General features: G+C 38.2%; 1 protein-coding gene and 1 non-coding gene across 4 annotated transcripts; both read right to left on the bottom strand.

The window, feature by feature from the left end:
- Positions 1-426: 426 nt before the first annotated feature.
- ZFR (zinc finger RNA binding protein) lies at positions 427-76,187 on the bottom strand. Of its 3 annotated transcripts, XM_063086400.1 has the most exons (21): positions 76,077-76,187; positions 75,678-75,777; positions 56,612-56,635; positions 54,720-55,002; positions 52,726-52,870; positions 50,641-50,859; positions 44,665-44,912; positions 41,684-41,875; positions 40,869-41,160; positions 38,397-38,593; positions 36,760-36,879; positions 35,548-35,693; positions 31,809-31,971; positions 30,658-30,863; positions 29,758-29,908; positions 27,503-27,644; positions 22,822-22,919; positions 21,875-21,970; positions 8,016-8,127; positions 7,799-7,896; positions 427-2,022 (listed from the first exon to the last, which is right to left on the bottom strand). In XM_063086400.1, the coding sequence occupies exons 1-21, from the start codon at positions 76,111-76,113 to the stop codon at positions 1,843-1,845; spliced, it is 3,249 nt and encodes a 1,082-aa protein (XP_062942470.1). In that variant the 5' UTR covers positions 76,114-76,187; the 3' UTR covers positions 427-1,842. The 3 variants fall into 3 exon arrangements, with proteins under 3 accessions (XP_062942470.1, XP_062942471.1, XP_062942472.1); XM_063086401.1 differs by lacking the exon at positions 56,612-56,635; XM_063086402.1 differs by lacking the exons at positions 427-2,022; positions 7,799-7,896; positions 8,016-8,127; positions 22,822-22,919 and having other exon boundaries at positions 21,903-21,970.
- Positions 70,124-70,249, bottom strand: LOC134371406 (small nucleolar RNA SNORA11). Its single transcript, XR_010022831.1, has one exon. It is a non-coding gene; the product is annotated as a small nucleolar RNA SNORA11 (small nucleolar RNA).
- Positions 76,188-144,179: the final 67,992 nt, after the last annotated feature.

Here is a 144,179-nt window from a genome sequence, read left to right on the forward strand (position 1 = left end):
AGGGAGGGAGGTATCAGTAATGGGCCACAATAATCAACCACATTGTATTTCGATAAAATAAAATTAAGAAAAAAAAAAAAAATTTACTGGATGACTATTCAAAGGAATAAAATGAGACACAGAAAGATTAAAATAAAAAAGGAATCTTGCCGAAGTTATATAGATAATATATGACAAATTTGTGATAAAGTCTCCTGTTCTATTTCTTTTCTTTCTTTTTTTGGTGGCTGGCAGTACAGGGATCCGTACCCTTTCCTCTTCTATTTTGCCAGTGGTCTCCTAGCTTCCTGGCCCTCTAAGAATCTGGGAGAAGATTCTGACTCTAGAAAAAAACTGAACCAATATAGTATTGAATTATAAAATTTTCTGGAAATTACATGCTCAGACATCAAACATTTTGCAAGAATAACAAGATGTAGTACCCAATAAATTTGAATATGGTTTTACTGAAGCATATAAGTCATTTCAAAGCAAAAGTAGTTTATGATGTCAATTCTAACGTACAATACATTTAAGTCATTATATGAATTTTTTATTTTTATATTTCACTGTAGTGCTGTGACAACAAAATGACATCTGTGTACCAGAGCATACATACATCAACAGTAAGATGTAACTTTTCATCACACCACTGCTAGAATATTTAGCTTTTTGTAGGAGACATAAGCATGTAAGATGGCCACATCAAATAATTTTCTGTTTTTTCTTAATTTGTTTTTATCAGTAATACTTTATCAACCTCACTATTAATAGAACTGTAAATCTGGGTGATGGGGTGTGTGTGGGGGGATCATTCAACTGTGTTATACTATAATAGCTGTTAGAGTAATCTCACACACACCAATAAGGAACTGTCAACATAATTAAGGGCTAGTTACCGTTGTTAGTTGCACAATGATAAATTTCTTTTGAAAATATTGGTTAGCCCACTTATATGTGAAAAATGCCCTTTCCACTTATACAGAAGAAAAAAATATTCAGAAAGTTATTTTTGGCCTTGCTATGTCAAAAAGTCAACTGTACAAAGATCTACGTGTTAAACCTAAAATTATAATTTTAAAAGTCTATTAAAAACAAAAACGTCATGCATTTTTATCATCGATTATGCAGAGGCTTTAAAACTGTTGCAAGACCATATAGTATATATTAGCTTTTATACTGCTACTGCACAACTAACAGCAAACTTGATTAGATTAACAGAAATCTGTCTTAATTACACCTTTATATATCACACTAGAGAGACAAATGCCACAAGATCTGCAGAAACATTTAGTTCTGAGCACTCAAATGGCAGGATAATTTTTTGTGTTATAATCCTTCACATACAGAACAAAAGGAAAAACTTCTGCAGTCTCACGTTACAAAAAAACGTACTGCTGTAAAATATTAAGAAGGGGTAAAGGGTATCATCTATAACACAAAGTAACTTACGACTAGTGTCAAAAAGCAAACAAAACCTCTAAATAAAAATACCAAAATACATAGGGCAACTGAAGCACAAATACTGCATTAAATACAGTAAAGATTTAATAAGACAATGCACTAGTTAATAAAAGACACAAAAATAGAGGGAGCTAGGGCAACCAGTAAATAAAATCAAAATAATGGGGAAAAATATCTGAACCACTGTTTTTCCCCTAGTCGGAGCACAATTTTTTTTTTTTTGGTGTCTTTCAATTCATATAATACCTAACACTGTACATTAAGTTTTTAATATCATAGAAAAACTTGGTTTTTCCATGAAATTCTTGATAAATTTTCAAAGTAGACATTATTCTGAATGAAAAACAGCCAACAAATGGTCACCTGTTGTTTTTAACACTGAAGATCTACAGAAACTTTTTAAAAGTTATCATAATCCTTTTTGTCTTTTTTCCCCTCAGCTTCAAATCCATCAACTCCATCACTATCCCTTCTTCGTTTCCTGTTGTTGTGGATGTTAAAACGTTGGCTCATTTGGGGTAATGGATCCATGCCTAGAACTTTGTGTATCTGGCGAAATGCAAGGAGTCTCAATGCAAACTGCAACAAAAAAGAGTCAGAATTTAGAGTTAATTTTAAAAACCAAAAATATTAACTCTTACTAAGTTTACACTCTCTTCCCCATATAATTAAAAAAAGCATGTTTAATGAAAGAAAAACCTTGAATGAACTAGCTCACAATGAAATATTCCATATGTTCTGACGTTTTTATTCCCAGGTTTTTCTGTGGGCATGCTATTTTTTCCCCTAAAACATTAAGTTAAAAAAAATCATTAAATAAACTTGGTATTATGTTCATGAAAAAGCAAACATAGGGCCAAGCCCGTGGCGCACTCAGGAGAGTGCGGCGCTGGGAGCACAGCGACGCTCCCGCCGCGGGTTCGGATCCTATATGGGAATGGCCGGTGCACTCACTGGCTGAGTGCCGGTCACGAAAAAGACAAAAAACAAAACAAAACAAAACAAAACAAAAAAACAAACATAACACCATCCTGAAACAATATACAGCAAAAGAACAAGTGGCTCTCTCAATGATTAAGCCCTTCTTTTTGTTCTCATCCACAAATTTTCCCACTTTTTCTTTGGATGCCCATATGCACAGGCTCAGGCACAGGTTGCACACACATACACCTCCCCAGCCTTACAAAGAGAGGATCACATTTCTTCAACTTTTTTCATTTAACCATTCATTCTCATGCTTGCTCATTTTACAAATACCCAATTAAGCACTTCCTATGCCAGTGTATAGACAATAAGCAAAGTTTCTACTTTCATGAAGCTTACCATTTAGTGGAGACAGGACACATAAAAAATCAAACTAAAAAAAAATATTCTCTACAAATTACAATAAGAGACATCAAGAATATAAGCAAGATGTCGAAAACAGAAAAATGGGAGCTACCTGCTTTAACAGAATGGTTGATAATGACCTTCCTAGGCATTTAGTAGCATATAATAGGAAATGTCATTACACCAATGTGTCAGCACCACGCTCACCCAGTGAGCTAACCGGCCATCCCTATATGGGATCCGAACCCGTGGCCTTAGTGTTATCAGCACCGCACTCACCTGAGTGAGCCACGGCCTGGCCCCTTACACCAATGTGGATGTACCAAACTTATGTAACTAATTTTCAATTGTTGAACATTAGGCTGGTTCCAATATTTTTATTACTGTGCTACATTGGATGCCTGCATGAAGATGTTTCTGTACACTTAAGTGATAAGTTTTGTAGAATGAACTTTTAGCAGTGGAACCGCTCAATGTGTAAAATTGATGATTACTGGCAAATGGAGCTCCAAAAAAAGCTATGCCAGTTAATTTAATATATCCACTCATGGTATGTATGCAAGCCTGCTTCCCTATACTCAATACTACAAATTAAAAAAAAAATTCTCACAAGTCTGACAGGCACAACAATACTTAATTATTTTTAATTAGTGAGGTTGAGCATATTAATGCTTACTGGATTATTTGCCTTAAGTTTAAAGATATGCAGAATTTCCAATATATAATCCTTCTTGGCTTCCTATACTTACATCCTGCTTAAAAAGATCTTTCCTACGCAAAAATCATATTTCTCCTAATACGCTGTTAATTTGTATGGCTCTAAATCATTTGGAATTTATTCGTGTATATGTAAAGCTTTATTTTTTTCCCAATTGAGTAACCACTTGTGTCAATATCATGCTGATGATTCATCCTTTCCCACTGATTTGAAGTGTCAGTTTCATTAAACATTAATTCCTTTACATACTAATGGTCCACTTCTAGGTTCCTCCATTCAAAAGGTTTATATGTCTGCTTCTGTGCCATAATTATACTGTTTAAATTTCTGTTGCTTTACAGTATGTTTTGATATTTGGTAGAGTTAAACTTTTCTTGGCAATTCTCTTTGTATTTCCAATTCCAAATGAATATTAAAATCAATTTTTCAAGCTTTATCCTCCCCCCATCTGGAATTTTAATTTGTTAAAAAATTTTTTTAAATTACAAAAAAAGGGGGGTACATACCAAATGTTAATTAATCCTCTTGTCTCAAGGGCATATCAATCTATCAGCAAAGCTCAAAGTCAAAATGACACCCTATTGTTTTCTAAGGTAAGGAAAGAGAGGGCAAACTGACACTGAGCCACATCATCTTGTGCTTTTGCCTCATTTTTTCCTTTCACTAAAATTCTAAAGCTTAAAGATGATGCTCCTATCTATTTAAATGGGCTGTTTATTTACTTTCAGCCAAAAGAATTTGGTATTCACTATAAGCAATCTTAAAAATGTAGTGATACTGTAGCTGGTTTTCAATAGTAAACTATGCCCAAATAATCTCTTGCTTTGAACACCAAAAAATGTACCTCCCAGTAATGCAGTGAAAACAGCTAAATTGCCAAACCAAAATAATGCTGGATAATTTATGAGAATGTGTTACTGAAATATTGATCATTAAGCACCAAACCAAGCTTAAGCAAGTAACTTTCTGCCATTGTGGAAATATAACTAGCATGGGTATAAAAACATTGTTTATGACTGAAATTCCTATCATTAAAAAAGAAAATCCTTGTTACTACATAAATAAAAAAAAGATTTACATTACAGGATCATGTCTACATACAAGAATATCTTTGTCACCAATGTCAGAAGTTTTTATGAAATCTTCAAACTAGAAGGACTTTTGAGATGTGATTTAATCTATCCCTCAGTTTCTGGAGATATACCCCTTACTCTAATTCAAAAAGATTTTATAGTTTGATTAAATAGCAGTTATAATCTTCAATGTAACCGTTTTAATCTTTTACTACATAGTAGTATAGTAAACTATAACTTTTCTACAGTTATAATCTTCAATGTAACCATTTAGGCTATTTTTTTTTTTTTGAGATATAATTCACATACCATAAGATTCACCCTTTTAAAGTGTACAATTCAGTGGTTTTTAGTATACTTAATAAAGCTGTTCAACTATCATCACTATTTAATTACAGAACATTTTCATCACCCCAAAAAGAAACCTGATACTCAACAGCAGTTACTCCTCACTCCCTCTACCCCTAGGCCCTGACAACTAGTAATCTACGTTCCTGTCTCTATAGATTTGCCTATTACAGACATTTTATATAAATGAAATCACAATATGTGGCTTTTTGTCTGGCTTTTCTCACTTAGCACAGGGTTTTCAATGTTCATCCGTCTGTAGCATGTATCAGTACTTCATTCGTTTTAATGGCTGAATATACATTTGTTTATCCATCCATTCATCAATTGATGTACAATAAGGTTGTTTCCACTTTTTGACTATTACGCATAATGCTGCTATGAACATATGTGTATATGTTTTTGTGTGGATACATTTTTCAGTTGTTTTGAATATATACCTAGGAATCAAAAAATTGCTGGAGCATATGATAATCTGTTTAACTTACTGAGAAACTGCTAACCTGTTTTCCAAAGTGGCTGCTCTTTAGACTATTTTAAATCCCTGTTTATTTTCCTCAGCTGTGATATAGAATAGTTATTAGTTACAAAAAAAAATCCATGTGAGAATTTACTGTTCCAAAAGTTTTTTCTCTCATTAGATCATTCTAGTTCCTTAGAACTTTGCTTCATACATTCTGCTTTTCAAATCCTGAAAATCCCCAAATCATCTGCAATCAGGATATGATATAGCATTCTACTTAGTCTACAATTATTAGGGATTTCTGCCTGTACTGGGTGCTTCTCTGTCTCATTTGAGCTACAAGGCTGCTAACTTTCTGAAGTAAGAATTAGGAATATTACTCATAATAATTATACTAATTCCTTATTGAGAGAGACTTATAAAAGGTCCTTCACAAAGACAGCAGAATGTTTTCTTCTGCATTAATAGAAAATGTCCAAAGATATTCTGGTGTGTAACAAATATTAACACATTTCTACCACAGAGATATTCCTACCAATCATAGAAAGACATCTTGCAACTTTAAAATAACATCAAAGAGAATTTAAAGTTTACTTTACAATCTATTTCCCTATTTTTCTGGAGGGTGGAGTGGTTTGGAGAGGGGAGATTAACCTTATAAATAAATGTTAACACCCCCTCCCCCCTTTTTGGTGGCTGGCTGGTATGGGGATCTGAACCCTTGACCTTGGTGTTACCAAGACCACACTCTAGTGTTACCTTTTTAAAGGTATGCTGACTTACTATACACCTACAGTAAGGGATTTGAATAAATGACAAAGCCTCTATCTGGCAGAAGCAACTTGAAAAGGATCACCGGAGAAAAGACATATAGAGGCATACAAGAAGAGAGGAATATTTCCGGACAGAGAAAAAGGAAGAGAAACATTAACATGGGCACCATAGGCCACCAAGAAACAAACTGAAACTGACATTGGTACAGTGTAGACCTTATTCAGATTTCACCAGTAATATATGCACTCATTTATGTGTGTGTGTGCACAGCTCTATGCTATTTTAACACATGTGCAGCCTTACGTTATATAACCACCATCACAATCAAGACACTCATTTGTATCATTACAAGACTCCCTTTAGAGCCACTCTATTCCCTCTTCCTATCCCGAACTCCTAGGAACCATTCCATCTCCATAACTGTTATTTCATGAATGTTACATAAATGGAATTATGCTGTATGTAAATTCTTCACTTTTAATGAAGCCATTTCTAACTACCTCCTGAAACCAGATCACTTTCCTCAAGGTCACATTTAAAAACCAACCACGACAACAAAAACATTCTTCTCAATTGTGAGTTCTGTTAGTTTTCAAATGCCTGCTGCTAATTCTGAATTTTTTTCCTTCAAATTTACAATTCCTTAAGTACCAAGGGAAGAAAGAAAAAATAAGTGGGGCAACCATCTTTGTCTCTAGAAAATTAAACCAAACCAACCAACGAAAAAAAAAGAAAATTAAACCAAAGAAATAAACAAGCTATCCATAATGTTCTACTACTGTTGTCTTTCCCAATACACTTTCTGGCATAACAATTTACTTTAATTCAGACATTTTACAAATTTCAAATAATCCTTGCCAGAAGAAACAACAAATCAAAATCTTAAGTCCGACAACTCTCAAGCAACTTAGAGTGATCACTGTTAACAGGTAGTATGCTTTTTTCTCCCCTTACTCAGTGCATTTTTGGAATCAAAAAAGAAAAGCTACAGCAATTATAGGTTAATTTTTTTCATTTATTCATTAGGTTCATGTGTTTTTTTCTTTTTCATAATTATTTCCAATAGGATTGATAACTGATAATAATACTAGCTAACATTTAAGATCCTTCCGTATACCATGTGCTAGAGTAGTTACATATATTAACTCATTTTATCTTCCCAACAACCTTGTTTTGAGATAGACACTGCTTTTATTTCCATTTTATAGATGAGATGTGGCAGTACTGGTATTCAAACCCAGGGAGTCTGACTCCATAGCCCACACTTTTACTTAACTAGATTAAACAGTGGCCAAATTATAACAATAATGACCATAAACCACACAGAATATCACTTCTGTACAACCAGAGGACATGAGTTACTGCTGACCTTGATACCTAACCTAATACCCAGATTTAATGATACTGAAAATACTGCTCTATTTTAAATATTATATAATAAACTGAGACACATCCACATAATTAAATAATAAAATCTAAAATTCTGTTAGTGAAATCTGGTTTAAGGTAAGCCTTTTTAATATGCTCTCTAAGGGCTTACTTACTAAAGAAGCAGAAAAATGAATATTATACAGTGATTTCATCTAAAGCACAATCTTACAAAAATAAAACCTTAAGCGTAGTAACCAAACACAGCTTCAGGATTAATACCTGTGCACTGGATGTGATATCTTCACGCTGCTGATCAGTCATTGTTGCCAAGGTATCAAAAGGATCTTTTTCACAAGGATCCAGAAGTCCAGGACTACCTACAGCAATCACCATAGGGAGACAAAAGCATTAGCATTATCCATTTGTAAAAGAAGAGCTCTTACTCAACTATCAAACATACTTCATTTTACTTAATTAAAAATGAAGTAAAACTTACCTTTAAGAATAATCCCTGAAGAAATGCACTCAAAAACTCTTCTCAATGCATCCCCAGGGCTCTGAGGACTAGAAGCACTACTGATTGCTTTCTCTACCAACAACTCCATAGCCTAAAAATAAAAACATAGTAGTGTGTTTAGCAGTTTACAAACCAAGGGCATTACTCTTTTTCAAACACTAGAATAATAAACTAATTATGAAGTGTCATTAAAAATTTTAAAGATTAAAAAAGTTACACAGGACAAGTCATAAAATCAGAAAATAAAAATTATGTACAATATAAAAGCATTAAAGATTAATAATAAAAACAAAACCAAGGCAATAAAATTTACATTTTGAAAAGATTTCACAATTTGTGCTTAATGATGAAAAATGCAAAATAAAGTAATATGTTTTTCTCTTTTTAATTGTTGCTAACCTTTACTATCAAAATATGACAGCTCTCAAAATTCTTTAGATATTTAGGGCTCTCACACACCTGTTTTCTGATCCTAATGACTGATGACGCTAAGGAGTCAGAGCAGAACAATATGCTACTAAGTAAAGACTTCTGTTTTTTCTTTACAATGGGTATTATCTAAATTGTCATTTGATGCATCAAAATTGGACTTCTATTATCCTTAAGGAAAATATGTACAATGTATTTGAGAGACTCAAAACCTAAACCGATAAATAAAAGACAAAGGTAAAAGTATAGATTTAGAAAGCAACCCAGAAATGTTTTGAAGGGTCTTTTATAAGAAAAATTCATTTTCATTTATATTTTGAGATATAGTTCACCCTTTTAAAGTGTACAATTCAGTGGTTTTTATATACTTACAAAGTCATTCAATCATCACCACTAATTCAAGAACATTTTCATTACTGCCCCCCCCATTAAAAAAAATCCATACCCATTAGTAGTCATTCTCCATTCCCCCTTTCCTCCAACCCCTGGCAACCACCAAACCACTTTCAGTTTCTATAGATTTGCCTACTCTGGACACTTCATACAATGGAATCATATAAAATGTGTCTTTGTTTTTGGCTTCTTTTACTTAGCATAACGTTTAAGGTTCATACATATAACTTTTACTCAAATTTTAAATATTACTACCAACAGCAATTCAAAAAAACTAGTTTGGGACTACAATGAATCTTTAACATGATATGGAAGTACAAACATATTAGTGAGAATCCACTTTTAGTTATACACTAAAAAAACTCAATAGACTTTATCAGAGGTAAAAACTATGTCTGCCTATTCACTCCAAGGCCATTTCTCAGAATCTTGTAAATAAGACTAATTCTAAAAAGTTTAGACATATGGAGATTGTAGTCCCAAACAAATTAAGAATACATTTTAAGAGAGATGGGAATTTGAAAAAACAGTGCACATTAAAAGCTGTAAAAAAACAAAAGTAAAAATAAAAAATGACGGCTGGCAGCATGAAAGATTGAAACCCCCCCAAATAATGAATGTTCATAATGTTAACTGTAAACCACAATGAAAAAAATTAACATGGTTTAGTTTATCCAGTTGAAGAATGCAGGAAGATGTCAAGACAGTTCTTATGGCTCACCATCTTAAAGGTTTTTGTGGGGCTGGCTGGTTCCCTCAGTTGGTTAGAGTACAGACTTGTAACCAAGGTCAAGGGTTTGGTTCCCGTAATGGCCAGCCACACACACAAAATAAAGGTTTTGTATGTTAACGAAGGTTTAGTCATCCAGAAAACTATTCATGTATACTGGAGTATCTCTCACTTCCAGACAAATAACTATTATTTTAGGATGCCCAAAAGACTGTGAGATCCTTAATAAGGTGTCATTCATTTTGGACCCCACTGCCTAGAATAAGTGACCAGTATATAGTAAATACTAAATAAATGCTAATGAAAGGGAATACATTGGAAAGCATGTGAGGATAATCCCGACAACTCAATGATAAAAGAAATCAAGGGTAATAATTAACAAAGTACTGGTGTTGTGCTTTTAAAACACAAAATTGTAGTAATAAAATATGCCTTTCCATAAATGCCTCAAATTTTTACTGTACTTTTAGAGAACATTGTGAGAAAAATAAGTAGCTGTAATTTAGGTATGTCAAAACACAAAACGTGTTAAGTAATTAAAGGCTTTTCCAAAATTTGCTTATTGACTGACCTTAAGAAGTAGAAATGTGAATTATACTGGCAGAAACTTATTTATAAAAGCAGAAACTAATTAAAAACAAAGAAATGATTTATGGAACAGAAAAAAGTCAATATATTTAAACATACAATGAATGTAAGTCGACTGAGATGATCTGCTGTGAAGCAAGCAATCTAAAAATATTAATTTTCTAAAGAACAAGGTTGTTCTCCAAGCAGATGTCAATAGTTAGGACAACCAAAGTAGAACATACATGGTTTATAAATTCTGAAATGCACTCAAAAGTAAATGGACAATATTAAAGATGAACACAAAGTAGGCAAACAACACTTCAGGGTATAATATAAAGGATCTTGGTGACTAGAATTATTTAAAGAGAAAAGAACTCCGTATGAAGTGATTCAAAATCTAGGATTATAATATGTGCTTTTGAAAAACAATCATTAAGTGTATTCTTTCCTTCCTATCTCCAATAATATGAGAACTTTTTTTTTTTTTTTTGCTGGCTGGTACAGGGATTGAACCCTGGACCTTCCTGTTATCAGCACCACACTCTAAGCAATTGAGTTAACCAGCCATCTTAGAATAACTCTAAATGGCAGGCACATTGATAACCAAACACTTTAAATGCACAATTTAATTCAGTTCTCATAACTAGATACTATAATACCAAAATTTTAGAGATAAAAGCAAACAAACCAACTCCAAAGAGGTTAAGTAGTTCATCCAAGGTCATTTAGCTATGCAAAAAAGCTGAGATTTGAACCCACATCTTTCTGACTCAAAACAGGTGTGTGTGTTTGTTTTAATCGCTACTAAGTTTCAATAAGTGCCCTTCATTAATAGGCTATTCACATAGAAAACATTAACTAGTTACCTTGGATATTGGTTTCTTAGCTATGGTAGAGGAAAAGAGCCATGTAAAAAAAACACCTGATGGTATCACAGGCACTGTCAGTGGTGGGTATATAGACCAGTAAAAGCATTTTTAAAGCACAAACTGTCAAGCTCTATCAAAATTTTAAAAGGCACACCCAGCAATGTCAATACTAAGGATTTACAATAGAGCATTACACTTAACAAAAGCACAGAACATATTCAGTGCAGCTGTTTATCTGTAACAGACTGGAAAAAATCTCTAACACTAGAGAGTTTGGGTTAAATAATAGCAGTAATAACAGTTATCCTCTTCACCATTATAGCTACCACTTACTGAGTGTTTACTCTGCACTAAAAATTTCTCTTCAGTCTACACACATCTTAAGTCTTTACATAAGTCTTTACATCAGCTTAATCATCAATCACCTTCTGGAGTAGATACAACTATTATTTCCATTTTATAGATGAAGATGTTTATGCTATTAAAATACGATTTTATGAATACTATTACAACAAATGTAGACACAAAAGCCACTTACATATATTCCAATTGACACAGATTACTAGTGATACGTGCATAAAAGACTTCCATTAAGTCCATTTATAAGGATGTTGAATTTTTGTAATATATTTACACACAGCATCTTATTTCATACAGTGAAATGTATGGAAGTCTTAAAAAAAAAAAAAACTGTCATGTCTTCCGAGACATGTGATTTGGGGGTGTGTATACAGTTGAATAGATAGTTTTTGTTAGAAAGTAGCTAAATACTGAGTTATTATTTTAAGCTAAAGTGAATACAATATGATATAGTCCATGTATAATTTGCTAATTCTTTTGCAAGCTAAGAGAATGTTAGTTTTCTGCCCTGAGATGTCAGTATTCTATCATTTTTAAACTCTTCATTGATTCTATCAGTGACAGCCAGGAACTCTCTTGCTACAAACCACCACCACTAAAATCCAAATTACTTATAAATACCCTTGAAAAGCCAATAAAATATGTGGTAAGAAATGTTATATCACATATTTCAACTGTTATTTGAGCAGAAACTATAATTATAGCAGTTTTCTATGCTTTTCTTCGGGAATGGTTCCTTTACATCTGATAGATCATTCTTTTTTAAAAAAATAATTGAGGTAAAATTCACATGACATAAAATGAACCATTTTAAAGTGAATAACTCAGTAGCACTTAGTATATTCACTATGTTGTGCAACTACCAGTTCTACCTAGTTCCAAAACATTTCCATCATTCCTGAGCAAATGCCATTACCCCATTCCCATAGAGACATGCATTCTGTATCTATGGATTTATTTATTGTTGATATTTCATATGATTAAATGGAATCATATTATATGACCTTTTGAATCTGGCTTCTTGCACCTGACATAATGTTTTGGAGGTTCATCCATACTGTAATAGAACATTCTTTTTTGTGAAATACTCCTCCCCCTTAATATATTATTTAGAAAATATATATAATAAACATTTAAAAAAATTATATGCCTTTTGTAAATTACAGCAGGTATACTATTCTAAAGGAGGTTTAGGTATTACATAGCAATTCTAATGTCAGACCAACTTTACAACAGAACTCTACCTTTATTTTCTTTATTTCATCACCATGAATTCAAGACAAAAGAACTAATTTGAAGGCAGAACAGATTACCATTTTCAATAATACTCATTGCAATGGTAATGGAAAGGCCATTAAAAACAGGCATTGCTACTTAAAGATTTGTTCAAAGTAAGTAATTTGAATGCTAAATTGAAAATAAACTTTGTAAGAATTTCACATTTCCTTTATGAAAATCAAGAAGAAAAGTCACAATGTTTAAGGTGATGGCACAAAACCAAATCTCAAGATCTCTTGCCCGCAAAACATAATTATGATTAAGGAATATGTTACAACACACACACACTAATGCCACTCAAGCAAAAATATAATAGCAATCAAACAGAAAAATGTTCTCCCAGAAACTGAGTGCTTTATCCTGCTTGGACAACTCACATGTAGCTCCAGATTTGGCTCTCCAGAGAGAAGACAGGGGTAGGGAGTTGGCGACTGAGTGAACAAAATCCCAAAATTTTTACCAATAACCTTCAATTTAGAGAAAAGTAGAATGAGTCATGTTGTAGGGAGTCTCTGGAGAAAAAATTTTTTCCAAAAGTAAAAACCCCTCTGATGACCTTCCCTCTCAGCAGAGAAAAAAAAAAGCACCAGAATTTTGCCATCCTGAGGACTCTTTGGGGAAAACAGGAAAGAGCCTAGGAATCATTAATTACCTACACCAATCATCTCCAATAATAGACAATTAGCTAAAATGTAGATTAAAAAAATAAATAAGGTAAGACAGCCCAAAGGAGTAAGAGGGAGAGAAAAAATAACATCAAAGATAGTTGTGAAATGCCAACAGAAGGGCCCCAAACTGGTTTCACATACCCAACACCTTTCTCTTGGTTTGAGGGAGCAGAAATTGTTCCTGAAAGGAGATGTTGAAATACAGGTTCAGGGAACAAATAGGGTAGATTCTGCAAAGGCAAAGACTACAAGAGTCCATCCTGGGTTTGAAACTTGAAGCTGAAGGTATGCCAGTAGAATACACCTCATATAAAATGTCACAGTACATTTGATAAAGACACAGGAGAGAGTACAGCCCATGTCTGCTAACAAGGCTGCATGTAGCCAAAGCCTACTCCTTTCCAAAAGCAATCCCCAAAGCACAGCTCACAGGAGAAGGAAAAAGAGAAGTACCAGAAAAGGTGGGAATAAAGCCAACCAGTTGGGCTCAGTTGGCTAGAGGGAGCCTTGTAACACCAAGGTCAAGGATTTGGTTCCTAGCACTGGCCATGCTCCCGAAAAAAGAAAAAAAGAAAAAATACCAAAAAGGTGGGAATAGATTTGTGTGACGTTTTTCCCCCAAATTTTTGTTGAATCATAATTGATTATACATATTTTTGGGGTTCAATGTTGACATATGTTGATCAAATCAATATTACTAGCATATATATTGTTACAAATTGTACTTATTCTTTATGTCCCTTGTCCAATCTCTCCCCATCCCCCTCTGATTACCCTAGATTTCTTTTCTCCTTCTGAAAGAGTAATGGTTACTCTGTTGATTTGTTGCCTAGATAATCTGTCCAATGCTGAGAGGTGTGTTCAGGTCCCCCAATATTTTTGTAGAGCAGATGCTTCTTCTGTCACTCTGGGATGAGCTTTGTGGAGAGACACCTTCTTCTTTTCTTTGGTCTCTGCTGGTGACTCCTTGTGTCAATGTACTTCAGTGGCTAGCAGACCCCGTGGTGCTGGTGGTGTGTCTGGTTGTGGGGGGGGTGTCTGGTCTCCAGCTCCATACCCCAGGACCCCAGGCAGGACCCGTGGAGCTGGCAGTGTGCCTGGTTGTTCCCCCTTTCTGGCTTGGTAGCCCAGGGGACTTCCAGTCCTTCTAGGTGTTATAGGTGTTCTTTGGTGAAATGAGACCTTTACTAGTTAATATCAAACTTTGCTTCTGGTTGTTAGTACTGTTTTTTCTTTCAGTTTTGTATTGGATTATTTGTTATTCCCACCACTTAAACTCTGCGCTGGAACTAATTTTTTGTCCTTTGCTTACTTCTAAAGAGGGGGAACTTCCTGTGGGGACCAGTACTTGAGCTGTGTGGTTGAGCTAAATTGCTGCTTTGCTGTTGATTTCCTGGGGAAGGCTTTTTGTGCAGCTCAGGTTTTAATGGTTGACTGTATAGGACTTCTGGGTTTAGTGAAATCCAATGCATCTGGGTTGTGTAGAAACACTGGCCTGGGCCTGAGTCTTTTCATCAAACTGCATCCCATGCAACTCTGTATTCCTGACCAGTCTCCTCTCAGTGGTCCTATGCTGATTGGGGGGGGCAGATTGACTGTCCTTGCTGTGTCCCAGTGGGCCCATCTCCCCCACTGCCTGTGCTGCAAATATTTCCATGGGACTGGCTGTACGCCATTCCCTTGCGATGACTCACTGGCCTCTGAGTGGCTCCCGCTTTTCAGTTGTTGGAGCTCCTCGCTCCTATGTGGGTCCATAGGAACCCTATTAGTGTCTTGCTGGCCTGGGGGCCACCAAGGACCTCTTCTCCTCTGCCACCTCCATGCAACTTCATCCAAAGGGCACAGCTGTGGCTTTTGCCGGTTCCTGCTCCATGAGCTCAGCTGCTTCAGCCTGGAAGTGGCTAGGGCTTGAAATGGTTGGAGAGGTTTTTTTCTTTCTCTCATCATGGCGTCTCTGGCCTTCATGCACTCTGTAGGTCTCTCCTCCTCCCCAGAGCTCTAGTGGCCCCAGCTTGGCTGTTGTTGCTTTTTAATAGTTGCAAATTAGCTGATTTGTGGGAGAGAGTAATGCTGGGGACCTTCTATTCCACCATCTTGACTGGAAGCCTACATGACATTTTTTAATTTGTGTGGAACATACCATGAAAAATAGAGATGAAAAATCTATTTTGTAGGAGCTTTAAGTAATAGTGACATGTCAGTGTATGTTCATTGATTGTAACTAAAGTACGACTCTGGTGCCAGATGTTGATGGTGGGGAAGGCTGTGTATGTGCATGAACCAAAAACTGCTCTAGAAAATAAAGTTTTTTTTCTTATTCAAACCTACTCTTGATAAATCTTAATTTAAGGGAATGAAGATATAATTTGCTAATTGTTTCAGTTCTAAGAACTTGATAATTACAGGAGCTAATAAAATTAAGAGCTTCAAGGTGAGATGAAAAGGAAGATTGTAGAGCTGATAAAGCAAAAATAAAATGTAAAATAACATTACAGAACTAATGAATGAATCATAAATGGCAAAGAACAGTACATAGCTGATAACTAAATTACTGCCAAGGAGACAGTCACAGGGAATACAAGAAGAAAGAGTACGAAGATTATAGTAACCACAGAAAAGATAAGAGATATGCAGGACAAAGGCAATCCACCAGTAAGATAATTGGTGTCCTTAAAATTGAAAATCATATTAATCAGACACAATAGAAAATTGTTTTTTTCCCTTAACTGACAGAAAAATCAAATCCGCAGGACAAAAGGACAAAGATTTCAAAGAAATACTAACATTGAACAATAGATTCCAACACACAATTTGACTAAATTACTGAAATTGAAGGACAAAGAAAGAATTCTTTAAGAAGCCTATAGAAAAAGGGCAAACAAATTAGGCTAAACTTAGACTTAACAATATTAAATGCCAGAAGATAATGAAGCAATATCAACAAATGGAGAGGAAAAAATTATGACTTAACAAAGTTTTTCTCATTAAAGTAATGGCAATTGGCAGAGATCCTCAAACACGAAAGAAATTTAAAAAATACTTTTTCATAAAACATATTTGATTAAATATAGTCAACCAAGAAATGAAAAGCCCCAATAAAGACCTAGTAGTTGGCACTGAACCATTTAAATACAGAACTAACATTAAGCAACAACAGGGGATATGACTACAGAAGGTAAATGTAGTTTTTTAAGATTTAAAAAAGTATAAGTTGTAAATTTCTGCATTATCTAAATGGAATCAGTATATGTTGACTAAGATAGATAAATCAAGAAACAGATTTAAATATATTATTTAAACAAATGAATGAAACAAATGAACAAAGAAAATATAACAAAAAGCCCAAAGGAGGATGTGGGGGAGGTGTAGAAAAAAGTGTAAGTTAATTTTCTAACCTTTTATAGATAAGAAGTTAGAAGACACTATCTAAATTTCCAGTTAGCTCAGCTGATTACAGCACAGTCTTATAACACCAAGGGTCAGAGGTTTGGATCTCCTTACTGGTCAGCCACCAAAAAATCCCAAAAACCAGAATCTAAAACCATGGAGAATCATACCAGAGAAATGCTACCAGGAAAAAAGCTAAGGTCTTAATATTAATAAACGGGCAGGCTTATTAAAACTCATGGCCCAATTATTAAATGAAAGGGTCCTTTATAATGATAAAGGGTTCAAATTTGCAATGAGGATATAACTGTCATAAGTGTTTATATCCAAAATATCATTACAATACAATACATAAAGCATAAACCGTACAAAATACAAACAGAAATTAATAGAAACACAAGAGAAGTGGACTTTAATTCATTCCCATTGGTCCATAAACAGGAAGAAAAAAAAAAAAAAAAAAAACCCAAGAAAAGGATATATACGTGAACAAAATGATAAAAGTCCAATAAACTAAAAGGTATAGATTGTATATTATAACTTGTTGAGAGAATATCTTTTTTTTTAATGCCCACAGCTTACAAAAATTGAACATATATTAGGAAACTAAAGAAACAAAACAAAAGACCCTTAAATTCCAAAAGTTGCATTAGTAGACTACATTTCTTGGATCAAAATGCTATAAAAACTAGAAAGTATTTACAAAACAAAAGCAACCACGCAGAACATAAAATTCCCTCAAAACTACTCTTGGCTTAAAGAAAATATTAAAACATATTTCAGATTACACAGAAAATAAACAGAAACTATTACACATGTAGCCAAAAATCTGTGTTCAGCCTTAAATTACAGCTGTATTAAAAATCTCTGCATAACTACAGAGTAAATGAATGAAGTAGTCAACTCAAGAAGTTTGTAAAATAATAAAAGAAACCCAAGGAAAACAGAATATAAATATGAAATCAGAAATTAATGCATCATTAAGGAGGAATACGGAAGAGCAGATTCTCAGGAGAGGAAAATATGATAAAATAGATAAACCACTGACAAAAGAACACAATACTAGGAGTGATTTTTAAATGTCAAAATACTGACATTTTGGTGTGTCTTTAAAGTACCAAAATACTGGATTATTTGTCGTTATATATAAATAATTTACAAGATCAGCCAGCAGCTTTGTTCCCTCTTCTTGACTCTCTCTTCCATCACTTCCCTCACCATGGCTGATGCTCCCCCAGTTTCTTTTACTTGTGCACTCTCTTTTCTACTGTTATAGCTGTCTACCGTCAAAGGAGACAGTGCCCTCAGAAGTGTATGACTCTCAAAGAAGGCCTTGGGCAGGGCAGGACCATGTGCAGTGCTGATACCTCAGACTGCAAGAGTGGCCCAGAAGGAGTGGTCCTGGAGTACATTCATACAAGTATTCAAACTTGAACTTACTACAACAGAGTGAGGTAACTGAAGTTGCAGGAATCAGGAAGCAGAATGTTGACGTATAATGTCTATATTTTTATACATTTTAAAATTTAAAGTTATGTAATGCTTACAAATTTTTGTATTTAAATTCTAAATACAAAATCTGACCATACCAACCAGATGGAAAAAAAAAAAAAAAAAAAAAAAAAAAAGAATTTAGTGAATTCCAAAAACACTTAAGTCAATACCAAAACATCCATATTATCATTTTGTTCCCATATGGAAACCACTATTATTGGTTAATCAATAAAACAAGGAAGAATTAAAAGTAAAAAGAGGAATAATAAAGATACACAGGCATTTAAAAACCCTAGAAGAGTAAAAATTCTATTGAATTGGCTGTTTTATGGGGAAAATATAAATTGCCAAAATTAACCCCAGGAGAGAGACTAATCACAACAGAAATTGAGAAAATGCTATCCCCTTAAAAGGCAATGGGAACAGATGATGTCACATAAATTTTTATAAATTGTCAAGGAACAGATAGTTTTGATGTCACTAAAACTGCATGAGAGTTTAAAGAAAGAACAAAAGCTTTCAAATTACTTTTACAGAGTCAGTGGTCGTTGCTTCTAAATCTGACAAAAAGTACAAAAAATAATTACAAAAATTTATTTTATGTCACTGCAAAATTCCTAAACAAACTATCAACAAATAGAACTTAACAATTCATTAAAGAATATTCTATATAGGGCCAGCCCGGTGGCTCATTCGGGAGAGTGCAGTGCTGGTAGCTCCGACACCACGGTTTCAGATCCTATATAGGGATGGCTGGTGTGCTCACTGGCTGAGAGAGTGGTGCAGACCACACTGTGCTGAGAGTTGCAATCCTCTTACCGGTCAAAAAGGAAAAAGAATATTCTATATAAATGAGAACCATCCCCGGAATGCAAAGGCAGCTCAATATAAAGATACCTATTTTTGTCATACACAGTATTAATAGGGTGAAGATGAAAAACTATACATTCCTGCCAATAAAACTTGAAAATTATCTGATACATTTCCCGGTTAACTCAGTTGGTTAGAGCTGGTGTTGATAACACCAAGGTCAAGGGTGTTATCCCTGTACCAGCCAGCTGCCAAAAAAAGTAAAATAATTAAAAAAAAATTTCCACTACTGATTCAAAAATTACTTAGCAAACTAGGAAGACTGATGCTTCGACATGACAGTGAAGTAAATAAATAAATAAGCTATACACCATCATGCTTAATACTCTTTATATACCAGAAGCATTTTCAGTACAATGAGGAACATAATATGTGTGTCAAGTATTATTTCTTTTATTCCATATTTACTCTAAAATTATCAATTAACATAGAAAAGAAAAAGAAGTAAAAATATTGAAAAGAAGCCAAAATATCATTCGTAGATATAATTCTAAGACGAAACACCCAAAAGAATCACATGAAAAAAATTATTACAAATTCAAGAATGCAGTATAGTGGTGGGTTACAAAATTAATATCCAAAGTTAATAGCTTTTCTCTATAATAACCAGAAAACAGAATGTGAGAAAAAACATTTTTAAAAGATAAAATACCTAGGTACAAACAAGCAACAACAAAAGTTTATGTGCACAGAACCTATTCAAATCTAAATAGGTACATAAAATTAATTTCAATAAGTAAGACATCTCATACTCCTGGGTACCAAGAGTCAATTAAAAGCTTCAATAATTAAGAGAGTTAATTTAGTAGCAGAGAAAAAAACAGATTGAGCAATGGAAGACAACTCCAGGAACAGGCTCACAAAAAAAGAACTTTGGTTTATGACAGAAAATTTAGGCTTGATAATTTTTGTTCTGTGTGTGGGGAGGCAGCTTTCATGTGCATTGTAGAATGTTTAGCATCACCCCTGACATCTACGCACTAGATGCCCAGTTTTCATAACCAAAAACTTCTCCAGGCTTTGATAATAGTGATATTTCAAATTAAGTGTTGAGGAACAGTTATCATTAAATAAATTATTAAACAGTACTGGAACTGACAATCTATCTGGAAAAATATACAGCTGGCATCATCTTTGACCTGTTTATAATTTTTGAATTAATTTTTCATTATACAAGTAATGCACATATACCTAATCCTGGTAAAAAATAAACATTACAGATCTCCATCCTAATCATCCCTCCTCCCACTCTCAGAAATAATTTACTGTAAGTTGAAATATATCCTTCTGGAAGTTTTTGCTATGTATTTAAATACATATATATACGTACCCATAGAAAACATACTTTGATGTGGGAAAAAGTTATAAAAGGAACCATTAGTGTGAACTAATTTGTAATCTAAAATATGGGAGGTCTTTGAAATCATAAAAAATTAATGAATTAGAATTTGTAAAATTTAAAAACTTGTTAACAAAAACTGTAAAGTTGAAAAGCAGATGAAAAATGGAAAAAAAACTTTTCAACACATATAAGGGCCAATTTCTTTATTGTAGAAAGAGTTATATAACTTTTCTTAACGATATAAATTAGTGAGAAAATGAGGAATAACAAAGGAACTGGCAGTTAAGAGAAAAATAATTACCCAAAGCCAATAACCACTCAACAAAATACAAATAAAAAAAGAGATACCATATTTTGCCTATCATATTGTTAACCATTAAGAAGTATGATGAAATCCCAGAGCTAGTGAGGGTGTGAAGAAAATGATCAATCTAACAAAATATTTTTGAAGTTTTAAATGACCCGACTTTCTGGTGAACAATTAGCACATGTTTTTTGGCCTTGGAATTTCAGTCCCAGCAATTTATTCTACCCTTAAATGCTTGACTATATACATACATACATGGATACCAGTTAAATAAAATATAGCATGTCCATACTAAGGGAATACCATTATAGTCAAACAGAAAATGAGATAGATCTGACAGTGCCTTTTCAAAGAGCTCTAAGATGCATTTTGTTAAGAAAGATACAACAGTATAAATAGAATGGCCACTCTCACATTTTAAAAAAATTATTAAGGTAACGTTGGTTATTCCACTCTCACTAACCCAACCCTGGAATCAAAAGGTTCAATTTTATTTTTGAATGAATCCCTCCCTATTTGAATTCTTGCTATTCAGGAACCAAAAAGGTTCAAACAGCAAGGAATATAAAGATAGGAACATATATGATGTATATGCATGCATTTTTTTTTCCCCTGAAGGAATCACATTGAACTGCTAATTTGCCTTTCAATGACAAGGCTTTCACTTCCTTTTTTGGTACCTTTCTGGATTACTGAATATCCTAAAATATTCCTATTTTATACTTTATGATTTATTTCTGAATAATGTATATTTCTGAATTTTTAAAATTCCCTACCGTATACATTATTTAAAAGAAATGTCAACAGAACCCTGCAAAGGGATATTAACTGCTCTCATTTTCAGTCTTCTTTGTGTATCTATGTATGTAAAAGCCAGCTAATAACTGCTGTAATATTTTTCAAATTAAAAAAGGAAAGACTACAAAAAGAAACACCAAGTACAATTCTTTAATTAGGAAATTCTGAGAATATTAAACATTCTAAGACCCCCCAGGACTTCTCATTAGAAGAAAAAAAAAAAATACGTGTAGTAAATAAAAATAAAGCTAATGATTAAATGTAAGCTTTAAAGATAAAAAGTAACTACAGAAATATTTCTTAAATGTTTATTTTTCACTTCATACAGTTACATACTACTTACCCAGCTTGGAAAATCAGACCAAGTTGGAACTCGCTGACAGAGGTCTCGAAGAATACGTATGATAATCACACAGGACTGCAGACCATTAGCTCTAGCCTTGAGAGCAACACAAAAACCAACTGAATTAATCTTAGAAATGTTGGAAACATCCCTTGATGAAAAAAAAAGTTAAAATACCACTGTTCAATGGAAGCTCAGATAAAAATAAAAATAATCACATTTAAAATTAGACTCAATGAGCTGCCATTTACAGCAATATTTTATGCCAGGGTTAGTATTTAAAAGCTGGTATTTAGGTCAAAGTAAACAGATTATACAAGAATAATATTTCTTGATCCCCTGTGAACCTTGACCTTGCTCATTTAAAACAGTAAACTTAAAAAAAAATCTGCCTACATTAGAAATAAAAGAAAAAGTAAAGAGCTAAAAAGTTTGTCTAGGGACTGAAAGGTTAAGGAAATCTGTTTGGTTTCCCTTCTGTGACTTTGCATGACTGCAAAGTCACTAAACCAAACAGCTGCTTCCTCACCTTTCACTCCCTACACTTATTAACTTAGAGAAAGAGGGGGAAGAATCTTAGAACTATACACAAAGCTTTAAACACATATTCCATTATTTAAAGCAAAGTTAATCTGCAGCCTTATGGAATATAATATATATATACAAACATGTAATGTTCCTAAACAAGTCAACTTTAAATGTAGCCACTGAAAATAAAAAATAAAAAAACCCAAACTATGAACACCCCCCAAATCTAAGTTTATTGTCAAATTAATAGTAACTGCAATATGCAGATCTTCATACCCAGCTTTCTATGTTTCTATGAGATTAAATTTAAAATAGTAGTGCCTGGGCAATCTTTTCAAATGTTTAAGCACAGTTAAACATGTTGTACTGAACTACTCTCTCATAAGGCTACAAGAAAAAAGTAAAATGATGTTCCGAACCTGGAACCACTTAGCGTGGCGTAGAGCAGCCAGAGCGTCAAGGCATTTTTGCCTGTCCAAGACGTCCGGTGGGTCTTTCACCATACCCGAGGTTACATCTAAAATGGATTGAATTGGCAAAATGCAGTGAGGAATGGGTGTTTGACCAGGTGAGCAAGACACTTCCTTAAAGTAGCATCAGTGTCACATGAGCCATTTGAGTTTGTCAGCACTTTAATGTACACAGGGAATTATTTTCAACAGGACTGCATAATCCAATATAAAGAACAAAAGGAGAATTAAGTTAAACTCTTAATTTAGTAATATAATAAATAATTTCTGGAAACATAAACCCTACCCACCAAATGAAATCTAAAGGAAAGATTACTGGACACAGTGCACCAGCACAAAGAAGACAAGACAAGAGGGAACACAAAAATCCACCTTAATAAATGAGAATGTACAATAAACTACGGAGTTTGTTCGGTATTCTAAATGGTCAGAGATTATTCTGGGGCTAACGTAGCAAAGAACTGATGATAAATATGGAATGACCAATAGAGTAATAATCATAGGAAAAAAAAATGAAGAACCAAAAGTAGTCATTTCTAAGAGTTCAATGCTTTCTCTTCCACAGAAGAATTTTAGCTATAAAGAAATATGAAATGTCCTTTAAATTTAAAGTTCCCTTTAAGTATTCAAAAGAATAATGATAGAAAAACAATGGGTAAAGTAGAAAAGGGAAATAGGAACTGGCATGGTTAAACAGAATTAAATACAGAAAAGATGCAATAAGCAGAATGCTTTGATGAGAAATAAAGTCTTTTAAGTTGATTAAAACATAAATGAACTATACAAAAATTGAAGAGAAAATATGAAACTAAACCAGGACAAGAAGTTAACTTTATATTAATAAAGGCCATGCATAAAAGTAGGCCAACGGCCAGCTTTATATTCATCTAAATATGTCTGTTAAATGTGTATGAAAATAATAGTAAATTTCCAAAGAGCAATTAACAATCTAATTCCCAGCTCTCAGTAATTTAATATAAACGTTTTCTGAATACAGATAAATTATGTAAAGTAATCTACTGAATATAACTGTCCTTTGGCTAAAGAACACCAAAATTATAGCCCACTTAAATGTAATTTAGTAATTCATTGAGTACACTGAATAAATGAGGGACAAAAGAAATATATGATAAAAGAAAAAGTTGAAGATGATTTTAAGAGTACTAGCTGTAACTGTGGGCAAATTACCTGATTGTATATCTCCTTATGAGCATTCAGAAATCTTAAAAGATAATTTGTACTTATTTTGAGTAGATGACATATAAAAAAGCATATTTTAAAACTGATAATTCCATCCCATCTGGGATTTCTTTTCTTCGTTCTTACTCCTCAAATAATCAGATGGATACAGACTTTTCAGAAGACATATTAGAAGACCTACAGATAATCAAGGAAAACTATGTGGCATTTTGAAAATGAACACTGGAAGAGGAATTTGGTGCTAAAAAAGAAACTATCAAGACAAAATTCTTAGTAATAATCTTAAAACCCACAATACCAACTACTGAACCTAGAAATAACTTGAACATAAGAAAGACTATTCTGAGATAAGGAAAAGGGACATAGGAAAGCACAGCTAACTAAGAAGTTAAAAAAAAAAATAAAGAAAAACAATTTAAAAAAAGCCATTCCCCAAAACAAGGTTAAAGAACACACTAAAGGACCTCTATGTCCCTTATTTATATTATTTGCTAATGCTAGAATGCAAATAGGTGACAATGTGCAATCTCTTTCTAAAAATTTCTAAATTTCTAAAGTTAATTCATGATTTTATAATTTCCTCCAATACGTAAAAAAATTTTTCTTTTTCACACAAGTGCTCATAACTTTGGAAATTTTAATCAATGATACAAATTCAAAGATGCGAAGACACCTATTGCAATTTAAAAACAAATTAGAGCTATAAGTAAAAAATTTTTGTTAAATTTAGAGTGTGGATTTTTGCACCCGTTTTATATTTCAAGTGGATTAACCCCTTAGATATATTGTGCTAAAACCAGACTTATTGCCTAACACCCAGTTAACAAAACAAAAATCAGTTAATATATAAAAACAAAATGCAAATTCTTATCCTACATGAGTGTATTTCATAAATTTTAAGGGGTTAATCACAAATTAGAAGACATGCTGTGTCCACACTATTTTATAATTAAAAGTTAATGGGAATATATTAATTTAAATTAACATGGTTATGTAAAATACAGAATCAACTCACAACCATTTAAAAACTAGTGTGAACACTGCTCAATTCTAGAAAAGACAAAGACAAAACAGCCACACAAAGAACAATAAATGCCAGACTCTGCATCCAAAATCCCTCCTTAATCAAATGGCAGATGTAACACTGAGCTTTTGAAAACCTTGGTCAAAAATCCTTCCGATGTCTTGGCAGCAACCCCTGACAGGAATCAATCCCCTCTGCTAGAAGGCTTTGGACCGGGCCTGATAAGCTACAGGTGGAAAAAAACACACACAATACTTGACTTGCTGCAGAAAATATTCTGTAGCAAGGGTTAGAGCATTTGGAACATTTCAAGCTTAAAGTCAATCAAATGTTTACTTAATGTTTAACTGTCAAACACAGTACCATAAAATACATCTGTCATGCGTTTAACAGTTATTTGGACAATTTAATCATTTCCTTTATTAAATAATTTTTGGTATTAAACAAGACTATTACACATTAAAGAGGCTACCACACCATTCGCAAGTAGTAAAGTCTCGTGATTTACAATTGTTCTTCCGGCAAAGCCTTCCTTACCCCCTGTACTAAGTCCCCAAAGCAAGCTATAGGCTTTAAATGATTTTAAGACACAGAGCATTGGGAGCTGCAGTGAGAGAGAATACATACCGTTACTCTGCAGCAAGAAAGAAACACTCTTCATAATGAAGCTAAACACATGTTTTACTGCAGTTATCTGCAGCAAGGAACACCCTATCAATGTTTCTACACTCCTGCACATCCAACTTTTCAGCTCAGTGTCTTGAAGAGAAATCTCTCAATTATGGACTGACCATTTCCTTCACCATAATATTTATGAAACTCAGAACAATAATTCTAACTTGAGTCTGGGTCAGACAAAAATATAATTTTGTTTCCTTTGGAAGGGATAGGTTATCAAAGACTTTACTGCAAATAAGACACTATTAACTTTAGACTTTTGCAACATAATATAAAATGGCTTGATACTGTACAAATTCAAATAAGCCTAAATATAATTGGACAAAATGTACTCTGAAATAAAATTAAATGGTTAGATGAGTATAATTTCATATTAGATGTAGCAACATTTATTTGTAATATACCATATCAGTAGAAGATTTCCCCCCCGAATCCTAAATAGTCATATGCCGCGTATGACATGACCAAATTGACTCAGGAACTGTTTCTCCAGTGACTCCCATGGCCAGACCTTGAGTGGAAACCCATGTTCACATAAAAAATCCTTTACATAAAACCCATTTACTTTTAAGATGCAAAGCTAAAGATGTAACACACAAGTCCTAAATATGGTGTATGCAAAGTATGCAAGATTAGACATATCTCCCAATGACATTTTTGGTAAAATGTTCTTTTCCTGGGTTGTATAAAGCCCAGTGCCTTTAAAAAAAATTGCTTTGATGTAAGAAAACAAATTTAAAGGGACAGTAATTGAGAGTCTACTGATGCTATTTTATACGAATGAACTTTAACATTCAATATACAGCACACCATTTTCTCCTCAACCTGTATCAGAAAGAAATCTTAGTGCAGAGTGTAACTCCATACTCAACAAGTTAAATGTATAAAAACAACATGAAAGGAAACAAAGTAAATTTTATCTGACCCATAAAACAACAAGAATCAACATACTGCAGACACTGATCATGCTTTTTTGGCTTAAAACCTTTTGAAGCTTTGAAAATGTTACAAAATAGTCCCTAAAGCAACATTGCTGGCACCAGCAGGATTTCATATTCTACAATTGTAAATTAAAAACCCTGAATTGTACTATAACTCACTAACTACATCTATACGATTTATTGTCCAATATCTATATTAGGGTCAAGTGCCCAAATCCATGTGCATCAGGATGCTCTGCATCTATGAAAGCACTCCAAACCAAAGAGCAACCTCAGAGAACTAGAAATATTTACCTCAAGACAAGCCAAATCCATGATTACACATATAACAATGCCTCTTAAAATATAACTGTCATGAATATTTAGCCAATTTTGTCTGTGATACTCTCTTGTCTTTTGTCTAAGACAAGAAAAGAGCAAGAACTTAAGTTAAAGTTGTGGCCCCTGGTTTCTAGCACCATTTTAAAATTTTTTCATGTGTCAACTATGCCAGTAAAAATAATTCTGAAGTTTTTTTTTTTCCAGAAATCTGAGGTTAGCAAGAAAAGAAAAAAATCAGGAAAGTCAATCATACTGTAAGTGTTTTACATAAAAATACATCACTGAAAAGAGCATTTACTTTGCGGTAAATTATCTTAAGCAAAACTGGTTGCTAAATATGTCAAATCTATCAAATTCATAGGAAATGCCAGCATGTTGCCTTCTAGGGCTTAATGCCATCTTAAAGAGTAGGTAAATGAAAAAAAAATAGTTAATAGAAAAGAAGAATGTTTAATGGCTTTCCAACCTCCTTCCCTCATGTTCTCTTCTCGAATAATTGGAGATGTCAGGGTGATAGTGACTTGCATTTTTGGTTCCACACATGAATTCAAAATTATTGCCGCTTCAGATACAGCACATTTTATGTCATACTTCTCAGGACTTATAACCTATGTAATGAAAATTACAAGAAATTAGTTGGATCTATTGCATTAACAGACAACAGCAGTTTCATTACGGCTCTTTCACTTTCTCACTACCTTTACTATTCTAAGAGGACTAGATCATACACTACTCCATCTAAGAAGCCCTGCTTCTTCTTGTATATGTCAATATCATTAACCTCTTACTCCTCCTTACTTTTAGAATTCTTTGTTGAGCTAATATTTACCCTTATTTGTACTAAACAAGTTATTTGTACATGTGTATGTCTCTCTTAGATGATCGATTAAAAGAAATGCTGCCAAATTTATCACACATATTTTCAGAATTTAAAAGAAACTAAAGCAGATTCTGAAACCTAACAGAAGCCACAGTTCAACCATTCCTATTATACATTCTCTGTGAAATCAACAGACCTACATTTTATCAGGGAGTAGAAAGTCCCAGTCAGTATCTAGGATTCACTGCAATTTGATGGATGTGTTATAAACCCATTTTATATGAACAAATACTATATAGAGATTACTTGGAAAAGAAAAGTAAATAAATCAATGAATGAATGAATAAATACAATTTTTAAAAAGGGGAAAAAAAAATCACATGGAGTGTTTACAGTATAGCCTCTAGGTTCAATTCATAACTCTGCTACTTTACTAGTGATGTGAAGACAAGCAACTTATTTAACCACCCTGCGCTCATTTCTGTAAAACGGGGACAATAACTCTACCTAACCTATTGGTATTCAACTCTGTACCCCACCAATATGTATAATCAATTATGTTTCAATAAAAATAAAATAAAAGAAAAAATAACTATACCTAACCTATAGGGCTGGTGGAGAATTAAACGAATTAACTGTATAAAGCGCTTAATAACATGTAAATGTTAACTATGATTATGATGAAGATGATGACGAATTTTATTTCATTGACATCCACTTATATAATAAGAACAGATGGATTTGCAAAGAGTAGTATGCTTTTAACTAAACTGGTTAACTGTTAATTATTTAGTTAGGATATAATATATCCTCCTTTGCAGTTTTACTAAACACTCTAATTGGAATCAAGATGTTCCTTCCAAATTCCATAATTCTTCCAGGGCCTCCAAACTTTTCCTTTCTTTACCCTAGCAGCCTCAACAGAGAGATAACAAGTAGACACACAATGTCAATTCTGGTTCCTAATACTTAAAAAAACTCACCCACCATAAGAAACTTCATATCTCGAACAACGGTAATATAAAACATACAACAATAAGTGCCAGAGTTGTAAGAGCTCAAGTTCAATAGTGTGCTTTACTGTCCTTTTTGTTATCATTTGTTCTGCTGTGGTCAGGTACTCATAGAATATTCAAGTATTCTGACTCACTACTGTAGAATACACATTATTAGTGAAATCTCAATCCTTGAATTTAGAATGTCCAAATAGCAATAAATAGCAAGGCTTTGAAATAAGTTTTATACCTTAAATTATTCAAAAATGACTATTTTAAATTTCAGTCATTCTGACAAGCTAATATATAATTTTTTTTTTTAATTTGTTTTTGTAGGACCAAAATGGAATGTTCTACTAACTGTGTGTTGCCATGATTTGTTGGATAGAAACAAGAAGTACTTCCTACTATTATAAACATGTAGAAAACTGAAAATATTCACAATAAAACTGAGGAAATACGAATCAGAAAGACTATTTTAGTTACTATATTTTATTAAAAATGTATTCAACTAAATAGGCAAGAGGGGCATGAATTTAAAAAACTTCAGTATGCTATACACAGGCTTTGTTTAAAAAAAAAAAAAATCACTTTCTGTCCTGAACAACTGCCTTCTTATGATTCAAATCTTGGAAAAAGAACAGGAAAAGGAGAACATATGCTGCAATTTTACATTTTAAATAAATTAGCAAGAAGGCTCCATGCCAAATACGAGCACTATAAAACCTAAAAAGACAAAGTAGAAAATAGTTTCACCAGTTTATGCAATCAGGCAGAAAAATTAAATATGGAAAACCAAGCCAAAATTTTAAAGGCCAATTTAGGTATAAAATGAAGCACAGTTAGTCCTGCCAAAAACTTTTGAACCAGACAAGGGGTAAAAATTAACAATTCCATAATACTTACAGCAAGCTGTTTGGGTAGGTTTTCTGCAATACGGCTTAATAATGTCTTTGAAGGTTTCTCTGAGCACAGCAAAACAAGGTTGACATTTCTATCTCCTCGGAGAAGTAATCCTTTTGCCAATACTCCCACTCTCAAAACTCCTTTCAAAGCTCTGCAATGAAATGAAATTATATGACATTTCTCTTCTTAATCAGAATCATGATATTTTGTAAACACACATGATATTTTGTAAATGAAATAACTTTCATACAATTAAAATTTTCAACAACTGTAGTAGAAAAACTATACTAAGCCAATATTTTTAGAACTATACTTCATCTAGATAAGCAATATGGATTGGAAAAAAAAACAACTTAAGCTCTCACAGAAACCAAAGCAAAGGACAACAACACTTCTGTTTCTCATTTAATAAGTTAGAATAATAAGTCATATTTAATATAATACAAAAGTATTTCCAAATGTTAAAGGGAAAATACAAAGTTACAGATCATAATGCAAACCTGATATGAAAGACGTTGCTAAGGCTTGGGCTTATTCATGCTTTACAGTTAATGCTTTAAGGAAATAGTTGACTGTGGGACAGAGCGACAAATACATAAAAATAGAAAAATAGCATCTAAATGCAATTAGTAAAGTATAAGGGCTGCTTTGAAACAGATTCAAGAGTGTTTTATATAAACTTAAATGAGGAAATTTATAAGGTAAGAGACTATATATGTCGATAAAACCATGGATTTCACATTTTACCAAAAAGCAGCTGAATACTTTAAATATCTAACACATAGTTAAGACATGTAGACTCACACCAGAGTGATCAGTCTTTGTAATCTTTATTTTAAATATAAGAAGTCCCTGTAAGGAAAAACAAAAATATACAAGATAAATAATTTGAAAACACACCTGTCTTTACCTCCCTCTTTTTTATCATCTCCCTCTTTGCTCTTGCTCTTCTCATGTTCAGACAAACTGTCTGAAACAAGTTTTAAAGCACGTTCAGTGATAGAAACAATTTTCTGAACTGCCTGTAACTCCTCTTCAGTTGGATAAATTGTTGCATGTTTTGTCATTACATAACGGTCATCAGATGAGTCAGGGCGACGTAAGGGCTAGAGAGAAAAAAATTTGTTACTTCCTTTAAAAAAAATGTTCCTGTGCAAAAGGAAACTATTACTTTTTAACTATACATATATTTGTTGTATTTTTTCAATAAGTCAATTACACAAAATATCTGTTTAAAACTATCACTTTTCCATTCAGTAAAAATGAAAACGCAAACTATGCAAAGTTATACTATCAAGCTATACATATGTATGAATACATGCTTTGCCTCAAAACAAGTAAAATTATAATACATATAACCTAAGGCTATGAAAATACTTTTTTACTCAACTTTAATTCAAGCTTTACAACTGCAAAGGCTATTTGCAAAGACAAATGAGAAAGAGAATAAGTTAAAAAAGAGGAGTTTGAATTTTGTAATTGCTCTCTAGAAAACAAAACAAGTCTTGTTTTTTTGGTAGTCTGCACTTATATGAGATGTTCCTCATAACCCTTGTACCCAGCTTCCACAGAACACAAACTCTCAAGATGCAGATCTTTCCTACAGTCTTCCTGACACATCAACTCTGGTGCTTATCTTGAACCATTTACCCACCCCTTCCTTATCTTTTACTCAATTTAAAAGAAGCAAGTTTTAGATGGTCAGAATTTGAAGAAGGAAAAAAGATTCTAAACCACTGGTAATAGGAAGATAAGAATAAATTTGAAGAAAGAGCAGTTGCCTTCAAATTTAGTTGTTCCTACTAATCAAAAGAAGCTCTACTTCCATTTAGCTTATATTGAAAATAAAGATTCATAGAAACTCTATAACGTCCTATACCTAAAGTCACTGGAGTTGAGAGCCTGTGATAAAAGGAAGGAAAATTCTAAATCAGATTTAAAACTTCCATTGAGATTATGAAATTAAGTCTAAAAATTAGCCCCCAAATTATCTTTTAATGCTGAACCAGTCTTAAACTTTCATCCCTTATATAAACAAAGTGGATACTCACTGCAGGCCCCTGTGGCTGAGGAGGCATGCCTGGTCGGACTCCTAGAAGGCCCAGTGGGCCTGGAGGACCATGAGGATAGCCTCCATCAGGCATTCGGCGGCGATCATCCCAATGATGCTGTTCTTCTTCCATTCTTCTCCAGTACATGTCCTCTTCATAACGTCTGAAACATAAACAATGATATTACAAGAGTATGAGGAAAAACACAACCCCAAAACTTGCATCAATAATGACATAAAAAAGCAATTAAAAAAAAAAAATCCACCCAAATCAGCTTAGCTAATACTTTTCTTCTTCCCTACTGTATTTGATTTCCCTTATTTGCTTTCACTGAGAAGTAAATGGAAATGAAAAGAGAATGTGAGGGAACAAAAGAGAAAAGAAGAACAAAATTTCACAGCCTGAGACAAAATAGGAAGAACAAGCATCAGAAACCTCACAGTTCCTTCTAACCTCTCCCCCTTTAGGGATGGGATTGCACAACCAAATGACTACCTAAACGGGCCAGACTCATAATGCATTGTGAGTGAAAGACTCAAAGTGCACATAGGACCTTTAGGAATTTCCTTCATGTCCTCAAAGGAATGAGCTATGTTTCCTTAGAGAGAACCTCTTAGACTACCTTTAATTTCCCCATTTATTATACAGGCAGGGACAAAAAGTTCTCTACTATGAAGAAAACCAACAGTGCAACTCACGGTGTCACTGTTAGGGATGTATTAAAGTTGATGGGGACTACAGTAAAGTTGAAAGACAATAGCTGCAACTCAAGTATTAATTGTTGCCATCAGGAAATACAAGCTTATTGCCAAGGTCATCAGGAGTTTTGTGAAATCTCAAGGTCGCTGGTTCAGATTTAAAAATAATATGTATACCAAATAAAACAACCTGAGCTGAATGAACTTGGGAGTGTGGGCAGCTAGTATGTAGGCTTTGCTTCACTGGTCAACATTTTCAGGATCTATTCTTAATTTCTCTTTCACTGTCTCTCTCCCTCAGTTCTTACCCTCACTTCTAGCTTCAAACTAGGATACCAATAACTCCTTAGGGAAACCATGTGTCTAAAGCAAATTTTGGTAGCAATAGGTTTTACTAGACAAATCTGTTTAAAACAAAACATAAGAATAGTGTGCTTCTCGACTACCACTGAAGGAACTACCAATTTCTTTCCCTGGTGGTCTAGTGGTAAAAAACAAAAAAAATAAAAAACAAAACAAAACAAACAAAAAACCACCAATTTCCTCAGGTTGGTAATAAGTAATGCTTTTTTAGATCACCTGAGGACTGACAGAACCATACTTCTATATCGTTTAGACCTTGAGGAAAAAAATGAATAAAAATAGCTTGAAGGTTCTGGAAAATTATATTCATTCCAGTTTCAAATAGTTTACCAATTCATGCTTGGTACCTAACACAGTTCCTGGCACACAGTAGGGTGCTTAATAAATATTTGATATCTCTGTGAAAGAGAAAATAATTACATAATCTAGGTACAGAGAATTTACAATGCAATTACAAAAGCAGAAACTTCATAAAGGATAAGACTAATACATAAATACATAAAAATAAAAACCAATACATATAGAACAGCAAAAACTATTTAAAAGCAATATATAATGAATAGTTAATAACCACAACTATAAGAAGTATCTGTACAAATCAACAGGTTAAGAAAAAAATGAAAAAGCAAGCAATTTACCACTAAACAAATATAAATGGTCAAGCATGAAAACAATTCAAACAAACAAAAATGGCTATCATATTTAATATCTCACTGGTAGAGATTTTAATAAATTATAGCAGGGATTCTCAAAGTATGATCCAGGGACCACAGTGGTCCCTGGGAAATTTCAGGGGATCCACGAGGTCAAAATTATTTCCATAATAATACTAAGACAGGGTTGGTTGGTTAGCTCAGTTGGTTAGAGCATGGTGTCAGCAACACCAAAGTCAAGGGTTCACGTCCTCATACCGGCCAGCTGCCAGAAACAGAACAAAACAAAACTTCTAAGACATTTATTTGCTTGTTCTATTCTCATTCCCTTATGAGTGTACAGTGGAGTTATCCAGAGGCAACATGTGGTATCACAACATAATGAATATAAAAGCAGACACAATAATCTTGTTGCCTTCTCTTAAACCAGACATTTAAAGAGATGTGCAAAAATGTAAAACAGGAGAATTCTTCTCACTATCCTGAAGAAATAGTTATAGTTAATTTTCACTACATTATATTTATTAAATATAATTAAATTATTAAACACACATGTATCCACATTACAATAAAATAATTAAAATTAAATGTTATTTTAAAATAAATATTTAAACTTCTCAGTTTTAATTTCTAATACAGTAAATCTTGAGAGATATAACCCACTTGAACAAAAGCTCTCTGGAGTCCTCAATCATAACTGCGTATAACCAAACAGTTGATAACCACTGAGTTGTATTATCCAGTACAGGCAGACATGTAACTATTCTTTAATCAAACATTTCCATTTCTGGGATTTTATTATTAGCAACTAATCATGATGTATGCAATAATACAGCCTCAAAGAGGGACAATGTTATAATAGGGAAATACTAAAAACAACCTAAATATCTAACAATAAGGAACTGGTTATAAAGAAAATTTTACATCTGCACAAAAAACTGTCACCATGAAAAATAAGACAAGATAATCCTAATTTAATTTTTTAAAAAGTTGAAGATATGTAAATGAAAAAAGTAGGTTATAAAATGTTTATAATATACTTTTGTTCCTATTTTTTAAACTGTATTTTAAAATTTGTATACAAATGCTCATAGCAGCAGTATTCATAATAGCCAAAACATGAAAACAACTCAAACATCTGTCAACATCAAATATCCTGGTGAACAAAGTGTGGTACATCCATACAACGGAGTTTTAGTCAGCATAAAAAAACAAAATACTGATACATGCTACAACATGGATGAACCTTGAAAACACTATGCTAACTGAAAGAAGCGAGATACAAAAGACCATAAATTGCATGTTTCCATTTACATGAAATCTCCAGAATAGACAAATCTACAGAGACAGAAAGTAGATTAGTGGTTATCCAGGACTGGAGAGAGAGGAGGCTGTGGTGGAAGAGTGGCAGGGTTTGGGGGACAGATAGAGAATAATGTTAATGGGTTTGTGGTTTCTCCTGGGGATTATGAAGATTTTTAAAATTGATTGTGGTGATTGTTACACAACTCTATGAATATACTGAAAAACACTGAATTGTACAATTTATAGATTTGAGTTATATCTCAAAACTTAACATTTATACATATAAACATAAGTCTCTGGAAGATATATTTTCTCAATTCTCTTCCTCTGTAGCCTCTAAAGTTTCTATAACAGAAGTCTTTTTAAAAAACATTAATAATATAGAAACTACCAAATCTTACATTCAGAATATTTTTGCTTGTTTCAAACTAAGGCACTTATTTATAGTATTAAACTATTTCCTCATATATTTAATATATATAAGATACCACTTACCACATAATTCCTAATACCAAGGCCACGGTCAAATACTAGTATAGCCAATAACTTAATTTTAATGCATGTCTTTCCTAGACCTAGGATCTTCCTGAAAAGTGAAAATTGAAAGTACATTAAATACATCTGGATGCTCTAAATGGGAGTCACATACCCAGAACAGCTAAGGTATTTTAGAAAGGCTCAACCACTTATTATCATACTTTTAAAAGCTAAAGATGTTACCTCATTTCCATTCTCCAACGTTCCTCCTCTTCTCGTCTTCGCCAATACTCCTCCTTCTGCATTTGCTTCCTCATTTTCTCTTCTTGAATCTTTCTTGCTCTAATACTGGGCTTCACTTCTACTTGCAAATCTGGATTTACTTTTTTCTGTTAATTCAGACAAGACATTTAAAACAAATAGCAGCCCTCCACTCCACAATGTACATGAATTCTTAATCATACAATCACACATATTCTTTGATCATGGAGGCTTTTAGTTGTAAATTTCCTATTAATAATATGTTCAATTGGAGAAAAAACTCAGAATGCATTAATAAAAATTCTTAACTATTCAAGTTTAAAATTATATACTTAGTATGCAAGAAGTATGTAAAACTTAGTGCTAATCAATAGCAAGTCTTATGAAATCCTTAGGGGGACTCATGGATATTTACTTTTACTTGTTTATAAGTAGATGATTCTAAATGTCTGCATTGGGGCTAAAAGGTTTCTTTTTCATATAAAAGTACTACACTTTAACACTGTTTTTACTAATTTCCACTACCCGTGTTTAAAAGAGAAAACACGCTTCTATTGCATTATTCTAGCCCACTTGAAAACTTTTTTTTTTTTTTTAAAAAGATGACCGGTAAGGGGATCTTAACCCTAGGCTTGATGTTGTCAGCACCACGCTCTCCCAAGTGAGCTAACCGGCCATCCCTATATAGGATCTGAACCCATGGTCTTGGTGTTATCAGCACCGCACTTTCCCAAGTGAGCCACGGGCCAGCCCTACCTGAAAACCTTAAATACAATACTTAGATTTATCTTAACACTTGAAGTGTATTCAATGAAAAATTTCCAGGGTAAGATAAATGAAGGGATTTTCCAACATATCAATTCATCTATTTTAGTGGCAATTCTACCAAGATAAAGGAGGTAGGTGGAAACCTGACAATTTTTCAAACACACTATGTGAAGCAATTATCTTTACATGATTACTTGATCTAAGCAATGTTTCAGTTTTATTTTGCCACAACTACTGAAACTAATTAAAATATGGTCATGTTACTGTTACTTATTATAATAAACTACTAAATAGTCTGTCTAAATGAGTCTATCAACATGACACACTAATCTTAGAATAGGCATTCCGGGACTGGGTGAGTTGTGTATAGATGCTTTGTTTTCCACACGGAATGTTCTGAGTTGTAACAGCTGAAATTTTACTCACTTTATATTGAAGCCTGTGTCTTCGCCCTTTTAAGTGCATCTCCTTAGCATTGGGATCATTAAAGCTGCACTCACATAATTTACAATGGAACCGAATTACTTTTCCTTCATCATTTCGTACCTTGGCATGGAAAGGAAAAATTGAAGTCATTAACAGGAATGTTACAGTTGAAGATTTCATTAATAAACTCTCACAGATACTTTGATGAAGCTGTGAACAATTAGAATTTGAAGTGAGAAAAAAAATAAGTGGCAATGTGTATAGTTTTTCAAAAGGATACACTATAGAAACTGGAAATAAAAGAACTTTTTAACTCTAGTGTACATGATGTGTTAACATATATTTGCTTTCGTAATTACCTTTCATTTTAGTCTTTTTTGTCTATATTGAAACATTTAGATTTAAGTGTAGCTAAATTCTTAAATTCTCTAACAAATAGTTACAGAATACCTGCTACTGACCAGGTACTGTTCTTGGAGATGGCGATAAAGATGAATAAAGGCATAATATATTAATTTCTCAAAGCTCAAGATTTTACACTTGTAAATTTATGGCAAGTGAAGAATTTTTTCTAATGCACGATGAAGAGGACAATTACACTAGAATGTTACTAGTCTATAATGAATACCAAGTTCAAATTGTACAAGCTTTAAGGTTGGCTCCGAATGCAATTATCTGAAGAGAAAGATTACTTAACTAACCAGCATCATCAGAAATTAGGGTGTTTGGGCTGAGAACATTTTTTTTTTTTAAGATAACCAAATCTTGCACTTGTAAGATATAACTTTGCTAGAATTGTTTGTAAACTACTTATAAATTACATAAATCAGTTGTCCACCTTGTATACAAAGAACTCAACATGGATATGTTGTCTTTCTTGATGCGAAAAAAGGATGAAGAAACAAATATTTACCGGAAACCTACTATACGCTAGGCACCATACCAGGCACTTTATTTCATATAATCTTCACAACTTTGTTGGAGAATATCTCAGTTTTATAGATGTGGACACTGAAGCTCAGAAGACCTACGCATGCTCTACAATAAAGTGAAAGTCAATAGTAGTGTTTACACTACTGTATGGTCTTTCTACTAAGAGCAAATATTTATTCAAGCCCCGCTGATGTCCCCTCACTCCTCCATTTGACAGAGTTTACTTTACCCATAAAATAGGAATACTTTTCTAATTAGCTTGAGAAACCAAATAAAGATTTGTTAAATTAGCAACTTCAATTTTATATATGAAACTAAGTGACTGTTCAAAAAGAGATAATATTGGCTTGCTCCAGCAATGTTTTTGCTGCTCAGAATTTTTAAACTTTTTGTTTTAGGACAGTTGAAGGGTACGTTACAAGAATGCCTGCCAAATAAATGAAAAGTTACTTTATACCACGGTAACAGTGTTAACAGGAAAAAGAATATAAAATTAAACAAAAAATAATTGTGATGTCCCTTGGGTAAAGCTTAAAAGGTATACTTTTTTATAACAAAGATTCCTTTGATATTCTTTCATAAGTAACCTAAATCTAAATATAATTCAGTATAAATGAATTTTACAAGTAAAGCATTCTTGCAACAAAGTGATATACTTCTCCCTTTATCACATTTCACAGCAATGGTATTCTCAAAATCAATACCTCCTCCACATAATCATGGCCCACTGGCTGCACATCACTCTGCAAAGCAGCAAGAGATGCAGGTGTGACTGGTTCTGACACTGTGTCTGGCTTTACTTCTGGAATCTGCACAGCAGAAGTGACAGGAATACTTTTAACACATTCGGTTCCTTTTAAGTCTTCTGTTTTATTTCCTGTTGACTGCAGCTTATTACCACCTAAAAAAGCATCAAAAAGTTACAGTAATTTTAGTTTTGTATAAATGTATAAACCTGATACAATGAAAAGTTAAAATTCTTATTGTTTCTACCAACAGTCAAACTCCTGTTTGACCTATAATAGATAAGAATTTTGAAACTACTTGGCTTTTTTATCTTACTAATGAAATGTTTCAGAATTTTTCCCTTTTCTACCTCCCAATATCCCAAAATCTTCTCATCACCATCCCCATAGATCCCTTGGGTCTCATAACACCAAGTAACTAAAAGTGAATAGCAGATACCTGAAAGGTAAGAGACTAAGCCTAAATCATGTTTGTATCTCTAGGTACTTGCCAAGTGATTGAACAAATGAACAGTATTATTCCTTTAAAAAAAATAGGTAAGTTCAGTGATCAGTTTTCATTAGAAACTTAGTTCAAATCAAGTTTTTTACTAAGGAAGGAAATGGAACTAATTTAGGTTCTATCACTGCTTATTTCCTTTAACTTATTATCTACTGAAGTCAGACATAAACTTACACAAAGAGTTATCTACAACAGATTTTTTTTTATTGTTGTTATTTTGAACTGAAGTAGAAAATTAACTATAAATTATAGCTTTCATTTTAATCAATTCAACCTAACACTTTAAATAACTGTCCAAGAGAATATCATATAAATTGTGAATTTTCCGCTTTTAAATCTTTCAAAAATATTTTTTTAAGTACCTACAACATGCACTGTCCTAAATTCTGGCAATATAGTAAGAATAAGATAATATAGCTGCCTTGAGGTACCCACAATCTAAGGGAAGATACAAATAATTATGTTACTATGTGATAAGCACTGCAGTTAAGTATGAACTGAATTTGTGGGAATGCAGAGGAAAGGAGCCATTACAATTTCACCTGATCCAGTTATGGAAGGCTTCACAAATAGTGAGACACTTGAATTCGGCTTTGAAAGAAATTTAATGAGTATGAACTGGACAGGAAAAAAAAATGAGAATGCTGTGTAAACAGAAAGAATAAAATGTACAAAAAAAGCACAGGAATGTGGAGTTAAAAAAACTATGGCAAATTTAAGGAAGAGTCAGTAATTCAGTATAAATCACTAACGAGGTCATGATATAAGGCTAGAAAGGGAGGCAGGGATCAGATTATGAAGGGCCTCATATGACATAATTAGGGAATACAGATTTTTATCTTACAGGCAAGGGGAAGGTCACTGAAGATTTTTAAGCAGGAGACTAACCCAATTTGATATGTATTTTAATAAAATAACTGTTTAATAGAGTATGAAGAATACATTGAAGAGATTAGATGCAAAGCTCTAAGAAAGAGACTTTTAAAGGCCTAAAAAACAAGGCAATGGTAATAAAGAAGAAAAGACTTTTTTTTGTAGAAATACTATAGCAATAGAAACCAAAGAACTGAGTAAACAGCTGGAGGCAGCAATAAATATTTCCATTCAAAAAATTAGCAATTTTATGAGATTATTTTATGGTACTATCATTATAAATTAATGGGTTAGAATGGGACACACTAGGAAGCACCTACAGAGCCCTATAGAGAATGACCAGAAAATACCTAAAATATGGCTCTTGAACTTAAGTGGGAGTTCTGAATTTGCCAAAAAGATTTTAAAGTCACTGCACACATGGGAATGGATGAAACCACCCATGAATATTGGAATGAGATGAGACCCAGAGTCAGAATTTTAGGAACACTACCATTTAATGAACATGCAGGCAGGAAAACCAATAAAGACACTTGAGAAAGGGGTGGGCAGACATATAATTAAGATATAAAGATATATCTTAAGCTTTAAGGTATAACAGTCAATTGTGTCAAATATTAGTAAGTTCACCAGAATGAAACTAAAACCTGACCAATGGATTTGGCAATTAGGTCCTTGGTGACTCCTGAAAGTAGTTTCAGAAAAGGGTGAAGTGGAAACACTATAGCAGACTGAGCACTGGACAGGAAGTACAGAAGTAGAGAAAGAAAGAATTATGTTAACGGCTTGAGAAGATTGCAGAAATTGAAAAAAGTTTGTACATGTGTGTGTTTTAACGACCAGGAAGTCACAGGTATTTCTGCGTGGCTGAAGGGAAGAAACCAGTAGAGAACGGACCTTAAAAAAGGGGGGCGGGGGGGGAAGCGGCATATATGTGAAGGAACAAGGTCCCAGAGAAGAAAGGAAGAGACAGGTCCAAGAGCATAAGCAGAAGGATTAGCCCTGCAATGGACAAGAAATATCACTTTGACAGAGTTAGGAGGATCAGTACTTGCCAACAAAGTTTATTTTGGGTGTAGATGTTTTCTTGGCAGCCATATTTGTAGGCACTGCTGATACTTTAGTGTTGGATGTGCTATTAAGAGATGAGTTTCCTGTGGTCGTAAGACCTTTCACTGAAGAAGTTGTGATTGATGAAGTATTCACAGTACAATTGCTTGCTGCAATGCTTGAAGGTGAGGCAGTTGGTTTGGAAGCAGATACAGCTGTTGAAGAAGTAGCTTGGCTAACAACATTTGGCTCTGTTGAAGGAATAGGTTTACCAAGTTTCGTGTGTAATTTAACCACCTACAAAACAAAAGCACATTTATTTGTCAGGAAACTCAAAGTGTAGATTTTTTAAAAAGTTTGTCTGAATGACATTATAAAATAAAAATCTAAACTATATTTTTCTGTCATTTTTTTTTGTTACATGTTTTTATATACAAAACTCATTACTGTCAAGATAATCTCTGTGAAGCAGATATACATATTCCATCTACTACCAGGTATGGAAACTGAGGCAGAGAAAGATGGAATGACTTGGCCACATGCATACCAATCTATATAACTAAGACAAAAGGAAATAATCATATGACAATTTCCAATTAGTGAAATAAACATTTCAGTTCGATTTAAAGAAAAAGGTCTCCAGTCTTTCCCTCTTTAAGCAATGACTATTTGATGTCACCTTTATGTTCCTCAGCATATAAACAAGGCTTATAATGCACAAAGTCTTCAAAATCTGAAGCCACTTTTACTTAAACCCCCATTGAAAAAGTTAAGAAAAACAGAGTAGGATGTAAGGGTGTGTGGGGAAAAAAACACCTACTTTCTGATGCTTAGCACCACGAATGTGGGCAGCATATGCATCCGCTCCTGTACAAGACACATCGCAGAGCTCACAACGTAGCTGATTTTGAGTTCCACGAGTAGAGTTGTTGCTGCTGCTGGTATTTTGTGAAGCTTTCAATGCAGCTTCTTTTTTTTTATGTTTCTGTCCTTCTAAATGTTCTTTGTAAGTCTGTTTCAAACAAAAAGGGCAGATTTTGCTTTGATACTTTTCTTTCTACATCATTTAAGATTATTCATTTCGAATCTCTAATACTCATTTAAAAACGAGAACAAAACAAATTTTAGAAAAAGGTGAAGAACCCAGTATGTGGTATACCTGTGGTATATATGTGACATATCTGTTGTTCTCTGTACCGTTTACCAAGAATACATTTATCTAATATTCTGAGTTACAAAGTACTTTCACAGACAACTGTAAAATAAAGCAACTGCTTTCCATTTCAAGAATTTATATCTTTTATTGCTTGTGTATAATACTGGACACAGAATGCTAACAGACAGTGACTATTCCAACAAAGAAATTATTTAATTAAATGATTAAGATGAGGAGGGGAAATGCTCCTACCCCACTGAAAGAGAAAAAAAAAAGTTATTGTATGGTAACAAGATTTAAAAAAAAAAAAAAAAGGATGACCAGTAAGGGTATCTTAACCCTTGACTTGGTGTTGTCAGCACCATGCTCTCCCAAGTGAGCTAACCGGCCATCCCTATATAGGGATCCGAACCCGTGGCCTTGGTGTTATCAGCACCGCACTCTCCCAAGTGAGCCACAGGCCGGCTCCGTAACAAGATTCTTTACAAACAGGTATTTTTATTCATAAAACTCACTTTTCTAACTCAGAATGCATTTTGACATAGAATCTGCACTAGAATGCATGTCACCCTAAACAAAAGTTTATTTGAAATACACAAGAGCCAAAATAATACATATATGCAAGAAAAAAGTGTTATGGTAATATTACCCAATAAAATAGTAAAAGTATATATTAAAAAGCATCTTGAATGCAGACAATTGAGGAAGGCAGTTAATTAAAATGAGAGGAGGTTAAAAAGACAGGTGGGCGATTTTGTTTTGTTTTTTTGAGTAAGGCCAAATGGTTCCTCTTTCATATTTTATTTTTAAAATTGTTTTTAAGACAGACAAATGATCCACATAAAACTGCATATTCATCATAGAATTTCAGAGCTGGATGAGACTTTACAGATTATCTAAAACAATGATGTTCCAGTTTTTAAACAAGAGAATCCATTCTCCAAATGAAATCATATGCACAAGTAAGGGAAGTTGATGTTTTTTAAACAAAAGAGGGAGACCTAAGGCCCAAGCATTTGATTCTCTTATTAGCTGCAGTGGCCTGAAGTGGCTCCATGAAGCTGTTTGAGCCTCACTTATCTAGGACAAGTCCTTGTTATGTAAATGAGGAAACAAAAGCCCAAATAAGTTATAGTCTCTAACTTGCCCAAGGCCACACAGTTAGTGGCAGACCCAGGACTACAACCGTGGCCCCCTAAATCTGAGCTGACTTACTGTCCCCTTTCTTGGGAGCACACCTAGATTCTACTTCACAATCTCATGGTATTTTTCTCTAAGGCTCCTTAACCCCTTACGACATTGCCTCTGACTTCCAGAAGTACCCATGACCTGTTCATGTGTAACCATCCAGTACCCCAAATCAATGGTCAGCCTCATACATACTCATTCCAAATGCTGCTGTTAGCATATCACCCTAGAGCCATGTTCTGTTCTTTCATATGGGCACTCACACTGTCAATAAATCTCTTATGTTCATGTATGCTACTCATGGCATCATCCTCTCTAAACAGTCAACACAGTGTAGGATACATTCCTCAAATACTAAAACCAACATCCTTTTTGCTTTTTCATGTTTACATTCCCCACTTGCCCCACCAACCACGCAATCACAGGAAAACCGTTTCCTATTATACTCAAAACAAGAAAGTCTTATAAATCTAGCCACATATATTAAAATGTTCCCTAATTTGGTTTTAGTAACTCAAGGAATGCCAGTAATTGAAAATACCCCAAAATTCAGTATTAATAATAGAACTTATCCAGTGAATAAAGAATGCACATAGGTAGGGCAGAGGCGGGAGATGGATATAATTTGAAGAAACCACTAGAAAGTCAAAATCTGATCTTTTCTTTTCAAATAATATGCCTTTTATCTGCCAAGCTTCTCACCAAATTTTTATATAAAAACTAGACACACTTAGAATAATAACAAATAAGGTGAAAAGGCAGTTGAACCCATTAGTTTTTATAAACAGACTCATGCCTAGATCACACATTTTAAGGCTTAGCAACCAGAAACCAAACCAAACCAAAAAAGGAATAATGGTCTTGCATGCTTCATTAGTTGATATATTTGAAAAAGACACTTTACACTTTTCTTATGCCCAAAGCTCCTATTCCCCTCATGGAGATTACAGAAATAAGTAACATCTTATAAAGCATGTACAAACGTCGGTCTCATTAGATGTGCAATTTTGAAAATTACAGATTATCAGTAACCAACCGTCTTAAGTTGAAGAATTTTGTATATAGGCTTTACAAAGTAAATTATGGATGCTAAAAAAGAACAGAAACACAAATTTGATCTTACCCCCCAATCTCAATTAATATGAATATAAAACTTTAAAACTACCTTTAAATTTTATTTAAAAAGCAAAGTATTTGGGCACAATTTACCCATTTTTCATTTACATTTACAATCACTTTTATAGTTCATTTTTTTGCACCCTGAATACAGTTCTCAAATCTCAATACAAATAGCTTTTAAAAAATGACTGTTCAGCAAAATATGTACACATTAGTTAAAACCTAACAGGAAAGAAAACATAAACTTTCTCTGTAGGCACAAGAGTTAGAATATCAACCATACTTAACTACCAAGAATAACCACTAAAGACTCATGGTAAAACATACAACATAAGTACCTGTGGTCCAGCACAGCTGATCTTACAAACATCACAATAGTGAATCTGGGGTGGTTTGGGAGGTTGTTTTGGTTTCAGTTGTTTATTTTGGAATGGTGCTTTTTTAGTAAAGGTGGTCCCTGTCCAGGCAGCTGTTGCAGCAGCAGCAGCAGCTGCTGCTGCTGCCTGCTTCTGTTGCTGCTGCTGTTGTTGGTAGTAGGAAGATGCAGCTGAATACACCGCTGCTTCATAACCTGAATAAGATGTACCTTACAAATAAAATCAAACAAAGATTATGTTACATAAATATGGACGAGTTAAGTGTTAGTTATAAATTTAAATTCAATAAATCCTGCTGATAAAGGCAGATTTACATGTGCATGTTTATAAATAATGTGTATTTCATGGAACCCAGAAAAAAATCTTATCCTCCTTAAGTAACTCAACAAGTATTTACTCAACACATGCCAGGTGTTATGGAGGTAAAAAGAAAGTACAAGATTTGGCCCACGCTTTCAAGAAGCTTATAGTTCAACTGGAGGGATGTGATAGTGTTTGACAAACTTATGTGGTTACAGAACTTGTTAATATTTCCCCAAACAGAAATCTTCTGAACACAATTTGGGAAGTGCTGAATTTGAGAAAGAATCTGAAGTAGGATACTAGATGGCAGGTGGGGAATGGGGAAGCAAAACCTCATGAAGGTAAGATATGACATGCTTGGTGGCTAAGAGGATAGAACAGGAAAATAAATAAAGATGACATGAGATTCTGTGCCCCACCCAGTGATCAACTGGGTTGTGCAACTGATAAAAGCATGGAGCTGATAGAAGCTCGTTTGGGGAAGTGAAGTAGATAAAGCTCAGCAGAAATTTGTGATATGGAGCTGGAGTTCAGATGAAATATAGGACAACAGTTAAAAAAATTCTGGAATTAAGTATCAATACCACTGGTTCTCATCTTCAAAAGATGAAAAAGCACTGTGCTTTCTGGTTAAATGTATGTACTCCATCCCTTTCCATTGTTCAAAGTCTCCACTGAATAAGCATGTTATGCTAATTATTGACAATATATACATGTTATTTTCAGTGATTTATAGATTTTAAAATGTAAAAAACTTAAATATGACAAAGTTGCTGATTTATATATAAGCCTACCTGAAAATTGTAAAATTTACCACTTCTAAACTAAGGTGTCTGGAAATATGGTAGGTTCCCTAGTCACCATATTCAAAATTAGACTTCTTTATTCCCTTAAGTGGCAATAGGTGGGCAAAGAGTGACAGAAGGCTCATGAAAGAGATTCCTAGTGCCAGGATGCAGAATACTTAAGGAGAATTGAACTTTTTGCTACACTGAAAAGACCTTTGACACACTGATTCCACCATATCTATACAAACAGGGAAAAAAAACTTAAATTGGAAGGGTGAGAGCTAAAATGTATGGGAAATTGGAATCACAGGAATCTGAAATTAAACACATCCAGGAGAAAAAGTAGTCGAGCAATTTTTTAAAAAAGCCTCTCTAGATTTTTATGTCAGGCTGTTACAATATAGAAGTGTTTATAAACTTGTAAGACAAAGTATGGTAATAGATAAGAAAACATCCGAAATGAAAGTATAGAGAAGTAGGTGGATTTATATCAATGATAAGCATATGATCAGATAAAAAACAATGACAAAACAACTGGTATGACTGGTTAAAAGATAAACTATATATCAGTAAACTCTTTACTGGGCAGTCTTAGCAATGTTATCTGCTACTTAAGGATGTGATAAAAGAACATAAGTAAGCTCATAATCAAATGCTTTCAAATTTATAGGCAAAAACATATACAATTTAAATTTCACTATAAAGAAATATCATAAAATTATCCAATTAAAAATAATAAAGTTGTTTATAGATTACTGATTAAGACAATGATTTTTATATAAAATCTTTATAATATATATTTTCCAAATGACATTGTTCCTTATGTATAGAAACTATAAAAATGCCACTTAAATATAACTTCATGAATATGTATCAAGAAAACAAAAAGTAGAATAATGGCAAAAGAGGCTAACCAGTGCTGAATGACTATGTCTTCAATAAGCGAAGCAGTGTACCAGACACATTAGTTTCAGAACAGATCTACAAGGCAGATATCACTATCCTTACTTTACAGATGAGAAAACTGAGGCTGAGAGATGGTGAGGTTCTTTAAATAGTTATTTTAACCACAAAAATCACCAGGTTAAGCTTAATATTTATAAAATAATATCCATCTTGCACACTGGTATTCTAAAACTAGTAAAAGGCAAGTTTATAGCTTACTACTTTGTTCAAAAAAACCCAAAGTGTGCAATGAAAGGTAAGCTGGAACTCTGTTAAAGAACACCTTAAATTCTCCTGTGACTACTAGCAAACAAATGTCCATTTCTTATAAAAGGATTATGGGGAAACAAATATAAGGTTGTATCTACAAATTAAATAAAAGCTCAATTTTTGAAATCTAAAATAGTTTCACCTAAAAAGTACTTTTATTAAAAATGTTTATCAATTAGTAAGCTACATTATCAGAACAGCTGAAATATAATTTTTAAAGGCACAATGTCAAAACCAAAAACATATTTCAGTAATAAATCCATCATACAAGTCACCATTTAGCAGACAGCAATATTCTAGAACTCCTTATTTAATGAAATAAAAAGAATAGCTGACTTAAGTTGCAGCTGCCAAAAATTACATATATAGAACTCAGAAACCCTAACAATGATCTGTCCAGATGGCAATTTCACAGTGTATTCATATTCTTTAAAAAGTACATATTCTTTGACATAACAGTTCCATAACTAGGAATTTACTGGGAACTAAGTGGGCAAATGCGTAACTCTTTACATGTTATGACTGTTTTACTTAGTGTTGTTTCTGGTTTTTATGTAATGTAAAACTAAATGTCCCCAAACACACACTTTTTAAAATATAGTACATCCATTCAATAAAAAACTATGCAGCCATTCAAATGGTTTCTAAATATCATTGGCATTTATAAGAAACCATGGCTCCTTCATGAAATGGCTGATTGTTAAGTCTAGGGAAGGGAAAGTTCAAAGCGCATTTGTAACAACTTACGGTGACAGAAAAGAAACAAGGGCTCAAAGTTTAATGAGGCTATGTCAAAAAGACTCAGGAGCTGGTCTGAAGAAGATCCCAATGGACAAATTTGGGACAATGTGAGCCTCAAAGAGAGAAATGAGAGTAATGGATTAAAATATACTGAATAAAAAAAGTCCACAGTAATATCAAAAAAGACGTGAAAGGAGGGAACTCTTCTTTAGACAGAATACCTAAGAATCAGTGTGAAACGATTTTGCAACTACTATTGCAGAAATTGATTCAGTTAGAGATCAGTAAAGAATCTAACACAATAGGGTGAAAGGTAGTTGAGAAACAGGCCAACAGATTACTTGGGAAAAGGTATCTTTATATCAGAGAGATCTGGTAGATACCACTTTAACCAGTGAAGGCATCATCGATAAGAAATAAACTGACATTATTTATTATGTGCTCCTGATGTGATAAAACGGAAAGTACACTCAAGTAGTTTTCTTGTCTAAAAAGCTGCCTGAATCTAAATATAAAGAAATCATCACATAAATCCAGGTTGTATGATAATTTACAAGACAACTGGTTTGAACTCTTCAAAAATGTCAGTGTCACAAGAGACATGATAAAAAGGGGATTGTTCTAGATTTAAGGAAGCTAACTAGGTATGACAACTAAATATAATCTATAATCCTCGATTGGACCTGGAATTTAAAACAAAGCACAAACACACTAAACACATATAAAGCGCAGCCGTAAAAGACATTCATGAGCAACTGAGGAAATTTATATGTTAGATAGTATCTGTGTTCAATTCCTCTTTTATGATATTGGCATTGCGGCTATGTCGTTATCCTTAGGAAATACATTCTGAAGAAATCAGGGCAAAATACTATGTCTATAACTTAAAATATACCATTGAGCCATTTGAAAATAGGTTTTAAGAGAAAAGAGAAATAAAGCAAATGTGACAAACTATGAATAATTAGTAAATCTAGATGAATGGTATATGGGTGATTCTTATACTAGTTTTTCAACTTTTCTACAGAATGAAACATTTCCAAAATAAAAAGTTGGGAAAAAAACCATCAAAGGAATGATATATCTCTACACTTAGTGATATGAAAGGGCATTCACAATGAGAAGAAAGCAGTTTACAGAATAGTGTGCATAAGACTAATTCATTTTTATAAAGAAGCTATGATATTTATATATGTATATTCCCATGGAAGAAAAGGATAGTGCATATCTTTACATGCACTAAATTGTTAGTGACCATTATTAGTGTCCAGGGGTGGGTGTTCAGTAGTTTAACTTCTTTCCCCTTTTTTCTTGTTTATCTATAGTTTCTAATTTTAAAATAATGGTAAATTACTCGAGTAATAAAGCAGTAAATAAACCTGGGGGGCAGCATGAACATCATTTAAGAAACAAAGAATAAGAAAGAATACTTCGTTACTTCCTATTTTGTTGAAGCTAATGTGGACATTTTAAAAAGCGTGTCCACTAGATTTCATTGCAATAATCCTGGTTAAAATTACAACTAGTCAGTCAGATAGAGGAGAGGCAGAAAACCTGTAACTGGGAAATCTTGAATGACAGATCTAGAAATAATAAATTTAATAGTGTCTTAAGACCTTAACAAAAGATTCCTTTCCTAAATAGGGAATATCCTGGACTGTGTCTTTAATGGATTATAAAACGCCTCTCTACCATAACCCCCTTTAGTCAGGTCCTCATCATTCACCAGCCCAGACAGAGTTCTCACAGAAAATAATTTCTCCTTACTCCAATTCACTGCCATGTGGTTGTCACAGTTAACTTACAAATCTATTCCCACAGCTCCCTTTCTTAAGATCTCCCCCATGGCATCCTTTCTGCCCACAAGATAAAAACAGATACCACAGGAGAACATACAAGGCTTTTCACATTGACATTTCCAGCCCCATCTCCTGATATTTATCCCACACATCCTATATTCCAGCCAAAACAAACCACTGTTCCCAAATACTCCATGCCTAGTTCATCACTGTTTCTTTAGCATGCAGAATAAGAGATAAGAAACCTCTGAGCATTAAAAAAGTATTTTTAAAATTCAGTAGCTAGGCTTCTAATACCCAAGCTACAACAAAGCATCAACAGGTAAGAAATGAAATTGCCCATATTACTTCCATGGAACAAGACAGGGTATTAAGGAATAAGTAAAATGCAAAACAACGAACCACACAGTACAAAGCTGAGTGTCTACAAAAAGGCCATGTGTGATTTTAATCAATGCAATACTGCCTCAGCTAGATAGCAGCAAGAGTAGTGAACATAGTAAGGTTTTAGTGATAATATTTTTCTAGGAAAAATACGTAATTATTTAAGAAAAATATAGCTACTCTGTCCAAGAGGTTTGTTACATAACCGCCATCTTATAGATGTTTACAAAAGGCTACTCCCAATATTTCCAAGATTACTTCTTCCTGATAATAAATATAGAGATATAGCTCTTCTAGGGCCACAATAAACAATATAATTTGTGACGGTCTCTGAGTGTTAACCTTAAGTTTTCAAATTCATTTGGAAAAGTCAGTAAGGAAATGGTCCTGTTGAGACTGGGTGTTATTTCCTATAATTGCAATGCTAGGCCCAAGACTAGTCCTTTCAAATCCCCAAAGACCATTTAATATTCTGCTAAGATCTTCCATTTAATATTAAAAAAAAAAAAGCACACAATTCCCAGTATGGTCCATTTATCACATTATGCACATATATTTATATTAACACCTATCAATTAGTTCAATTCTGCTGCTAGGAGGAATAATAATTCAATAATTCAATAATAATTCAATAGAAAATCAAGCCAGTTTCTAGTAAGTCTCTTTGTGATTTGTTTACTCATTTAAACACAGATTATCAGTCTTACCAGAATAAGTAACTGCTGTGGTACTATAAGTAGCACTCTGAGTATAGGATGGCACCACAGTAGCCGCAGCTGCTACTGGCTGTACGGTAGAGGATACAGGATAAATGGAGAAAGTAGTGGTGGCTGGACTTGGTGTGGCTGGTTTTATGGCTGTCACTTGTCGAGTTTGCTGGGCTTGAGTATACTGAGTTGCACCTTGGCTATAACCTGCTTTGGGGGCTAAAGAGAGAAAGAGACATCAGAAAATAAGAAGAGTGAACCACTATAGTTACTATACCAACATCCTTAAAAACTAGAAAGAATAGGTGTAAACATCAACTCTAAATCTTATGCCACCAATTTCTTCTTGGCAAAATGGGTAAAATTCGCAACCTCAATATTAATATAATATGTAAATCAATTTATCTTTTCTCAAATGCTTTCTACATATTTCCAAAATGATATTTTGGTAAAATTTACAACTAACTGCAATTGCAGTAGTACTATGTACAATGGTAAAAATAAAAAGTTTTCAGAAAAAGAGTACATGTGTGTATTTAGGCTAGTCAGACTACTTGAGAGTTAGGCTTAATGCTGGCGACAGAACAGAGAGCCTCAAAGTATATATTTCAATTCCCAGTAATAATTTCAATGTTTGATTATTTAAAACTTGTTCATATAAAATTCATGGTATTTTACCGATTTATCCGTAGTGGATTTCAACCTAATTCCAACTCAGAAGGTGCTACTGACTTAATTCTTCAAATGTCAATAGCTTGAATGCAGCTATTCTTAAATGGCTACTATTAACGTCTCTGCTGAACTTCCTGCTGCCTTGGACCATATTCAAAACAAATGCATATTTGGAAGACTCTTATGAGCTTTATTATCAATCACTAAATTAATAATTAATTGCTTATGAATGATCACTAAAGCATACAAATGTTGTTTCCCAGAAAGTCCCAAATATCAGGGGGCCAAACTCATTTTATGCTGAGTTAAGTAAAAGTACCTTAGAGCTTTTATCTGTATCTGCTTCTGAAATTTGACTGACACAACACATAGATGAAGATATTATTTTACAGAGAAGAAATATCCAAGAGCTACATGACTTACAAAAGTCACACAGTCAATATCAGAACTTAGACTAGCAAGATCTTCTGACTCTTAGATAATTCAGCACTCTTAAACACAACTGAAGCTTTGTACTTACCCAAGAAGTTCACTTTATTATTATACACACAAATCAACAAGATGAGTCCATAAGAAAAATCAGTCATCATAATTCAAAATATTTTTAAGTGACTTTTAAGGTATTCATAAAATCTTAACTAGAAGGATCCCTAAAGAGATCTGGGTCAACTACCTCATTTACAGGTAAGAGAATAGAGATGAAGAGAGGTAAAAATCAGTTGCCTACATTAGTGGTAAAACCAGTACCAGAAGCCAATTCTATTTTCTCTCAATCTAAGGCTCTACCCACACCCTCAGGTCCTTCAAAAATAAAGAAGTTGCCCACTTTTCAGAACTCAGAGAACTTTGCTCTAAAAGTTCTCAACTAAATCTCTATGAAAAGTCCACCTTTTAAAGTCTACAAATATGCAGGCTTCTTTGCAAACAAAACACTTCCTGCATTTCAACCATTCTATATTTAACATTATTGGTGACTGATAACAGAACCAGATGTCATTACAGATCAGAGAAAGATAAATTAAAAATATGGGCCTATAAAAATAGTTTCCATTGGTTATACAGGCAGTCAGCAATATAATACGTTCTGGGCATTTCTGGCGAAGATAAGAATGTTAGAAGTTATTGCCACAGCTTCTTTTGTACAGTTTATTTTAGCAGGAAGGAAACTGTATGCTGAAGACATTTCCAGGAGAGAAGAGCATGATCATGAATTGCTTCCATGGGCTTCTCTCTCGTTGTGACTCAAAGGCATTCTAGTAGTTGAAGAGAAGGGCATGGCTAGAGAACCTGCTTCCCAAGATGATATAATACAATGAGTGTAGATGAACTCAAAAGCTTATCTTCACTAAAAAATACCCTGAATAATATATTTTAATAGTCTATAATGAAACCATATATGTTAATAGAACCCACCTGTCTGATAGTAGGTTTCAGCAACGGAAGGCTGAGGCTGGGCAGCAGCAGCTACAGCAGCAGCAGTTGCTGTTGGTTGTTGGTAGTACTGCTTACTATCATAAGCCACAGCGGGAGCCGTAGATCTTACATATGAGTACGAGTCCTAAAGAAAAGGGATGAAAGAAAATGCTGCTGTGACAGAAGTAGCAGGGGAAACAATCCTTTATAAATGTATAATAAAGGATTGACTGGTTAGCTCAGGTGGTTAGAGTGCAGCCTTATAACACCAAGGTCATGGGTTTGGATCCAAAATTTTTTTAAAAAAAGAGTAATAAAGGAAAACAAAAAACTAAATATATAGTTTTATGTCAGACCTAGACACAAAAGAATCAAATTCAATACCAAGAGGATTCATTTTGGACTTCATCCAGTAAGAACAAAAACATTTCAAGCAGCACATTTAACTTTTGCCATCAGAGCAATCACTGAAATATTTTAAAATAATACTTATTTAAATAAAAATTAATTTTATTTAAAAATTTATGGCAGTTTTGCCTTAAAGAAGGATTCCACAGTATTAGGAAAGAACACCTGTGTGTTACTAAGCTTTGTGAGTACTCCAGCTTTCTTTTCATTCTTTTTTTCAAGAAAGATCAAGTTGAGCTGGGTGAATTCTGGCACTGAATAAACTGAGGAGGGGTGGGAAGGTAGTTGGAAAGACTGAAACAGGCAGGACCCAGAAAATGATGGTTTTCATAGACTCTATTAAAAACGGCAAAATTTATTACATTATGTCTGTGGGCATAACGAAACACAATCACACATATCAAAAGAACTTCAAGTTTAGTAACTTGCCAAAAATCAACAGCAAATACTAACATTATTGACTTATACTAGGGTTACTTCAAAAAGTTCATGGAAAAATAGAATTCAAAGATAATACAAATCGTTCCATGCATTGTCTGAAGTACCCTCATATTTAAATTTCTTACTTCACAAAGTAAATGGCTATTGCTTTAGAAAGAATATAGAAAAACTGTGGAAGTCCAGAAGGATCGAAGCTTAAAAAAACAGATCTTAAAGGCAAATAAAAAAAAACAAAAAACAGGTTAAAGAAATTAGGACAGGGCTGGCCAGTTAGCTCACTTGGTTAGAGCATGGTGTTGGTAACACCAAAGCCAAAGGTTCAGATCCCCGAACTGGCCAGATGCCAAAAAAAAAAAAAAAAAAAAAAAAGCAAAAGCAAAAGCAAAAGCAAAAGAAATTAGGACCAAATTTAAGTAAGCAAGTAGTAATCCAGTACTATTTTCAAACATAATATTATAAAGAGAATTTATATGGCCCATAAGCCGAGCCCGTGGCGCACTTGGTAGAGTACTGCGCTGGCAGCGCGGCAACGCTCCGGCCGCGGGTTCGGATCCTATATAGGACTGACCGGTGCACTCCGGTCACCGAAAAACGACAAAAAAAAAAAAAAAAAAGACCTATATGGCTCATAAGACTGAACAAGAAGCAACTGGAGATGGCTTCTTTATAAGTCCCATAAGACGGGGCAAGAAGCAACTGGATGAGTAAGAGCATGATCAATTTTTGCCATATACTAAAAAAGAACATCTTGACAGGATAAATGTACAAGGCAACAAAATTTCTACCTTTTGTAAGTTTCAGGAAAAAAATATGTAATATGTTTGCCCTATATAGCTTAGGTCCATGATTCTCAGTAATTAATGCAAAGCTTTTTCAAAATGAAAGCAAGACACAGATACATATAATAGAGTGAAATTTACTGATGAGAGGGAGGAAGGATTATCAATACAAAACTCACTGCAAGGAAACTTAATGCTCGGACTATGTCCCCAAACTACCTAAGAATACCCACTCACTTTTCTCTATCATTAGAGGTATGTTTTACATGACCCAAGTTCGAGACACACCAGCTTGGGCATTATAGCATGCACTAAGGCCAATGAAACCAATTATGTTAATGCTATTAAGACTAGTAGTTTTCTTACCTGGTAGTTTTGTGTAGTAGCTGGGGGTGGTGGTGGTGGTGCTTCTTGTTGCCTCTGGGTATAACCATAGTCAGTTGCTGTGTGTGCAGTGGGGTAGCCTCCATAAGCAGCAGCTGTTGCAGCAGCTGCAACAGCTACTGGAGCAGGTCTGGCAACTGCAACTGTGGCGGCTGCTGGTGCGTAGGCAGCAGTAACTGTGTGAGCAGCTACTGGAGCCTGATGGACAGTGTAGCTAGCAACTGTAGTTGGATGAGAATAGGCTACACCCGAAGCTGGCTGCTGGCTATATTGTAAGAGTAGAAGAATAAATATAATATACTTTAATTTTTAAAATCCAGGAGTTAATCAACTTAAATAAAAAGTTATTTATCAACTTAAATATCAGGCACATTTGCAAGTAATTTAATCATGGACTAAAAAAGGCCAAGTATTTGATTAATCTCCTAATCAATACCATATTTGTTACTGCTCTACAATTTTCATTTCTTAATCTCAATACATGGTATATTCGCATACATTACAATTCAGATCATGGATCATATCACAGAGCAGGGATGTCAAACTGGGATAAGAAACAGTATTAGGAAGAAAGGAAAAAATTGATCAAATTAAAACTTTTAAAAAGTATTTCTTATATGTAAATTTCTTTACTATGTTCTATAGTTTTAAAAATTTCTACAAAAAAATCATGGTAAGAAAAGTACTATATTCTAACCCCAATTACAGAAAAAACTTAAGGCAGAAACTATTAACTAGTTGACTTAAATACTTCTGGTGCTCTAGGGCAGTGGTTCTAAACTGGGGAAGATTTTACCCCCAGGGGACATTTGGCCATGTCTGAAGATATTTTTGATCATTGAACTGCAGAGATGGTGGTGGTATGTGCTTCTGGTATCTAGTGGCTAGAGGCCAGGGATGCTGTTACACATCCTACAATACACGGGACAGTTCCCCACAACAACAAATTGTCTAAAGTATGAGGGGTCTTCAAAAAGTTCACAGAAAGATTTGTGTTATCTTTTAATTCTATTTTTCCATGAACTTTTTGACATAGTTTTGTGCTAAGGTTGAGAAGTCGCGCTCTAAGGTACAAACCCTACAATGGAATATCTATTATTTTAGATACATTTTCTAGCTTATAGGCAGCATTTTGTTATACAAATTTATTTTTCTCTTAAAAATATAATAGCACATGTTGTAAAAGGAGACCTAAGTCAGATGCTTTGTAATCATAAACCATTTAAACCTCAAAGAGGCAGGGCTGGCCGGTTAGCTCACAGCACGGTGTTATAAACCTCAAAGGGGCAAAACATTTTCTAAAACAGTAATCAAGTGAATTTCCAGTTAAAGTTCTCATAGGAATATGTTTATTTTAACTCACATAAAACCAAAGGCCTACAGACATCAGCATATGAAAGTGTATTTGTTGTTGTAGTTTCTCTGAGTAATATACTCACAATTCCACTTGCTAAAGCTATATTACCAAGGCAGAAATGCTTTCTAAAATAAAGAAAGCTCAACAGTTATTGAGCTGGCAAGTTTTAGCTGACCACAGTTTTAATGAGCCAAGAGTGAAGAACACCTAAGAAAATTTAAAAACCTGACATAAGCTGAAGCTTCACTAATAAATTAGAATAACCGATTCACAGTTATAGTACAGGCTATTCTGCACCGATAGGCATGGTATCAAAGAAAAATAGTACAGAATTAAAATTTGGGGACACCATATTTTAACTGTATTACGGGAAAAACAGTGATAAAATAGGATGTATCCAAAGGGAATCAATATGAAGCTTACACAGTAGATATGGGTTTTACTTCATATAAAAAGTGGAGAACCTGAGGAAATTCAGTCTAGAAATAGGTGCTGCCTTCTAACAGAAGACACTTACTCCATGCTGCTCCAGAGAACAGAACTAGAACCAATAGATGGAAGTTACAGGGTGGCAGATTTCAGTCCAATATGAAAAAGAAAAAAAGAAAAACAAAAAACAAAAAACAAAAAACTTAGAACGGAGTCCAAAGAAACTCTTATAATTTCTATTTGGATGAGGGTTTCCACATTTTGATATAAAACTAGTTAACATTTTGTACATACAATTGACCCCTGAACAACTCAGAGGTTAGGGACACTGACCCCCGCACAGTTAAAAATCAAGTATGACTTCTGACTCCCCCAAAACTTTAATAGCCTACTATTGACCTTACTAATAACATAAATAGTTGATTAACACATATTTAGTATATGTGTTATATACTGTAGTCTTACAATAAAGTAAGCTAGAGAAAAGAAAATGCTATTAAGCAAATCGTAAAGAAAATACATTTACAGTACTGTACACTAATTATTGAAAATTTGCATTATAAATATCTGCATTTAAGTAGACCCATGCAGTTCAAACCCATGTTGTTTAAGGGCCAACTGTATACACCAATAATAAGACAGGAAAGAAAAATTTATATTGTAATAGTGGGAAACTGGTTTTGGGTTGACATTTTCTATGGACAATTCCACATCCTTAAGGAAAAATACCAATAACAAGTTACACTTTTTCAAATTACTAGAACTGAGAAAAAGGATTATATTTAAAATACAAATATACCAGGTCTGTGAAACTTGTAACTGATATTTACTAATAGGATTTCACACAACCAGACTACACTGCACAGTAGCAATTTCGGTTATATAAAAATTCAGATAGTCTTGGATTCCTATCGTACTGTCTCCATTCATCCCCCCCACACTCCTTACTGAGTATCTGTCCACATTTCTTGGTCCCCAAAACTTGTCCTCTAGGACACACAAAGCAGGTGGAAATAGAATGGGAAAGAAAAGCCAACCAGACAGGCAATTTGACTTATACTGCCCTCTAGTCCCAACCCTAAAACTCCATGTGACTCAGGAAGGAATAACCATATGTGCTCTGGTTTATGCCCAATGTCCCAGTGTAATTATTAATAGTACTCTTTCACTCTTCAAGTATACAGTCACCCTTTCCAGGAACCATAATAAAAAGATGACAGTGCATTTAGCAATTACTGCATAGGAGGGTACTTCAAAAAGTTCATTGAAGGATTTGTATTATCTTTCAATTTTATTTTTCCATGAACTTTTTAAAGTGCCCTTGTATACATCCCTAGGGCTGCCTAACCTGACTCTGGGTCTGTATAGCCAGGTCCCTAACCATCATCTGGACTGGAACCATATCCTCTACCAAAAGCATTAGAAAGAATGATAATCCAGTCACAATTTTTAGTGGGCCATGGGCTAGGGCAGATGACTACTCTTCAGAATTCTCATTTGTTATTCAAGACCCATCTGGAAAACTCTCTTTCAATTTCAAATATCCTTAGAAAAACTACCTTTTACATGATGTAGATAACCAGTTCCATTAACTAGCCAGTGGGTAAGTTTAAATAAAGAAATTTACTTTTTAAAATTCATGTCAAATCAAGTTCAAATTAGTTTAAGTAAAATTAGATTTCCATCAAAATAGTGCAAATCGATGGTTAGCTTGGAGTATTAATAAAAGGTGTTGTCTCCCTGCATAAAATGTAAAACTTAACTGTCTTTAAATTATTTCTTGAACAAGACATGAAGTAAATGAAAACCCAAGTCTCGTGCCATAAAAATACATTTGTGTAATATGAAAAGATTTTCATTTAGTAAGCATCCAGTAGAACAGAAGCTTCTATTTGGATAATAATATCCTCTGTGGATAAATAAAATCTAATCAGCTTCAGTCAGTTTTAAACTGGGACAAACCAAATAATAAATCATAAAACAAACATAATAATATATGTAAGAAAGGTTAAGAAATACTTTAAGAGTCAGACACAAAATGAAAGGATACCTCGGCGGGGGGGGGAGGAAAATAAAATATCTAGGGAATTATTTATATTAAAGAATTAAAACACTATATTTTTGGACTTGCCCTGGAAATTAATGGCCAGCTACCTACCTATCAAAGAGTGAGTCAGAGGCCTCACCAAAATAAGATAGAGCTTCCAGGCAGCCTTACTGCTTTTTTCTTAAAAATGAACAGATAGCCAAAATCAACAGGCACTTAAAGAAAGCTTGCTATAAACTGCAAAACATATAAGAATGACCCCATAGGAAATAAACATCTCAAGGCAACATGAGAATTTTCAAAACTCTAATTTTTATCTATAAAACAAAAACTTTAGTAGTTAGAAGGTAAAGTTGAGGAATATAAACAAGATGAAGATATGAAAAATACAAAAGAGAGACTGTCTACGAGTTCCAATATCCATTCAGAAGGAGTTCTAGAGAGAAAAGAAAAGAGATGAAATTAAGAAATAAAATTTTCTACTCCCAAGGGAAGCACGTTTTCAAATTCAAAGGGATTACAGAGCGCAAAATAGAATCAAAGAACCAAACCTAGACACACAGCACTTTACAACATATCAAAACAAAAAAGAGGGCCGGCCCCGTGGCTCACTCGGGAGAGTGTGGCGCTGGTAGCACCGAGGCCTCGGGTTCGGATCCTATATAGGGATGGCCGGTGCGCTCACTGGCTGAGCGTGGTGCAGACCCCACTGTGCTGAGGTGTGTGATCCCCTTACCGGTCAGGAAAAAAACCAAACAAACAAAAAACAAAAAAGATCCTTCGATTCTCCAGAGAGGAAAAATCTGGTCACCTACAACTAAATGAAAATTAGACTTCTTATTGATAACACTGGTGGCTAGAAAACAATAGAATAATGTCTTCAAAATTCAAGGGAAATTATTAATGGAGAATTTCTGTACTTATCAAACTATGGACACAGAACACAGATATTTTAGACATTCAAGGACTAATGGGGGTTTACCTCCTATATACATTTTCTTAGGAAGCTACATGAAGGTATACTGCAGCTAAACAAAAAGTAAGCCAAGAAAACATGGGATTCTGCAAACAATGGAGAAAGATGAAAGCCCAGGTCAGCAGCTGTGCAGCAGTCCCAGAGAGCAATGAGCTTAGATTGGAATCAGAGGAAGAACAGAAACCTATGAGAGAAGGATGTCCAGGAAAACAGAGAACTAGACACAATAGACAGTAGACAGGGAGACTAGAAAAACCTTCAGATATGAACAAGGCAGTGACAAGATTTAAGAGAAAAAAAAGGTAATGAAAAACTTTAGGAAATATGAAACTGCTCAAGAAAGTTATGATCGCAGTAAAAGACTGCACAGTTGAGCTATTAGTATGATACTGACAGAGGAAAAATCAATCTGACCTTAAGCCTAGGATGACTTTTTATTAAGTGGTATGGGACTGTAAAATGAAACACATTAGGAATTATAATCACAGAATGGTTACTTGGCTTCACATAATGAAACAGTTTTTGCTTTTAAGTTTTAGAAACAACCTACATTAAAGAAGATAAACGATGATTATAGAACATAATGTAAATGTTACCAAAAATAAAACTAGAGTTTAAATTGGGGAATGGGGTGGAGAAAAAGGGGCATTAAAGCACAAGAGTTTCAAGATTCTTTTCTTAAAAGTAGAGAGTACTGAGATACTGTCTCTTTGATGGAACTAGAAATGGAGTATATTGTCTCAGTAACAAAAATAGTCTACCACCAAATTTTGGGAGAGGAGAAATGAGAAGAGGGTATGTACTAAGTCCTAATCTTGATTGCATGAAATCAAAATACAGTGCATAAAGTCAATAAATTAAAGAATGCACACAGGTAATGATATTCAACTCATTACAAAGATACGGTACAACTATGTTACAATAAAAAATAGAATAATAATAAAATTTGAACCCTAAAAAGAAAAAAAGGCAAAAATAGCATATTATGTAGTAATAAGGAGGTTAACACCAAAAGAAATAAAACCGGAATGTATTAAAGGTGAAGGACTCTGGGAGGTGGAAGTCCTTAGTTTCTATACAACAGTGGTTCTCAAAGTATGATGATCCAAGGACTCCTAAGAGTCCCTAAGATGCCTTCAGAGGGTCCATGAGGTTCTCCCTTTTTCTATTGACATCTGCATGAGGCCAGATTGCCTTCACATATTTTAATCCAAACAATTTACTGCAACAGACTGAATGCAGCAGATATGAGAATGTGCTGAGACATTAGAAATATTTGTAAAAATGTAAAATGACACATCTATTTTTTTGAATTTTAGTCATTTTTCATAAAGACACTTTTGGTTAATATGTAATAGTTTATTATTTAAAATAACTTGATAAATATTTTAAAAATTTATTAATTTTAATTTCTAGTATAGGGGTCTTCAAAAAGTTCATAAAAGGATTTGTATTATCTTTTAATTCATTTTTTTCTACAAACTTTTTGAAATATCCTTGTATAGTGAATGTTGATGTAACCCACATAAAAGCTCTTAGGGTCCTCAATAATTACAAGTGTTAGAGGGGTCCTAAAATTAAAACGTTTGAGAACTGTCATTACAGGGGTCTGTAATGGTTATTCACCATTCGTTTTCCTGCTCTTTAGTTATTACTCCTTTAAGTAAAAAGTTTACTTCTATCACGCAACAGGGAAATAAGATTGCTTAGTTTATTAATAAAAACTACCACTTATAGCAAAGTAAAATTTATAATTAATAGAAATCTAGCAGAAAATTATTTAATCGAGACTCAAGATATCATTTAATTTCTACTAAGTGGCAGAGCCAAAGCTTGCATCTAAGCAGTGTGGCCCTAGTTCAGGTGCTCTTATTCATCATATCTGTACTCTAATTGACTTATTCATCATATCTATACTCTAATCTATGTAATGTACCACATTAACAGAATGAAAAACAAAACCTACATAATCATCTCAACTAATGCAGAAAAAGCGTCTAACAAGATTCAACACCCTTTCATGATAAAACAAACAAACAAACAAAAAGCACTCCAGAAACTAAGAATGAAAGGAAATGCATAATAAAAGCTATTTATGAAAAGGGCTTCCCACAGCTAACATCATGCTCAATGGTCAAAGACTGAAAACTTTTCCTCTAAGATCAGTAACAAAACAAGGATACATGCATTTGTCACTTCTATTCAACACAGTATTGGAAGTCCTAGCCAGAGCAAATAGGCAGGAGAAGAAATATAAAGCATCCAAATTGGAAAGAATCAAGGCATCAAAAGCACAGGCAACAAAAGCAAAAACAGACAAATTAGACTACAGAAAACTTAAAAACTGTGCATCAAAAGGCTCAATGAACAGAGTGAAAAGGCAACATATGGAATGGAAGAAAATTTGCAAATCACATATCTGATAAGAAATTCATATTCAGAATATATAAAGAACTCCTACAACAAAAAGTCAAATAACCCAATTAAAAAGTGGGCAAAAGACTTGAATAGAAATTTCTCCAAAGATAATACACAAATGGCCAACGAACGTATGAAGATGCTCAATATCAGTAATCACCAGAGAAATGCAAATCAAAACCACAATGAGGAATCATCTCGCATCCATTAGAAAGATTACTATAATAAAAAACTGAAAATAACAAGTGTTCAAAATGTGGGAGAAATTGGAACCCTTATGCACTCACTGTTGGTGGGAACTGTAAAATGGCCCAACTACTATGCAAAACAGTATAGAAATTGCTAAAAAAAAAAAAAAAAAAATTCAAATTTAAAATTATGACCCAGCAATCCCACTTCTAGGTATATATCCAAAAGAACTGAGTGTAAAGTCTCCAAGAGATATTTGCACATCCATGTTTACAGCAGCACTGAATTGTATATACTTAAAAAAGATTAATACAGGGCTGGCTGGTTAGCTCAGTTGTTTAGAGCACAGTGTTATAACACCAAGGTCAAGGGGTTTAGATCCCCATACCAGTTAGCCACCAAAAAAAAAAAAAGATTAATATGGTAAATTTTATGTTATGTGTTTTTTTCCTATCACAATTAAAAACAACAACATGGTGACAAATCTCAATTATGGTAAGAACTGCCTCATTACAACTTAATTACTGCTGCTTAAGACAATTTTTCAAAGTAGCAAAAACAAACGAACAACTTAACATTCAGCTAACTAAACTTAGATAAAAGAATCCAAAATGCTTCCCAGTATAAAACATCTAAAAATGGGGACAAAATATGTTTTAAAATTCATTTTTGTTAAATGAGTGAAAAGGCTGGACAGAAAATAAAGGAAATTCTGAAGCTAAGAGCCATCGGTAAACTAGGCTATTATGACGGCATCTGCCGATCCCGAGAGGTCTAAAACAGTGCCACTAAATGTAGCAGGTCTTCAAACTATTGTTTTGCAAGTATAAACTGTACATCAATATACTTCTTCCTTCATCAAGAGAATTTTGCTACCAAAAAAAAAAAAAAAAAAACACCTGTAAGCTGAAATACACATTTATGTTTAGTATCGTAGATTTACGTTTTCCTACAAATATCTTTTATGAGCTGGTAATAGAGCAGCACCAGTCTGCCTACCAAACTTTAAGTGGTCTAAAATCAGGGCTTCATGCCAAACAGTGTTACTCCTCAGGGAGAATGAGCAGTGCATGGGTGGCCAAAGCCCCACATCTGGTGCCTACAGCTGCAATATCCTTACCAGGGCTCCAAATCTCCAGTTTACCCAGTGTACTGCTGTACAAATACTTTCTGTGTCAGCAGACACATGGAAGAATTAAAAAGCAACAGCTCAGAATTTTGGGGCTCCCAAAAGAAACCACCACAATGGGAGAATTAGGAAAAAACCTTCTTCCATCTTAATGAAGAACTGTAAAGAAACTTCCTGTTTCAGCCTTGGCTCTGAGGTAAAAAGGAGAAAAGCTTCCCCTGACAGTTCTTAACCACAAGACAGCCCTCCCCCTAGCTTTGGGCTCTGGGATTCACATTATCTGACCAGGAAAATTCCAGGCTAAGTTTGTTTAATGTAACTCTAAATTGACAGTCCTTCTGGGTGCCACAAAATACATATTCCTGTCTAAATGCTGCAGATAATGTTCCAATAAACAGGAGAACACAATAAAAAAAAAAAAAGATCACAACAAAACCAATTATTAGGAAACGAGCTACTATGAGCAAGAGTCTGCAGAATAAAAAAAAATTTTGAAAAGACTACAGATATTTTAATTATTGGATACACGATACAATCACATTTAAAGAAGGAACAGAGACTATCAAAACTAAGACCAAGGAAAAAGAGATAAGAGCAAAAATAATCAGATGAACTTTTAAAGGAACTAAACAGAAGTTCCAGAAATGAAATAAAGTATATAAAAATTATAATCAGAAACTCAGAAAGGTATTACATAACTGATTAGAAATGGCTGGCAAAAAGTTACCGAACTAGAAAATATAAGTAAAAATTATCCAGAATGCACACAGATAAACAGAAAGATGAAAAATATTAAAGAGATTAAAAGACCTGGAGTATAGAATAAAAAGAGTTAACTTAGATCTAACTGAAAGTGAATGAGAAAACTCAATTAGAAAAATTGAAGAGAAGAAAGATCTGAAAAGAATGTCAGAGATTTCCCCAAATTAATAATGAAAGACAACAAACTTCAGATTAAGGAGCCCCAACAAACCCCAAGTAGGATTAATGAAAAGGAATTCAACCAAGATACATCTAAATGAAACTATAAGCACCAAAGACAAAGAGAAACTCTTAAAAGCAAGCAGAAGACAAAAACTGCCCACACAGACTGTGATGTCTACTCAAGAATGAGGGTGTACTGAAGACATTTTGAGATTAATAAAAAAAAACCCCAAACCTATTACTAGACACAAACTAAAGGAAATTCTGAAAGATTTACTTTAGAAAGAAGGAAAATGATCTCAGAATAAATGAATGTTGAGCAAACAGTGGTAAATATGAAGCTAAGTTTAAATAATCACTGACTAAATTAAAACAACAATAATCGTGTCCAACAGTGAATGGTTGTGGGGTTAAGAAAATACCTAAAATACTATATCACAGCAGAAAAATCAGGAGGGGACTAATCAAGGTTAAAGCATTTTGTCCTTCTATTGTTTAGGAGAGTAAAGCTAATGATTAACTTCAGACTAAGTGAAATATTCATGTTAAATTTCAAGAGGAACCACTGTAAGACAGAAACAAAATGTTTAATATCTGCCCTTGTAAAGTGAATTGGGGGAGTGGGGATCTCAAATTAAGAAAATGTAGACAGCTTTTGTCACTTACCTTATTAGATCTGCTTTTCATCCCCTGTAAAATATACTGTGTGTGTGTGTTTGTTTCAATTTTGGACAAAAATGGCAAAGTAATTGATAGATAAAACATTTTTTTCTTTCTTTTTCATGGAACACAAAACAATTTGACCTTTCCATTAATCCAAATTTAATGCTCAACAATAACTATTGGGCAAATTGTGGCATTTTATGTATCTACAAAATTGCTGGTAGATTTAATGTCTTTAAATTAGGATTAATATTTTATAATGTTGAAAAGATACAAAATCAAACATCCTCACAGGATCACCTCAAAGACAAACCAACTTTAACTATTCCTTACACTTGATATTGTAATGTCATGCTCCCATTTCCTTTACAGTGCTATTAAGACAATAAGTGCATTACCATACATAGCATTTTAGAAGGAATTTAAATTCAAGCTCTATTTCTCCTTAAAAACTAGAACAAATAAAAAAATAACTTATCCTACAATTTCTACCAACTTAGCAGACTGGTACACTGCAGAGGAGGGGGGTAGTTAAATGTCATATGAAAATTTAATTTTCTTGGGATTTTTTACTCTTAACATACCAGGAAAAACAGCCATCACCATTTACCACCTTGAGTCCACTAGACCTTTTAAAGTTTTTGTATTTTTGAAGTCATTTAACAAATAATTTACATAAGAATAGAGGATAATGAAAAAGAACTGTTAAGAAATTTTAAGTAAGAATCAAAGCATAGTAAAACTAAATTTTTATTCTATATTGTCCTCATTTCAAAGGTCTGTAAACCATGTTCTCTGAACACAACTGCTCATCAACTTTCATGCATGAACTTGGAACACATCCATGTCAAAAATGCTACTTCCAGGGCTGGCCCGTGGCTCACTTGGGAGAGCATGGTGCTGACAACACCAAGTCAAGGGTTAAGATCCCCTTACCCATCATTATTTTTTAAAAAAAGCTAATTCCAGATCTAAAATACAGTTCTAATGAGTTCTAGTTCACCATTAAGTTGTTTCTTCTTCCTGCACTGCAGGGTCAAAATCCAATGTTTAAAAAATTTTTTGAAACATGATGGCTCATATTTTGTTAAAAAGCAATGGCCATTTTCTTTGCTCCAAACCTGCAAAACATTTTCAATTTTAGATTTGGAATAATTAATCCAATGATTCTTTTTCATTTCTACCCCACCTATTTCCTTCCAATCACCTTTGTACATACATTCATCCTCATCTTTTGTCCACTAATGAACCATACCAAGTAAATTTTAGTGTACAAACATCACAAAGGATGTAAGAATTCTGCCCAATATCCTTTTAGCAAAATGGGATGTTCTCCTTGTCACTGAACATTACATAATCAAGTCCTTCCTACTGAATGACTAACTGGATGAGAATGCCATATTTCCTTTTTACCCTCAGAAATATATTATTGTTCACTCATTGTTTGTTGAGTTTGAAAAATTCATCTAGGACACAAAGTCATCTGAAGATCTTAGTCTGAGATTTCGCTTACACAATCAATTTCACCTTTATTATTGGTCTAGAATGGTGCTGTTTTTTGCATTCATCTTCTAATTTATCCAATAATTGTGAACATCTCTCTGCAACTTTCTTCTCTTTGTCAGTATTAACAGAGAATGAACAATTCTGAATTTTCATCTGTATTGAAGGAAAACTGAAAGCCAACCAGAAAGTTAGTGTCTCTACTTTCCTTTATACCTTCTTGAAAGAAGATGCAATACTTGGGCAATGCTGCAATATTGTACAATTATTTCACTACTGCACCACTCTTACAGGTGATTCCAACATTTTTCCATCTTCCAATTATATTACTCTTTTTTAGTGTAATTTGGAATAAGCGAAGAGTAAAGGGGAAATAATTCCTAGGATGATAAAAGTAACAAAATGTTTTAAGATATAGAAAAACAGATCCCCATACTGGCCAGTCACCAAAACAAAGCAAAACAAAACCCAGAAAGAAAAATAAGATCACTAGGATCCCATAATGTAAATCTTAGACTTAACAAGCAACTGTTTGTAAACAGAATTGCTCAAAAAAGAAACTCACAAACTACTGGGCACAATAAAAGCTAATGGATACACTAAGTTAATTAAAGCAAAGTGCTGTTTAACTTTCTACACTCAAGAAAAACAAATCCAAGCTGGCTGGTTAGCTCAGTTGGTTAGAGTGAAGCCTTGTAACACCAAGCTCACGGGTTTGGATCCCTATACTGGCCAAATGCCAAAAAAAAAAAAAAAAAGAAAGAAAGAAAGAAAGAAAGAAAGAAAGAACTGAAAAATTAAAAGGAAAATCAGTCCCTCATCACTTCTCAAACATATTAACATTTCTTTAGAGAAACCTATGAATATTCACACTATGCAGGATAGAAAAAATAGCCTTCTGTCAATTTGGCTTTTACTGTCATGTTTTCTACAAACTAGGAGTATTTTCAGTAGTGTTTGGATTTCATAAATGTGGATAATGGATTATAAACCTCCAAATATAAAGCTAGGATAATCAGATATTCTGATAGTAACTTGGGCAGAAGAGTGTTATGACTATATTTGCATTTATAAAGGCCGTTATACTTGTAAAAAACGTCTTGAGGGGGCCGACCCTGTGGCTCACTCGGGAGAGTGCTGCGCTGAGGGCGCAGCGGTGCTCCTGCCGTGGGTTCGGATCCTATATAGGGATGGCCGGTGCGCTCACTGGCTGAGTGCGGTGCGAGCGACACCAAGCCAAGGGTTGCAATCCCCTTACCGGTCACGAAAAACGACCAAAAAAAAAAAAAAAATGTCTTGAGGATAGGTAGAATGGGGGAGTAAGAAAGCTGTAAAGCCATCTTCATAAATCACAGCATGCTTTGCCCTTACTTATATGGTTATTGTTTAAAAGGCTTTCTTGTTTTTCCTATCAAAAGTGTCAATCATTTTCTATTTTCAAGGACAATCTTTGCCCATTTAAAGCTGACTACCATACTAATGTAATTTATTTTACTCTATCTTTTCCCAGAAATAAAATATGAATTCAAAAATTTATTTTAATTTGATTGATCTTCGAACACAGCGCTTCCCAATACTTCAAGCTCACATGACCTCTAAGACCTTCAAGTGTTTATGTGAATAGTAAATCAGATTACAAACTTATTTTAAGCAAAATTTTATGCTAGTCTTTCTGTAGCTCCAAATGATCAGATTCTATTTTTCGTATAATGACTACCATTAAAATGATACCAATATTTGATAACTGAATTAAATCCCAAACCCAGCCTCTCTGAAGCTAACTGCCTATCATCTTTTGATTTTTCTTGACACTACATTCTCCTGGCTCTCCATCCACTGGTATTTGTTTCTTTCTGTGGCCCTACCTTAAACACAGATGTTCTCCAAGTGTGTAACCATGGCTCTATTCTTTCTCTACTTTTCTTTCATTCATTCAAAACATGTCTACTACATGCTTGATGAATGCTAGACACTGTACTTTCTCTGGTTTCATCCATATTCACAGCTATTTAACATTGAATTGCCATCACATGGATGATATCCAGATTTAAACTACAATCCCTCATCCCTTTTCTGAGCTCCATTTTGAAATGCCTACTGATAATGGCTAACTAACATGGGCGGGGATATAATATACACCAGATGCTCTTCAGAGCACTTTACAAAAAATATCGAATCCTCAAAACAATATAATGGAGAATGTAGAGGCCTCCTGAGATGTGTACAATATTCTTGTTTTTAAAAAAAATTTGGGTGCAGGTTGCACAGGTATGCACAATTTATGACATTTTATCAAACTATCATATTATATGTGCAGTTTTCTTTATACACAAAAATAAATATAAATTGTTTCCATCTCACTTTATTCAATAAAAAATGTTTTTAAAACCTCAATCCTATGAGGTAAGGATAACATTATGTCCAATTTCTAGATGAAGAAACTAAAGTACCAAGAGACTCTTTGCCCAAGGTCATATGGCAGGTAGTAGAAGGAACCAGATTAGCTCAGGTAGTCTGACAGATTCACAGCCCATCCAGTTTCAATCATAATGTGCAATTCACACATTCCTGTACTGGCTAAACACATTTACTTTGTCTAAAATGACCTTCCTTGATTTTCAGAATTAAAGACCACAAAGTCTACCTCAAGCTCCATAGTCAGAATTCTCCAATTTCCCATTTCAGTATTTCATTAAAACTCAGTTCTGTTACGGCATTATTCGCAGGTGCATATCTCTCCACCCTCTTGCCTCAGAAGTATAAATTCCTTGAGAACAGGGACTATGCTTATTGTAGATGCTCATCAAATAGTTAAATAAATGAATTACTCCCTACAAATGTATTTTAGCATACATAGTATACAAGAAGACTAATATTAAAAGTCCAATATTTATTTCATTAATTTGACCTCTGTAAGTATGAATTAAAAACTGCACTGAACATAGCTTTCATGAAACATTAAGAAATGCCATACTCACCAATGAACCTAATCTTGTATCCCAATAAAGTGGTATCAAGGACAATTTATACACAAGCACAGTTAGGTGTACTCCTTACCTTTAAGCAGTAGATTAAAGGTGTATCTAAGAAATTCTAACATACTTTGTCAATTACAATATTTATAAACCCAAGGGCTATCTTTGGATTAACCTGATGGCATATTTTTCTGAGTAATAATGTGGCTGGATTTGCTTTTTTGTTGTTGTTGACAAATACCTCCACTTAAACAGCTATACTTCTAATCCAATTTCCCATATAAGCATAGGTCTATCACTGGGATCTCTATTTTAGTCCAATAATCTATTTGTCTATCTCTTACCAATACCACATTTTTCTATTAATGAAGTCTTGGTATCTGATATTCCAAGTCCTTCCCTATCATTTCTTACAAGATTGTCATGACTACTTTGGGATAAATACTCTTTTTACTATAAACATTAAAATCCCTTTATTAAGTTACCGTAAAAATCCTATTGAGATTTTTATTGGAATTGTATTAAATACATAGATTACTTAAGAGATAATCACTTAACTTGATAGCATTGATTTTTTTCACTCCATCAACATAGCTTATTTTTATTTATCTTTTTATGACTTTTTATATCGTATTGCATTTTTCTCTTTAAAGTGTTTTGCATATCTCAGTAGTTTTATTCTTAATAGGTTTGGTATCTATACACGAATAAGACATGTGAAATTTAATAATCTAATTCAATATTGCTGAAACAGGAAGGTACTAATTCTTTTTTCCACATGTAGGACATTTATTCATATGGAAGCCACAAGTTTCGTGCCCCTTGTCACAAAGACCCCAGATTCCTGTCGGATATGATGTAAACAGAGGAGCTATCAAGCCCCCTGCACTATCAAGCACCCAGAAATGCTACTGATTTTTGCCTGATCTTAGAAAATTTCCAGAAAATTTGCTGAACTCTTACTAGTTCTAACATTTTTATCTGATGATGGTGATAATCATGTTGCCTGCAAAATGATAAAAACTTTCCTTCTTTCCCTATTAAACTGAAATTAAAAATGATGCCTGCCAATTGATACTCAAGCACCTACTTTTAAAATATTTTACTGTGAGATAATGACAATCTATACATTAAGTATATAATAGATATCAACCAAGAAGTTCTTTTAAAACCCCTATAGTATTATTACTCAAATCTCTTCTTTATAGAAAACAGCATTTGTAGGAATGCCCACTGAAAATCAGACACTAGGCTAGGAAGTTTTATATTCAATCTTCACCTTAAGGCAAATTAGTTTAGGAAACTGAGTGTCAGACAGGTTAAGTGACTTGGTCAAGTAACTGAGGCCAAATGACTGATTCAAATCCCAAGTCTGACTAGTTCCAAATTCATGCCATTTTCATTATAGTACACTATAAGGCAGTTTACAAAAGCATACTCAAGCATACACCTTAAACAATTCTATATAGGGATATCTTGGCTCCCCCTACTCTTAAGGCTATTAATAATATACACAGGAAATATCATCAATGTAACAGCAACAATCCTTTGAAAGAAAATTTTCATTATTTCAAACTTATTCATGCAATATTCATCCTAAGGTCTTTTATTCGACAATGGAAGAGCTGAAATAATTAGCAGGTGTAGTAATTTTTTTTTTTGTATAGCCAGTGAATTTCCATTACTACAGTTGGTTTCAAAAACCTGTTCACCTGGTTTTTTCACCTTCTCAGTTAGTGATTAATCCTTTTCTACCTTACTAGTGTCACATTTATTCTTTCCTTCAAGATACAACATTCTTTTTTTTTTTTTCTTTTTAAAAAAGATGACCGGTGAGGAGATCTTAACGCTTGACTTGATGTTGTCGGCACCACACTCTCCAAAGTGAGCGAACCAGCCATCCCTATACGGGATTCGAACCCATGGCGTTGGTGATATCAGCACCACACTCTCCCGAGTGAGCCACGAGCCGGCCCCAAGATACAACATTCTTAACACTACATACAAATAAAAAGTAAAAAAGAAACAGAAAAGAAAAAAGTAAAACTTACTGACTAATCAGCCTACCCAAGTTATCTCAGTGATGTGAAGACATACTTACCCTTTAGGAACAGATAACCCAAAGACATCTCATAATTGTTAAAAGAGATGACTTCTTTTGACTAGCAGATGCTTAATTTAAATACCCAGCAACAGTCAAAATTCATTTAAACATGTATCACTTAACAACATTTGGTAAGGCTCAAAGAATATGGGAGTAAAGTAATTATTCTGCACATTTATGCAATCTTTAAAGTCTTTCAATTCAATAAATACTAAATACAGGCTGGCTGGTTGGCTCGGTTAGACTGCAGCCTTATAACACCAAGGTGACGGGTTCGGATCCCCAAACAGGCCAGCTGTCATAAATAAATAAGTAAACACATACTAAATAAAAAAGGTTAAAAAAATGTTGTGATTATTTTAAACAGCCAACTTCATTGAAGACAGACTAACATTCAGACATGTCACACACTATGAATTATATACAGGACAAAAAAAATTAGTTTAATTAAGCATAAGCTAAAGGTTTAGGTTATCTACGTAAAAGACAAATACCTTGACTAAGGAAAACGACATGAAACTGATACGTCCAAGGTTTTTCTAATTAATAAGTAAAGGGGAACTGGCTGTTTAAAACTCTTTAAGAAATGGTTATGTCCTATTAACTGTGGAGTATAATGGGATTACTTCATTAAAAATTTTTTTATTACATATATTTGTGTATTTGCCACAAATCTCCTTCAAAAACTGAAGAATTCCTGTGAGATCTCCTGTATCACTGTCAATGAAGGAGTAAAAAAAAGATTTTTGATCCTATGAAACTATTAAGTTTTTTCCATTGAGAATTATCTTTTCTCACATTTTTTGCTACTTTAGTTCTTTCCCCAAGATTATAAAATTAGAAGTCTGTCTAAAAGTAGGTCTTCTCAAACAAATAAGGTATTCTACTGAAGTGGATGTCCCCTTTCTGCCATGAAGCCAAACCAGTATTCTCACCATGTTTGAAATCTGCTTTGTCCTGTGTACTGCAAGTTAACATTCTGTCAGAAACTCCCATGTGTAATCATATACAAATGAATACTTAAAATTTTTTTCCCAAAGGGGAGAAAAGTACACAAAAGATCAAAAGGCAAAAAAATTACATTTGCGAGAGTGGCAAATGGCATAATAGGCTTATTTACTTGCCTTAAAAAAATAAAATAGGAAGAAAAACATTCAGTTGTTGATGGGACATGTAGCACAAGGATTGAGTAAATGCATTATCACAAATAAAAAACTTAGTTAATCTGAAACTTATCAGTAGCAAAACTTTATAAGACCTCTTTATAACATCTCGTAAAGAACTTGATCTTTAGTTTAGCGTGCCATTGTGAATCTCAAATACTAACAAACTAAAAAGAAGTCTAAATCTAAAATAAATCAAATACCTTCCATAGCTGTAATCAAGAAAACCAAGAACTGGAATTAAATTTAGATGTTTAATGACAGGTGAAGCAACTCATTCATATATCCTCATGTAATCAAGTTTGAGATCTTTCAATTAAAAAAAAAAAAAAAAATCAACGTAGGGGCAGACCAAAATGGCAGAAAGGAAAACTCCAATGATCATTTCCACAAAGATGTATCAATTTCGACATCCACGTAGAAAAAAACCATCACAAGAGCAAAGGAAACCAGCAAGAAGAGAGAACTGTGAATGTTCTCATCACTAAGAAATGGTACATGTACTGAAATGTCACACCATACACCATAAATATATACAATTATTATGTGTCAATTAAAAAAATTTAGCGGGCTGGCTGGTTAGCTCAGTTGCTTAGAGCACGGTGTTATAACACCAAGGTCAAGGGTTCAGATCCCCATACAGGCCAGCTGATAAAAAAAAAAAAAAAAGAAAAAGAAATTTAGCAAAGTAAGCCTTGGTCTTCCACCTCTAAAAGTTCCAAATAACTATTTCCAGCCAGGAAGAAAAATTAGCAACATCACTGCCATTTTTTGCATATGCTTAATGTTATTAATGTTTTTTATCAATCTTCCTTGAGCCAAAGTTATAGCACTATTGGGCCTAATTTCTTGCCATTAAATGCAAACAATTTTCATACTACATTTATATACAAGGACGGAATGCCTTAATAATTACTTTTGGTGATATATGCATAAACAAGGAATGTCAAAAGACTAGTTTATCCTCATTAAACATATGCATAACAATTTAGAAATTTGGATTGTTGTTACAGCTTACTGAAACTTTGAGATTCGTGGCCAAAAAAATACTTATCAGGTACAGAAATTCTGTGACAGTTTCCTATACTGGGATAAAACACATACATGTAAATATTTTACCAAAAAAAATTAAGTATTTTTAAATTGGCACTTCATCCCCTTATTTCTATCTGTTGGTCTGCATTGAAAAAAAATTTCAAAACTGCCACAGAGAACAAGCCATCACTTTTCAGTAAACAGTTAATAATCCAACAAATCTATCACTCAGCGCATACTAACAAAACAGAAAAATACTGTGTAAAACAAGCAAAATTTCTAATGGTGAAATACAGCCATTTCTAGAACACACAGTATTTGCTAGCAGTAGATTTCTACCACAGATGCTGATTAGCTATCTTGTTTCCCCCAAAAAGAAAATTTTTCTCTCTCTCTCTCCACAAAAAAATTAGCCCTAAAAGGTTTTACGAAAATAGCTAAAATTTTTTTAGTTGCTTTATTATAACAAATAGTAAGCAAAGGATTTATTAATGTTTGAAAAGTCCCAAGATTTTGCTGTAACGATATCGGTCCTCTTCCTGGAATATAGGCCTCAAGATAAGAGACTTATAAAATGCCCCATAAGATTAAAGCACTCAACAATTAGTATAACAATTAATCATCGATATAGTGCACATTTATACATTTTCACATCTCTTACAAATCAGTGAAGTCCTAAGTATTGTGTATTATTTTAATTGGTATCTTTTTTTAGTACTTCATAAAATAACGGTGCCTCATTCAATAAGTTATTTTAAGGCTCCATGAAACATGTTTCTAACAATTAGAAGACTCAGTCCAAAAAGATAGTTAGCCCAGTATCTCATTTTACAGATGAGGAAAATAAAAACCCAAATATCTAATGTCCCCAACATCATAAAATCAAGAGCAATAGAGTCTGGAACTTGGCTCCCAATGATGCCCTTCCATTACACAATCTGCCTCCTCAAGTAAATACGATGAAAAGAATTTACCTCGGCTTAACCAATAGCTAATATATCTAATACACACAGATATCTGATATAACACATATAAAAAGCTTATCGCCCTGTGTGCTTATGGCCTCAATCAAAAGAGACTGCCTCATACTGACTCAAAAGTAACAATGACAATTTTAAAAAACCCAGTAGTGTGTCTAATCTATGTCTTTGATAAGATGTACAAGGAACTACAGACATTTCAGGAATGAGAACTTTTCTTAAGGTAGAAATTTCATACAGCACATTACCAATGACTGAGTACAATCTCACCTGCACTTTCTTTTCCCCCGGAGGTGGAAGACCCCAAGGAGAATTACTGGCCCATTTGGAGGCTAAACTCAATAGCTAAAACAAGGCTGTGCACTCATTTACCAGCACTAGAAACTTCGCACATCTTTGCCAGTTTAACTACACAATTCACAGGTGGTTGGTATGTTAACATCTCTCCTTGAAGGGAAAACTAAAGGAACCCGATGAATGTAGTGACACCCGCAGTCTGCAGGACTAGCGGTGGAGGGAGAGGGGAAGGTACAAGACGGAGAAAGTACCCGAGACAACGACACATTATCTGGGCTCAGGGGTCTGGAGCACCGGGCGACGACGAAGAGAGGCCTCATGGAGAGGCCGGCGAGCCTGCGACTCGGCACTCCTCACTAGGTCCCTTCGCCCACCCTCTCCATCCCCCAACAGGGAGGAAGGTGGGAGGTGGGGGCTGGCCGGGCGGAGGCGGGGACTGGGATCCTGCCGGGCGGCGGTGACGGCTCGACTCGGTTCCGAGCCCGCGGGAGGCCATCTTAGCTTCGGGGCTGTGGAAGGCCCCTGCGTCCCTCCACGTCCCTAAACCTCGACCATCTCTCCCTCCCCGCCCCCACTGGGGTCTGTTCCCCGCCTCGGGCCGGGCCGTGCGGGGCTGGAGGCCACGGGGCCAGACCCGGCCGGCCGGGTCTCGAGGCTGTCGGGTCGGGACTGGCGCGGGGGCGTCGCGTAGGCTGGATCCGGGCCGAGGGGAGAGCAGGGGGAGGCAAGGGAGAGGGCGGGAATCCGTTACCTATACTGGGCCGCAGCCGCCGCCGCCGCCGCCCCGCTGTGGGTGAATCCAAAGTAGTTGCCGGTCGCCATTTTGGCATCTTCCCCCAGCCGGCTGGGCACTGCGGCGGCCACAGAGAGTCGGGTCCCATGGCGGGAGGAGAAAGACGCGGAGGGGCCGAGACGCCGGGGGAGGGCACGGGAAAGAGAAAGAGAGAGGCGCCGTGAGAAGCCGCCTCGGCCGGCCCTGGCCGCGGCCGCGCCGCCTCCCCCCTCCCGCCTCGCACTCCCTCACTCACTCGCACGCCCCGGTGGCGGCCGCCGCCTCCTCCCCGGAGCCAGCCCCAACCCCCGCGCCTCCCCGCTGCCCCGGGCCGGGGAAGGCGCCGGGCAGAGGCCTCGCGGGCCACATTAGACTCACCATAGGTGAAAGAAACTACAGGGCATATGGGAATCATGGGCTCGGGCTGCTGCTGCTGAACTCTGAACTCTCACCCGCTGCCTCCCTCCTCTGCCCCGCTCCTCCTCAGCGGAGAACAGACCGCCGCCTCCGGCTGCACTGCGCAGGCGTCTCCGCGCTCGGCACCCTGGGAGCTGTAGTCTCCGCCGCCTTCGCGGCTCCCGCGGGCGCGTGCTGCGGCCTCAGCGGTACCCGCGCGGGGAACGCCCGCGTGGGAAGGCTGGCTTGGCCCTCTCCGAAGTGGTAGTGATGGCGAGCCGCTGCGGGGCGACAGGGGTGCGTACGAGGAGTGCCTCGCCGGGCCGCGGGGGAGTCGGGGAGCGTGACCAGAAAAAGTGACGTCTGTTGGCTTTTTTTCTTACTTTTCACCCCCTTCCTTTACTTTTGCGTGTGCATTTCTCCTCTCCCTGACAGCCCTCCTCACCCCTTCACTTTTCCTCAGAATTTGAGCTGGACTAATTAGGATTGGGCCTCATTTCCCGCATTCTTGCTGCGCGTGCCCAAGCTCCTGAAGAGCGAAGGGAGGGAAAGGGGGGACAGAGAAAAACACCCTCCGAGCATCCCTCTCCCCGCCTGCGCCCACTCCCGAGTCATTCGGCTTATGTGGACCCCCACAAGGCGCCAGGCACTGTTGGACGTACCGGAGATGTAACAGTGACCAGTACAAAGTCCCTGTTCACAGGGAGCTTACCGTCTAGGAGGAGGTACGGATCACATAATACACAAAACATAGAAAGTCTATGGCGTGGTGACTGGAACTTGAATAAAGCGGGTACAGGAGACAAAGGGTAAGGGAGGTGCTATTTTATGTAGGGTGTGGTTAGGGCGTCCGCCTAAGTAGAGCCCCGGAGGAAGTTAGGGACAAGCACGGTAGATACCCGGGGAAGGCCAGCAAGTGGGAGAGTCCTATCGCAGGAATGTTCCTGAGCAACAAGGTCAGTCTGACTGGAGCTGAATGAGAGGGACACCAGATGAGAAAAGTGCTTGGTGATGGTCCCAGATCTTTCGCAGAAACGAGGGAACAATACTCTTCCCCATGCAAGTATTTCTTCCTTCGCTCTACTTTTTGTCTGTTTGCCCTTTACTTTCCCACTTCGTTTTCAACCATTCTCCTTCATCTTGCAGTCCCTCTTCTGATGGACTAACTTTCTTTCGCGTTACCTCTTTCCTACCTTCCATCAGTGCTCCCTTCTATTTCTGCCTCCCCTGCGTGCCCCTCCCACAGAAACTCTCCTCAGTGTTGGGTAAAAGCAGAAAAAAGGGTAAAGGGTGAATCAGAACTCACCCATGAAATTCAGGGCTTTATCCCACCTTCTTACGCCAGAGCAGAAACAATGTTTCCATTCTTATTTGTGCCAACCCTGCTCCCCCACACCTCCTACAAAAGTACAGGTTTTGAGAACCTGTCTGATTTGTCCTCTTACTCATTTCAAAATAGAAAAATGTAGAACATTTGAGAAAAATCAATGTCACTATTTTTGAGAATACTGATGTTTTCCCAGGCAAAAGTTATTTGTGCTCCAAGTGTATTGCTCAGAAAAAATATCTCCTACATATATGATATTAGAACTCCATTTTAAAGGTAATTTTAACTTTAACTTCATTGAGCAATTCAGCCTGAAGACAGTGACTGTAACTGCTTTGATGAACCTGCACTAGGCCATTTGAATAAAACTGGAGGAGAAAAGACAGGTGTTTATCACCTGCCTAAAAAGATTCTGTTTAGGCCAATTTTATGCTTGGCATAAAAATTATTTGGCATCCCTTTAGAGGATGGTGTGCTGCTGGCACACCCCAATGAGTAAGCATGTAACTAGAAAGAGGAAGACGAGCCTCTTCTCTTTGTTGACTTATTCTTAGGGGTCAAAGTAGGTGTGGCAGTAGTGAAAATTGTTTATGACAGCACTTTCCTTGAAGATGCAAGCTTAGGAACAGCCTCAACTTGCCCCTGACTTGGACTTATTGAAAGAAAGAGTTTGGAGATGCTGTGGTTTGAATGTCACCCCACACATATTGGAGCTTGATCCCCATTGTAACAGTGTTAAGAGGGTGGGAAATTCAGTCATGGTATTTGAAAGGGGAGGCCTTTAAGAAGTGATTGGATTGTGAGGACTATGTCCATTAATCCATTCATGGATTAATGGGTTATCAGGGAGCAGACTGGTGGCTTTATAAGGAGAACAAGTGAGCATGTAGAAACACTTTTGCTCAGCCCTAACTATGGGACTCTGTAGACAGTCTCCACCAAGAAAGTGGCCCTCAGCAGACGTGCTCCCTGGACCTTCGATTTCCCAATCTCCAAAACTGTGAGAAATAAATTCTGATTCTTTAAAAATTACCCAGTTACAGATATTTTAAAAACATTAATACAGGAGGGGACTTGAAATCGAGCAGACTTGGGTCTTTTTCCTGGGCATTTAGTAGTGAAATGACCTGAGCATGTTATTTAACCTTTCTGAACCTGTATGACAGAAATAACAATATCTCCCTCACAGGACTCTGATGGGGGTTAAAGGAGGTAACATTTATATAAAATATCACCTAGCTTTTTTATGTAAAAAGAACTAGGCTGGATGATTGTGAATCTTTTTAAAATCAAACTTCTAGTGAGTGAATGCACTGTGCAGGTTACTCACCTGAAACCCCAAAGCAGGTGGCTTTGCCCTATAAGAGTTCCAGTGTACTGAGTCCAGGCAACAAGGCAGTCTTTAATCCTCTGGGCCAACAAGGGAAGACAAGGGACTTGACTGGGAGCAGCCAATCACAATGTCTGTCATCCTTTATGTCCAGAATGGTTCGAAATGTAGATCTGATCAGACCTTTCTGTGCTTCCCATCCCTCTCAGGATAAAGCAAAATTCTTCCACAAGACACTATGTGATCTGGCCTCCCTACCTTTTCAGCATCTTCTTCCTTATTCTCTCCATTCCAGCTACCTAGGCATCTAATTTATTATGCTCCATCCCACCACAGGGCTTTGCACATTCTCCCTGCCTAGAATGTTTTTCCTTCTTCTCTATACCTGGTTAACCTTCATGCTTGAAGATCACAACTCGGTCAACCCCTTCTCTCTCTTCCCTGACCTCTTCAATGGGTCAGACCCCTATAATACTCTCAGACCACCATGCATCTCTCCTTAGTTACCCTTGGCATAGTTGCAATCTTACACTTATTGTGTGATTATTTGATTAATATATATTTCTCCCATCAAACTATAAGCTTCATGAGGCCAGGGTGCCAATATTGGGTACTTGAAGGTAGGCATCCAATAAGTACTTATGGAATGAATAAACCAGGCTGTGCAGAGTTTAATCTTTCTTTGATGATTCGGAAGGCAGTTCAGGAACCTGTAGTGCCTCAGGGTCATAATTATAAGCCTTAATTAGCATCTGAAAGCAAATGAGAAAATGTAATTGGCAGTCCTATTAGCCACAAGGTGGAGCAAGCCTGAGAAAGCCAGCCCCTAAACTCACTGAAAATATGTCCAATCGCCTTCAGTCACACCTTTGACTCACGGCCTGGTATCATGAAAAGCCTTGTTAAAATACAGATATATTAGCCAGAAAGGATATCATATTACCACTCTAAACCAAGAAGAGTACAGCAAGGTGAATAAGAGCAAGGACTCTGAAGCTGGACACACCTGGCTTCAATCCCAGCTTTGTCACTCACTGCTGTGTGACCTTAGCCACAACCTCTCTGTGCCTCATTTTTTTTCCTCCTCTGTAAGAGAGGTGTAAAAGTGCTATCTACATCAGGGGGTCGTTGGTAGGAGTTAAAGACTTCCTAGATGTCAACTCAGTGCCTGGCTCACTGCAAGCGCAATGTGAGTGTGGGCTCTTATTCTAACCACCACCAGTTCTTATCACAAGTGGAAAATGGGCCAAAGGATGGGAATGGTTTTCGTAGGGGAAGGGGACAATCAAGCCCACGAAGGCATAAAATTAGAGGTACGCTTATAGGTAGTGACAGCGTGGAAGATCATAGGGAGGCCAGGGACAAACTGCTGTTGTTTCATTGTTCCTGGGAGCCCAGGGAGGGAGCAAGGAAGCCAGGAGGCTCACGTGGAACCTGTGATCCTTTCCTAGGACAGACAATTACAGTCATTGGATTTGGGGCTAATAAATAAAGGAAGGGAAATGAGGCTCCAGTGCTGGTCATAACTCAAACTCAGACACTACACATTCTGGGACCTCACCCACACAGGCAGGGGATGGTAAGAGGGGACTGTATATGGAGAACAACAGGTCAGACAAGGGAGCTGACCCAGCTGTCAGACTGACTCTTAAGGGCCAACTGAGGTAGGACAGGGGTATCAGTTCAAAGGGAAAGCTCTGACTTTGTTCAGGACTCCACCTGCTGGAGTGTGACAGTAAAAGACCAGGAAGTAGGCCCATCTAAATTCTTCCCTTCCCTGTTCCCTCTTGGAATAGTCCAAGTAGAGTGAACCAGTAGGGTGGGTCTGAGCTGGGTGCTTGAGGGAGTGCTGATGGTAAGCCATGTAGATCAGGTTCAGCTGGCAGGAGGAAGAACATGAATGAAAAGATGAAAAGTGGAGGCAAAAGGAGGGAGCAAACAGGTGGATGTAGAAAGGAATCAGGATGGATCAAGGAGGAAGAATCTGGGACAATGGCTGTGAGCAGCCTCAGACCATCTGCCATGTCTCTCCTATATGGACCACTGGGTCCATCCTCTGAAATTATGGTGGTCTACCCTCTGCCCTCAACAAACACATATCAGGGGTTTGCTAGGAGGAAGGTCCTAGAGCTTTCTGGAAAATTCTAGACCACTTCCCAAGGTCTGTCTGGTCCACACCCGTGGCACTGCTCCAGGGAAGAGAACTGGCCACAGTGCGGGCAGGAATCTAAAACCCATCCCACCATGCACTCCAGCCTCCATCTCAGTTGGCAGGGCTAGTCAAGGATGGAGGATGGAGGGCAGAAATCAGGCCAAGAAGGATGGAGACAGGATTAATTGGTACAAATGGAGTAATTGGAGGAAAACTGCAAATGGGCTTAGTAATTTCTACGACATCGAATAGGCCTAGAAAGTAGTTTTCAAGTTTTCAGCAAAGATATAGTGTGAAACTGTGTTGAGAGGAAACCCAGTCTTTGCTGGACACCTGGTCCATCAGCATACACTTGGAGCATCTTTTGAGTATCCGTGGGTATGTTCTGTTGACCTTCCTAGGTAGCCTGTAACATTTACAGTTACTATACTACAACCAGAGCTATGGGGGTACTTCAAAAAGTTCATGGAAAGATTCATATTATTATTTATTATTTGTGTGTGTGTGTGTGGCTGCTGGCCAGTACAGGAACCTGAACCCTTATCCTTGACCTTAGTATTATAATCATATTATCTTTTAATTCTATTGTTCTACCAACTTCGTGAAGTATCCTGCTGTGGAATTATTCTGTCAGTAGTGTAGAAAAGTATGGGAGAGTAAACCATGGAATGATATGCTCACTGAGAAGTGTAGCATTGTGCAAGGATGGAGGAATAACCGCATGGTCTAGATATGCTGTAGTGGAGGAATACTGGTATTCTTCAGAATTCAATTGACATTCTTTCTTGGTCTTTTGGTCAGCGGATGGTGGATGATGGACAAATGGATTGAGATATGAAGGACTTTGAAAGAATTAAGGAACAAAATGAAAATCATGGTCCAATGTCAGACATTTGGGTAATCCATGAGATAAAATGCTTCCTTGATAAACATAGTGGCAGCTACTGGTACAAAAGAGGTTTTTTCTTTATTGTTTTTGTTTTTTGGGGGGGGGAGGTGGCTGGCCAGTACACAGATCCGAACACTTGACCTTGATGTTATCAACTCTGTGCTCTAATCCACTAACTGGCCAGCCCCAAAAGAGGGTTTAGTGCAGAAGATGACATATTTCATGAATTTACGAAGTAGAATTTATGAAGAGAATTTATGACATAATAGTTCCCTGTAGGGCCAGATTTTGTGAGTTCAAATCCTACCTGTATCTCTTACAAATTATGTGGACCTGGGGCAAGTTACATAATGTCTCTGAGTCTCAGTTTCTTGGAATAATGACAACTTCATATGGTTGTTGTGAGTATTAAGTGAATCAATACATGTAAAGTTCTTAGAACATTGCCTGGCATATAGCAAGTGCTCAATAAATGTTAGTTGTTTTATTGTTACTGTATTGTTGCTAGTTGTTATTCTACCACCCTCAAGATCATGGCTGTAGAAAGGGCACGCCCATTATAAAACTACATTGAAAAATCCAGAGTGATAGTTTCCCAGAGGCTTTCTAGGGTAATATTGGGGCAAGATAGCCTTTTAGTTCTTTCTGGCGGTTATATTGACGTGTGTCATGGATGATTGTGCATGGAGGGCATCATATTCAAATAGGGTATCCTAGAAATTCTTAGGCCATGTCCAATGCTATGATTGAACTCTGGGGACCCGCTGGGACACCCTTGCAGCAAAGGCACAGATCTGTGTGTGGATTTTCCCTGGCATGTAAAAGCTGGTTGTTTTGGAAAAACAGCCCTGTCCTCCTTACCATGCATGTTCAGGAGCAGCTGCTATAAGCCTTACTAGTTAAGTGAAATTATCTATTTATTGTTTACATGCAACCCTTTTGGGGCCTGCCCGTGGCTCACTTGGGAGAGTGCGGTGTTGAGAACACCAAGGCCCCGGGTTTGGATCCCATATAGGGATGGCTGGTTGGCTCGCTGGCTGAGCGTGGTGCTGACAACACCAAGTCAAGGGTTAAGATCTCCTTACCGGTCATCTTTAAAAAAAAAAAAAAAAAATACATGCAACCCTTTTGCTTACCACCATGAGAGAATAGATATTGTTTATGTCTTTGAGAGAAAGGATCTCTTCGCATAGAGAGGCTTTGATCTCTGTTACCCTGTTATACCTATTTTTTTTCAATTTAATCTTTTTACTGAGATATAATTCACATACCCATAAGACTCACCCTTTTAAAGTGTTCAGTTCAGTAGTTTTTAATATATCCATAAAGTTGTGCAGTTACCACCACTGTCTTAATTTCAGAACATTTTCATTACCCCAGTAATAAATCCTGTATCCATAAGCAGTCACTCCCCGTTTCTACCTCATCCCAACCCCAAGCAACCACAAAACTACTTTCTGTCTCTATGGGTTTGTCTTTTCTGGACATATAATAGAATCACACAATATGTGGCTTTTTGTGTCTGGCTTCTTTCACTCAGTATAATGTTTTCAAGTATCATTGTCCATTGTTTGAATATATCACATTTTTTTTAATTGAATCATAATTGATCATACATATTTTGGGGATTCAATGTTGACAAATGTGGATCAAATCAGTATTACTAGTATGTATATTGTTACAAATCGTATTTATTCTTTATGCCCCTTGTCCAATCTCTCCTTATCCCCCTCTCCCTCCCCACTCCCACCACTGATAACCCTAGGTTTCTTCTCTTCCTCTGAAAGAGTAATGGTTACTCTGTTGATTTGTTGCCTAGATGATCTGTCCAATGCTGAGAGGTATGTTCAGGTCCCCCAATATTATCATAGAGCAGATGCTTCTTCTGTCACTCTGGAATGGGCTTTGTGGAGAGAGACATCCTCTTCTTTTCTTTGGTCTCTACTGGTGACTCTCCTTGTGTCAATGCACTCCAGTGGCTGGCAGACCATCTGCGTGGTGGTTGTGACGTCTAGCCATTTTCACGGCAGCTGTGGTTACTGTGGTGGGCCACTCACATGGAGGTGATATTTTTGGCATGTTCCTTGGTGCTGGTAGTGTGCCTGGTTGTGGGCGGGGGTCCGGTCCCTGGCTCCATACCTCAGGTCCCCTGGTGGGCCCCAAGGCGCTGGTGGTGCGCTGGGCCAGAACTAATTTTTTGTCCTTTGCCTACTTCTAAAACGGGGGAACTTCCTGTGGGGACCAGTACTTGAGCTGTGTGGTTGAGCTAAATTGCTGCTTTGCTGCTGTTTTCCTAAGGAAGGCTTTTTCTGAAGCTCAAGGTTTAATGGTTGACCTTATAGGTACTTCCAGCTCTCCAGAGACCAGGTGCACTTGAGTTGTGTAGAAACTTTGATCTGGGCCTGAGTTTTTTCATCAAACTGCACCCCATGCAATTCTGCATTCCTGATCAGTCTCCTCTGAGTGGTCCTGTGCTGATTGGTGGGCGGATTGGCTGTCCTTGCTGTGTCCCAGCGTTCTCCTGGTGGGCTCGTCTCCCCCAGTGCCTGTGCTCCAAACACTTCCCATGGGACAGGCCCTGCACTGGTCCCTTGCAATGACTCACCGGCCTGTGAATGGCTCCTCTCTTTCAGCTGTTCTGGCCCCTTGCTCCTGCATGGATCCATGGGAACCCTGTTAGTGGTCTTGCTGTCCTGGGGGCCACCAAGGCTCTCTTCTCCCCTGCTGCCTCCATCCGAAAGGCACAGCTGTGGCTTCTGCCGGCTCCTGCTCCATGAGCTCAGCGGTTTCAATCTTAAAGCTGCCTCAGCCCAAAATGCTCCAAGCAGTTTTTTCTTTCTCTCGTCATGGCTTCTCCCACTTCATGCACTCTGTAGGTCTCTCCTCCTGTACACCTGAGCTCCAGTGGCCTCAGCTTGGCTGTTGTTACATTTTTATAGTTGTAAAATGGTTGATTTGTGGGAGAGAGTGGTGCTGGGGACTGTCTATTCCACCATCTTGACCGGAACTTAATGTATCATGTTTTGTTTATTCCTTCGTAAGTTGAGGGACATTTGAGTTGTTTCCATTATTTGGATATTGTGAATGATGCTGTTATGAACATCAATACAAGAATTTTTGTGTTCACATATGTTTTTATTTCTCTTAAGAATATACCTAGGAGTGAATTGCTGGTATGTATATATATATTTTTAACTTTCTAAAACCTAAAATTCTCTCCTCTTCACAACCACTGCCCTAGTTCATCTCTTACCCAAGACTACTTCAGCACCCTACTAACTGGTCTTTTCCTAAGGATCTAATCTTCTCAAACCTATCCTCTACATGAGTATCAAAGGATCTAAGATTTTTAAAAATAGTCATAATAATAATAACAACAATGTATGTATAATACATCAATTTATTTGTTCTGTATAAAAATCTATGAGGTAGGTATTATTATGATCATCCCATTTGATAAATTGAGTTCACAAAGCTAAAAAGTGGCAGAGGCAGGATTTAAACTCGGCCTAACTGACTGCAGAATGCCTAACACCTATGACATACTGCCTCCCTGATACACATCTGACCAACATGTCACTACCCTTCTGAAAATCTTGCAAAGATTCTCACTTGCCTGAAGTAAAAGCATGTCCTGTAACTGATGGGTTGCTAGAGTCACTGATGTGGATTGATGTCCCTCCAAAACTTAGTCCCCACTTTGACAGTGTAAAGAGGCTGGGAAATCCTATTATGGTCATTGAAAATTGGAGCCTTTGAATAGGTGATTAGCTTGTAGGACCATGCCATAGTGAATGTATTAATAATGGTGGTTGCTGTAGGTCAGATGCCCATCCAACATCATTGAGACTAAATCCCTACTATAACTGTCAAGGGAGGAAAATCCTATTATGTAATTGATAGGTGGGTCCTTGAAGAGGTGATTAGATTGTAGTCCATGCCATAGTGAATGGATTAAAAAAGGTGGTCATGGGCATGGTTTGGAGGGCTTTAAAGGGAGAGTGAATGAGGAGGTTAATCTCTTTCTCTGTTCTCTGCCATTTTCTGCCATGTGAGACCCCTGGTTGTTACCACCAGCCCTCACTGGATGTGTTCCCTGGACTTTGGATTTCTCACCCTCCAAAACTAGAAGCAGTAAATTTCATTTTCTTACAAGTGTCCAGTTCTTGGTATTTTATGATAAGCAATAGAAATGGAGTGATACAAAAAATTGTTACTGAGAGAGGAGTGTTGCTTATAACAAATACTTGAAAATGTGCAAGCGGCTTTGGAACTGAGTGTTGAGGACAAACTGGGAGAATTTGGAGGAACAGGCTAGAAAAAGCCTAGATGCTGGTAATAGTTTAGAAGACAAGAAAACCAGGGAAAGTTTGGAATGTTTTAGAGACTGGTTAAATGGTGGTGACCAGAATTCTTATGGAAATACGGACTGTACAGACCATTCTAAGGACGTGTCAGATAAATATAGGAGTTTATTTGAAACTGGGGCAAAGATCACCCATGCAATGAACTGGCAAGGAATTTGGCTGCATTCTGTTCATGCCCCAAAGTTTTATGGAATGTGGAACAACAAGGTGCTGACCCATGGCAGGAGAAATTTCTAACCAGCAAAGCATTCAAGAAGTTGCATGGCTGCTTGCAACAGCCTATACTGAGTTATGGCAGAAAAGGCATGATGTAAAGTCAGAATTTTTATTTTATTTTATTTATTTATTTAATTTAATTTTTAATTTAATTTAATTTAATTTAATTTAATTTAATTTTTAAAAGATGACCAGTAAGGGGATCTTAACCCCTGACTTGGTATTGTTAGCACCACGCTCTCTGATGTTAGCTAACCGGCCATCCCTATATAGGGATCCAAACCTGTGGCCTGGGTGTCATCAGCACCACACTCTCCCAAGTGAGCCATGGGCCAGCCCTTAAAGCCAGAACATAAAAGGGAAGCAGAGCATAAATATTTGGAAAATTTGCAGCCTGGCCATATGATAGAGAAGTAGAGAGCATTTTCAGAAGAAAAATTCAAGTGTGCTAAAAAGATGAGTACAAAAGAAAGGGATTATCAAGAGAAAAGGAAAAAGGCCCTGAAGGCATTGCAGAAACCTCTGGGGCCAACCCTTGCATTACAGGCTCAGAGGTCTAGGGAGACAGAATGGTCTCAGGGAACAGGCCTGAGGTGCCCTCCACAGACTCATTGCCCAGGGCCACCTAGGGAAGCTGTTTCCAGCACCAGCACCCCAACTGCTTTGGCTGCTTCAGCCATTGCTAAGTTGGCCCCAGGTGTGGCTGGACCTGCAGCTTTAGAAAATACAAGCCAGTAGCCTTGGTGGCATCCACATGGTGTTAGATCTCAGGCTCCACAAAATGGCAGAGCTGTGGAGGCTTGGGAGCCTCCACCCCAATTTCAAAGGAGGTATGGAAAAGCCTGGGGGCCCAGGAAGAGATCTGTCACAGAGGTGGAGTCATTGCATAGGGTCTTTGCTAGAGCAATGCCAAGAGGAAATGTGGGGTTGGAGTTGCAGCAGAAAAACCTCACAAGGCCATGCCTACTGGAGGCATGGAAACAGGACCACCATGGAGATCCCAGAATTGTGGAGCTCCCAGAGTGGAACACCAGCCAGGGAGAACTGAGGTTTGGCCTGATACCAGGAAAGCCCCTCTCTCTCTCTCTCTCTCTCTTCCCCCCCTCCCCCCTTCCCCTCTGCCATTTTCTGCCATGTGAGACCCCTGCATTGCTGTAAACCCACCACCTAAGAAGACCCTCACCAGATGTGTTCCCCAGACTTTGGACTTCCCAGCCTCTGAAATTGTAAGCAAAAAATTTCATTCTCTTTGTAAATTACTCAGTTCCAAGTATTTTGTTATAAGCAACAGAAATGGACTAATACAGACACCTTTATGTTTCCAGTTTTAGTGAACATGGCTATATCTCATTTATAAACTCCAAGAGCACTTATAATATTGGCTCTCTAGTTATTTCATTCTGACGCATCCCCTACTCTGCATTTCCTAACCTTCATCGGACTTCTCATTTCTTGCACAATATCTCTTTTGCCTCAGGAAAGAACATAAACTCCACAGGGTCAGGAACTATGTCTGTTTTATTTGCCACTGAATTTTCAATGCCTAGGATCATGCCTAGAACATAATGGCACTTAATAAATATTCAGGATGAATGAAATTAGTCTTGTGTCCATTTCTGAGGGCAATGGTTTTATGATGCATATCTTTGGTATCTCTGTCTACCATGCCCTAACTATCACGGGACCTGGTACTAGGCATATAAGCAAATGCCAACCTGTTTTAGTCCTCCTAACTCCCTTGACATTCTAGCACATGTTATTTGTTGCCAAATCTCAACACCTAACACCAGTGTTAAAAGGGTTTCCTTATGTCAATAACATTCTTAGAAATCTGAAAATCCTGCAGGATTCAAGGTGGCCACAAGAACAGTCAAGGTGGCTCAGAGAACAGTCTCAGCCACTCTGTGATCTGATTTAGAGCTTTATAGGATCATCAATGAGAGATGTTGAAGGGCATATTGGTTTAGAGCCCACACTCTAGAACAACACTATACAATGGAACTTCCTTCAAAAATATGTGTTCTGTACCTATGCTGTCCAATATGGTAATCACTAGGCACACGTGGCTATTGAGCACTTGAAATGTGGCTAGTATGAAGGAAACTAAATTTTTAATTTAATTTAACTTAAATTTAAATACCCATATATGGCTAGTGGCTACAGTATTGGACAGTACAGGACTGAAGACCTAGGTTCAAATCCTGGCTTCACTTCTTCCTGACAATATAACTTTGGCCAATTTACTTAACCTCCTTGTACCCTGGTCTCCCCATCTATTTTTCTGTAAACTAGGAAAAACAGTAATGTACTAACCTCATACATTGGATGTGAAGATTAGATAACTATGTATACGTTTTGTACATGGGTCCATAAAGCTAGCCCTAAGGTGACTGGGGAAAGAGGCTGACTGATATACATAAAATGGGTCATCTTTTCCACCTGATTAATGGAGTGCCTCCTCTAATGGGAACACTCTTTGGTGGGCATTTACATGGTATATTAGTTTCCTGTTGCTGCTGGACAAACCACCACAGAATTTCTGGCTTAAAACAATACACATTTATTATCTCACAATTCTGTTTAGAAGTCTCACTGGGCTAAAGTCAAATTGTCAACAGGGCTGCATTCCTTCTGGAGACTCTAGAGGAGAATCCATTTCTTCACTTTTTCAGCTTCTAGAGGTTGCCTACATTCCTTGGCTCATGGCCCCTTCCTCCATCTTTAAGCTAGCAGCACAGCATCTTTGAATCTCTCCCTTACTATGACACTCCTGTCTTCCTCTTGTAAGGATCCTTGTGATTACATTGGGCCCACCTGGATAATCTCGGATTGTCATAGTTTGAATGTCACCCCAAGCTCATATTGGAGCTTGATCCCCATTGTAATAGTGTTAAGAAGGTGGGCAATCTGACTATGGTATTTGAAAGGTGGGGCCTTTAAGAGGTGATTGGATTGTGAGGGCTATGTCCTCATGAATAAATTAATCTATTCATGTATTTATGCATTAATGGTTAAATGGGTTATCAGGTAGTAGACTGATGGCTTTATAAGTAGAGGAAGAAAGCATGTGGACACACTCTTGCTCAGCCCTGGCCATGATAAGCTGCATCATTACGAGACTCTGTAGAGCGTCTCCACCAAGAAGAAGGCCCTTACCAGATATGCCCCCTGGACCTTGGGACTTTTCAGCCTCCAGAACTGTAAGAAATAAATTTTATTTTTTAATAAATTACCCAGTTTCAAGTATTCTGTTATAAGCAACAGAAAACTGATTAATAGAAGAATAATCGTCCCATCTCAAAAACTTTTACTTCATCATGTCTATAAAGTTCCTTTTGCCAGTAAGACGACATATTCTTATGTTTGGGGTCCTAAGATACATGGGACATGAATAGCTTCTCATTCTGTGACCATTCTGAATGGCCCATCCATGTACCTCTACCCTAGGCCTTCTTGTCATGATTTTCTAGCCTTGCTCTTTCCCAGTCCCTGATCAGCTGGCCAACTCAACAGCCAGTGCCCATTTTAAAGTGTATATTCATACTCAATCTATCTTTATTTACACATGAAGTAGATAATAGGGTGTATTCCCCACAACCTGCTCTTTACCACTATATTTCAGGGTCTCCCTGAGTTGGATACTAGGACAGCAGTTGTCCAGTTTCAGCTTGTACCAGCATACCATGAAGATCAGTCATGAGTCAAGCCGTGGATTCTTCCCTGCTTGTTTCATTAATTGGGAATAGGGAACTCCCCATGAGGCTATAAGGAGGAAGAGAGCGCAAGGTAACAGGAACAGGTACCATGGGATTCTGGGCCACCTGCTTGTGATAGTTTACTTGTGACTTCTGGACTGCTTCAGTCTGGTCTCATATATACATGAGAAACCCAGTCGGCCCTTTGTATCCACAGGTTATGCATTTGTGGATTTAACCACCTGCAGATTGAAAATATTAGGAAAAAAAAGATAAAAAAGCAATTCAACAATAAAAAATACAAATAAAAACCAATACAGTATAACAACCATTCACATAGCATTTACATTGTATTAGGCTTTATAAGTAATCTAGAGATGATTTAAAATATGTGGAAGGATGTGTGTAAGTTACATGCAAATACTATGCCATTTTTTATAAAAGGACTTGAGCATCCCCAGATTTTGGTATCTACAGGGGTCCTGGAAAAAATCTCACTCGGATTCTGAGGGACAACTGTACACCACTTCTATTTTGGAATGCTGCTGTGCATGTTTAATTTTATGGTTTGGCGAATCAGATAATACCAGTTCATGATGGGCAGTTCTCATAGGCACTTGGGGTTCCATACTCAAATGTTCAATCTCTACTAATGCCCAGGGCCTCTCAGGAGCTGCTTTTCAAGTGGAAGAATCATTGTTGGCAGAGACAACATGATCCGATTCCAAAACCACAGGAGTTTGTGCTTGATTTTCCTTTTGGGACTTGCCAGAGTCTACATACAGCATCTTTGTCTGCCACAGCAATTTCTGGGACCGCTGTATCCTTGGGTCATATGGCCAGTGGCAGGGCAACTGGGATTACAGCCTGGATAGGCTTCAGAAACTTTTAAAAATCTGATTCACACTCAAAACTGGTAGCCTTATGGGTTGTCCAGTAAGTGGGTTAGAGCAGAATGCCCAAATGTAGTCCCTGTTGCCTCAAAAATCCAAAGATGTGCTCTGATTATTGTGCCTTGAGGCAGTAAGAATTGTATATGTGAGTCCTCAGAAGAGGCATTAGCTTGTCAGGTGGCTGCTCCAAGTGCAGCATTAAAAAGGCTTTTCTGCAGATGAGGCTGGTTACATCAGACTGGGGGAGGGCTGCCTCTGCAGCCGAGGGTGGTATGGGGGATTGGGGTTCAGAGGTCTTAGCCTTGACTATACCTTCTTAAATGTCCCCATCCCATTCCCGTGTCTCAATTTTGCACTCTTCCCCCACCTGTGTCCTAACCTTAGTTAAATACTCGTCAACATTCAGCCTTTAATTGGTGCCGAAACTCAGTAGCCCTTACCATTAGACCCTGGGCTTGGTCCTCAGCCATTTCTTCCTTGTAACAGGAGATGAGATACATAGTCAAACTGCCATAGACAGTTTCTGAGCGACAACTTATTTTCTTAGTTGGAGAGTCACTTGATTCCCCCATGCCTTGTCCTGCCCCTTCATCTCATGCCACCCACCAGTCATCATATGACAAACTGTGATGTTATCACATGCCAGGAGCTTTTCATGTCCCTGTTCCCCTGGACAAAGCGAAGCTCCATGTGCTCCTTAAATATGTGGGCAACCCAGTTCCATTTTTCCATTTCTGCTTCCTCAGCCACTCCTGGCTCATCATACAGTACTAATCAGGACCCCAGCAGAAAACAGAGAGCACACTCAAATTGGATAACTCAGCCTAACGGATCAAGGAAAGGAATAGGTCCTGTAACCCTGACGGAGAGAGCTGTGTGAAGAAGGCCACCAGACAGGAGCTGTTGACCTGGAAGGGAGGGAGAAGGGAGATAAGAAACGCCCTCTCCTCCCTTCTTTCTGGTCTGCCAGTGCTCCAAACTGGCCAACTTTAACAAGAAGCGTCAGCCATCCATACAGCTTAGCCCTTTAGGACACAGACCAGGGTGGAGAATGGTGGAGAGTGGATTTGGAGGTGCAAATAAATAGAAGTTTCTAACCCAAAGAAGAATCAAACTTGTTTGAGACCTAGACCTATTTTTCACTTATCTTACGAACATCTTCAGTTGAATATTTCTCTCAGGTGTCTCAAAATCAACATGAACAAAACAGAATTCATCTTGCCTTCCAAACCTGCTTCTCTTAAACCCCTAACTTTAGTTATGGTGCTGTCACTCATTTAGTCAGTGAGGCCAGAAACCTGGGAATCATACTTGATCCCTCCCTTTCCCTTACATTCTGTATCTCTTTGGTCAACATTCTGTAACTATCTTTCAACTTCATCTTTTCTCTTCCATTCCCCTACCAGGTTATTAGTTCAGGCCCTCATCATTTCCCTCCAGAGTATGTCAGCAACCTCTTGATACATCTTCCTTTCCTCACCCTTTTAAACCACAAATCTCCCGTGCCACTCTACCAGAGTGATTTGCCTGAACTTCAAATGTGAGTCCAACTATATCACCCCTTTTGTTTTTTGTTTTTTATTTATTGAAACATAATTGATTGTACATATCTGTGGGGTACAGCATTGAATATCAATATCTGTGTGAAATTCGTGATGTTCAAAACAGGATAATTAGTATATTCAACGTTACACAATGTAATCATTTTTTGTGGCCCTTTACCAATTTCTCACTAACCCACTACCCCCTCCCCCTTTCCCACCTCTAGTGGCCTCAGTTCTTTTCTCTCCTTTTGAAAGTTCAATGAGTTATTTATCACCCCTTTGTTTATAAACCATCAACACCCTTAGCCCTGAGCTTGTATTTCATACTCCAAGGTTCTTAGGATGGGACTCAACATCCTTGACAATCTGGTTCCTGTGACCTTCTTCAGCCTTATCTGCCACCCACTGATGTGCACTCTGTCCTCCAGCCATACAAAATACTTGATGTTTTCTAAATGTGTCTTTTTATTCTGCATCTTCCCTTCACCTATGATGTTCATTCTCTTCTGCCTGCCAGGTGAGTGACACTTTTTCTCTAAGAGTCAGCTCAAGTGACCTCCTCTCTGGGAAACCAGAATTGAAAACCACCAAGCTGGGGTCCTCTAGGAATGAATAAATGAGTATTTAGAATGTAATTAGAAAAGTTCAGAGTAATGTAAGGCATTATTATGCAGCTACTCATCAAGCTAGGCACTGTGTTTAATTGAATCTAATATGCTATAGATTGTAAAAGGAGCCAAGAAGAAAACTCTTAGAATAATCATTGTAAGACACCATTGATTATAAGATGCATTCCAGGTTCAGAAATATTAAAATGAAAAAAGGTATGTACATAATTATCTTGTATACAAATAGAAATATTAAAATGCAAAAGAGGTATGTACATAATTTTCTCTTGTATACATAAGGAAACAGGTCTAGAGAGGTAAATGACTTGCTCAAGATCACACAGCTCCTTAGTGGCAGTGCCACATCTGGACATATCTCCTGACTTCTAGTCCACAGTTTCATTTCATCATATAGATTTATCATTGATGATTAGTATAAATAATAATAACCCCAGCCTTGCAAAATAAACTTATATTAAGTACCCTTATTATTCTTTATGTCTGTAGTATCAGGAAAAATAGATGCTGGTTCTTTAGGGTCTGCATTCCCCCTTACCTCAACACCACCAAAACCAAGTAGAAATACAAGCATCTTGCACTAATTGATTGTGAGATTAGACTGCATGCATATGCATGTGCTCTCACACACACACCCCACCCCACCCCATCCCCTTGTCAGGCAGGGCTCTGCAGAAGGTACAGTCCATGTAGGGAAACTAATGCATCTCGGTTGCACTACTTGAGAGATTCTTCAGCTGTAAGAAGTTCTTTTTAGAATGACTGTGTCTCTAGTCTTGAGTTCTTGGTCTTTGCCTGGGTCATGTTATCCATTCAAACTGTGATTTGGGTTAAAGCCCAGTCAAAACCTTTATCTGGGGAAGGCTTTGGTCTGCCTTTGTGGTCCACAGCCATCTCTAGGCACTTCATGGTTTTTACAGAAGTCCTGTACCTTTACCTCCCCACTGGGCCAGGCTCTCTGCTCTTCACTTTTCTGTTCTTAACTTCTCTGCAATTCACTTCCAAATTGCCCAGAAAAGATATTCCTCTCTTTGAGTCCATGTCACGAAAGCAAACCCAATTACTTTTATAGGCTTCCATGCATGGAAAAGAAAGACCAAGGAGAGGGCCCAGCATTCACCAGTGTTATTGACAAGGGGCTCAGATGATGTTTTTTTGATAATTTTAATGTGCTGCCGTGAAAGCACTTTTCTTCATTACTTAGAAACTCCTGCTTATCTCTACAAATATCATATTAGGATTTCTAAAGGACAGAATGTTTGAGGCATTTGGAAATTTTTAAATGGTAGAGACTCTCTAAATCCAGCGTTTCCCCAATTTCCCAATGATAAGAATCACCTAGGGGTTCTTCCAGTAACACAAATTCCTGAATCCAACTGTAGTCCCATTAAATCAGAAACTCAGGGCCTGTACTCTGGGAAACCATATGTTTATGAAACAAGTCATGCCAAATGGTTGTTATTAGTGAGGAAATTTGGGAAACATTGTGCCCAGCCTCATCATTCTAAGGGTGAGGATGCTAAAAAGCCCAGTGGTATGGTTTGAATGTTTCTGAGCCCTCCAAAATTCATGTTCTGGAAACTTAATCCTCAATGCAACAGTGTTGGGAGCTGGAGCCTAATGTGAGGGAAGAGCCCTCATGGATGGATTAATGCTACTATAAAAAGGGCTTGTGGGAGTGGATTCTCTCTCTTTGGTTCTTCTGCCGTGGGAGGACACAAAGTTTCTCTTTGCCCTCTGTCTTCTGCTGTGTGATGATGCAGCAAGAAGGCCCTCACCAAATGCTGGCACCTTGATCTTGGATTTCCCAGCCTCCAACAATACATTTCTGTTCATTATGGATTACCCAGTCTATGATGTTCTGTTACAGCAGCACAGAATGGATTAAGACACCCAGAGAAGTTGAATAACTTATTGAAGATGCCTGTGACTATGCTTGTATCAGCACAGACTGCTTCTTTTTATTTTTTTTAAAGATGACCGGTAAGGGGATCTTAACCTTTGGCTTGGTGTTGTCAGCACCATGCTCAACAAGTGAGCTAACTGGCCATCCCTATATAGGATCTGAACCTGTGGCCTTGTTGTTATTAGCACCGTACTCTCCCAAGTGAGCCATGGGCCGGCCCTAGCACAGACTGCTTCTAAAGTAACTGCATCTTCCTTTGGGGAAGGGGTCTGGTGGACTGTAAATCTAAGAGGCAAAAGAGACTTTATTTTTTCATTATACGCCCTTTTGTAGTGGTTGGAAAAAATGTGTTCCCCATATAATGAATTAATTTTTCAATTAAAAACGTAGTTTTGTGGACAGTTAGCTTGGTGTTACAACAGCAAGATCAAGGGTTCGGATCCATACCAGCCAGCTGCCAAAACAAACAAAAACCTAGTTATGATAATTTGCATATATCTTGGAAATACAGTCATTTGTACCCTGCCTTTCCCCACTCCCACCTACCTTGAATCTGCCTCTAGCTGTCAGATAGCTCCCTTGTTTCCATTTCCTCTGCCTACTTCAAATTCCTTCACCTGTGCATAGTCAGCCAGCGCCACCTTACCCCAGTGGCCCTGGCTGGGCTGGAGGCCAGGAGCTCTTGAACAACCCCTTTTTTTCTGTCCGTAGGGGCGTGGGGTGAATCATCTTTTCTGTGAGACAGGATGGGAGCCCCAGAGTTGACTGCCGACTTGGCTGTGACTCAGCCAAGCCCTTTCTTGTAGGACTTGCCACCAGTGCCCCTAAGAAGCACCCAACATTGAGTATATTCAGAGAGGACATGGACTGGGAACTCTATGCTGGAAACTCTCACCTTTCTAGTTTTGCATAGCAGCATCTCAAAGCAGCTTAGGCAAGATTCTGTGTGACATGGGGTTAGAAGAAAACATTTAAATATCTAAATACAAAAGTGTGGAGCAGGTGGAACTATCATAACTGTGGTGGGAGTATCAATTATTTCAACCACTTTGGAAAACTGGCAGAATTTACTAAAGCTCAACATTGCATACTTACAATCCAGCAATTCTGTTCCCAGGTATACCTCAGAAATGTGTATATATCTTTACTGAAGTATAAGTACAAGATAGTCATAGGAGCAACCATTCATATCAGTCTAAAATAGGAAACTGCCCACATGTTCATCAGTAGTCAAATGGATAAATAAATTCTATTCTATTCTATTCATACAATAGACTTATCAGCAATGAGAATGAATGAACTATTGGTATGTGCAACAGTTTAGATGATTCTTGCAAATATAATGTTGAGCAAAAAAACAAATTCAGATGTAAGTACAGATTATATGCTATCATTTTTATGAAGTTTTAAAGACAAGTAAAATTAGTTTCTGTGTTAATAAGTCAGGATAGTGGATGGGAAATGACTGGGGGGAGGGGGCTGGTAATATTAGGGTTCATCAGCGGAAATGGGTAACATGAAAATTTATTTATTTATTTATTTGTATTTTTTTTCAAAAGATCTTAACCCTTGACTTGGTGTTGTCAGCACCACCCTCAGCCAGTGAGCTAACTGGCCATCATTATATAGCCTCCAAAACAGTGGCCTTGGTGTTATCAGCACCGCACTCTCCTGACTGAGCCATGGGGCCGGCCCTATGAAAATTTAATTTATGATCAAGGGTTACATGAATCCATTCTGGACATTCTTGTCCACTAAGCACTGGAGACCTCATACCTCATCTTCATTCATGGAGCATAGCTAACATTTGAGTGATTATCATATGTCAGGCTATATACCAACTCTGTGCTAAGCCCTTTACAGGAGTTATCTCATTTAATTCTCACAACAACACTATAAAGTAGGCACCATTATTATTGCTAGGTTTTGATGAGGAAACTAAGGCACAGAGATGTTAAGTAACATTCCCAGGGTTACATAGTTAATAAACTGAAGAGCTAGGATTTAAACTCAGGCATCTAATTCTAAAGCTGAGCTGTTAACCATTATGGCATTCTGTCTCCAATGTGGGAGAACACCATTTTGGAAAGAAACTGTACTCTGTGCACAGAGATATGGCATAGCCTTCTACTGGCTAAATGCCTTTTGGCATTCAGCCTGCCGGAGGAAGTCCAGTGGCCTCCTGTAGTAGTGAGGGTGCATTCAGCTTCGAATAACAGAAAGCTGACTAGTAAGCCTGAATAATAAGAACATTTATTGCTTACTTAACACGAAGTCTTAATCTTGATCATTTCTATCCTAGCAACTGCGAAAGACTTATTTAAAAAACTTAGAGGTTCACTCAAAAAACAGTTGAAAATTTCAAATGCTAAGAAATCTGCATCCCCATTTTCCTCCTCCCACACAACAAAGTTGACATCCTGGCCACAGAACTTATGTGAAGCCATGCACAACACGAGGTAAATTGTCAGCTCATTCTGGGTCTCTGGCTGCAACTAAGCTGTGTTCCTTCAGGCTCAGAGCTGAAGCCTCCACTGAGACATTCCCTGCTACACAGACAAGGGCCCAACTGGAGGGGTCACCCAGACCCTTAGACCCCTACCCTCAAGGACTCAGATCCACCATTACATCCAAGTGGTTAACTGTCCACACTCTGCAAGGCATCTTCCAGCCTGTGGGATTCCAGGCATGCTGGAGTGCCTTGGACTCTTCTTCTCTCACTACACTTCCTCCTTTGAGAATTCATCCTGCTTCACAGCTTCAAATTCATCTAAATCTTAGGATTCCCAGATTCCTATCTCTAGCCCTGGACTCTCTTCTGACTGCCAGCTCACAAAACCAACTGTCTTCACAACATTCTCATCTAAATGACAGACAGGAATCTCAGAGTGACCGTATGTAAAACAGCACTTGGGATCGTTCTCCAAGACCCACTCCCATCTGTCTGCCCATCCCAGGAAGTCACTCTTGATTGTTTTATTCTCTCTTTACCTCCGATTGCTCACTAAGTCCTATTGACTCTGCCTTCAAACTCTACCCCAAAGCTGCTTCCTTCTTACCACGTCCCTACTGCCATTTAGTCTGAACATTGGCCTCTCAACAGGGCTATTGCAGTAACCTTCTAACTGGTCCTGCTGCTTCCCTCTTTGTCCCTTGAATCAGTGAAGATTAGATCACAGGCTACTTCCCTGCTCAACTCTCTCTAGTGGCTTCCCTTCCCGCTTACAATAAAATTCAAATTCCTTACCTGGCTGACAGGCCCCTACATGACCTGGCCCCTGCCCACCCACCGTTTTCTAATCCTCTTGGCTCACTCTCCTCTTTTTTTCTCCCTGAAGTAGGAAATTCTCTGGCGTACCTTATCTGATTGTAGGTGATAAGACCCTCATTTCAAGAGGAGTCCTGTCCCAAACCTGGGAGGAAGGAATGCTTCACAGAGACGCTGTGGAATATACTAAAAAGCATATGTACTTCACAGGGCCTGGTTTTCCAAAGCCTTGCAGTTTCAAATATTGACCTTGCAAGGACAGGAAATTTTCTTCAGGGTATAATTCTCTGTTGCTAGATAAGGATTGTGGCACAGCAGGTTGCTGGCTCAAAAGACAGACTAGTTACTGATTGTGTAAAAGATACTGAGAAATTGCTGTTAAGAAGGAATGTTTGCTAAGATCAAACTGTTGTTGATAGGACCACTTAATTGCCTTACTGGAATGTCATCTGGCTTGTTTCACTGAAAGTTACCAGCCTATACTGTTAAACTATAACCCCACCTTTGTTCTCTTCCTGTAACTTCCTGGTCTGGAAAATAAATGCAGGAAGAGAACCCCAATTCGGTGTTAATTTCCCAAGGAAGGAATGCCTCTCTCTTGAGGTTTCCGGTGGGAGATTAACCACTTCGGGGCCTCTCACTGCTCAGTAGAGATGGGCTTTGAGTAATCCTTTGCATCTCCGTCACCCAGGGGAAGTGGGGTGACAAATCCGTGGGGGGCAAAGCAATGCAAAGCAATAAGAGGCTGAAAAAAATCAGAACAGGCCTTGCTGAGTTTTTCTACCCAGTCTGTTAGTGTTAGATCATACCCTTTTTGTGCAGTCACATCTCTACACACGTTTGTCCATGCTTCAATCATGCCTACATGATGAAGCTTCCAAGGAAACCCAAGAACTCAGGGTTTGAGGAGCTTCTGGACAGCTGAACTCATCTGCACGGCAGGAGGAGTGTGGTGCACCCCAGCTCCACAGGAACAGAAGCTCCTGCACTTGGGACCCTTCCAGACCTCACCCTACGCATCTCTTTATCTGTATCCTTTGTAATATCCTTTATAATGAACTGGTAACTGTAAGTGTTTCCCTAAAATCTGTGTGCTGCTCAAGCAAATTAATGGAGCCTAAAGGGAGAGGAGGGAATCGTGGGAACCCCAGTTTATAGCTGTTCAGTCAGAAGTTCCAGAAACCTGGGCTTGTGGCTGGCATCTGAAGTGGGGGACAGTCTTGAGGACTGAGCCCTCAACCTGTAAGATTGGAATTGGAAGACACCCAGCTGGTGTTTGCTGCAGAATTGATTGCTTGCTCAGTTTGTGCGGAGAACCCCCGTACAGCTGGCATCAGAAGCATGTTATGAGAGTATAGTGGGAGAAACTGTGTATTTTCCACTCAGGCCTCACTGAGTTTGACTCAGGTTGGAAGAAGGTGTTTCACTTCAGCAGCAACCGAAGGGAACTGTACCTTGCCTGTGACCCCAGAGATATGGGAGAGGTTACAGGGATGACAGATGGGCAACAGCCATAGTGGGGGGGTGGATCCTATGCAGCAAGAGTCACAGTGTGTGTCTTGTGAAGAGTGACTACTGGAATGGCTGGGGAGCTGCATGGTAAACAAAGGGGCTGCCCCAGTCAGGTTTTGCTGCAACGATTCTATTTAAAAAACAAAAACAAAACAAACACAAAAAACACCGCATTTCAGTGGCTTATGACAACATTAACACTACGTTTATGTTTCTCACCTGTAGGTGTTCAGGTCAGCTGTGGTGCTTCTGTTCCACACTATGGGTCTCTTTCAAGTCTGCCCCACATGTCGCTCATGCTGGGACCAGCAGCTTCTCATAGCAGATGGCAGAGGTCAAATACCAAGCCAGACTTGCAACCACATTAAAAACCTCCACTCAGGTGAGTCCATTAATATTCCATTGACAAACAAAACATGTAGTCAAGCGCAACAGCAATGGGTCGTGAAAATGTACTCTGCCTATTCTAGTGGGAGACCCTGCAAAGGTACGTGGCAAAAGCTGTGGATATTTAATTCTATTGCGGGGAGGGAGTGAAGAGTTGAGAGCAGCAATCCAGTCTCCCACAGGACCGTCATGGCTGTTTAGAAGCACAAGTGGGTTACCATGGAGACGTCCTGAATGAGAAGAGAGAAACTCAATGGTAAGGGCAAGAAGCAGAAGATTGTTCCTTTGTTACTGTTACTTTGACACATATTCCTTGATTTTCACCCTCCAGGCTAAAATCTGAGCCTCCTTGATTTTTACCTCCAGGCTAAATTTGAGCCTGCAAACACTCAAATTACAAGAACTTGAACATCTGTCTCTGGAGGGAAGCAACAAGGCTGAGGACGTGAGTACCTAGAGCTTGTAACCTGAAGGGCCACCTGCCTGTGCAGTGAAATGCAACAACCAGGCCTGGCAGGAGAAAAGGAGGTACCTGGCTTCTTCAGGTTTGTTTAAAATTACAGATAAGAATAGCTCTTCCTTGTTCTGCATTTGATGAGCTTGGTTCTGTGATTACTTATTTTAATACGTAAGAATGATAGCAACACTTAGTTTATCCATCATTGCGGGGGAATAAGGATTCCACATAACTGATATTTCCATGTAATGGAAACTTGCCCCTTAAAGTGTCAAAACAGTGTTTATCTTTTTAAAAATCAAAATTGTTCTAAAATGTATAACTTATTACCAGTCTTAAAAATCAAAGGGTCCTAACTAGAGGCAGAAAAGGAGGGGATAAAGGGGGAATAGTGAGAGGTTGGTTAAAGAACGCAAAATTACAGCTAGATAGGAAAATAGATACAATTGGTATACAGTTGAGCTAAACATCCATACTTAACACTAATTTACTGCAAATTATCAGATGGCTAGAAGAGGGATCAAATGTCCATATCACAAAGAAATGATTAAGTTTTGCAATGACGAATATGCTAATTACCCTGATTTTATCATCACACATTGTATATATGTATTGAAATATAACTGTACCCTATACATATGTATAATCAATATGTTTCAATAAAAAAAAATCAAGGGGTCCTAAGTATAATTCAATCTTTTCTTAAGGACTCAGAATATTTATCTGTGTCTATTATTGTGGAACACAACTCCACTGTCTATCTATGTTCTTTTTTTAACAGTCCTGAAAAGAGTCTTTAAAAACAAGATTTAGAAAAAGGAATTGTCTTGTTATTACTAGATCAGGAAGATTACCTGGGATTCAGGGCAATCAAATCAGATTTATAAAGATACAATCTCAACAGATTAAGGACTCCCTAGAAGGAGCTAGGTCCTAGAAACTATTGAGAAAGGTCCTCTTTAATCTTTAGATGGAGGATCTCTGATAAACAACTGTGGAATCATATATGAAGACTGCAGTAGATTTAGAAGATCAGGTTGGAGTATTATTCAGTCTTAAAAAGGAAGGAAATTCTGACACATGCAGCAACGTGGATGAACTTTAAAGATATTATGCTAAGTGCAATAAACCACACACTAAAGGACAAATATTGTATTATTCCACATATGAGTGTTTTAGTCCGTTTTGTGCAGCTATAACAGAAATACCTGAGACTGTGTAATTTATAAAGAAGAGAGGTTTATTTGGCTTACGATTCTGGGACAGCTGCATCTGGCATGGGCCTTAGGCTGCTTCTACTCATGGTGGAAACTGGCAGGCAGCCGGCGGGTACAAGCAGATCACATCGTGAGAGGAAGCAAGAGAGAGAGAGAAGGTGCCAGGGTCTTTTTAAGCAAATGAGCTCTCGTGGGAACTAATAGAGCGAGAACTCACTCACTATCCCTCCTCCCCTAGAGAGAGCATTAATCCATTCATGAGGGATCCACCCCATGACTCAATCAGTTTCCAACAGGGCCACATTGGGGATCAAAATTCCACATGAGTTTTGGAGGGGACAATACATCCAAACTCTATCAATGAGGTACCTAGAGTAGCCAAATTCATTGAGACAGAAAGTAGCATGGCGGTTGATAGAGGCTGGGGGAAGGGGAGGGGAGATGGGGAGTTATTGTATAATGGGTACAGAGTTACAGTTTGGGATGATTAAAAAGTTCTAGAGAGGGATGGTGGTAATGTTTACACAATATGAATGTACTTAATGCCATTAAACTGTACACTTAAAAATGGTTAAAATAGTAGGTTTTATGTTATATGGTATATCTTACCATAATTTTAAAAAATCAGAAAAATAAGCCTTCACATAACCAGAACATTGTTGAATAAATATTATTTGCTGTAGGTGGGAAATGGATACAGTAGTCCCCTCTTATTCACAGTTTTGATTTGTGCAGTTTCAGTTACCCATGGTCAGCCATGGTCTGAAAATACTAAATGGAAAATTCCAGAAATAAACAATTTATAAGTTTTTAATTGTACACCATCCTGAGTTGTGTGATGAAATCTTGCCCTGTTCATATGTGTCCTGCCTGGAAAGCGAGTCATCCCTTCCTCTGGCGCATCCAAGCTGTCCGTGCTAACCTCCCGTTAGTCACTTAATAGCTGACTTGGTTATCAGATCCACTGTAACCATATTGCAGTGCTTGTGTTCAAGTAACATTTATTTTTCTTGATAATGGCCCCAAAGTGCAAGAGTACTGATGCTGGCAAGTCGGATATGCCAACGAGGCTATAACGTTTCTCCTTTAAGTGAAAAAGTGAAAGTTCTTTACTTAGTAAGGAAAGAAAAAAATCATATGCAGAGGTTGCTAAGATCTATGGTAAGAAAAAATCTATCCATGAAATTATGAAAAAGGAAAAAAAATATTTGTGGTAGTTTTGCTCTTGCCCCTCAAACTCCAAAGTTACAAACACAGTGAGTGGTAAGTGCTTAGTTAAGATGGAAAAGACATTAAATTTGTGGGTGGAAGACACAAACAGAAACACGTTCTGATTGATGGCAATCAGGTTTGGTAGTATCGGCAGTTTCCGGCACCCACTGGGGGACTTGGAACATATACCCCTAGATAATAGGGATTACTGTAGTGCCTATTACTGAGGGCATATACTTGAAATATGTATAGAATTTGGACTCCAAGAGGAGGCCTAGTGAAGATGAAACATTAAAGGCAAGTCAGACACAACAATAATAACCTGTTATTGTTTTGAATAGGGCATAGGGAATACCTACCCCCAGGACAGAATTACCTGATGCAGGAAGATATTAGAATTTGCTTATTGTTGTTATTTGTTTGAAAATGAATGCTTTCAGAAAACACAGAACTCACTGATTTTATGTCTCTCTCTCTCTCTCTCTCTCTGGGACCCCACAAAATAAATGGCAGAGGATTATGTTAGAAAAACAAACATTTGGGCTAGAAAGCCAAAGGTGGGTGGAGGTGAAGGTGCTCAGGCCCAGTGAATGGTACCAGTTACAGGAGTGAACGAATCTATGCAGCCAAAGTGACCCAGGGGAACAGGGAGCCCCAGAGGCATTATCCACTACTGCAGAAAAAGACATGGCAGAAGAAAGCAATTCAAGACCTGATATTCAAATACAGGAACTGAAAAGTGTGGAAAGCTGAAGAAAGCCTAGGATTTGAGTAAGAACAGACAGCAGAGTTATGGCAATCGACAGATGCTTCAGTTCAGTCTTCTGAGAGTGATTTCTTCTGAGCGTGATTTCAGCTGAAACAAATGTGGGAACTGGGGAAACAGGCAGATTTCCAAGTCCCAGGGACAATTTCCAGCAAATGCTGGCAGTGAACAATTGGAATGGCTTTGCTGGGGTGTCTGCTGAGCTCTGTGTCAGCCTGAGCAATTCTACTGCAAGAGGAGCACAGGATTAAAAATGTCTGTTCAGGAGAAAGGGTGGAGGCTGTCACTAGAGAGAGCACTGAGCGGCCAGGAACGCAAGGGGAAATTGAGATTAAGAGATTTAAATCAGCTGGATGGCTAAGAAAACATGGCGACTTTGCAAGAAAGCAGGAACATATCTAAAGAAAAAGCCATTTTTCTTCTATATGTATAATTGTAAGATTCTCTGATTTACCTCTTGATGGGAGTTCTTCCCGATGTATTAGTTTGTTTCCTGGTTATGGTCTCCAGAGAGTTGACTTTGAATGACCTATTTTCTGGTAGGGCTGGAAACAAAAAGATTTCTCCACCTATGCTCCTCTCAGATCCCATGGTCTTGATCATACATATTTTTTTTCTTTTTAAAAAGTTGACCGGTAAGGGGATCTCAACCCTTGGCTTGGTGTCAGCACCACGCTCAGCTAGTGAGCCAACCGGCCATTCCTATATAGGATCTGAATCCGTGGCCTTGGTATTATCAGCACCGCACTCTCCTGAATGAGCCACAGGCCGGCCCTTGATCATACGTTTCTAAATTAAGCTTTTTGTATTTAGAAACATCCTGGGATTAAGGGCAGGATTTGTAATTGCATAAGTTTTCAAACATGGTAGTTATGAGACTGGTGCTTTGACAGTCTTGTGAGTCCTGTTTACTCTTTGGAGTCTTTAAAAGAGAGGAACATCAGGGCCAGCCCGTGGCTCACTTGGGAGAGTGCAGTGCTGATAACACCAAGGGCATGGGTTCGGATCCTATATAGGGATGGCCGGTTGGCTCACTGGCTGAGCGTGGTGCTGACAACACCAAGCCAAGGGTTAAGATCCCCTTACCGGTCATCTTTAAATAAATAAATAAATAAATAAAAGAGAGGAACATTAGAGTTTATGGCTGAACAAATTCAGTGTCTGAGGTCTGAAAAGATCTACAGTCGTGTGTCACTTAATGACAGGGATATATCCTGAGAAATGCTACATTAGGTGATTTTGTCGTTGTGCAAACATCATTGAGTGTACTTACACAAACCTAGATGTATAGCCTACTGCACACCTAGGCTATATGGTGCAGCCTATTGCTCCTAGGCTACAAACCTGTACAGCATGTTACTGTACTGAGTACTGTAGGCAACTGTAACACAGTGATAAGTGTGTATCTACCTAAACATATCTGAACATACAAAAGATACAGTAAAAGAATGATATAATTTTATGGGACCACTGTTTATATGTGGTTCATTGTTGACTGAAATGTTGTTATGCAGCACATGATTGTATACATATGAGATGCATTAAAGGAATTGGCTCACACAGTTATGAAGCCCACCCAAGATGTCTCATGATCTGCAAGCAGGAGAACCAGAAAAGCCGGTGGTATAATACAATCCCGATCCAAAGGCCTGAGGGAAGTGGGGTAGGGGGGATGATGTAATTCCCAGAGTTCAAAAGCTTGACAACCAGGTGCATTGATGTTGGAGGGCAGAAGATGGATGTCTCAGCTCAAGCACTGAAAGTGAATTCACCTTTCTTCCACCTTTTTGTTCTATACAAGCTCTCAAGAAATTGAATGATGTCCTCTCACACTGGGAGGGCCAACTGCTTTACTCAGTTCACCAAATCAAATGCTGATCTCTTCCAGAAACACCCTGGCAGACACACTCAGAAATCATGTTTTACCAGCTATATGGGCACCCCCTAGTACGTTTAAATTGACACATAAAATTAACCATCACACTGTGCAACCATCACCACCATTTCCAGAACTTTTTTCATCTTCCCAAATTGAAACCCCATGACCATTAAATAATAACTCCCCCTCCCTGTTCCTCCTGGCCCCTGGAAATGACCATTCTACTTTCTGTCTCTATGAATTTGACTACCCTAGTTTCTTCATATACGTAGAATCATACAGTATTTGTCTTTTGTCACTTACTTCTTCCACTTAGCATAATGTCTTCAAGGCTCATCCATATTGTAGCATGTGTTAGAATTTCTTTCTTTTTTAAGGCTGCATAAAATTCTGTTGTATGTGTATGCCATATCATGTTTATCCATTCTTCTTTGATGGACACATGGGTTCCTTTTACCTTTTAGCTATTGTGAATAATACTCCTATGACCATGGATATACAAATATCTGTTCAAGTTCCTGCTTTCAATTCTTTAAAAATTTTTTTTTAATTAAAAAAATGTTTTTAAAGGCAAATCACCTGCTTAATTCTTTTGGGTATATTCCCAGAAGTGAAATTGCTGTATCATGTGATAATTCCATGTTTAATTTTTTGAGGAACCCCATACTGTTTTCTATAGAGGCTGAACTATTTTACATCCCTACCAGCAATGCACAAGGGTTCCAATTTCTCCACATCCTTGATGATATTAATTTTATGTCTTTCATTTGTTTGTTTTTTATAATAGCCATCTTAATGGGTGTGAGGTTGTATTTCACTGTGGTTTTGATTTGTATTTCCCTAGCAATTAGTGACATTGAACATCTTTTCATGTTATGGGATTGCATTTGTGTATCCAATTTGGAAAAATGTCTATTCAAGTCTTTTGCTCATTGTTAAGTTGTTTGTTTTCTGTTGTTGTCGAGTTGTAGGAGTTCTCTATATATTCTGGATATTGATCCCTTATCACATATATGATTTGCAAATTTTTTCTCCTATTCTGTAGGTTGCCGTTTCACTCCATTGATTGTCTCCTTTGATGCACATAGTTTTTAAATTTGCTGTAGTCCCATTTGTCTATTTTTGCTTTTGTTATATGGGCCTTTGGTGTCATAACCAAGAAACCATTGCCAGATTCAGTGTTGTGATGCATTTCCCCTTTGTTTTCTACTAAGAGGTTTATAGTTTTAGCTCTTACATGTAGGTTTTTGATCCATTTTGAGTTAGTTTTTGTATATGGTGTTAGATAAGGGTCCAACTTCATTCCTTTGTGTGTTGATACCCAGTTTTCCCAAGATCATTTATTGAGAAGACTGTCTTTTTCCTATTAAATGGTCTGAACACCCTTGTTGAAAATCATTTGATCGTATTTATGAGGGTTTATGATTTATTTCTGGGCCCTCTATTCTATTCTATTGGTCTGTATGGCTGTCTTTATGCCAGTACCACACTGTTTTTGATTACTGTAGCTGTGTTCTAACTTTTGAAATTAGGAAGTATGAGACCACCAACTTTGTTCTTTTTTAAGACTGTTTTGGCTGTATGGGGTCCCTTGAGATTCCATATGGATTTTTTTTGTCCCTCCCCCCAAAAAAAAATCACTGGGATTTTGATAGGGATTGCATTGAATCTGTAGATCACTTTGGGTACTATTGACATCTTAACAATATCAAGTCTTCCAATCCATGAACATGGAATGCTTTTACATTTATTTGTGTGTGTGTGTCTTCAATTCTTTCAGCAACAATTTATAGTTTTTAATATACAATTCTTTTTCCTCCTTGGTTAAATTTATTCCTCACGATTTTATTCTTTTTTTTTTTTTTTTTTTAAAAGATGACCGGTAAGGGGATCTTAACCCTTGACTTGGTGTTGTCAGCACCAGGCTCACCCAGTGAGCAAACCGGCCATCCCTATATGGGATCCGAACCCGCGGCCTCGGCGCTCCCAGCGCCACACTCTCCCGAGTGAGCCACGGGCTCAGCCCATGATTTTATTCTTTTTGATGCTGTTGTAACTGGAATCGTTTTCTTAATTTCCTTTCTAGATTGTTTACTGTTAATGTATAGGAATGCAACTGTTGATTTTTCTATCCTGCAATTTTGCTGATTTCATTTATAAGTTCTAACAGTTTTTTTGTGTGTGTGGAATCTTTTGAGTTTTATACATATGAGGATACTTCAAAAAGTTCATAGAAAGATTCATGTATCTGTTAATTCTATATTTTCACAAACTTTTTGAAGTACCCTCATATAAGATATCATCTGTGAACAGATGCTTTGATTTTTTCCAGTTTGAGTGCCTTTTATTTCTTTTTCCCACCTATTTAGTCAGGCTGGGACTTCCAGTACTATGTTAAATAGAAGTGGAAAAAGCCCACATCCTCATCTTGTTCCTAATCTTAGAGGAAAAACTTTCAGTCTTTCACCACTGAGTATGTTAGCTGTGGGGTTTTGATATATGGACTTTATTATGTTAGATATTGCAGTTTTGAAAGGAATGTCTTTTGCTGTCATTTTAATTGTATAACATTTAGTGAGTTACTCTGGACAATGTGACTGGGCATGTTTTCTACAGGAAACAGAATATGGAGCGTATTTTTGGCTTAGGCAACATCATGATCTAGAACTTAATGGACTGTCCTAACCCATATTACAGAATACTAAGTATTTTACAGTATTCTTATATTTTACTATTCTAAAATATAAACTATCCATGAGACAGATCCACAAAAGAGCAATGGTTGATATTGAAGGAATGGATTCATGAAGGTAGAAACCAGGAACATTCTGATAAATGCCTACCTCTTCTCCCAGGGGAAAGGGGGGGGGGGAGTCATGATCCTGCAAATCTTGGGCTAAAAAGGTTACAAGAACAAAAATCTGGAAAAATCTAGAATTTGAGGCCATTTCCCTGAGGAACTCCTGTCTTCTCTTCCACCCATTATCCACTCACTTGTCCCTGTGAGGAGAAGACTTATTTGCCTTACTGGTGAGTTAGGTACAAGGGATTGGGCACCTCAGCTCGACTCTTTCCCTGATATCTTCTAAGGTTTCTGCCTGGAGGGCATTCTGGCCTGAGCTCTGCTCTGTAGCAAACTCTAAAGCCTGCTTCACACACATGTTGGATGTCCTGGGATGCCTGTGACCCAAAAGTAAGTCTGTATTCATTCAAGGGTAAAATATAGCAAGTCCTTCTTGATGCACCCTTGCACCATGTTTTCCAATCAGCTTGTTAACAACACTGGCATTTTTATTTCTGTCAACTTTTGACTTATATCTGTCTGCCCTCATTGTCTTGTTTCTCTATTGATTCCAGACTTAGGAAAGGAAGAAAGGATATTACTTTGGCTTTCTAAACACTATAGAGTAGTATGCAGCAATTACAAAGAACTAAGTGGCTCCATATGTATGTGGATGGAAAGTTTTATTGATAAAACAAGTCTTACTGTTAATAAAATCAAGCTGCAAAAGAAAAAGAAGATAGGTATAATACAAGCCCATTTATGCTAACAACAACAACAACGACAAAAAGCTCTGCAAACTCACACCAACTATATCTCTCTATGTACATTTATCTATGTAAATACATACAGCAAGTTCTGGTAGCACTAATAACAATAGCTTTTGTACAGTAGTCCCTCATTATCCATGGGGGATAGTTTCAAAGATCCCCACTGGATGCCTGAACTAGCAGATGATACCAAACACTATATATACTATTTTTTCCCCCTATACTTACATATGTATGAGAAAGCTTAATTTATAAATTAGTCAAAGTAAAAGATTAACAACAATAAATGATAAGAAGAACAATTATAACAATATACTATAATAAAACTATGTGAATGTGGTCTTTCTCTTTATCAAAATATCTTATTGTCACCCTTCTTCATGTGCAGGTTTTTGTGTTTTGTGTTTTTGGCAGCTGGCTGGTATGGGAACAGAACACTTCATCTTGGAGTTACAAGGCTGTTCTCTAACCAGCTAAGCTAACCTCACCCTTCTTGTTGTGATGAAGAGGGGACAGAGCAGGTTGCTATGAGATTTCATCATGCTACTCAGAATGTGTTGCTTTGCCTCCCACGGATTTGTCACCCCTTTTCCCCTGGGTGACGGAGCTGCCAAAGATTACTCAAAGCCCATCTCTTCTGAGCAGTGAGAAGCCTCAAAAAGGGGTTAATATCCCTGAACCCTCAAGAGCAAGGCATTCCTTCCATTTGGGAAATTAACCACGAATTGGAGTTCTCTTCCTGCATTTATTCTCCAGACCAGCAAGTTACAGGAAGAGACATAGGTGGGGTTTTTGCTAAGTACAGTTCAACAAGTTTAACAATAGAAGCTGGTAATATGTAATTAAGTTGATCCACTAACCAAAGCTTGATTTTAGCAAACATTCTCTTCTTACAGCAATTTCCCAGTGTCTTTACATATCAATCAGTAACCTGTCTGTCTTTGAGCCAGCAACCTTGCTGTGTTACAATTCTTTATCTTACAACAGAGACTTCATAGCCTGGGGAAATTTTCCTGTCCTTTGCAAGGTCAATATTTGAAACTGCCAAGCTTTGGAAAACCAGGCCCTGTGAAGTACATTTGCTTTATGAATACTCCACAGAATGCACACAATTTAAAACTTACGAACTGTTTATTTCTGGAATTTTCCATTTAATATTTTTGGACTGCATTTGATCAAGCGTAACTGAAACTGCAGAAAGCAAAACTGCGGATAAGGGGGAACTACTGTATATTGTATTTGAATTTTTATTTTATTAAAAATTTTTTTAAAACAATAGAATGTGTCTGTAATTTATAGTTAAACATTTAAAAAACCTTGTGTGTGAATAGAGTGTCTGGCTAATGGTTAGCCATTTTTGAGGGTTCAGAGACCTTTTTCTATTACTTCCAGGTTAGGAGTTGTGAGATTTTCCCTCTTTTGAGAGGTGGGGAAGGATTGGATGTATAGCCAGGTGGAGTCCAGGCCACAGAGGGAATGCAAGCTCTACCCAGGGAGCAGATTCTGGTCCATGATGAGGGGTATAGTGGATTGAATTATGTCCCCCCAAACTCCCTGAAGCTTGAATTGTGTCCCCCAAGTTTTATGTATTAGAAACTTAGCCTACACTGTGACTGTTAAGAGGGTGGGAAATCCTATTATGTTAACTGAAAGGTGGAGCCTTAAAGAGGTGGTTGGATTGTAGGACCGTGCAGTAGTGAATACATTAAAAATGGTGGTCAGGGTTGTGGTTCTGAGGGCTTTAAAAGAAAAGAAAGGAGAGTCTGTCTTTCTCTTTCTCTGCTCTCTCTGCTTCCACCATCTTGCAATGTGAGACCCCTGGGTCATTGTCACCACCACCAGGTGGACTTTGGACTTCCCAGCCTCAGAAACAGTAAGCAATAAATGTTGTGTTCTTTATAAATTACCCAGTCTCAGGTATTCTGTTATAGTAACACAAAAGGGACTAATACAAGGGGTGAGTGTTGGGTCGGAAAAGCAGACACCACAAAGGAGGGGAGCAGCTAGGCAGGTAAGATTAGGATTGAAGAGAGGGTGCTGGTGGAGCCAGAGGGCTCAGGCTGAACTTGGGGCTGACGTGCTTGAAGCTTCATATTTTATTGACTCCTTTTGCTGACATGCACTGGTGGGTTGTCCTGGTTTAATATATAGAGTTGGGCCAGGTAGGAACTGTGCTTTTAAGGGTTGTTCAATGTCTGCATTTGTGAAGTATCTAAGTGCCTAACAAATGTTTATCGTGTGTAGAATAAGTGTGGGGATGCCACTAGAGTGATGAGAGTCTTACCGTCAAACCATCATGATGCAGCTTTGGGGAGGACTCAGCACCTACAGATCTATCCCTGAAAAAGCTCTGTGTGGGTGTTGAATAGAAGAGTGGTGAAATACTGTTACAAGAATATAAAAACTCTTGACTTTCTGCTGTCGTTTACCTCCAAACCACCAGGGGGCGCATGGATTTTGGTCAAAGACCTGGCTTGCGCCCAGGCAGAAGCCAGGCTGGGATAATTACTTTCAGATGTGGGGGGGAGGGCGGCGATGTCGCCTCTTCCCAGAGGCCGTGGAAATTAACCTGCAATCAGCCAGATGGATTGTGTCATTCTGACTATTGGTTTTGCCCTATGGCTATTCGTTCCAAACTAGGTTTATAAAGACACTGCTTTAAAAATTTCATTTAACTCTTGATTATTCTAGCTTTCATTAGAGAACTTTTTGAATTGGTTGCTTCTTCTTCCTTATCTGTTTACTTTTAGGCCATGTCATTCTGCAAATATGGCAAAAACTGAGTGGTAGAGGAGACTACCATTTGTCCTCAATTTTGTTGACAAAGACTACATCACAAAAAAGACTTGCCACCTTGTAAACAGAAGAAGAGAAAAATGGCACAGAAATTCCTAGAAGCAACATTCCATCTTTTGTTTGTCAGTTTTGTTTTCTTTTTATTGTTGTGAGCAGATGGCCCAGCTACATCAGTAACAAGGGAAATCAGAGCTTACTAGAAAAGAGTTAGCTGGAGATTCCAGAGGGTGGGTTGTGCTAATAGCTTACCCCATCTCCCTGGGGCACTATTTCTCCAAGTATAATCTGCCTACCACCTGCATCTGAGCCACTGGGGGAGGAAGGCTAGTAAAAATGAAGCTTTCTGGGCTGCATCCTAACCTACTGAATCAGAATCTGGACCTCTGAATCTGCATTTTTAATGAGTTCCCCAGTCGATTTCTTATGGATATACATTACATTTGAGATTAGAGGTAAGCCTCCTGGGACGATGAGGTAAGAGGGAAGATGTGACACGCAGGGATAATATTTCTGCATCAGGCTTCAAGGACCTTACCCTGAGACAAAGGTCATATGCCCTAGAAAGCTGCCCTGTGGAAAACAAAGTGGACGTCACTGGCTTGAGGATGGACAGGAAACGCTGTGAAGCTGTAGGAGCTGGACTCGGGGTGTCGTCAGGAGCCATCTGGAAGGAGAACTGGGGACTCTGGAAGGGAATCTGAGATTTCCTGCTGTCTGCCACTTAGAAGCTCCCAGAAATCCTAAGAACAATTTCCAACAATATTGGTTCTATCTGTGGAGCACCTATGAAAAATTTTTCTTTCCCCCAAATATCTCCCATCCTGCAGGAAAACTCCTTATTTAATCACACTTCCTGGAATTTCACCAAATACAGCTTGATTTGTGTGGGCTTTTTGTTTTGTTTTAAAATCTTTTCAAATGCAAATCTCCTTGGGAAAATGAAGCTTCTATTCACATGTTGGAGGGAATTTGCTTCTTACCTCTTGTTACATAGCTATGAACTCTCACTAAGAAGGAAATGAAACATTTTTATTGAATTGAGAGCTCGAGGTAATTTTAGAGCCCAGGAAGCTTGAGGGATAGAAGAATGGGAATAGAACATTGATTCCAAGGATACTTTAAGCAGGGAAAACTTCAAGAGCTATTTCTGGTCTTGGGAAGGCTTCAAGCCCTGGGATAATCCTGGCCCGAAGAAATAATATTGAGTAATGATATCAGGAATGAATGAATATTAGTCTACAAACTCCAGAATGGAAGACATAGAAACTTCCTTATGTCTCTATGTCACCCTAAGTTCTATTTTGCTCTTTGGTCCTGTCTATAGACTAGGTTGTACAACAACAAATAGCCCTCAAATCTCAGAGGCTCAACACAACAGAAGCTTATTACTCGCTTATGCTAACTGTCCACTTGTGGGTCAGCAGAGGGATTCTATTTGCTATCGTCACTCAGGAATCCAGGCTGGAGGCCACATCTCCACACTGGCTACCAAGGTCACTGTGGCAGGAGAAAAAGAAAACGTATAGATAGGCTCTGTATTAGTGATTCTCCAGAGAAACAGAATCGGTTGTGTGTGTATGCTCTTGTGTGTGTGCATGTGTGTGAATAAACACTGTCTATCTATCTATCTAAAGAGAGGTAAAAAGATGGAGAGACAGAGAGATTTTATTGGCTCATGCCATTGTGGGGGCTGGAAAATCTGAAATGTTCAGGGCAGGCCAGCAGGCTGGAGACTCAGGGAAGAGTTGATGTTGTAGCTTGAGGCCAAAGGCAGTTTGAAGGCAGAGTTTCTTCCTTGGGGTACCTCAGTGTTTTTCTTTTACAGTCTTCAACTGATTGGATGAGGCCTACCCACATTATGGAGGGTTATCTGTTTTACTCAAAATCTACTGACTTAAATGTTAATCTCATCTAAAATACCTTCACAGCAAAATCTAGACTGTGGTTTGACCAAAAAATGGGTACCATGGCCTACCCAGGTGTAGAATTAACCATCATAGGCTCTTAATCTTCAGCCTGAACAGGATGCATCTCACTTCCTCTCATATGTCATTGGCCAAAGTATATTGCATGGCCACACCTAACTTCAAGGGGGCAGAGAAATGCAAATCCTAACATTTACCCAGGAGGAGAAGAACCAGAATATCTGTGAACAGCCCTAATGGTTGACATAATCCTTATTTCACTAAGGAAGTAGAAACATGTTCTAAGTCAATTGGGAGTTCCTCTCTTCCCTGGGTTCCATCTATGGCAGTAGTAGGGGAACTTACATATGCCATGACAGAATCGGACACCTGGACCTTATTCATCATCTATTCAGGTTGGTATCTCCTGAGACATCTCTCTGGTCTGCGGTTATCTGCCTACCACATTCCAGTTTATGGGACTCCATGAGAACCAGTAGCTTCCATGGCCACATCTGTGCCTCTCTGGGACACATGAGAATTATTCTGCTCCTCCTGGGCCCTTCCAGGGCACAAGAAACTCTTTGAGGCTGGAGTGGTAGAGACTGTTAATTGCCTACCTATATCTGTTCTCTTCTTCTACAGAAATAGAACACCCAATTTTTAGCTGGGCACATGTTCAGAGTAATAACTACATTTCCTAGACTTCTTTGCAGTTTGGTAGAGTCATGAGAGTAGAGTCTGGCCACTGGGACATAGACAGAATGTGAGCAACATCTGTCAAGAGGATGAGGGAGAGGGTGTGCCCTTCTTATTTTTTCCTTCCTGCTGTCTGGGACATAGATGAGATGACTGGACCATGAGCAGTCATTTTGGAGAATGAGGACACTTTGGGAATGGAGGTCATGCATAGTGAAGCAGAACTTAGGAGTGCCATACCAACTCTCAATCTCTGACCTGCTATGTGAAAGAAAAATGAACTTCTTACTTGTTTAAGCTGTTTTCATGATTTTCTGTCACTTGTAGAACATGAAGTAATGATAGTATAGCAAGAATTTCCTTACGTGGTAGGAGACAAATTTCTGAGTACTGATGAGACCTCTCCCTCAACTTGATGGTATAAAAGACAATGAATCTGCAGTTACCTGGCAGGTTCCCAATGCTATGGCTGCTCCTCAGAGAGGAGCTAAGGAGCATCTCCTCACTTTCTTGAATCCTTTGCAGGTGCATATCCTTGGCACTCTGTTTGCTGGTTCACAGGCCAACTGAAGAGAGCAGCCCTGAACTGTGTACACCTTGTCATTCCTTTTGATTTCTGACACAGAAGATGTAAGAAATTTGAACTCTCTCAAAAGTGGCTCAGGGCTTGTCTTCCTGTTTTTGACACAAAACAGCCCCATTCCGGGATTAACTTCATGCTAGATGAAGTCATACAACATGGCTAATGAGAAAGATGGTTTTTTGGGTTTTTGTTTTTGTTTTTTTTTTTAATTTCTTGGTTGTAATGAACTCATAGGTTGCCCTGTAGGTCCCTTGCTCCCTTTTTCTTGTCTTGTCTCCTGAGTCTCATTCCCCCATAAGTCTAGTTGTTGGGAAAGTTGTTTACATCAGGCCTGAGGAAGTCTGGCCACAGGCTAATGCATAGTCCAAGTGAGAAATAATGGTCATTGAGACCAGGAGGAAGATTTGGATGTAGAAAAGAAGTGATTCAAAAGAGAGAGAAAATGTAAAATCAATAGGATTGGGTTATGGATCAAATAAGAGTAACACGGGTATCAAGGAGGATTTCTAGCTTGAACAGAACATTGCTCCTCTTGTTCACGTACTGGATCAATATTTAATGAATTTCTTCCATGTGTCAGGCACTGTTAGATACTTGAAGTTACATAACTCCTACCCCCTCTTATTTATTTGGCCAAAATCACATTGAGTTATTCCTTCCCCTCATGAGGCAGGGCTCTCCCTGACTTAGAGGGACAACATCCAAACAAACCAAACCAAACACGAAAAATAGAAACCTAAAAATTGCAGCATTCCTTATGCACTAAATGTACTAGATATGAACACACAAATTTAAATGATAAAAACTCACTGAAAGGTTTATTAAAAGGGTACATTTTACTGTATGTATATAATACCTTAGTAACAACAGTTTTTTGAAAATTCCACAGCAGGGTCTCTCAGGCTCAGAGCTACTTACTTTTTGGGCCTGATGATTCTTTGTTGTGGGGTCCATCCTGTACACTGTAGGATGTTTAGCAACATCTCTGGCCTCTACCCACTAGATACTAGTAGCACCTCTTCCTACAGCTGTGACAACCAAAAATATCTTCAGACTTTGCTCTTTGGGAGACAAAAATGACCCTAGTTTGAAACCATTGCTTTAAAGAGATTCTAAATTGTTATATTGATTCCTTGATATTGTAAGTTGAAGTACTAAGAAAATATGCTGTTTTGTTTAATATTGTTAAGTATGTTATGAAATTCTATTATGTATAATGTGTATCCAATTATACACATTTTTGTACTGCTTCATTCTTCGGTCTCAAAGTACCTTCCCACTTTGGAGGGCACTATACTTTAACCTCCTCCTTGCACATTCTGACATCTGTAATTTTACTTTCACCTTGTCAAGGCTGGTAAAGTTTAATATTCTGTTCTGTAATTTTCTCCTCCATGCTTTGTCTATCTACCTTGATTCTAAAATCTGAAAATCTCCAGGAGATGAGGGGAATGAGGACAGAGATTTGGGGTTCCCCTGAGAGAGGCCTGACCTGAAAAGGCTATCTGTATAGAAATAAGGGGCTTTTCATTAAAGCGCTTTATTCAAGGACTTGGGAACTGGGTGGGAGATGAGTCACTATCTGCAGACCTGTGGCCTTCATTGGTCATTGCCTGCAGCCAAGGGCTTGGCTGACTATGCTTCCCATGGACATTCCTTGAGAACATCTCTAACAATAGCCATCCTTCTCTCAATGTCAGTGCAACCTAGTTACTGTTGTCAATCCCCAAACCTCTGCCCAGCCCTTATATGACTAATCCTGTAAGACTAACCCATACTTCATAACATCCTGTGACATCAATAAGCCCGGGAAAAGGAGGCTGTACCCTTAAAACTTGTGGGGTGAAATCCTCCTACACTGGTCCTGAATTTGAGGGAATGGAAATGTACCAGGTTAGGACTCTCCATCCAGGGTTGGAACAGGGGCTAGTTAGACATTGCCCCTCCTACATAGAGCTTTATTTGACACCTTGTTTTCTACCTCACTTCTCTTTCTGTCATACCTACAGAATGTCGGGCGGCCATTCTCTTTGGTGTTTCTACATGTTTTTTGACAGCATCTATTCATACAGACTTTTCAAAATAGTTTGATTAGCAAAAATACTTGGAAAAGATACTGTCTCCCTCTGGGTCAGAGGACAGTTTTGTTTCCTGATCACTGTAATAAAGGCAATGTCTTCCTTTGGGGACAAGGTGGGGCAGGTTTGCTAGCAGTTCCCTTATAAGCTCAGTGTTGCTCGTGGTCAGGTCTTTTATCACCCTCACGAGGCTTGGGGGGCAGGCAGAACTGATGGGAACATGAGGCTCAGGCTGCCTGTGTGCTGTGAGTAATAAACTATATATTTGGGCTAGCCAAACCTATGAAAGTATGGCAAGTCAGCAGAACTAGCAGCTAAGGTAGCTGCTGTTTAGGGAAGGCTTGACTGCTTGGTACAGACCCTCTATGGGGCTGTCTGCTTGCTGCTCTGTGTCGAGCACTCCCTGTATTTTTAAGGCAGTGGCTTCCTCCACTCTCAGGCTTCTGAAATCCCTTAACCGTTGATTTCTCCCTTCCATTCTCTCTTTTTCTTTCTTTCTTTTTTTTTTTTTTGTCTTTTTCGTGACCGGTAAGGGGATCGCAACCCTTGGCTTGGTGTCGCCCGCACCGAGCTCAGCCAGTGAGCACACCGGCCATTCCTATATAGGATGCGAACCTGCGGTGGGAGCGTTGCTGCGCTCCCAGCGCCGCACTCTCCCGAGTGCGCCACGGGGTCAGCCCTCCCTTCCATTCTCTTTACTGTTGTTTTGATGAGATATCAGGTGTTGGGAGTGGTAATAATTAATGTGTGTACTTGGATTACCTAGTTGAACCAGAAGCTCTATTTGCATTTTAATATAGACAGAAGAAATGCTATAGAGAGAACTTTTTGAGATTTTCAGAAGCCTTGTAAATATGATACAACATTCAACTAAATTGTAAAGTATAATGCATCATAAAAAAGGAACATTTTTGCTGATTCCAGACTCTCTCCTGTATGCTTTCTTAGATTTGCACCTTAGGAATCAGCAGAATCTTTCAAAGATCGGAGGCTGAGTGGTTTTTTTCAGAGGCAGCAAAGATGGGGGAGCAGGGGGACATGATGTACTCCATTGCAGATCTCAGAGGTTGCTTCTGTGGATTGGTTCACAGGGGCTGGAGAGTAAAAGCCTACAATTAATTACTAGGCTCCTTTGCAGTTACAGTTCCATATAATATTGCCATTCTACCAGACCACTTACCTGGATGAGACTTCAAGATAGAAGTGAGGCCCTGGCCGAGGGAGAGGAGACTGTATCTTCTGGAAGGCATCACTGTGGAGGTTTTTGGTTCTTCCAGAACAGCTGTGGTGGAGCTTCTATTGTTTCATATCTGATGTCATGGGCATGGTTACTGTTAACCCAACAGCATCTCTGTATGGATTAGGAAAAGATACCTAATTTTGCCTAAAGCACTTTTATTCCATCTGTAAGAAAATTGTCGTTAGTATACTGATATGTTAGAGAAAGACACCATCTACTGGAGATTATAATAAACATCTAAGATGTCTGCAATGTGACTAGCATGCCCTGGGATTATAAAGAGGATCCTGGTCAGAGATGCTAAGTGGCCTTTGGTAGCAATAGTGAAGTTATTGTTAGGAGCTTCTACTGGAGTGGTTCCCTAGCCCAAGGCTGGTTCCCTAGTCCTCTCAGAAATGCATTAGGCCACCTAATACCATTTAACTAATTCCTTCATGTTTAAACTAGCTAGAGGATTCTTGTCTTGCACTAACAATCCTGACCAATACAGATGCTAAATACAGGAAAGTAGCAGCAGTTATGAGGGAAGGAAGAAAACAAAATGAGTCTTTGAGGTCCACAGGAAGAAAAGAAGCGTGCCGTAGGAAGAAACCCAGAAGTAGAGAAGTCAGCTTCCACTTAATTGCTAGGAAGACAAAGTGGGTTTCTTGTAATATTCACATGTAGGGGAGTGTTACGGGTTCAATAGAAGAGAAAAAATATATTTACTTGAAGAACAAATTGAGTAGAGATTTTGCAGTCATCAAAATCTCCCTTGTATGATGCATTATGCTTTGCAATTTACTAGTTAGAAGCTTTTAAAATAAATAAATATGTAATCCCATTGGTTCACCCCTATGTTCAAAAGGAAGTAGCTGTCTGATCCATGCCACAAATGGATTTGCTGATGAATCATAGATACCAAGTCTGGAAGAATGTCCATTAGAGGGTCCACAGGGGAGCTGGAAATTTGAGGTTAGTCTCTCTGCCCTACTTTACCAGCTTCCCTCCTGGTTTTCTTCCCTATTGTGAAATACCTCAGATTAGGACTGTTTGAGATAGATTGTCTCTTCTTCCTTTGCTATCTACCTTTTAGCCTTTTATTAGTTGTCACGCTTCTGGCAAAAGCTAGGTGGGGGAAGGGACTAAATCCTTGATCCTGTCATCAATTTCAAGACTATATGTCCATACGTAGCTTGCATCCTCCTCTCCTTGTAGATGGAAAAAATACAGGTCCCCTAAAAGATATCATGAGACATCTTGCCTTCACTTTCCATCTCCTTTGGATTCCTTATCTCCTCTGCTGCTCTACCATGGCTCTTCCTCCTGCTCACCCCTTTGCCCTCTTCCTCAGTTCTTCAGCTTCATCCAGTTCTTTCCTGGATGGATCCAGGGCTTCTACCCAGGAGAGTGCTGGAAGAAGAGGACCTACCCTCTGGGAGTGGCAGAGAGAGGGATCCAAACCTTTGACAGTTCCCAGCTTAACAAATCTTTAGGTTATTATGTTAAAAATCCCATCAGTCTCATTTTGTTGTTCTAATCCATTTTGCATTCAACACCAGGAGGAAGAAGCATCAAAGAGAGAGAAAAAAAAAATCCTTCCTGACACAAATAAAATATCGCAGATGTTAACTGATGATTACCAAAGACAGTAAAGCAGGCCAAGAAACCATGGGAGGGAGGGGGTGGACTACAGCAGAGGGACTGGGGGATGTTTGTTGAGCTGAATGTTCAGGGCAGATGCTATGGGGGATGAAATTACACAGAGAGTGAGGTTGTTGGGGCCATCCCCCAGCCCTGCTGTGTGCGGCTGGGAGCTGTTTCAAGTCAGTGGGAAAGAGAAAGAGTCTGCACTATCTGCCTTTGTGGGGCACTTTATTTTTTTCATTGTTTTGGAAAATGATATATAACTCTGCATGTATGTGGGTGCCTTTTTTATGAAGTGTTACTCGGGGACCCAAAATAAAAAACAGTGGTAGACTGAGCATCTGTGGATTTTGCTCCTCAGCAGCCAACCCCCCTCCTCTGGTAATAGGGCTATGATTTGGGGGTGGGGGACACCTTTCCTCACTCTCAGTCCACATGGTTTGGGTGAGACTGACCCCCCCCACTCCGATATCCCTACTCCAGCTGTGCCCTTATGTCAACCTAAGCAGTTGATCATATTGCAATGTCTATTGCAATGTCTAACGAGACAGAATAAAATATAAAACTCACTAGTTTAAAAAGGACAGTTGGATTTAAATCATGTGTGTAAATAAATGTCAAAGCTTATCTATAAGCTCTCACCATGTTTTAGAGAAAACAAGGTAACAAATTTACATTGCAAAGCACAAAGAATGCAAGCCTTTTGAAGAAATTTGGGTGTGTCAGAGGAGACAGAGAAAAATCCATTAAAAAATCTGTTAAAAAATGGATGCCAAGACCAAATAAAATCATAGAACTCCACCATAGGATTTTACAAAGAAATACATAGATGAGCCTAGAAGAAAATTTAGAAGTCTGCTCAAAATAACAAGTTGATTGCCAGGAAATTGTATTTGAGATCATCTAGTTAGACAAATTCCTTTTATTTTCTTATTTTATTTTTTAAATTTTTATTTATTTATTTATTTTTAAAGATGACTGGTAAGGGGATCTTAACCCTTGGCTTGGTGTTGTCAGCACCACGCTCAGCCAGTGAGCCAACAGGCCATCCCTCTATAGGGGATCTGAACGCATGGTTATCAGCACCACACTCTTCCAAGTGAGCCATGGGCCGGTCCTGACAGGTTGCTTTTAATCTAGTTTTTGTTCCTTAAATGGGTTACTGAGCTAAGGGCTGAGCCAATGAACAAATAGAGCCAAAGCCATTCAACTCTTGGGGCTTCAAGAAGAAGGCAGTTGATCCAAAGGCAGGTTGATTGGCATACCATGGCTGTGTTTCTCATGAGGCCTCAGAGTCTTTGGCAAAAATGCTAACAAGAGAAGCACACAGAAGTTCAAAGGTTTCAGTTGACTAAACAGTTTCTATGGGAAGAAGAAAAATCCAGCCAGAGAAATGGAGGCCTAAAAGAAAATATACTCAAACAAAACCAAAGAAGTGCAAAGAAACCATCTTAGGACATAGAGCCAGTCAGTAAGCTAACTGCAAATGGGCCCATTCACTGAGCTCAGGAAGAAGATAAACAAACAGAATAAAAAGTTCCTAACACATTACAAACCAAAATTTCAAATCAAAAGCAAATCTGGCAAACAATTTAAGTTAATTTTTATAAATTTTTTTCTTTTGAGTTAAAGGAATTTTGTGGTGGGTTGAAAGGATTTTAACTCTGTTTTAAATCCATTTTTTTTGGCTCAAAAACAGGTTTTTAGGGGATCTAGGCCTGTGTTTTACCCTATGGTACCCCTGTTTATGACAAAATGACACAGAAAGACAAAATAAAAATAAAGACTATTCCTGGGAGAAAGAGGATTAGGCAATGTGAATATTCATACCAAATGTACACCAGAGTCACTACTTCTCAGGCTAGTCATATAAATCCTTTTCATTCTATTAATCAAAATTTTGGAAAAAGAGACAGACAAGAAGATGGAAAGATATCCCATGCTCTTGGATTGGAAGAATTAACATTGTGAAAATGTCCATACTACTCAAAGTGATCTACAGATTCAATGCAATCCCCATCAAAATTCCGATGACATTTTTCTCTAAAATGGAAAAAACTATCCAGACATTTATATGGAATAACAAAAGACCACAAATAGCCAAAGCAATTCTGAGCAAAAAAAATAAAGCCAGAGGCATAATACTCCCTGCCCTTAAACTATACTATAAAGCTATAATAACCAAAACAGCATGGTACTGGCATGAAAACAGACACACTGATCAATGGAATAGAATAAAGAATCCAGAAATCAACCCATACACCTACAGCCATCTGATCTTTGACAAAGGCATCAAGTCTACACACTGGGGAAGAGACTGCCTCTTCAGCAAATGGTGCTGGGAAAACTGGATATCCATATGCAGGAAAATGAAACTAGACCCATACACTCAAAATGGATTAAAGAATTAAATATATAACCTGAAACAATAAAACTCCTTAAAGAAAACATAGGGGAAACACTCCAGGAAGTAGGATTGGGTACAGTCTTCATGAATATGACCCCCAAAGCACAGGCAACCAAAGAAAAAATAAATAAATGGGATTATATCAAAGTAAAAAGCTTCTGTGTGGAGGCTTAGAAATCTTGATTCTCATTTGATTTTTAGAATAGGGTTTCTAGGTAAATACGTATATGGGGCAAAAGGCCTTGGGTAGGAGTCCACAACCTACAGCCATAGGGCAACAGCCCATCTAATCAACTCTAATCACTGCTTAGGTATGGGATTGTATACTTTAATGATTTTAGAGCTAACAGGTGGTTGTCATACCAATCCTGTTAAGAGATTTTAAGAATTGCTGAAGGGAAAGATGTGAAAAAATGTTTGCTAGGGGCAAGCTGTCTGTTGGTGGAAACTTTAGAGATAATTATACTTAGATTTTATCATAAGAATGCAACTTTTACTTATATCATTTAAGGAAAGGTTATAGTTTAGAAAATGAGCACAGTTTAACCAACTTAGCTTTTCACAAATTATACTCTGGAATGTCACATTGTTAATTTTACTGATGTTAATAGTTTCCATTGTTTAATCTATACTTAGCCATAGATAACACTTGTAACACTGCCCAAGTCTTTGTGTCATTTTGTAATGATTGAATCAACTGATTTTTCTTATGAAACTTCCTTGTCTTTACAATAAAAAACAGAAGCTAACTTTGAATTGGGGCTGTACCCAGTTTTCTCTTCCTGACAGAGGAGTTGCTGAGGTGCAGTCCCTTCGTGCTTCTCATTGATTCATGGTGCTTTGAGTAATCCTTTTTTCATCTGTTGCACAGTGAGAAGTGTAACACTTCTGCACAGCAAAAGAAACAATTAACAGTGTTAAAAGACAACCAACAGAGTGGGAGAAAATGTTTGCAAAATATACATCTGACAAAGGATTAATATCCAGAATATACAAGGAACTCAAACAACTTTACAGAAAAAAAAACAAGTAACCCAATTAAAAAATGGGCAAAGGAACTGAATAGGCATTTCTCTAAGGAAGATATACGAATGGGCAACTGACACATGAAAAAATGCTCAACATCACTCAAGATTCAGGAAATGTAAATCAAAACCACACTGAGATACCATCTCACTCCAGTTAGGATGGCTAATATCCAAAAGACTGAGAATAATAAATGCTGATGATAAATGCTGATGAGGTTGCAGAGAAAAAGGAACACTCCTACACTGTTGGTGGGGCTGCAAAATGGTGCAGCCTTTATGGAAAATGGTTTGGAGGTTCCTCAAACAATTACAGATAGATCTACCATGTGACCCAGCTATCCCACTGCTGGGAATATACCCAGAGGAATGGAAATCATCATGTCGAAGGGATACCTGTACTCCAGTGTTTACTGTAGCACTATTTACAACAGCCAAGAGTTGGAACCAACCCAAATGTCCATCATCGGATGAGTGGATAAGGAAACTGTGGTACATCTACACAATGGAATACTACTCTACTATAAAGAAGAATGAAATACTACCATTCACAGCAACATGGATGGACTTAGAAAAAATTATAAGTGAAATAAGTCAGGCACAGAAAGAAAAATACCACATGTTCTCACTTATTTGTGGGAGCTAAAAATAAATAAATATACAAACAAATGGGGGAGGCAGGGAAGAAGACACAACAATCACAATTCCTTGAACTTGTTAAGATAAGTGAACAGATATGATGTTGATGGGTGGGAGGTTGGAGAGGGAGGGAGGGGGGAGGAATCGGTAAAGGGACACGAAAATCAACTACATTGTATATTGATAAATTAAAATAAAATAAAGTATTTGGAAAAAGAGACAAACAATGAATGATCCTTTTTAAATTAATTTTTAAATTTTTAAATTTTTTATTTTTACCATCTTCGCAGCCAGATTCGAGAGAGAGAGTGACAGGGAGTCTAACAGGTAAGAAAGGCTTACCATTTTGCCAGCTTTCAAGTTCTGGTCCCCCTTGGCTTTAGCTTCCACAATCACAAGGTGGCTTTGGTATCCTGCTCATAGCACCATAACTGTAGGGGCCAAGGGTAGACATCTCCTTCAGCCTCCTGAAGGTTCTCTGAAAAATCATCTGATAAACATAGATTAATATGAAGAAAAGGCATAACAAATTTTATTATAACATAGTTTTACATGACATGGGAGCCTTCAGAATGAAGACCCAAAGATATATGGAAAATTGTCCATATTAACACATGTTAATGCTTAGGTTCTATGAAGCAGGCACAGTCACGTAGAAATGTGATTGGACAGGAAAAGTATGATCTAATGTTCATAGACTGAGTGGGGAAACCCAGCACGGTCTGTCTGTTCGAATTCTTCTTGGTTTCTCTGTGATGGCTATCTTATGACCTATAATCAGACAAGGTAGGTCAGAGAATTTCTTTATGGCCAGCTCCAAGATAGAGAGGCAGAGGAAGATTAGAGTATGTCTATGACCTGCCGTGGGGAAGAGGGATTCTAGATTCTATGGCTTGCCTCAGGGAAAATGAGGCTGAGACAGGAGGGCAGGAGAAGTTCAGAGGAATACTTTGCTTTTGAGGACTTCACTTTGGGCTTTCTGGGCCCCAACACAATGTTGCAAAGGAATGCCAATTTCTTTCTTTTTTTCTTTTAATTAATTTTTTAATTTATCATTATACAATGTAGGTGATTTTCATGGCCCTTTACCAATTCCCTTTCCCCCTTCTTTTGTTTCCATTCATCCAATTTAAAGTCCTTCCAGTTTCCTAAAATACACCCAAGGGGGGAAATTCTTTTGGGTCTCTGGTGCCTGATGATGTATTTGGTGTCCTACAGTCAGCGGGCCTGAGGTGGGATGGAGGCTGCATGACTGGGCATCATTATAGTTATAAGACCTCTTTCATCCCATTTAGTTTGGGTGTAGAGGGTCACAAGGAGATGTTGAGCAACTAAAGACTGAAGGGAGGGAACTTCCTTAGCTGGGTACTCATCAAGTCCAAGTATATTTATTTTCACCCAAAATTCCCTCTCTCTCTTAAAGCACTCAATTAAATGTCTAACCAAGCAAACAAACAAAGGGAGAAAAAAGGAAGAGTGGGGTCTGCTGTACCCTAGTCCCAATGGGCAGGGCCAACTTCTTGCTCGTTCTTATTCCATTGACACACTAATTGATAAAAATGGTTCTCCCCACCACTGTTGACACAAAGAAGAAAAGTACAGACTAAATTTAAATCAGAGAAACAAGCAAAGCTGGGAGTTCTCCAGGGTACGCCTATACAGCAGAGGATGCACAGAGGGAAGCAACCAAATGTGGCCAATCTGAGATGAAGGCTTAGTTACTTACAACAGCAGGGGAACACTGAGAAAATCAAAGAAAGGGAAAGGTAATTTTAGTGGCTTCTGGACTTCCCGTCACTGTGTGGCACAGAAATGAATCCCCACCAGTCTCATGAATCCTGTCAGGGGGAACCTGTTTGAGCAAGATCTGTGCAGTGTGAGACTAGCCCTCCCACTTCTGCTAGTCACCCATCAGGGCAAGCGGTTGCTGGCCAGAGGGAGCATGCTTCTCACAGGTTGAGAGGAGTTTAAACTGTAGTAGTCTGGTAGTCACTTTAAAAGGGGGGGGGGGGAAGGGAAAGAGAAAGGGAGAGTAAAAGAGAATAATGCACTGTTTTGTCGGAATTTAGGCTGGGGGGTCCAGGAGAGAAGCTTGGGAGCAAAATAGCTTACCAGCAGCGGAAGCTTGGGAGCAAAATAGCCCCAGCAGCCACTTGCCTCTTGAAGCTGGGGTCTCCTCTGGTGCCCAAGACTTTCCAATTTTTGCTGGTACAGATATTAGAGCAGCATGTGTGCTGCATGGAAAAAAATCCTGGGGCCATGCCTGGCACCCAAGGGTCCCCTTATGTCCTGGCTTGTCTTGCCAAATAAATGTTACTGAATTAGGCTCTTGGGTCCCAAAGTCATAGAAATGAACAATGCACCCAGCATAAAGCAAGCAATGCTTTATTAAAAGAGGAGATAGACTTATGCATAAGGGAGGTGGCTACAGGGAAGCCAGCTCCCCAAGGGGGGCTGTTCAGGGTCCTTTATACGTCAAAGGGACAAGGGGTACAGGCCAGCATCATCATTCTGCGTCTCTGGAGGTGGTCCATTCTGTTCTTCCTTGTTGCGTCATGGGCTCATGCTCAGTTAGGGCTTTGGTCCTTGCACCTGCTCAGTAGGTCCAAGATGGCAGTGTTGCTCATTATTGACCCCCAGGAAGGTCATTGTAGCAGTCACCTTGAAGCTTTGTGCACATGTGGGAATTCCTAAAGGGGTCTTAAGGTTAATCTGTGACTTCATATTTACAATTAAGGAAAAAGAAAGAATGGGTAGATAACTTTTAAACAAAGCTAACAGTTATATTTTAACAAGCCTTGGGGAAGAGATTTTGCAACTCAGTGAATATCCCCTCTTATCAGTTTAATAAGTTTAATTTAATGGGGCAGTTATGGTCTTTTTCAATTACTTTTATCAGGGCTGCGGGGTGATCATGCGCCCTGGGGGTCTCATGACTGAGGAGTGGAAAAGTAACAAAATATCCTCTGCAGAGAAAATGGAGTCAGTTTGGTTCACAAGCCTAGCCCTATTCTGTCTCAACTTGAGTTAGGATGATGAGAGCCTCAGGACTTTTGCTGACACTTTTGTGAAAGAGGGACTTACTTTCTGAGGCAGGTGCTAAGTGAATGGGATAGAAGTCTGGAGTCACTCCTGGCTTGCTTTGTGAAAGCTTGCTGGAGAATGAAGCCAAGTAGAAAAAATCCAGCTGAGCAATGAAGAGAGAAGGTTCCTGAGGACATCGAGCATCTCTTTCCAGCTGCAGCTGAAACTGATACCACCCCAGGACTTTTTAGTGATATGTGCTTACAAGTCTTCCTACACCCCTTTATTTTCAGCATTTTGCATTTGGGTTCTGTCATTGCAACCCAGAGAGTCCTACCTAATACAAATGGCTTCAGAAAGTCCAAGAGGCTTGTCCAGGTCACTGTACTGGGCAGAATAGTGCTGTTGCTCTCTGCCATTGCCTCAATGCTGCTCTTGCTATGGATGAGGCCTGTAGGCTTATTTCCAGGTCATATTTTAGTCTGAGTACACAGCTGCATCTGAGAAAGATTGCCTGCCAGGAGTTGGCAGCCAGAACTCAGCTCAACAGTCAACATGTTCAGTTCTGTTATATTGTACAGCAGTGCTCTCCAAGGACACCCCTGAACACAAATGAATGTGCATAAAGGTCCAACATGAATTCAGAAAGCCAGTCTCCACTTGTGTCCATATGCAAAGGAATAATTGTTCTCAGACCCCCTGGAAGAGACAGCTCTTGGCTCACTGACATGAGCTGATGAGAAAATGTTCCTTGAGTGGAAAGCAGCAGGAAAGAGCTGTTAAGGCAATGGGCAATTAGGAAAGAGAGGCCACTGTAATATTTATCCATTTGTCCAGCAAACATTGAGTGCCTTCTATTGTGCTAGGGATAGAAACACGAATAAAAGATAAAGTTCATGCTGTAAAGAAGTGTACAGTTGGGTCAGGATGTCAGCAAGAAAATCGATGGGTGAATAGTGTATTTAGTGATAATTTAAATGGAAACAATAGGAGAGTGCAGTCTATCCAAGAGCATTTCCCTCTTCTTTATTTTATAGAATCCTGATTTTGTTCTAAAATTTTACAGAATCCTGATTTTGCTCAGGTAGATTGGTTCCTCCCCCTGGCTTAGGATAAGACATGGTAGATCTGTATGAAGGTGGAGCAAAGACAAAGTGCCCACCAAACTGAGAAGTTATCTTGAGACTGAAATACAAAGCAGGCACTTCCATGCAGTAAGACAAAGAATTTTAATTAAGAGGGTAAATTAATTTACAGGGTACAGTACCAGGCAGGCAGTGACTCAGGAGTGTGTGCAATTTCTCCATGCTATCCCCTGGTTGAGCCCATGTTTGTATAGTCAGTTGATACAAAGCAGTGGAAAAAGCCAAGAAGCAATACGTCACCTTAGGACAATGATTGTATTAGTCCATTTGTGTTGCTATAACAGAAATACCTGAGACTGGGTAATTTATAAAGAACAGAGGTTTATTTGGCTTATGATTCTGGGACAGCTGCATCTGGCATGGGCCTCAGGCTGCTTCTACTCATGGTGGAAAGTGGCAGGCAGCGGGCAGGTACAAGCAGATCACATGGTGAAAGGAAGCAAGAGAGAGAGGAGGTGCCAGGGTCTTTTAAACAACCAGCTCTTACAGGAACCAACAGAGCAAGAATTCACTCACTACCCCTCCTCCCCCAGGGAGAGCATTAATCCATTCATGAGGGATCCACCCCCATGACTCAAACAGTTTCCAACACTGCCACATTGGGGATCAAATTTCCACATGAATTTTGGAGGAACAACACATCCAAACTCTATCAATGATCATTATTTTTGGTGGTCTAGTGATGTAGGTAGCTAGACCCACTGTTACCTCACCTAATCATTAGGTCAACACTTAATCATTAGGTCCCTTGTCATAGTCAGCAAGCCATTTCTACCTATTGTTCTAACTATCTGACCCCCTAGTTACTGTATAACTTCTGTGGGTGGGGTTCACACAAAGGACACAGCAAGTGTTAAGGGCTTTCAAGATAGAGTAAGTTATGCTCACAGTCCCACATAGATCTAAGCCAGTAATTCCACACTTTGGCTTGCATCATAATGCAAAGCTTGTTAAACCCCAGAATCCTGGGCCCTGCCCCCAGAGTTTCTGATTCAATGGGTCTAGTTGAGGCCCTCAAATTTGCATTTCTGACAAGTTCCCAGGTGATGCTGATGCTGCTGACCTGAGAACTGCTAATCTCAGTCAAGCATGGTTATCTGGTTCACCTGTTCTAGTATGTGGTTTAGGGTTGGGCACATGACCGAGTTCTAGCCAGTGAAATGAAAGGGAAAGTCAATGGAGGAGTTCCAGGGAGACTTTTTCTTCTTTAAAAAGTGAGATGGAAAAGAGGCCTGCCCTTTTATCCCACATGGAGGAGGGTTATGTTTAGAAGATGCTGTTTAGAACATTGTCATGTGACCATGTGAACTTGGCCAAGAGACCTTCAATAATCCTGACCCAGAGCCCATTGTTGAGGAGCTTAGCAAACCCACCTTCAGACTCTTGTTGTATGGAGATCAAATGTTGTCATTCCCACTTTCCATTAGAGCTGGAAGTATCCCAACTGATTCAGAGGGCTACTGATCTCAGCCTGGGTGGGATGGAGTATCAGGAAAGACTGCCAAGAGGAAATGACTCACTCTTTTCCCCAGCTCTTCAGAAAGAATGGTTCCCGTGTGTGATTTGGCAAAGTAACAAATGATGACACTTTATATACTCACTTTGTGAAGTAACTCTTTCTTTCTTTTTTCCTGGCGGTTGGCTGGTAGGGGGATCAGAACCCTTGACCTTGGTATTACAACACCGTGCTCTGACTGACTGAGATAACCAGCCAGCCCTGTAGAGTAACTTTTGAATGGCTAAACTAGGAATGTTAAATTTATGAATGCTGAGGGTTTGTTTCATGTATAAATAACTGTGTTGGAACAGAGAATGAGAAAATCAGTAATTCTACTTGTGGTGAAGTCAGGGAAAAATTTGTGGAGGAGGTGACATTTAGGCCAGGTCACTAAGAGCTGACGGCTGGGGATGGGGAGTAGTACAGTGTTACAGTCTAGCATAGTGCCTGGTGTGTAGCATGTAGCCATATGTTTTGGGGGCCTGTCTGACTTTAAGAACACATAATCCATAGGAAACGGCATGGATGACAGACCAAAGGCATGACAATTTAGTGTTTCTGGGTACCACGACATAGTTTGGTATAATGACCTAGAGGTGGTATGGATTAGACTAAGCCATGATATGAAAAAAGTTGGGAAGCATTGTATTAGATTAAATTTGGAAGTAAAATCAAGAAGATCAATTAGGTTAAGAAACAAAATTGACTATCTCAACCCTCAAAGACTTCTGAAACTCAGCTCTCTGAGCCCAGTCCCTCCCTTGGCATAGGAATTGCTTCATGCCCTACTTCTCATTTTGCTATGCCAGTAACCAAAATCTAAACACAACATGGTCTGGGGTGGAGCAGGGTGGGACAGAGCAGTGTGTGAAGTGAACAAGGAAATGATGATAGACAATTATCATTTGCACACATGGTAGGATAAACAGATGAGATGGCTTTGAGTTGGCAGTGGCCAGTCCAGGGGCTCCATTCAACCAGCACTCAACCACCACAATAGTGAGGGCAGCAGTCTCTCCACCTATCTGTAGTCCATTGCTTATCTGAATTTGAAAAAGCTTTGATGATGTTCTAAGAATGGGTTTTGAGGATGCTTAAACAAGGATGGTGGAATGTAATTTTAGTTCGAGCTGGATTTAGTGATGTGTGTGTAGTTACATGCTAGCACAGACAGGAGGATCATTTCTCTTTACGCAGTGAAAATATCTTTCAAAAGAGTTTAAAACAATGTTCGTTAAAACAACTCAGAAAAGTATAAGAAAGAAAAACTAAAATCACCTGAACTCTTACTACATGGATAGTAGTTTAATAATGGTTCTAAGAGTTTGCTGGGGTTGGCTGATGGAACCCTGGATCCACTGCTAGTCCATTCAGGATAATATATATGAAAAGGCCAGCAATCACTTGGCATGATGACTGAGAGCAGAGGGTCTCAAAGCTGGCTGCCTATTGAAACTCAGGGACTTTTTAAATTTTTTTACTGTTTTCTTTCTTTCTTTTTTTTTAAATTTTATTTTGTCGATATACATTGTGGCTGATTATTGCTCCCCATCACCAAAACCTCCCTCCCTTCTCCCTCCCCCCCCCCAACAATGTCCTTTCTGTTTGCTTGTCGTATCAACTTCAAATAATTGTGGTTGTTATATCTTCTTCCCCCCCCCCCCCGGTTTGTGTGTGTGTGTGTGTGTGTGTGTGTGTGAATTTATATATTAATTTTTAGCTCCCACCAATAAGTGAGAACATGTGGTATTTCTCTTTCTTTGCCTGACTTGTTTCACTTAAGATAATTCTCTCAAGACCCATCCATGTTGTTGCAAATGGCAGTATTTCATTCGTTTTTATAGCTGAGTAGTACTCCATTGTGTAGATGTACCACATTTTCCATATCCACTCATCCGATGATGGGCATTTGGGCTGGTTCCAACTCTTGGCTATTGTAAAGAGTGCTGCGATAAACATTGGGAAACAGGTATACCTTCGACTTGATGATTTCCATTCCTCTGGGTATATTCCCAACAGTGGGATAGCTGGGTCGTATGGTAGATCTATCTGCAATTGTTTGAGGAACCTCCATACCATTTTCCATAGAGGCTGCACCATTTTGCAGTCCCACCAACAATGTATGAGAGTTCCTTTTTCTCCGCAGCCTCGCCAGCATTTATCGTTCATAGTCTTTTGGATTTTAGCCATCCTAACTGGGGTTAGATGGTATCTCAATGTGGTTTTGATTTGCATTTCCCGGATGCTGAGTGATGTTGAGCATTTTTTCATATGTCTGTTGGCCATTTGTATATCTTCCTTAGAGAAATGCCTACTTAGCTCTTTTGCCCATTTTTTAATTGGGTTGCTTGTTTTCTTCTTGTACAGTTGTTTGAGGAACTCAGGGACTTTAAAAAGCACTGGTGCCTCAGCAATTCATTCAGGATCTCTGGAAGTATGGGGCCTAGACATCAGTGTTTTTTTTTTTTTTTTTTTTAAAAAGATGACCGGTAAGGGGATCTTAACCTTTGACTTGGTGTTGTCAGCACCACACTCACCCAGTAAGCAAACCAGCCATCCCTATATGGGATCCGAACCCGTGGCCTTGGTGTTATCAGCACCACACTCTCCCGAGTGAGCCACAGGGCCGGCCTGACATCAGTGTTTTTTAGGCTTCTATGGGATTGCAGTATGCAGCCTGAGTGGTGAACAACTGACATCAGGAAAGGAATTCAAAGACGTTAAGAGACAGGAATGCTGGATTGGCTCTTTCAAGTTTGTTGTATCAGTCAGGAGTCCAGTTAAAAAAAAGAAACCATTGTAAATATTTCATTTAGAAAGGGATTGAATGCAAGGGATTAGTTACAATAGTGTGTGGAGGGCTGGAGGAGCAGAGTGGAGACATGGGTTTATCTAGAGCTCAGGGAGCTGCTACCACTCGGGGCTGAAGTCCATGTGCTCACACTCACTGCTGAGCTCCTCCAGATGACAAGTGGCCTGAGTGAGAGCTGCCTCTGTTGCCACAATTAGAATTGGCAGTGCTAGGGCTGGCCCGTGGCTCACTCGGGAGAGCATGGTGCTGACAACACCAAATCAAGGGTTAAGATCCCCTTACCGGTCACCTTTTTTTTTTTTTTTTTTTTTTTTTTAAAGATGACTGGTAAGGGGATCTTAACCCTTGACCTGGTGTTGTCAGCATCATGCTCAGACAGTGAGCTAACCGGCCATCCCTATATGGGATCAGAACCTGTGGCCTTGGTGTTATCAGCACTGCACTCTCCTGAGTGAGCCATGGGCTGGCCCCCGGTCATCTTTAAAAAAAAAAAAAGAATTGGCAGTGCTGCTGCAGCCCATTTATTGTCTACAATGGCTGCTTCTGCCAGAGCAGAGCCAGGAGCAGGCTTCTTCCTACCCTCTCGCTCCCTTCAGTGGCAGAACCCATGTATCCAGTACGCAGCTGGTGAGAGACTTTGGGAAATATAATATTCCAATAGCTGCCAACAAATACACAGAAGGGTATGGAAAGGGAGATATGGGGATTGAATATCTACTGACAATATCTGACATGCATGTCTTGTCGATCCTGTAAGTACATCTCCTTGACAGGGCTTGAAAGACTCTTATTTCACTAGGCTTTGAGATTGAAGAGCCAGATTCTTCTCAGAAGTCTGTAGGCTAGATTACTGGTAGGAAATGCACAAGCTGAAACTTGCTTCCTATTATCAGCAGGTATCTGGGAGTGAGCTGTGGCAGAGTACAAGTGATGCCAATTAACTACTGGAAACAAAGTAGGCGTGGCTACCACAATAGGCTCTAGGGTAGGCTTGGTGAAAAGACCTAAAAAGGATCTGATCCTTAGAGATCTCTGGCTATGGCATCCCTGGGAATGAGTTCAACAGGTGACTCTTGCAGGTTTTCTGTGATGTGAGTAACTAAACCAAGCTTCAGGTTTGGTGAACAGAAGCTTGATTTGAGCCATTATGGTAGTCATAGCTCATCTTCCAATTCATAGACCTGAGATTGGCAACAGACCCAGACACCTAGAATGCAAGAGACACCAAACACCTGCAGGATGGACTTATATAACACCACAATTACATACTTGAAAGCTTTTTCTAGTCTTTCTCAAAGAGATGAGAAACCATTTACCCTGGCAACTATGTACTGGAACAAGGGAGAGACATAAACATTTCAGGAAGTAATATATTCTGAACAAATATGAGATTCCTAGAGATCCTATATCTACTGCAGTCTCTGATCGATGTGGGTCTAATGGTCATTAGGTGGTAAGTAAAGTTTTAACCTGATTCTAGATCATAGTAGGCCCAGTAATTATCTCTTTTGTTCCTAAGCACAGCACAGAGTTGGATGGGCAGATCCTTATAGTGGCTGTCTGACCCACGTAGTAAGAGTGACAGTGGTTGGAAGAGCCAAATGGAAACCATTGAAGTTTCTTCTGCCTACCAGAACAATAAGTCAAAACCAATACCACTCCCCTGGAGGAGTCACAAAAATTAGTCCCACAGTTAAAGACTTTGAAACTACAGCTCAGTGCCTTAGCATGGCCAGTACCAGGACAGATGGCTCCTGGAAACAACAGTGGATTAAGTAAATTGGTAACTGCTCTTGCAGTGACTGGTCAAGATCCAGTCTCTCTCTGGAACATAGTAACATAGTCCCTGGCATCAGCAACTGATCTAGCACATGCATTTTATTTTCCATTCTGATAAAGGGTGTGCCATAAATAGTTTGCTTTCACCTAGTAGAAGTATGTACCTTTACCATATTGCCTCATGTTGACTCCACTAAGGATCTTGACCATTTTACCATTGTACAGGACATGAAGCTGGTCTACATTGAATACACCACATAAATAAGGCCTGGGGAGTAAGAGTAACCAGCATTACAGATATTAATCTAGATATCTTAGACACATATATGCCAGTGGGTGAGAAATAAATCCTATGAAAATACAGGGATTTGCTACCTTCATTAATCTTCTGGGGGGAAGGCCTACTGTACTGAAATATGGATTAGATTATCCTTCCCAATTTATAGGGCTTCTTGAATTTTGGAGGTAACAGAGAACACATTTTGTGGCCCTGCTTCAATCCATTTACCAGGTTAACCCAAAACTGCCAGCCTTAATTTAGGTACAGAATAAGGAAAATCTTTCCAGCTCATCCAGACTGCAGAAGAAGAGGAGCAGTCAATTGGCCCTTATGACCCAGAAGACACCCAAGTGTCTGAGGAGTTAAGGCTTCAATTAAGGAACTCACTTCACAATGAAACTAGAAAGGCAATGAGATGTGCTAAGCAGTTAACTAGTTTCATCATGTACTGAGTAACTTGAAACATCTGCTATCTGGAAGGAACTACAGTAGAGGACTTGGGAGCAGTGCTTTTCAAGGTTGTATCTAATTACTGAAAGAAAGTGAGCTGAAATGCCTGGTGCCAGTCAAGCTTTATTGAAGGGAAAGAATCTGCTGGGCTGCATTCAAAATGGAGAGCAGCAGCCAGGGCTGCCCTCAAAGTGGAGAGCAGCCCCAGGCATCGGTGTAGGAGAGCTTATATAGGCTGTGGGGCGCCAAGGCTGGCTGATGCAATCTAGGAGGAGCATTACGCTAGTGCTGAAGCTCCACCTGGCTGATGCAACAGGGGTGGAAAATTGTGCCTATGCGGAAGCCAAAATGGTTTCTATTTTGCAGAAGTCACGAGGCTTCTCATAAGGAAAAGGGGGCAGGGGCTGGTGGCTGTTTTGGGCTTGGCTTTGCCTAAAATGGTGCTGGTTATGTTGAAAACCTATCATTCCTGCCTTTGAAGTATAGGGAGAGCGGAAAAGGGATGGAAGTCTTTCTTCTGAAGCTACTTCCTGCTGGAGATGGGTGAAGATATGAAAAACATAAAAGATTTATGTTGGCAGGTAAAACAATTAAGTGGTGGGGTATTGGTTTCGTGTGGGGAGGCTGTATTCTTCTGGGGAAGGGTCAATGGTTCTCAGGGGCTGATATCCTCCTCCCAGGAACAATTCGGTGACCTTTTGGTTGGTGAAAGCCTGCATACATTCCTACAAGAAATTAGAGAAACACCAAAAGAGGCAGAGATCAAGAAGAAGGATGAATCCCATCATGGTTAGGGGTCCGATGTGTTTTGTCCTGAAGTCCTCCCCCATCGCTATAGCCTAGGTGAGTGGTTTGGGTGAAGCAGAAATGTTTTGTCAGGGGGGAGCACTGTACTCCAGCAGAATCCCCTTTGGAAAGAGCTATCCAGTAGTTTTTATCCCTGTAAGAACATGATGTGGCAGTTGTCTGGTCATAGCATGTTGTGGGAACGTATGTCAGGGATGTGAATGTGTCCTGCAGGGTTCCCCCGAGGATTCTGGGTGGCAGACCTGGGAGATTGGAAAGTGTCCTTCCACCCACCAAGACCTTGATTATACATTGTGAACAGGGTGTGGCATATGTCCCTGTTAGGAAAAGAAGCAAGAGGAAGAGAAAAGGCAAGTGTTCAGGGGCTGAGAGGTTGAGAGGGTTCATAGTAGGAAAAAGGAGTAGAGGGTAACCTCGTTGGGGGTGTAATCACAGAGGGTGCCCTGCCAGGCTAATTCAGTTACCCTCTCAAGGATGTCTTCAACACTGGAGGTGGTGGGTCAGGATCAGTCTTGGAGCAGCTCCTGTGTGAAGGACATGAAGCGGGCCTGCAAGAGTGAGAGGATAATTGCCGGGGGAAAGATCATACTCCTTATAGGATTGGGGGAAGAGTGGAGGTCCTCAACATTTTTAATTTTGTGGGTCCTAAAATGGACGAAGCATGAGGAGATGTTGAGTTGGGGGTTGAGTAGAGAGACCCCGCCGGTTTGATGTTAACAGATTCTTTGGGTAAAGTCTCAGGTGCCAGTTTTACCAAGGATAAGTGATACCAAGGGGCCTTTCCTAGTACCTTTACTGCTGTGGGGGTGGTGAGAAGTACTGTATAAAGCCCTTCCAAACATGGTGAGAGGGGTTTTGGGATTTGGGTTTTAATATACACTTGCTGTCCTGGGCTCAGTTTAAAGTCTGAGGGGGTGGTGGGGAAAGGATGAGGTAATAGAAGGTTGGCCTGTTCCCAAAGAAGATCCCTAATGAGCGAAAGAGTAGGGAGATACTGGCCTAAAGGTGAAGAGATGGAAGGCAGAGGTGTGAAAGTAAAGGGGCTACCATACATAAGCTTGAAGGGGCTGAGGCCAGTGGGTTTGTGGGGGGCAGCTCGCAAGCGAGTGACTGCTAGAGGGAGAAGTTGGGTCCAAGGGAGGTGAAGTTCCATGGACAGCTTGGTGAGGTGTGTTTTTATGAGGTGATTGGCTTTTTCTACTTTGCCTGATGACTGAGGACGATATGGTATATGTAAGTCCCATTTGATATGTAAGGCCTGTGCTGTGATTTGTGTAATCTGGGAAATGAGTGCCGGGCCATTATCAGACTGGAGGCTGGTAGGCAAGCCAAAATAAGGGATGATTTCTAGGTGAGAGCATGTGTTACTGCTGTAGCATCCTCTGAAGTGCAGGGAAAAGCCTCAACTCAACCTGAAAAGGTATCTACTAAGGTTAGACGGTAGCGTGTTCTTTTGTGGGGAGGCAAGTGAGTAAACCCAATTTGACAGTCCTGGCCAGGAATGTATCCTCTGGCCTGGTGGGTGGGAAAGGACCAAACTTGGAGGCCACCTTGATTGGAGCAATGAATATAAAAAGGACAATTTTGAGTGATTTGTTTAAGTAACTTGGCCATGTGGAGAGAGTAATATAAGGGCTGAAGAAGGCATAGTAAGGGTTCATAGCCTATATGAACTGAATTATGGAAATCTAAAAGGATTTGCTCAGTTTGTGTGGTAGGGAGGACATAGAGACCAGAGAGAGTATACCGGTTGTTCTTCCTCTGTGCTCCCAACTGTTTGGAGGTGTTGTATTTCTTGGGGTGTGTATTGGGGTGAGGGCACAGGGGCCATGAGAAGGACCTGAGCAGGAGAGGAAGAGTGGGGGCCTGGTGACTGAGCAGACTGTTTTGCAGTTAGATCCACTGGTTAGTTTCCGTGGGCTATGGGGTCACTGGAGGTTTGGTGTCCTCTGCAGTGTATAACCCCAACCTCCTTTGGGAGTTGTGCAGCTTCGAGAAATATCTTGATAAGATGTCCATTTTTTATGGGTGGGCCCTCCGGAGTGGTCATGTATCCTCTCTCCTTCCATGTGGCCATGCAGGAGTGTAGGCTGTGGTGAGCATACTTAGAGTCAGTGTATATATTGACTCATTTGTTACCTGCCAGAGTGAGAGCACGGGTGAGGGCAATGAGTTCTGCCTGTTGGGAAGTGGTGTTGGGGGGAGGGGGCAGCCTCAATACTTTGTATTAAATTTACTGTGGCAATACACACCCAGGGGGTGGGAGGGGAGGTGGCACTCTCATCTATGAACCATGTATGTTGGGGCCACATAATAGGATGCAGGGAGATGTGTGGAAAGGGATTGAGAAAGAGGTCTAAAGCCTCCATGCAATTATGTTCTAAAGGTTGTAAGTGTTTTGAGGTGAAAGTGGCTGGATTTAAGGGAGGGCAAGGTTTAAAGGTGAACTGGGAGTTTTCAGTGAAGGTAAGTTGGATAAGTTGTAGGTGGGAAAGGGAGAGAATTGACATGGCCTTATGGCTGAGAAGGTCTTGAAGATGACGGGAGGAACAAATAACTGTTTGTTGTCCAAAAGTTAGTTTAGAGCTTTCTTGTGCTAAAATGGTGGCAGCCTCCAAGGCCTGTAAACAGGGAGCCCATCCTTGAGCTGTGGTGTCCAATTGTTTGGAAAGGTATGCAACAAGGGAGAAGATATCTCCCTCCTCTTGTCCCCAAACCCCAACTGTCAATCCCTGGGTTTCGGTGACGTATAGGATAAAAGAATGAGATAGGTTTGGGAGAGATAGAGCTGGGGCTGCGAGGAGAGTGGATTTTAATCACTGGAAGGGAAAGTGAATGGGCTTTGTGTGATCTAAGGGAAGGGCAGGATCCCCTTTGGCTGCCTCATAAAGTGGCTTTGCTAGCATGCCAAAGTTAGGAATCCATAGGCAGAGATACCCTGCAAGCCCGAAGAAAGAAAGGATTTCACCCTTTGGGCTAGGAGTAGGGAGTTCAGAAATTAGACTCTTGCAATCTGCTGTTATTTCTCTGGTGTTGGGGGTGATGTGGACTCCCAAATATGTGATTGAAGGAGAAGAAATTTAGGCCTTGCTGGGAGACACTTGATATCTCCTGGAGGCCAGGAAATTAAGGAGAGCAACAGTGTGGGCCTGTAAATCCTCATAGGAGGGGCTACAAAGGAGGAGGTCATCCACATATTGTATTAAAGTACTGGGAGTCAAAGGGAGCTCAGATAAGTCTTGTGCTAATGCCTGGCCAAAAAAGTGGGGGCTGTCCCAAAATCCTTTGGGCAAAACTGTCCAAGTAAGTTGTTGGGAACAGCGTGTGTCAGGATCAGTCCAAGTGAAAGTGAACAGGTTTAGGCAAGATGGGTGTAAAGGGATGGAAAAAAAGCATCCTTGAGGTCAAGTACAGAGAAGAAACAGGTGGTTGTTGGGATTGTGGACAGAAGAGTATAGGGGTTAGAAACGATTGGGGTTATGGGTAAAACGGCCGCATTAATGGCCCTGAGGTCTTGCACTGAATGGTATGAGCCATTAGGCTTTATAACTGGAAGGATGGGTGTATTACAAGGTGAATGGGTGGGTTGTAGCAGATGAGAAGAAAGAAGTTTGTTTGTATGGGGCTTTAACCCTATTAGCTGTTTATTAGTGATGGGGTATTGTGGGACATTAGGGAAAGAAGAAAGATCCTGCAACCTCATGAGGATGGGAGGGTGATGAGTAGCAATGGAGGATGAGGAGGTATCCCATACTATAGGATTAACTTTGTTAGGGGGAAAGGGGAGAGTAGAGGTTTCAGGGCCCATGTCTGGGGCAGCCTGTAACATGAGTATTGTAGCTGGAGTTAAAGTGTTTAGGGTAAGTTGGAAAGGATGTCCTATCCCAGCAAGGGGGCTGGGCATTGAGGCATTATTAAAAATTTGTGTGTGATTTGGACGTTATGTAAAGTGCAAGAGAGGGGTTGAGTGATTCATGGGTGGTATTCTGATCTTGTGACCACTACTATTGTGATAGAGGATGGGGTTGTTGGTCCTGCATATTCAGGAAAGGTAGAGTAAGTGGCCCCTGTATCGATGACAAAACAGATCGGCTTACCTGTTATGAAGAGAGTTACCCTGGGCTCATGTGTGGTGATCTCTGTGGGGGCCTTGGGCCCTGGGCATCATCAGTCCTCCTCCTGGGCAAAGCCAAGCAGCTCCGATAGGGATGGTTGTGGAGCTAAATGTTGTGGGTTAGGGACTGGACCACTTCCTCTCTAGCAAGTGGGACAGTCAATCCCTCCCCCCGCCCCTAGTAGCCTGCAACTTGCAATGAGGACAGGGCCCTGGAGGGGGCCTGGGGTTAGGACAGGCCTGTACCCAGTGGCCCGGCTGACCACATTTGAAGCAGTTTCCCAGGTGGCTTGACCCTAGAGGCAGCCAGCTTAGGGGTATGTGAGCCTTGGATAGCATTAGCCAGGAGCTGATATTTGGCCTGATCTCTTTTGTATCGCTCCTTCTTCTCCTCCTCCTCCCTATTGTTAAAAACTTTGAAAGCTGCATTGAGGAGGTCTCATTGGGTCATATTTGAACCATCCTCAAGTTTTTTTTTTTAGTTTGTTTTAATATCAGGGTCTGATTGGGTAATAAAATGAGAGTGTAAGAGGGCCATGCCTGCAGGGGAATTTTGGGTCTATATGTGTGTATCTATGTAAAGCCTCAGAGAGGTGGGTTAGGAACTCACTGGGATTTTCAGTGGATCTCTGTGTGGAAGCTTGTCATAATTGATAGACTTGTGAGCAGCCTTTTGGAGGCTGTAAATCAAGTGTGTGATCATGTTATCCCGGAGATCCCAATCCGTGTGGCCGGCCTGATAGTCCCAATTTGGGTTGATGTGAGGGATGGTGACGGCTTCCATGGCCCATTTGTTATTTTGAGCATGTCCCTCATCTGCCTGTTGTTGGGCCATTGTCCAGACCTGTTCCCTGTCCTCGGGGGACAGAGTAGTAGTGAGAACAGAAAAATATCATGCCAGGTGAGATCATAACACTGGGTGAGATATCTGAATTCCTTAAGATATGTGTCCAGGTTGGACTGGAAAGATCCCAGTCATTTTTTGATTTGGAAGAGATCAGAAAGAGAAAAGGGGATATGGACCCAGACAATTCCCTCCGTCCCAGCCACTTCATGGAGGGGGTATAAAGGAGCTGGAGCTGAGGTGGGGTTGTCACCTGACGAAGGGGGAGAAAGAGAGGAGTTAGGTGGCTGAGGACGAGCATCTTGAGACCAAGTATGGGGAAGATAGGGAAGAAGTGAAGGAGCTGGTGAAGGATTTGGAGTGTAAGGAGGTGGTTGGGGAGCAGAGTGGTCTGACGGATCAAAAGATTGATCCGAGTCCAGAAGGGGAAGTTGGGCATGAGCTAGGAGAATTTGAGACATAGGACAGTTTTGACAGAGAGAAGGATGTGATCAAAGATAGAAGAAGGCTTGAACAAAAGAAATCTCTGAGGCTTTGCCGCTTCAGTGACAAAAGTTGTCTAAATCTCTAAGAGTATCCAAATCGAAAGTGCCATTTTCTGGCCACTGGGATCCATTGTCTAGTTTGTACTTAGGCCAAACTTGATTGCAGTAGAAAATGAGGCGTTTGGATTTAATGTCTCCCTGGAGGCCAAAGGTTGTAAATTGGGCAGGAGACAGCCCCAGGGATCTCCCGTTGTTCTATCCTATGCTTCCATGCCCAGCAATAATGGTCAGTGGAAGATTATTTCGACCTTTCATTGGCAGGACCACATTTAGAAATGCATGTTTGGGTGGAAAAACTGCCGTCTACTTGAGGTGCTGATCAGATGTCAGGGGGAAAAGGAATTGGGTAATGGAGGAGAAAACTCTTAAATATCAGCAGTTGTCTAGTGGCCTGTTACAGTGTTTCCTTCTAAGTGTCTACCTCCTTCAATAAGTTGATATATAAATATAAACACACATATACACACATGTTGGGAAAACAGAACAATAAAATCAGGTCCTCTCATCTCGGGACAGGTTGGGGGTGGTGCAGCATTCTTTGTAAGCAAGTTGTGTGTGTGTGGAGTTAGTGCACATGTGTGGTGCCTCAAACTTGGCTGGTGACTGCCTCAGGCGTCCGCCGAACAAGACCATGCTTTCCAACCTACGGGCTTCCAAGGACCTGTTTGCCAGTTACCTAGCTCATAGACCTGTGTGTGAGGGGTATGGTGACCCAGCCTGGCGTGTGAAGCGTTTGTGACCCATTCTGTGAACAGGCTTGAGGGGTCTGTGGGCTCCAAACCCAGCCCTAGCCTGACAATTGGCCCAGTCAGCAGGATTACAGGCAGGTAAAAGTAGTGCCACACACACACATACATTTGAGGGTACTTCAAACAGTTTGAGGAAAAGTAGAATTGAAAGATAATACAAATCCTTCCATGAACTTTTTTTTTTTTTTGAAAGATGACTGGTAAGGGGTTCTTAACCCTTGACTTGGTGTTGTCAGCACCATGCTCTCCCAAGTGAGCTAACCGGCCATCCCTATATAGGGATCCGAACCCGTGGCCTTGGTGTTATCAACACCACACTCTCCCAAGTGAGCCACGGGTTGGCCCCTTCCATGAACTTTTTGAAGATCCCTCGTAGGTGTGTATATGTGTTCCAGAATATTAAAATGAATGATAAAATGATGTTTGTTTTTCTCTGACTGCCCTGTTCACACATGGGACATGGGCTCACCATTGGTCTCAGGAGAGAGCTAGAAATGGGCAGGCAAAGTAGCCAAATTCTCAACCTCTAATTCTAGAGCTGAGAGTTTAAAACGTAAAATAGAAAACTTGAAGAGACTTGCAAATGGCAAGCAACTTTTTTTTTTGGCTCGTAAGGGGATCTGAACTCCTCACCTTGGTGTAATCAGTAAGTTCCCTTTTTTCCTGGGCCCTGCCTCCCCATCTAGAAAGAAAATCCCTTCAAGCTGAGAAGAATAAAGGAGTTGAGAGTTAAAAAGTGTATAAGGGCCATACACTCTGTACCCCACCACTACTTTCAATGGGCCTGGGGGATAGAACCCTTTTTTATGTCTAGAGATCCAGGGGCAACATGGGCTCCTGCTCTGCTTCTTATCTAGAATTTTAAGAAGGTGGCAGACTGGCAGATATGAGCCATGACCATGTGAAAAGAATGGAAGAGATGGTGGCATCCTCAGACCGGTTGGAGGTGGCCAGGAAGTAGCTCTTAAGTTTCCTGTGGCTCCCAAGTGGTGGAGAAGGGGAGCCAAAAGTTCCTGTGGGTGCACAGAGAGGGGAGAAGCTCAGCTGAGGGAAATTGGCTTAGACACACAAATTTATTTATTTTTTCAATTTTATTTTTATTTATTTTTGTGGGGTACAGTGTGTTATTCCAATACATGCATATCCTGCACAATGATTCCCTTAGGGTAGATAGCATAGTTTTGTCCCTATTAGTTTACCCCTCCCCTTCCCCCCCACCCCGACTGCTCCCAGCCTCTGGTAACCATTATTCTACTCTCTACTTTTTTTTTTTTAAACACTCAAAGATTAACATGCTTAAAAAAGAACTGTTAATGAATTAGAAAAATCTAAGCAGAAATTTGGTGAAGAATATGAGAAGATAAGTCACACCCTCCCAAAGAAACACAGGTGGTTAATAAGTACACTCAAGGATCTGGTCCTGGACAGAGGCCAGGCTGTCCTGCTCCTGTCTCAGGACCCCCATGGCATACAAATTTAAATCAGGATAATTGGTTGTGCTTAGGTTATTTTTACATGTTTAGATAAACAGCGTGAAAAAGTTTCTTGTTATGCATAGTTTTGTTAATTTTTAGGAATCAAGTGAACCCTTTCTTGTTTGTTTTGGTGGCTGGCCAGTGTGGGGATTGAACCTACAACCTGTTATCAGCACCACCTCAACCGTGGTGTTATCATGCCCTAACCAAGCGAGCTAATTTTTACTGTTAACCCCACCAATAAAATAAAGTCAATCTATTGGTTAATAAATACATATTCCAATCATTTACATAATTTTCATTATTTTAGGGCCCCCTTTCACTCAAAAGTGTTCTGGTTTAGATGATAAATTATATAGTTACCCTAACTA

This window comes from Cynocephalus volans, chromosome 2 (assembly GCF_027409185.1).
Source record: "Cynocephalus volans isolate mCynVol1 chromosome 2, mCynVol1.pri, whole genome shotgun sequence".
Taxonomy (NCBI): domain Eukaryota; kingdom Metazoa; phylum Chordata; class Mammalia; order Dermoptera; family Cynocephalidae; genus Cynocephalus; species Cynocephalus volans.

What these genes read in the sequence shown, in the direction of transcription:
- ZFR (XM_063086400.1), bottom strand. Translation starts at nt 76,113, where the DNA reads ATGATTCCCATATGCCCTGTAGTTTCTTTCACCTATG. An exon ending in TCAGCTGTGCTGGACCACAG is followed by an intron (nt 41,876 to 44,664) that starts GTACTTATGTTG and finishes TGTTTGAAACAG; the next exon opens with ACTTACAAAGAACATTTAGA. An exon ending in ACCTACCCAAACAGCTTGCT is followed by an intron (nt 27,645 to 29,757) that starts GTAAGTATTATG and finishes TTCATTACATAG; the next exon opens with GTTATAAGTCCTGAGAAGTA.